At 46.8% G+C, this 144,179-nt stretch overlaps 1 pseudogene; it reads right to left on the minus strand.

Moving 5' to 3' along the window:
- Positions 1-15,556: 15,556 nt before the first annotated feature.
- On the minus strand, positions 15,557-80,820 carry LOC130022025 (zinc finger protein 571-like; annotated as a pseudogene).
- Positions 80,821-144,179: the final 63,359 nt, after the last annotated feature.

A 144,179-nucleotide genomic window follows, 5' to 3' on the forward strand; every position in this document is an offset into this window, starting at 1 on the left:
GTCCCTTTGATGAGGGAATCCCATGCTTTAGCCCTACTCCACAATCAGCCTAAGGAAGGACAGGGGGCCAGTAACGGGATGTCCTGGGGACACTGCTGGGATGATCCACCCACCCCTGTGACTGACCAGGTGCCGGGAGTTGCCCCGAAACTAAATTAACGCTGAGGTGCCCTCACATGCCCCATCAGATCTGGGGGAGACTGAGGCTTCCTCTAGCTCTGACGCTTTCTGCTTTGTGAGGGGCCCAAGCAATGGGTCAGCAGGGAGGGCGCTGGCCTCGCATCCGGACACCCCAAAGGGTCCTCGGATCCCCAGGGAGGGAGTCCTGAGCGTCACCGGGTAAGGGTCTAAAACACATAAAAAAAATTAAAACTTTTTTTCACTTTTGCTTGTTCGGTTATTGTCCTTGTTTCTGGAGCTTTCAGAATGACCTTAGCCCTCCAAATTCGTTTTTCTCCTCGACCACGTGCTTCCTCTACCCACCCACATTTTTGGGGGTTCTGGGGGGCTTTGCCCAGGGGTTACTCCGGGCTCTGGGCTCACTCCAGGCTGGTACTGGATGCTGTGGGGTGCCGGGATCGAACCCGGCCGGCCGCGTTCCCCCTATATGCATCTTCCTAAATAAGTTCTACTTAGTAAAACCGACCGTGTTTCCCTCAAAATCAATTTATAAACAAGATAAACCTCTCGGCAGGAGCGCTCGGTGCGTCCTGGGTGAGGGGCCGCCACCCCGGGCAACCGCCATGGAGCGACCCCGCCGCCCACAAGGCGGAGACCGCGGAGGTTCAGCCGGTCAGAGCGACCACTCCGCGGCTGGCAGGGAAAACTACCATCGGGGACCGCCCTGCCCCCCTGGGTGCCCCCTCACCCGCTCCTCACCTTCCTCAACCACGCAACCAGCCGGCACTTAAGCACAGAACGCCAAGCCCCGGAGGATAAAGGTCGCGGATTTTGTGACGTCACCTGCACGTTTGCCCAGAGCCTTAAAGGGGCAGGCTTCAAATATTCCTGACCAGGTACTTGCCTGCTCAGGAAGGTTCATTTTTCCTCGTTTTTGGGATAGGTCCAGGTGATCCAGACAGCTGGGGGTCGCCAGGTCTGGGATAGATAGAGAGGGATAAGCTGAAGAGATAACATGTCGAACAGAGAGTCTTTGTATTAACGAAGGAAATAAAATTCACAGAAATACTTTGCCAACAGCCGCCAAGACCATCTCTCTGAGTCCCAACGTTCATTTATTTATTCATTTACAACCCTCAGCCACATTCTAGAACCAGGCCCCCAGGATTCATCCTGGCAGGTGCCAATGAAAAAGACAGGCTTCAACAGCGTCCCTCACCATTGGGGGCCGAGGAGCTACCCCTCAAAGTGATCTGGCAGTTCTGCATACACATGTCTACACCGAAAGCTGCGGGACAGGGCCTGGTACAACCCCTGGTTGAGAAGGTTGGGATGGTCAAGACTTCCTCCATCAGCAGGTCTGGCATCCTCAAGACCCACAGCCCCCCATGTTCAGCTCCACACCGAGGCCATGCTGCCCCATCGCAGAGCTGGAGACGAAGATGCCCCCCAAGCTCACACCCAAGACCCATGTGCTGTGATAAATCCTCCCAATGCAAGCAGCAAAGCTCTACATTCTCCTAAAGCCTCTGGAGCTAGGAAGACCCCAGGAACCCACTGGATATGGATGAGGGAGAGTGAAAAACAACCATAAAAGTGTGCCAAAAGCTGGCACGATCACGTTGATCACATTACAGGCACTGGAGGTTAGAGGTCCTCATGTCCTGCAACTAATTGGCCTTCAGTGCCCCCCTTCGATTGAAGTATCATTTTGTCCTTTAAACACATGCCTGTAGGAGGCTTGATCCACTTGACGTCATTAGGAAGTAAAGGTGCACATGGAAGACTCCCATCTGTGACATCATCCATTGTACCAAGGAGCCTTAATGTGCCAGGTTCCAAGTGCAGACAGACCATTATGGCAGCCCAGGTGAACCAGTGCAAAGGGAATGAGCTCCAATAAAAGAGAGGAGAGGCAAGTGCTGGAGGGGCTGGTCAGGGAGTTCAGGGCAGCGAGTTAAGGTGGAGTCCCTTGGTCTTGTACTGGTCAAACATAGAACCAATGCTCCCCAACACGTCCATCATAAAAACAAAAGCAGGTTGATTCAAAGTAAAACAGACAAGTCGGTTGTGAATGGCTCCTGGGACAATGAGTTTCTCTGGGAAGTCATTAATCAAGATGGGTGCAGTGTCTCTGAAGTCAGCCCTGAAGATGCAGAGGAACTGGCCTAGCAGCAACCCAGAGAGCTGTAGAGACACTGGACAGGACCAAAGGCTGGGAAGAACATCAGAGAGCACTGTACAGTGAACACCCTGCCACTTAAAAACACGCTACAGGAATGTGACCACCCTTTATAGTTAATCATCACAGGTGATGTTATTACCTGCTGAGATGGGAGTTTGGGCATCTGCCAGGTTCCCACCATTTGTAATATATTTTGATCAAGGGACCTGTTCCATCCTTTCATAGAACCATCAGAAATCTTTCTGTGCATAGTCAAGACCATTTCAACTATATCTAATCCACCCTATTAAAGAACAATGACAGGGCTATTATCCTAAACTTTTCAGAAATATTTATCCTCAATGCTTAGGGAAATCTAATGAAAATCTGAATACTAGGAGTGCAGAGCTGATATAGCGGGAAGGTGCTTGATTGCATAAGACTGATCGGGATTCAAAGTCCAGATCCCCATAAGGATACCTATGTCCTCTCTCGCGGGTATGGATGAGCTTAGAGCCAAGAGTATGGACTGAGCAAAGCAGGTGTGACTCCTCAAAACATAACAGAGGAAGGCCTGAAGTGTGGAGGTTTGCCTCTTTTTCCATTCCAAAGGATTCACTGCAACATCCTGGTTGATCTCTATCATAAACCCCGCCAACCGGGGTCTCTGCCTCAAGTCCAAGCCAAAATGAGACATTGAGCTGGAGTGATAGCGGGTAGGGCGTTCACATTGCATACAGCCATCCCGGGTTCAATTTCCAGCATTCCATAGGGTCCCCTAAGAACAGCCAGGAGTAATCCCCGAGTGCAGAGCGAGGAGTAACCCCTGTGCATCTCTGGGTTTGACCAAAAAAACAAAAGAAAACAAAAAGAGTGACACTGATAATTGTTATCGAGGGGTGGTTTTGGTACCCATTTACTTAGTTCATATTTAATCAGTTTTCACCTGAATTCCATCATCAAGACCCATTATTTACAGGGGTTAGAGCAATCGCACAGCGGGTAGGGCGTTTTCCTTGCATGAGACCGACCCAGGTTCGATTTGCAGCATGCCATATGGTCCTCCGAGCACAGCCCAGAGTGATTCGTGAGTGCAAAGCCAGGAATAACCCCTGAGCATCTCTGGGTGGGATCCCCCCCAAAAAAAGAAAAAAGGACCCATTATTTACAGGTTAACATACACATCAAGTCCAAGTGCTGGAACACTGGCATAGGAAATAGTAATCATTACTATTATTATTATGGTTTGTTATAGAAGGTAACTCAGGAGGTTAATTCAGGTTCACCAGGAACTCAGGCCTTAGTAGGCGTATGAAAATACACAGTGACAAAAACTCTTAAGAGTGTACAGAATGGGAAGATCTTTGTGTTTCCCTGAATTGCAATGACCAGCAATTCCCTTTCCCTCATAGTACTGAAGTCACCAGTTTAATTTGAACTTGAGAACTGTAACATAAAGAATGAACTAGGAGTGTATATTTAAGACATCAAAAGGTTGAAGCCGAGTGTTTGCCATAGGATCCCCCAACCACACTCCCAGAGTAATTCCTGAGTGCATATTCAGGAGAAACCCCTGAGCATCACCCAGGTGGGACACAAAAATGAAAAAAGAAGGTCAAATGGCAAGCTCTGAGGAACCCAGAGATAATGGAGGCACTGTGTATCCCACCCAAGGCCTGGGGGAGATTGAATGATGCATTCAAGGTAAATTGAAATTCAGATTTTAGGGACTGCTGGGCATTTGCCTTGCAGGGGATGACCTGGATATGATCCCTTCCCCTCTCAGGCTCACCTGGAGTGATCCTTCCTGTGGAGCCAGAAGTAACTCCTAGGGATTTCCGGTTGTGCCTTGCCCCCGCCCCTACAAAAAAGTACTTGTTTTGTGTATTGAACAGAAAGCGCTATGTCAGGGGGATTAGGTTTATGAATGACAGATGTGAGAGATTTCAGTGATCCCTGTGTTCAAGACTTTCTCTGCCTGTAGATGCTTTTTCTGGGCTCACCTCCAGTATCACATGGTACCCTGGTACCAGATGGAGTAATCAGCTACCTGGGCAGCACTGGGAGCCTTAGGATTTGCATCTTTGGGGAGGGAGACAGCAGTGATCAGGGCTTATTTATTCCTGCCTTTGCACTCACAGTGGGTAGGGCGTTCGCCTTACAAGCGGCCAACATGGCCGACCCGAGTTCGATTCCTCCACCCCTCTCAGAGAGCCCGGCAAGCTACCGAGAGTATTCGATATGCCTGACACAGTAACAACAAGGCTCCAATGGAGACGTTACTGGGCCCGCTTGAGCAAATCGACGATCAACAGGAGGACCTTTACCTTTACCTTGCACTCAGGAGTCACTCCTCTGGGGCCAGGGTTGAGGTCTCCTAATGTCCGAACGCCCAGCACCTCCTAATGGTTTGGAGGGAATTGATGTAGGCATGCAGGCAGATAGGGAAGGTTCCCCCTCCCAAGGTAAAGGCCGTAAATTTCCTGGGTATAGCTCTGAAGTTGTGAAGGCCAACCTTGCAGAAAACAGGAACTAAGGCCTTATCACGCACTCACCTATGGCCAGCAACAGACCCAGAGAAGCTCCTGCAGAAACAAAAGGCCAGGAAAGGAATTTCAAAGAAGATCATCACCACTCACAACCTGCCTAGGCAACCTCCTTAGCAACGGGACTTTGACCTAGGTCAAAGCCCCACAAGGGGGCAGGTTGGAGAAAATCTATAAAGGCCACCTTGAACAAGGGAAGGTCGCACATATCCTGCACGAGCCAATGTGACCGAGCACATGTGTCACCCGCATCTCCCCTCTTGAGATGTGGACTTTCTTGCTTTCAGGTCTAATGCTGGAGTGTGTGTAGGGCTCTCTCTGCCCCTGGAGAAGCCCGGGTTCTCTCTTGAGTGCATTGCTCTCTCTCACATTCTCTCCCTCCTTTCCTTCAAAACATCCAAGTAAAATCTGTTTCACTTCACTGCTTGTCTAGTCCTGAAATTCTATTCTGCAAGGCAAGACAAAACCCCAGTATCCCTGGTTCCCGGGTGACAGAGTTGGATGGGGAGAAAGTGACCGTCTTTCTCCTGGTAACTTCACATACGCTACCCATGGGGCCCACTGACATAAGAATGACTTTTTAGGGGGTGATATTCCAATGAGGTCTTTGAGGTGGGCCTTAACTCAATGTTCCTGGTGACCGTATAAAAGGTGATGTGGGCATAGATACAGTAAAAGAACTATGTGAAGACAAAGAAAGAACTTTCTTATAGCAACCCCATAAAATGCACATAGTAGATTTTGATGGAAACAGAACACTTGGTTTCCAGAACGTTCTCCACAAAATTTTCACATGAGAGCTTCTTTAAGGCTCTGGGTATCTTTATTTTGTGATAAAGGCAGTGCTCAGAGGATCCTACAGGATGCCAGGAATTGAACTCGGATTGGCCTTCTGCAAGGCCAACGCCCTCCCAGCTGTGCTATCACTCAGGCCCTAGCTCTGGATGTTCTTAGCAGCAGATACCCAGTAACTTCCCTTAGTCCAAGTTAAAGGAAAATGAAGGACTGGCTTCCTGCATGTTCAGTGAAACGTTATACAAACTAAAGTGAATGGAAGTTAAGGATAATCTACTCCCAGGGAGATAACAGTGAGTTTCAATGAGCTTGGCTATAGATTTTGACCTTGAGTTTCTCCTTTTACGGGCCTGTTTCCTCATCTTTATTATTTTATCCCCCATTCATGAAGCAAATATGATGTGCTCAGCACTATGCCAGGTAGATGGTAAAGAAACATACACACATACAAAAATAAATATATCCCTGCCTATTGGGCTGAACAATCTGGCCAGGGAGGTGTCTCAAAATGTCAAATGCATATGTGGTAAATGGGAGACTCTGATCTGATCTCCTGCAGCACGGTTCCACAGTTGCCACTGAGCACTAGACTGGGAGTATCGCCAGAGCACTAGCAGTGATGCCCCTACCCCACCCCTCAAAAACAAAAATAAGCCCATAGTCTGACCCGGATCTTCTGGACAAACAACTTCCATCTGAAAGAGAATTGGTAAGAGAATGAAGACTAAAGATTTAGATACCTGAGCCGAGAACTCTACAGGCAAAAAAAGATGTTGGAGCTATAGGCTATAGGCTGGAGATTTATTTTATTTATTTTTAAGTTTTTATTATTGAATTCTTTTGAGATAGACCCTTACAAAGCTGTTCATGATTAGATTTTTAGTCATACAGTGTTCCAACACCCATCCCTCCACCAGTGTACATTTCCCAGCACCATTGTCCCAGGTTCCTGTCCATCACCCCCACCCACCCACCCAGCTTGCCTCCGTAGCAGACGCTTTTCTCCCTCCTTCCCTCCCTCCCTCTCTCCTTCCCTCCCTCCCTCCAGCCCAGTCAGGATATTTCTTGAAGTTTTTGAGAGGCACATCCAGTGGTGCTCAGGGCATCAGAACTCCAGCCTGTGCGTCCTGCATACTGACCACACACCCCAGCCCATCCTTTTTGCTTCTTTGTCCATCAGTGCTCACTGGGCACATCGAGGCATTTCAGTTCTGAAATGTAGGTAGTTCACCTGGATTTTATGGTTGTTTTTTTTTTTTTTTTTGTGGAGAAGGGTGTTACAGGGCTTACTCCTGTATCAGGAACCATATGAGGTGAATGGGATCAGACTTGGGTCAGCCAAGTGTAATCATGTCTTACCCACTATATAATCTCTCTTGCCACTTGACCGGATATTAAATGACCACTCTCTCCCATTGTTCATCGATTTGCTTGAGGGGTCCCAGTAATGTCTCCATTTTTTGAGACTTGTTGTTACTGTGTTTGACATATTCCATTTAATAGATACTCTTGGTAGCTTGCCGGGCTCTCCGAGAGGGGCAGAGGAATCGAACCTGGTTTGGCTGAGCTGGCTGCGTGCAAGGCAAACACCCTACTGCTGTGCGATGAAAAATAGTGTGGGACTAGGTGAAATGAGTCAGAAAGAGAGGGACAGACATAGGATGACTGCACTTATTTGTGGAATGTAAAATACCATAATATGAGACTAACACCAGAGGGCAGTGCAGACATGGGTCAGGAGTTGGAAGCTGGTCTCATGTGCTGTGGGAAAAGGGTGCTGGGATAGAGAAGGTATCACAAAGTCAATGATGGTTTGAGGGATTGCTAAGGATGGGAGGTGTGTGCTGAAAGTAGACTAAGGAACAAACTTGATGGCCTCAGTATCTGTATTGCAAACCATAATGCCCCAAAGTATAGAGAGTAAGAAGGAATGTGCCTGCCACAGAGGCAGAGCATGGAATGGGGTGAAGGTGGATGGATGGATAGTGGGGACATTGGTGGAAATTTTGCACTGGTGGAAAGGTGGATGTTTGATCATTGTATGACTGAAACTCAATCATGAAAGCTTTGTAACTGTATCTCACCGTGATCCAAAAAAGAAAAAGAAAAATCTCCTGCCAATAAAGAAAAAAAATAATATAGCATGGGATGAGAGACTGTTGTGTTGGATGATACCGCTGAGGATAGTGCAAATGGAAGTGTTCAATGAGCAGTTTAGGATTATTCGCAGAGTTCAAAAGAAATTCAGGATGCAGCGGGTATCAGGTGTAAAGGTATAAAGTGCTGGGAGTTGAGGATGCAGAGGAGAAGGGAGGATTAAAGTCACAGGAATTGGGCCAGAGTGTTAGTACAGCGAGTTAGGCATTGACCTTGCATGTGGCTGACCTGAATTAGAACCCCAGCTTTCCATATGGGCTCCCAAGCATTCCGAAATGCAGAGGCTGGAGTCACCCCCTCAGAATCTCTGGGCATGGTCTAAAAACAAAACAAAAACTTTTTTTTTCCTTTTTTGAGGTCTAAAAGGTAATTTATTTATTTAATTAAAAAATTTTAGAGAATCACCATGAGGTACAGTTACAGACTTACAAACATTCGTGCCTGTGTTTCAGTCATACAATGCTTGAGTACGTATTTCTCCACAAGTGCCCATTTACCACCACAGATGGTGCCAGTATCTCTCGCACCCTCCCGCCCCAACAGTCCCCACATCACCCCGCCTCTGTGGCAGGGTATTCCCTTTTCAAAACAAAAAAGGTTTAAAAAAATGATAAAGTCACATGAATTCCTGAAACATGGTATGGACTCAGAACAGCTTGGCCCAAAATGTGAGAGAGAAACAAAGACAGTGCTAGAGACAGAGACAGAGAAGAAAACAGAGACAGAAAATGCAGAGAGAGGCAGAGATAAAGAGAGAGAGGAGAAAAGTGCCTGCCATGGAGATGGAGGGCGGGAGTCAGGAAACTGGGGACACCGCTGGTGGCAAATGTACACTTGTGAAGGGAAGGTGTTAGAACATTACAAGACTGATATCCAATCATAAACAACTTTGTAACTATATTTCACTGTGATTCAATTGAAGCATAATTGTTTAAAAAATGGGTTGGTCCAATTTCTTTTTTAACCCTTTCTTTTCTTCTGCTTCCAGCCCTGTGCTCGGGGGGGGTCATGGGTCATCCCTGACAGTGTGTGGGGGACCAGGCAGTCCCGGGATCGAACCTGGGTCTCTGGCATGCAGAGCACTCACTCGGCTCTTATCTAATTAACATGCAAACTGCAGGGACGGCCCATAGTGAAGCACGAGAGCATGTGCAGGGCTGAAGGACTTTTCCTGTGGCTGGATCATCTCCAGGATAGAGTAAGAGAGGTACAGCTCTGCACCCACACCCCATAGAGAGTACACAATCTCTCAGACACAAAGAGTGGGGAATGACAAATGCATGCTCACATTTGCATGAAAAAACCCAGAAAAGATACCTGAAGTGATTAACTTTAACTGAAGCACAGGACAAGGGAGATTAAACTACCAAGTGGACGCTCTCAGGACACCCTCTACTTCTACAGAGGACACACTTTCTCATGAGGTCTGTGCCTTAGGGAGTCCAGTTCCCGAGAGAGGACACATTCCTGAGTCTCTAGGGCAACTGAATGAGCCATTTCCACACAAATTTCAAAGCCTTAAGAAGTGAGTTTATTGTACATTCAAGTCAGCCAAGGAAAAAAAAAACGTACTTTGGCCCACCCCAAAGTCCAAGCATCTCCTGCCCATGTACGACGTCCTGTCCCTTGATGGCTGGTCCTGAGTATGATGGCCTAGTCCTGTCACTCACCATCTGCTCACCTCCAGTGTACAATGGCCTGGTCCTGTCCCTCAATGCCTGCCGTCTCCAGTGCATGATGAGTCTTGTCTTGTCTCTGTGCCCTTCTCTGTCCTGGTCTGAAATCTGTCCTTTATGCTACTGCTGTTGGGCCCTGCTGCTTCTCTTGCTGGACCTGTCTGGTACTGTCCCCTACAAGCTCCCTGGCCCCTGAGCTTCCCATCATCTCTATTCACAGTCATGTGCACATGGACATGACCCTTGGCTACCCTGCTCTCTCTGTGGCCAAGGGTGAGGGGCAAAGAGAGTGTTGCCCAGCTCAGGAGAGCAGAGTGTGTTCCTATTATTTGCTACTTTGCCCCCGCCCCTCCCAGCTCTCCATGACCTGTTGTGACAGGATAATATTACAGCAAGCAAGACTGAACACAACCCTTTAAAGCAATCAGTTGTCCTGGTGGATTTAACCTTCTTTTCCCACCCAAGCCTTCCCTTCACACACACACACACACACACACACACACACGCACGCACGCACGCACGCACACACGCACGCACGCACGCACGCACACACACACACTCCCCACCGCTGGCAGCCTGTACCCATAATTCCTTTCAGGATCAAGAGCAAAAACCCATCTTCCGAATAGACTTCCTGCTGACAAAGTTGGATGCTGAGTTTTCCTGGGGCCCCCACGTTCCCTGACTAGGGTGGAACCAAGAAATTGGCCCTATGTACAGCAGCTGAGCCAGTTTATCTGATAGCGGATCAGATGATCTCTGGAGTTGCAGGACTTGGGGTGACAGGCATGAGGAAGAGGCCTGAGGTAAGTAAAATAATTTATGACTGGCAGGAGAAAACTGGAAGATTGGAAATCAGCTTGTGGGGGAACTCAGCCATTTTCAGGAGCCAGGATCCCCCCAGAGGTCTGGAGCAAGTGTTTATGGACCTCTAATGATCCAAGATCCCGGGTGCCCTGAGGTTTGCTGGAGAGCACAGATTTCTAACCTCTGACATATGCACCCCAAAACCTTACTCCCTGGGGCCAGAGTGACAGTACAGCGGGTAAGGCAGTGCCTGGCACACAGTCAACCTGAGCTGGATCATCTTCGAACATCTCGGGAGTAATCCTCCAGCTCAGAGCCAGGAGTTACCTCAGAGCACGAATTTTGTGGCCCCAAAACAGAAACATCAATAAAACCCTATTCTTTTTCCACTCAAAACCGAAATTACTGAACAAACAAGAGTCTGTGAGAGTCGTGGAGGCCCCTGATAGTTTCCTGCTGAGATTAGGGTACAAGCAAAGTCACCCTTCCCTTTCTCCATATCCTTGGGCTAAAGCCCGTGATGTTTCCTCCCACTTAGGATGGGGCAGTTGATACTCTCCAGGTCCATCCATTTCAGAAGCAAGTGCACGCTTTACAACAACAGTATGGATCCAAACCTGTGCAGGGACTCGACAGAAAAGTGCTCCACGCAGCAGGAACTCGGGACCATCACTTATGTAAGTGTGTCCTTGGGTGGTGCCTCTGTCCCCAGGCCATCCTGCTGTGCTTCCACACTGATGGGTGGATTTCTCTCAAACAGGCTGCTAACTTTTCCTTTTCTTCCTCGTCTCTCTTCCTCTGTAGCCAACCATTCTTTTTTTTTTCTTTTTAGGTTTTATTTTAATTTATAAAGCTGTTCTCAATAACTTCACAGTCACGGTCACAGTCCTCCCATTGCTCATCGATTTGCTCGCGGGCCCAGTAACATATACATCGTGAGAATTATTGTTTCTGTGTTTTGGCATAGAGAATACCTCATGGGTAGCTTACCAGGCTTTGCCATGTGGGCAAGACAGTCGCGGTAGCTTGCCGGGCCCTCCAACAGGGGCAGAGGAATCGAACCCGGCTCGGCCGGACCGGCTGCGCGCAAGGCAATCGCCTTACCTGCTGTGCTATCGCTCCAGTCAATAACTTACCTCATCGAATATTCTAACACCAAGCCCACCACCACTCTACCCATTTTACCTTCTTACTTCCATATTTTGAATGTTTCCACCACGGCCCCCAAAGCAGGACCTCAATAATTTAGTTTGTATTGCTCGTTATGGAAATCCACTAAAAATGATATCTGGACACCCACTGTTTGCCTCTGTACCCCTAGATTCTGTCCCTGAGGGATGGCGGGGCAGGGCCGTTAAGGATTGCGGAAGGCATCTTTGCCTCTTTGTCTGTGAAACCGGCAGGCGATTATGCAAAGCTGGGGCTCTGCTTATGGGGTGTGTCTGAGCCAGATCCTTTCTCACAGTTCTGACATTGCCCCTCTGGGGAATTTTTCCCCCTCTTATTTTTTTCTTTTTGGGTCACACCTGGTGATGTTCAGGGATTCCTCCTGGCTCTGCACTCAGGGGAATCACTCCTGGCGGTGCTCAGGGGCTCCCTATGGGCAGCTGGGGATCAAATCCAGGTTAACCACATGAAAGGGAAACGCCCTCCCTGCTGGACTTTGCTCCGGCTGGGCAGTGACTTCCACCAGGCCTTAGTACTGTTGTCCCTTACTGGGAAGCCTGGGGCTTGTCATGGAGACAAAGTGAGAGGACCTCTGGCTTCCTGGGAGGCACTGCAGCTGCTGGGAGCACCCCAAGGCTGGAAGTCCTTGAAGTTATAGTTTCCTCCTCCTGGAACCCAAGTCCTGGCTGTTAGGGAAAGGCCCACGGGTGAGGCCCGACAAGGAACAAAACTGAATTCGAGCTTGAGGAAGGTCCCTAAGGCTGTGTGTGATCTGAAAGCTGTCCCAAGACCCACTATCCACAGGGAACTTTGCAGGGAACACCCCCTTCCTGGAACCTATTTGATATTTTTTGGAATTTTTTTGGGGGGCGTTGGCAATGGAGTTCATACTCAGAAATGCTCAGGACTCCTGACTCTGTGCTCAGGTGGCTAGGGAGACCCTATGGGATGCTGGGGATGCAACCTGGTCAGCCACATTGAGGCCAGCACCCTACCCACTGTACTGTACTGACACCAAAAATTATCATCTATTTTCTATTGAATTTTTTTTCCTGTTTGTTTTATTTGGGGGCCACACCCAGCTACACTTCTTCTCTGAGAAACTTTAAGTCAATTTTCAGTCGCTATTTGGAGATTTGGAGAACAGACCTGTCAGGTCAAGGGATTCTGCCCACCCAAGAAGTCCCTGCTCCTCCTTGTCAGAACCTGCACTCTCCAGGAGCTCTCATTTCCAGGGAGAGGTGAATTCAGGGAGATTCCCTGTGCCCAGGGCCACCCATTGGGAGGTGGGAGGCTGTGAAAATCCCCGCTCAGAGGCCCAGGAACTGCTTCTCACTTATCCCAGAACCCGTTTCTCAGTTGGGATTAAGAAGCGTCCTGGCTCCAGAAGAAGCCACAATCCCGAGACCGGTAGCAGATATTGGGTCCTTGAAATTTCCCCCCTACTCAATGGGATACTGGGGGAAAAACTGTTGGAACTTGAGCCCCCACTAGTCCAGGGATGAGAATTCAGAGCCCAGTGGTGGCTTCATCCCTCAGGGACCAGCAGACATCAGACCTGTAGCCTCTGGGCAGGGCTGCGGACTCACCCCTTCCCAAGGTCTCCTCAAACCTGCGCTATCTCAGGACTTGGGGGCAGTATTCAAGGCTGGACTTGAAGCTCCTTCAGCAGAATCTGAAATCACCCCCTGGGCAGAGATGGAAGATTTCTAGGCAGAGACGAAGGGAAGCACTGGACATTTAAAACTTACCTCTTATCACAGCAGGACCAAAAAAAAAGCCAATTCATTTTGTTCAGGCACAGATCTGACACTTCTTATTTGTCTTATTTTTTTGGCTTTTTGGGTCACACCTAGCGATGCACAGGGGTTATTCCTGGCTCTAAACTCAGGAATTACCCCTCGCAATGCTCAGGGGACACCATATGGGATGCTGGAAATCGAACCTGAGTTGGCTGAGTGCAAGGCAAACGCCCTACCCGCTGTACTATTGCTCCAGGCCCACTACTTACTTTTCTTAAGAAAAAAAATATTTCTCACTTGATCAGAAAAAGCAAGACGTAAATTAACCATTCTCTCTCCTAGAGCAAAGACCCAGATCAACGTTTCCTTTGTAAAGATGTAGGGTTTTCTTTGAAACAGCAAAACCCTAAGTTCCTATCTTATGCATTCCCTAGTAAACAGAAAGGTAAACATCTAAGACATTCTGGAAAACAGCAAAACCCGCATTAACCACCTTTTCCTGTTAGAACCGAGACCCAAATGACTACATTTGCACTGAGGCAGGAATAATGTCACTCCTTTGAGAAGGTTAGAACCAAAGTAGCTAGTCTTCTTGCCAGGGAGATTTAAAGAAGTAGTAAACATCTTTAAAATATTATTTCCCATTTCTCCATCTTCTTGTCGATGAGGTCTTGAGCTGTTGCCATGTTTGAAATATTTTCAAGACACATCCCCTCAGGCCAACAGCTTGGTTGTCAATATACTGCCTTCCTTGAACAAGGCCCTTTTTCACATCCTGAATCCAGTGCAGTTCTTCCCCGCTCCAAGAATTTCACAAAACCATAGAGAGATCAGAGAGCTGCTAAGGCACTTGCCTGGAACATAGCTGACCAGGGTTCCATCCCCAGCACCCAAAGGGGACCTTGAGCCAGCCAGAAGTGATCCCTGACCCCCTGACCACAGAGCCAGGAGTCAGCCCTAGACACCACTGAGTGCACAGCCCAGAAACCAAACTTTGAAAAGTCACAGAACTAAATAGCAAAATCGTGATCCTTGTCCCAGATAACTTTCCCCCAAGATCCTGTACCGGCCATTGAATTGGCTCTTTTCCCCTGAAGGCATTCATTCTGTGTTGTGGGGTAAGACAGTACCGATAACTCAATTTTCCATCTGTCTAGAGAGCTCAAACTTGTGGTGTTATCACGTTCAAGGTTTTGCACTCGGCTGTCTGATATGGAAACGAAAACTGAGATGGGGCTGAGGCTGGGCTCATGGCATCCAGCTGAAGAGGAGAAGGAGAAGACAGAAGAGAGTTGGGTATTCTGGCTATTTTGCAAAGGTGACCATATCTCTACTCATCTGAGGGTTATTTGTCTTCCATTGTTGGCCAATTCAGGATGGACAGAACTGACAGAGTCCAAGTTTTTCTTCCCCCACTTTTTGGTTTAAAGAGGGCAGGGAAAATGCTATCTTGGAAGTCATGTGGTGACTTTTTTTCTGTGGTGATGACACAGGTAGGTCATTATGTACAAGTCCACTGTCTCTCTGGTCCTGCATCCAAGTCCTTGAGTAATGGTCAGCTCTGGAACACCAAGACATGGTCCCACAACAGTAGATTTGTTCCTCGGCATGTGGTTCCTGAGGACTACATGAAAGAACTGCAGACAGAATTAAAGACGCTGAAGCAGCTCCTAGAGGGATGGGCATTGGAACCCTGTGTGATGGACACCTAACCACGGACAGTTTTGTAAGGGTCTATCTAGCAGTGATTCAATAAAAGGGAAAAAATCAAAAGAAGAGATCCAAATAACAAAAAAAATTAAAAAAAACTAAATGAACAATTGAAAAAAATAAACAAACAATTCAGGTATTCTCTGATTTCCAGGTTTCTCTATCTACCTCCAGGTGGCTGTGATGTCTCTCGACCTGCTGCCGGATGCCCTGTCTGGATTAGAATGTCATTTCTCTGGTACCTGGCTATCTGCCAGCCTCCTGGTTGAATCTCTACGATGCTGTTAGTTCAGCCTGTCTTGTACCTGCTTTGACATCTGCAGCTGCAGTCCTGCCTCTGTATCCCCTTGGTGGCCCTCCTGCACCGAATCTATCCCTGGAGTTTCCGTTCCCTAAGACTTTGTACCAGCCGCAAGCACTGGGGGAGAACATTTGCTAGTCCTGCAGGAGCAGGGAAGGATGGCCGGCTTGGGGGCTGCCTGTCACCAGCTGCCATATCTCACCCACTCTCTCACCCCCAAGACCTACTAGTACCTAATTTGTTTTCGGCAGGCCAGGTTGAAAATGACTCGTTAAAGGAACGAAGTGACCTGATATCGCCCCACCTCTCCCTGTCATTCCACTCACAACATCCCAGTCATGCACGGGGCGGACTTGGCCCTCACGAGCCCGTCAACCTCTGTCAAACCTTGACAGAGCAATGGCAAATGCCTGTACTGTCCACAGAGGGTGGCTCAACTCCATGACGTATTCATGCTTGATCACGTGCTCAAGCTGCATGACCACATGGGAAGCTGGGAAGGAAAGACATGAGGCCATTGGTGTAGGTGGACTGGAGAAAAACCTGTATTGAAGGGACAGAAACAAAATCTCAGGCTGCAGCCATAGGACAGCTGATATGCCATTTTGTCTTGCACGCAGAAGACCTGGTTTGGATCCCCAACATGCCATAGGGTCCCCCGAGACCAACCAGGAGTGATTCCTGAGGACAAAGAAGGAATAACCCCCAGGTATGACTAAATTTGGCCCTAAAATCAAATAAGGAGGAAAAAAACAAACAAATTTTCCTTGATTCATCAGCAGTCCATCTCTGAAACGTGAAACCTTCAATTGGGCCCAGAGAATCTCTAAATCTGCATGCCTCAGCACAAAGTTTCAGAAGCTCAAACTCGGGGAGAGCCCAGCAGGGAGAGCGTTTACCTTGCATGCAGAAGACCTGGGTTTAATTCCCAGTATCCTATGGTCCCATGAGCTCTGACTCATGAGTGCAGAGCCAGAAGGAACCCCTGAGAATCGCCAGGTGTGACCTGAAAAGAAATAAAGAAGGAATGGAGGGAGGGAGGAAGGAAGGAAGAAAAGAAAGGAAGAAGGGAAGGAAGATAGGAATGAAGAAAAGAAAGAAAGAAAGAAAAGAAAGAAAGAAAGAAAGAAAGAAAGAAAGAAAGAAAGAAAGAAAGAAAGAAATTAACTCAAATTCTACTGTGAAATGTTCTCATTAGAAGGCAGTCACATCTTTCTAAACCATTCCCCTCCTGAGTAGAATGGTTCATGAGAGACAAGGCCTCCCCCATCTGAAAGATCCTCTTTCCTTCTGCTCCATCCAACCCTGACACTGGACTTACGCTCATTTCCGTGAATGAGCTGAAAGCTCTTCTGTGACTTCTTCATCCACTGGGCCAAGTGATAGCTCTGAGTCTCAAGGCTCCCAATTGGTTTCTTGCTTATCAATTCAACGATATTGTCCTTGGTTTTCTTTTTCTGTTTAGATAAAAAAAAATCTTGAAGATCTGTATGAAGGAAAACAGTATGTGACTCTGCACAAGGAACCACAAGAGATCATTTCCACACTCTGAGGTACAGAGTAGCACAGGGGAACGGTCTCTTCTATTGAGAACTAATCCAACAGAACAATGTCAAAAATGAAGCCATTTGGGGGCTGGGGAGATAGTACAGTGGGCAGGGTTTTTGCCTTGCATGCAGCTTGCCCGGAGTTTGATCCCCAGAATCCCATAGGGTCTTCTGAGCACTGCCAGGACTTATTTCCTGAGTGTAGAGACAGGAGGAACCCCTGAACATCACTGAGGGTGACCCAGAAAGCTTGGGGGAGGGGGAGAGAGAAATGAAGTCATTTAAAAAAATGAGAATAAGTTATCTGGCATTTCTCCCTCCAGACTCAATATTTTCAATTCAACCACTTTCACAATGGCCCTGAGTGACAGAATTCTTAGTCTTCATTTAGGGCTGGGCACATGACTCCATGGGCTGGAACACACGTGATCTGCAATCTGGAGCCCCAGAATATATTTCTGGCACATGGTCCAGACCCCTGCACAAAGTAAAAGCAAAAAAAAGTAGGATTTGTTTGTGGTGTGGTGAAATAGTAGAGTATACTAAGATCAGGGAGGTCAACATTGGTGCAAACAAATTACCTTAACTATAATGCAATTTTAAGGTCTACATACACACACATTTTTTGTATTCAGCTCTTTTATAGCCTTTGCTGAGCAACTCTGCTCCTACTTACACACTTTGACTCAACTGGCACCTGCTCTTCACTCCCAGTAGAGCTTGGAATGATCACAGTCATATTTTTAGGCATTCAAAATCCAAGCGCTTGATTTTTCTAGATAGAAAAATAAGTCAGAACTTTTTTTTACTGTCGTTAAAGGCAGGGTAAGTCTATTTTCTTTTTTTTTCCTTTCTCTTTTCTTTTCTTTCTTTTCTTTTTGTTTTGCTTTGGATCAGACTCTTTTCACAGGGGTTACTCCTGGCACTGCACTCAGGAATTACCCCTGGCGCTACTCAGGGGACCGTATGCGATGCTGGGAATCAAACCCGGGTCAGCCGCGTGCAAGGCAAACGCCCTACCTGCTGTGCTATAGCTCCAGTCCAGGACTATTTTCTTAACACAAGGTGTTGGTCATGTAAAATTAAAATCTTGGTCATATAAAATTAAAACCACGCGACTATTTAATCAAAAGAGAAGGAGCACTGCTGGAGAGAGAATGCAACAGGCATTCAGAACAAATTAAGGGTCAGCAATCTTCATACACTTTCATCTAAGGAAACATTTTGGGATCGTTTTTAGCGTATTTCCATAATGAACAATACAAACTACATTATTGAGGTCCTACTTTGGGGGCCGGGGTGGAAACATTCTAAATATGGAGGTGGGAAGGTAGAATGGTGGTGGCCTTGGTGTTGGAATATTCAATGTACTAAGTTATTGGGAACAGCTTTATAAAAATAAAATAAGCTCTAAAAAGAAAAAATGAATAGTTTGCTATATAGGAGGAGAAAAGAGGAAGGAAAGAAAAAGGCAGTGGACTGTTTGAAGCAAATCCACCCATCACAGTGGAAGCACAGCAGCACAGCCTGGGGACAGAGGAGGCGACCAAGGACACATTTATATAAGTGTTGGTCCTGAGCTCCTGCTATGGAGCACTTTTCTGTCGAGTCCCTGCACTAGTTTGGATCCATACTATTGCTGTATAGTGTGTACTTTGTCTCCATGAGGTTGGCCCTAGAAGCAGGACACAGAGTCAGTGAGATGGCTTCTGGGTTTCCCCTGCAGAAGCAACCCTGCTGATATTGGTACAGAATGGGAGTCTCTCTGTCTTGCTCATTGTCAAATAGCCAAATGCTCACCATCACCTTTTCAGAGATCTCTCCTGGAAGCAAGACAGGGGTGCTTCCCTGACGGCCGCTGAGAGTTGACCTTGCTGTCCCACCCCACCCCCTGCCCCATGAGTGGCCCGTTTCATCAGAAAGAAGTTCTAATGGGGCAGAAGTTCTAATGGGGAAGGGGCAGGGTAGAGCCACAATCAGGGGTGCTCAGGGCTTATTCCTACCTCTATGTTCACGAGGGACTCGGAGGTTGCTCAGATAACTAATGTGGTGCCAGGATTCGAATCCGGTCCAGTTGCATGCAAACTGTCTTATCAGGTGTCTCCCATCCTCAATTTTTTAAAAATTTTATTTTTAGAAAGTTGTTCACTATGACTTATGGCACTTAATATTCCAACACCAATTCCACCACCATTCCCCCTTCCCACGACCATTATTTCAAATCTTCACAATACCTAGCAAGCCTGCTCCAAAGTCAGATTCTGAATAATTTATTTTTTATTGCTTGTTATGAATACTCTGCTACCAATGATCCCGAAAGTTTTCCGTAGAGGAAAGGGGGTGGAGATTGCTGTAGCTTACCCTGAAGACATTCAGGCCTTGTAGAAGAGATCACTAACATGTGACAGGTTGAGCCTTGGGTGCTATGCACCCCCCCAATGTTTTTTGTCGAAAGAAAATGCATTGATACAAGGCAACTCTCACTGAAGTCTGCCAACGTAATTCAACCCTCCACGATGTAAATCCACAATGTCAGTGGACATAATGTATTCCGATCTCATAAACTTCTGGCACTTTCTAGCTGCAAGGGCAAACATCTGGAAAAAGAAGAAAGCTCTGGTCAACAGTGAAATATGCCACCATGTTCTATATTTCAAACAGCATTTATCTTTCTTTGCTATTTAAGGAAAATAACCAGAATGGCCACAGTAACCTTCCATCCATCCAAGTTAGGGAAAATGATTTCTTTAAATATTCCTTCCCACTATATTACTTCCTTATGGAGGTGGGGGAGGGACATTGGGCCACACCCAGTGATGCTCAGGGGTTCCTCCTGGTTCTACACTCAGGAACCCTGGCAGGGCTCAGAGTACCAGTCAGGATTCCGGGGATTGAACCTGGATTGGCCCTGTGCAAGGTCCAATGCCTTTCCCTGTTTACTATTGCTCTAAAACTCTTCTTTTCTTTCTTGTTTTTTTTTTTTTTTTTGGCTTTTTGGGTCACACCCGGCAATGCACAGGGGTTACTCCTGGCTCTGCACTAAGGAATTACTCCTGATGGTGCTCGAAGGACCGTATGTAATGCTGTGATTTGAACCCGGGTCGGTTGCGTGGAAGGTAAATGCCCCACTAGCTGTAGTATCGCTCCAGCCCCTAAAACTCTTTTCCTTTGGCTGCACAGGAGTGGAAGATTGTGTCTAGTCGCCTAAGAGCTCCAGGAACACAGCCCAGGAACGAATAGTCCCTTCTTCCCACAAGCTGACATGGTTTAACCCCCAGGTGAAGGTCCTCATGAACACTTCAGCAATCCAAGTTCCCTAAACTCTTCCCTTTGAGACCCCAGCTTAAGAGGAAAATCCAGTGTCATACCTCCTTATTCTCTCTAGCTTCCACAAACATAAAGTAGCCGGGGAAGATACCATTAATGTCTCTGATTATCATACATCTCACAGCGACCTCCTGAGGAGCTTGACGGTAAGCTAAGTCCTTTATTCAGAGATGCCAACAGCGAGTTCACTTCGGGAATGTCTGTCTAAAAGGACTTTGTCAAACTCTGAGGGAAGCACTATCCATGAGCATTTGGGGCATTGAGAAGAAAACCTCAAACTCTTTAAGAAACACTTCAACATAATAATGGACTGGCTTACCTCCACGCTTCAATTTTCCAGGCATGGTAAATGAAATACTGAAAGGTGTGAGATGTTGGTGAATAGAGAGTGATGAGAGATGAGAAGTGGATTCAAGTCAGTTGGAGACAAAAGAAAGCAGAGGCATTGTGACTCTGGAGCCTATATTTGAGCTTAAGTCTTAGGAACGTGGACCAGATTGACTAATGGCATTGAAACACTGAAGTTAGGTCTGGGAGACAGTCCCCTTGGTTCCCAGTGACTGCAGAACTGAACTTCTCACTTAACTAGAAACATTTTGGATCTTCATACCGTGGCTGACTTCAATTTGGCTGCACCCCCAGATTTCTCCACTGTGGATGAGGGTAAACTTTTTTTTTTAGAATTACTTCTGCAGATTCTTGACCTTCCTTGTCTTCATCTAATCATGATCACGTGGGCTGCAATACCTGCCAGAGAAAATATTTCAACAGCTGCAATTCTGATGAAAAACAAAAATCTCTGAACTAAAGACGTCATTAAAATCTTTTTGGCCTTCTTAGCATCTATCCAAATGTTGACAACTCTTGTCACAGTCGTACTCAGAGACGTGCAGGTGGCTCACCCCTGTCCCACCGCCCTGCACTGTAATCCTACTTTTTCTCTGCTTATTTTTCTAACACACCACATTGGAATAGAACTCATACTAGGAGTCACACCATCTCTGGGGTAGTTCTGCTTCCAGACTTGCTCCCCTCAATTCATTCTTTTTTTTCTTTTCTGGGACATCCCTGGAAGTGCTCATGGCTCCAGCTTAGCTCTGCACTCAGGGATCATATCTTAAATGGATTGGGGAACCATATGTGGTTCGAGAGATCAACCCCTGGTCTGCTGCATACAAAGCAAGCACCCAACCTATTGCATACTATTGCTCCAGCCCTCCTTCAAATTCATTCTTTAGGATACAGGGTCATTTGTCCACAGTCCACTTCTGATAGCCTTTCTCAGCTGAAAACCCTAAGATGGAAGCCACAGAAAAAGCTCAAAAGTCTTCAGTGCATGTGGAAGACCTGGGTTTGATCTATTTCCTGTCCTTACCATCTTTGTGATAAAATGATAGAAGTACGCTTTGGATAGTGTGGAATTATCTCCAATGCCTCAATTTTCTCTACGGGGGTAAGAGAGCTCTGAGAGGAGACAGGAAGTTTCAGGTCCAAAACCTTATTGTCTGTGCCAACATTATCTAGGAGCCAAAAGAAAAAGAAAACCCAGGGAACAATGAGTTGGCATGTCGCTGGGTGATTCAGATATAGGTGAGAATTCAGAACCACCAAACCATTTCATTTATCTTCCTGTAATATAAACAGGATTGGTGTTCACTGAAAGGAATTTTATTAACATAGAATATTCTAGATGTTATAACAGAGTGATATAATATAGCAGGTAAGGCTGTTGTTACCTTGCGCATGACCAACACAGCTTAAACACATCCTATGGGGTCCACTGAACACCACTAGGAGGAATTCCTGAGGGCAGAGCCAGGAGGAAATCCTGAGCATTGCTGGGGACGGCTAAAATTAAAAATTGATAATTGGTGTTGTACTTTAGAAATGTAACCCCCGGAAAATAAAGTTGTTACTCCAGAGTTCATATCCTCTATGCTGTTTCCAGAGCTCGGGCATCTACATCTCTGCCACTGGCCACACTGCAGTCTGACGGTCCCTACCAATCTGCCAAGCGCATATGGTTTGACATCTGATGCCTTTGTAAAGATTGGGGGCTGTGGGGGAGGGAAGGAACCAGAACCTGCAGTGTTCGGGGCTTACTCCTGGCTCCGCACTCAGAGATTATTCTTGGCAGTGCTCAGGGCAGCATCTGGAATGTGCTGTCACCTGTTAAGCCATAAGCTGCGTTACACACAATTTTGATCCACCCAGAGATATTTTCTTCATTTATTTTATCCCAACGACAAAAGTCAAGGACTGGATCATAGGTTAGGCCTTCGGGTTGGTATGTCCTCCCCCACACTGCAGGGGAGGTCCCTGAGCACAGTCAGCTGTGTCTCAAAAACCCAATACCCACATTCCGTTCCCCAACAATATATCAATGAAAAGGTGACATGTGACTGCATCTATCTGCAAGTCTTTCCTGTCCTCACCAATCGCAGTGCTCGACCCAGCAGAAGAGTTTAGAGGAAGTCCTAGGGCTGAATCCTGATCGTTGGACCTTGTGGTGGCAGCTGGGTCAACAGCTCCTATAAGCCAACGGAAAGGAAAACCAAAGGAAGAATGCGCTTTTCTGTGACAGTTGGTTTAGATGCACCTAAGAATTAGAACCACCAAATCATCCCGCTTCTCTTCTACCTATCATGGTTTCACAGGAATGGTGTTCACTCTACCATGTTTTACTAACGCAAATAAACATGATGTTGTACTTTAGAAGTCTAACACCAAGAACACTCAGTAGATGGGTGCTGGAGCAATAGTACCAGAGGTAAGGTGCTTTCCGTGCATGCAGCCAACCCAGGTTTGATTTCCAATATCCCACAGGGGCCACTGAGCACTGTGAAGAGTGATTGCTGAACATAAAGCCAGGAGTAACCCCTGAGCCATCACAGGGTGTAACCAAAGAAAAAGCTAAAGATAGAGAGAGAGACAGAGAACAGAAACCTCCCACTGATGAGTCCACTTCTTAATTCTAGCTCATATGTGGTTTTGAATGATGCTAAAACAGGCCCCTTGGTCCCCCTTCCCACCTTCTCCTGTGGCTGCAGAAAATGCCTCCCAGCAGGAAGAGCTGTGGTGAACACACACCAGACAGGATGAAATCGATGCCAGGAGGACAAGATGACCTCAGATGGAATCTATTCTTCCCACTTCTCTCCTTTGCAAGAGGAAGTCCAGTAACAGGATTTGGCCACACCATCATTAGATCCAGGCGCTTGTGCCTCTGCTTTTTCTCAAATAGTTCTCTCTGAGGGGTGGAAAAATGTCATATTATACTCAGGAAATCAGGTGGAGGAATGTTACTTCAAACCAGGAGTTTCTCGATGATCACGAAATGCCTTCTATATGAACGTTCCTCCTTTCAGCCCAGGGATAAGCAAGGCCTGGGGAAGGCAAGTCCAGGCCTTGATCTTCATTGATTATTTGTGAAGATCTATTTTTTTTGCTTTTTGGGTCATACTCGGAGATGCTCAGGGGTTACTCCTGGTTCATGCACTCAGGAATCACTCCTGGCGGTGCTCAGGGGACCATATGGGATGCTGGGAATCGAACCTGTGTTGGCCATGTTGGCTGCGTGCAAGGCAAACGGCCTACCCACTGTGCTATCTCTCCAGCCCCTGAAGATCTATTTTTAAGTCTGATAAAATTCATTTCTCTACAATCTATGACTGTGACTTAAGTCTACTGAAAAGACACAGAGTAAATGATGATTATTATCAAATCAGACTCAAATATTTAAAATTTAAATATATTGGTCAGGGATGTGGCTCAGTTGTGAGGCCCAAGCCTTGCACCACCAAATTAATTACTTAAGTAAAAATATGAACACATGAGAAAAGGGAAAAAGAAAGGCACACAATGGTCTTAGGCAGATACAATATGAACATTTCTTTTTGTATTGAATCACTGTGAGATATAGCTAGAAAGCTTGAGTTTGAGTTTGAGTTTCAGTCATACAATGATCGAACACCCATCCCTCCATTTTCCACCACCAATGTCTCCCTCCTACCTTTATGGCAGACAATCTACCCCATACTCTCTACTTTTGGCATTATGGTTTGCAATACAGGTACTGAGGTCTATCACCTTTGGTCTTTTATCTATTTTCGGCACACATCTCCCATCCTGAGTGATCCTTCCAACCATCATTGACTTAGCGATCTCTTTTCTATTCCACCTGCCCTCTCCCCATCTTATAAGGCAGGCTACCACCCATGGAGTAATATTCCTGGGCTTTGTGTGTACTGCCCTTGGATGACAGTCTCATTTTTATATTCCACAAATGAGTTCAGTCATTCTATGTCTGTCCAGCTCTTTCTGACTCATTTCACTTAGCATGATAACAAACAATATTTCTTTCTTTCTATTTCTTTGTTTTTTCTTTTTGAGTCACACCCATAAATGCTCAGGGGTTCCTCCTTGCTCTGCACTCAGGATTCACTCCTGGCCGCACTTGAGGGAGAGTAGGGGATGGCAGGGGTTGAAAGTAGGTCAGCCACGTGCAAGGCAAATGCCCTACCCACTGTACTATCACTCCAACCCCCAATATGTACATTTCTTATCCTTTTTTCTAGTTGTCTTAATTTTCTTCCTTTTGCAATTAGAAGGGGGGGAACATTCTTTCCTCTCAGTGGTATTTTTGTGAACTGGCACTCCACTATAATTACCTGCTGATCTGCAAAAAAGAACTCCATGACACTTAACATCTGGTACTCCAGCAGCACATGGTGGTAACATTATTATAACTAGTGATATATAGAAATATTTGCATTAAATCATGCTTTTGACATGCAAATAGTAGACTATAGACTAAACATGATTGTCACCCATTGCCTCTTTTGCTAAACACAACACCCAATAAGAGAGAGAGAACAAAAGGGAATGCCCTGCCACAGAGGCAGGGTGGGATGGGGGGTGTGGGGGTGTGGGAGGGATACTGGGATCCATGGTGGTGGGAAATGGGCACTGGTGGAGGGATGAGTATATGATCATTGTATAATTGAAACCCAAGCACAAATTACACAGTTTATGTGTAAGTCTGCAACTGTACCTCATGATGTCTCACTGTTAAAAAAATTTTTAATAAAAAAATAAATAAATCATGCTTTTGAGCTCTGCCTTTTTGGTGTATGAAATGTTTCTCTTATTTTTTACTGGGCTATCGGTGTAAAGATGGTTCAAGTCACGGCTGGCTCAGGTCATTTTCAAGATTTTCCTCAAAATACACAGTTTATTTGGATCAGAGAAAATGCCCAAGTGGTAGAATACACGTTTCGCTCATCTGAGGCCCTGAGTTCCATCTCCCACGCTTGCATGGGCCCCAAAGCACCATTTGGTATAGCCCTAGCAGCCCCCAAATTCTAATGGAGTGTAGCCCATGTGAAAAAAATATCAATGGGCCAGAACGTTAGTTCAACGAGGAGGGCACTTATCCTCCCCGTGGCCAACCCGGGTTTGATTCCAGAGCACCGCTCGTTGTGGCCCAAATACTTTTTAAGTATTTGTAGTAATTATTATAATAGGAACACAGCATTAACATGCTTTGAAGTCTTCTGAAATATTCTGAGAACTTGCAGTGATTTCATCACTTGATTCCCTCCCAGTCCACTGACCTTATCAGATCCCTTCATCTGAATTCGACATACACTCTCCAGACAGGTTGATTCTGTCCCAGCATCTTTCCCTGACCCCAGCAGAGCCTCCGTCATCAACATACGGTCTGCAGATCAGGGAACCATTTCCGAAGGAGCCAGCTGCTCACCTGATGGTACAATTTCTGCTGGTGCTCCTTAAGACACACATCTAGACTGTCACTGGAGAAGAAAAAGAAAGCAAGTCACTGAAAATCCCTGGGAAACTGTGTCAGTTCCCACCTCTCCCTGGGTCCTGGCCCCTAGAGCTGTTCATTCTACCGAAGAGGAGCCACAGATGCAGATACCCTCACGCTGAGTGGTGGTGATGTCGGCACTTCACTGGTTGGTTGGTTTTCCAGGTCAGACCTGTCAGTACTTTGAGGTCAATCCCAAGGGATTGAACCTAGGTCAACCCCATTCAAGGCATATGCCCAACTCACTGCACTGTTGCTCCAATCCCTGAAAACTTATTTTTATAAATAAGAATAGGCATTCTAGTATATTATGTTAAATGATTTGAATTCCTTTATTTACATAGATTAAATCTTTTTATTGGTGCTTTTTTGGTCACATCCTGCATTGCACAGGAGTTACTTCAGGCTCTGCACTCAGGAATTATTCCTGGCAGTGCTCGGGGGATCAGATGGGATGCAGGGAATTGAACCCGGGTCAGCCGTGTGCAAGGCAAATGTCCTACCCGCTGTGCTATCGCTCCAGCCCCAGATTAAAATCTTATAGCAACCAAGCATCACATTTAACTGTAACTGATTTATTTTGTGACAGTTCCTTTTGCCATTCCTCTAAGTTGGAGCAAACAATCTGCAGTCAGTTTCTTATGAATTCACTTAAGGGGGCAGATTGGAAGGGTGGGAGGGAAATAGGGGACATCAGTGGAGGGAAGGTCACACTGTTGGTATTGGTGTTGGAACACTGTGTACTTGAAACAGCTGTAATAGGAGCAACTTTATAAGTCATGGTGTTTTAATAAAAATATATTTTTATATTTTCATAAAAAATATAAATGACCAGCCAACACACAGCCAACCTGGGTTTGAGTCCCGGCATCCCATATGGTCCCCTGAGCACCAGCAGGGGTAAATCCTGAGTGCAGAGCCAGGAGTAACCCCTACGTATCACTGGGTATAACTCAAAAAGCAAAAAAAAAAAACTCTACAAAAGCGCTAAAAATTATATATGTTTTTACCAGATTACTCTATGATACATAATGCTATTATTACAATTATTATTATCATTATTATTATACATATTAATATAATAGAAGGTAGCCTAGTTTTGGTTTGGGGGTCACACCTGGAGGTACTCAGCGGTTAGTCCTGGTTCTGCAATGAAGAATCATTCCTGGCAGGCTCCGGGCACTTATGGAATCCCAGGTATCAAACCTGGGTCAGCTACATGCAAGGCAAGTGGCTTTCCTACTGTAACGATTGCTCCAGCCCTAAAAGTGACCTATTTTTAAAAAACATGTATGTTTCATTATTGGAATATATATGTATCACTTCACTTAAGTGAATATATATATATATATATATTCACTTAATCACTTAATCCCCGTTATTCATCGATTTATTCGAGTGGGTGCCAGTAATGTCTCCATTCATCCCGGTTGCGTGCTAAGCGTAGCCCAATGGTATCTGTTCGTTCTAGGAACATGCAGAGCCTCAAACCGATCATTCAGGGTCTTGACAAAGAATTCTGACCATGTTGTAGGTGGACGTCCACGCGATCTTTTGATGTCCCGTGGAATCCAATCAGTAATGGCTCTAGTCCAGCGGTTATCTGTAAACCTCATTACATGTCCAGCCCATCTGATTTTTGATGCCTTGGCAAATGAGACAGTGTCCCTGATTCTTGAGCATTGACGAAGATCAGAACTCCAGATTCTATCTCTCATTTGAGTGAATCGTGATATTCCAAGCATAGCTTTTTTGATTCCTCTTTGAGACCCGAATAGCGTTCTCATGCTGTTTTCGTAGGGCCCAGGTCTCTGAGGCATATGTTAATGCAGGAAGAACAGTGGAATCGAAGAGATGTGCTTGTAGATGGAGGTTCTTTGTCCTCTTAGTTATTTCTTCAACACTCTTGAAGACATTCCAAGCCGCTCTCTTCCTCCTGCGCAACTCAGGTGCCAGGTCATTCATATTGTTGATTTCTTGACCTAGGTATATATAACTGTTGCATTCGGAGATGGTGGTTCCGTTGAGAGTGAATGGAGCATCAGGAACAAGGCTGTTTCTCATAAACATTGTCTTCGTAAGTTTCAGCTGTAGTCCGACCTTTCCACATTCACGATGGAAGTCAGTCAGCATTTGTGCCGCTTGGCTGATGTTTGGTGTTATTAGAATGATGTCATCAGCAATGCGGAGGTGGTGTAGTTGCCGACCATCTATCTTCACTCCCATGCTTTCCCATTCCAGTCATTGCATGATGCTCTCAAGGGTGGCACTGAAGAGTTTTGGTGAAATGGTATCACTCTGCCAAACCCCTCTCTTGACATCGATGATTACTTCTTTGTAGAATGGTGAGATCCTGGTAGTGAATCAGCAATACAGCTCACGGAGGATCTTGATGTATTGGGCTTGAACGCCCTGATTGGCTAGGACTTCAATGACCACTTCCATCTCAACAGAATCAAAGGCCTTTTGTAAATCAAAGAACATTAGACAGAGCGGCATCTTGAACTCCTGAGAAACCTCAATGAGCTTAGTAATCGTGTGGATATGGTCGATGGTACTGAATCCTTTTCGGAATCCGACTTGTTCACATGATTGTCTTTCATCTAGTGCTGCTAATCCTATTCAGGATGACTCTAGTGAACAGTTTGTAGATGACAGACAATAGGCAGATTGGGTGAAAGTTGCCAATGTCGTGGATGTCTCCCTTCTTGTAGAGTAGTACAGTCCTGCTGGTTTTCCATTGGGATGGAACCTTGCATTCAGACAGGTAGCGTGTGAAGAGCCAAGCCAGTGTATTTATGAGTAGTGATGGTAAGTTCTTCAGGAGGGCCTTTAGCTTACCTTAGTAAGACATCAATTTTGAATGAAGGCCTTCCCACAGTCCTTCCATATGTAAACTGTGTGCCATATCATTTTTTCTGTGATCACTAAGGCTTGAGGACATAATGTAGGCCTTCCTGCTTGCCTTACACACATAAGGTTTCTTTCCAGTATGAATGCTCTTATATGGAAGGAGTGAGGGGTAAGTTAATGCCTTCCAACAGTATATATATATATATATATATATATATATATATATATATATATATCACAAGATCACAATCGTCGATTTCCTCGAGCAGGCACCAGTAATGTCTCCTTCTTACTAGCCTTGAGATTTTAAGAGCCATTGCAATGCTCTTTCAGCATTAGGAGAATGAGACACATCATTGTTCCTGGTATTTAGCATATTGAGTATGACACGGGAAGTTTGCCAGACTCTGCCTTGCGGGCAGGATACTTTTGAGATATATATATATATATATATATATATATATATATATATATATATTTCTCTTCAGTGTGCGTTTTCCTTTGCTTAGTATGTTCTGAGTACAAAATAAAGGTCTTTCCACAGTCCGTACGTGAGAAAGGTTTCTCTCCTGCATGAATTTTCCTATGCACAGAAACCCCTGAGAAGGAAATAAAGGTCTTTATGCATTCCTTATCCTTACATGAATAAGGTTTCTCTAAATGAATTTCCCTATGCATACTAAGTCTTGAGGTCTTCCCATATTTCTTGGATGAATAGTGTTTCTCTACTGTATGAATTCTCCTATGTGTATGCAGTATGAAGATCGAACTAAGGCTTCCCACATTTTTTACATTTCTACAGTTTCTCTCCTGTGTGGATATTCAGATGATCACACTTGTGTGGCAGCTGACTCAAATTGTGTTTGTGCTGCTAACATCCCTGGGACTTTTCCCATTCGAAGACTTCCTGTTTGTCTCAGAATCCCCATGGTGATGCAGGCATCACTGCTCACTTGAGACTGTCACAGTGCCCAGGATCAGAGACATTCCACTGAGGCTGGCTGCTTCGCTGGAGAAAAGCAGAAAAGGATTCCAATTACGTCTTGATTTCTTGAGAGTCTTCATGTCAAAAGAAAATGTCGAACCCTGCATGTTTGATGTCTTACATTTCCACCATGCAAATACAATTATTGGTACACATATGGCTTTTCCTGGAATGACCAGATATTTTTGCAAGAAGTTCATGCAAAATTGACAGAAGTGTTGTCATTAACTGTCACTGTCACTGTCCTCCTGTTGTTCATCGATTTGCTTGAGCAGGCCCAGTAACATCTCCATTGTGAGACTTGTTACTGTGTTTGGCATATCGAATACATCACGGGTAGCTTGCTAGGCTTTTGCCACGTGGGCGAGATACTCTCAGTAGCTTGAAGGGCTCTCCAAGAGGGGCGGGGTAATCAAACTAGGGTCGGTCAATTGGCCACTTGCAAGGCAAACGCCCTACCTGCTGTGCTATCGCTCCAGCCTATACATCACTTATCACACTTAATCACTTAATCCCCGTTATTCATCGATTTATTCGAGCGGGTGCCAGTAACGTCTCCATTCATCCCGGTTGCGTGCTAGCGTAGCCCAATGGTATCTGTTCGTTCTAGGAACATGCAGAGCCTCAAACCGATCATTCAGGGTCTTGACGAAGAAGTCTGACCATCTTATAGGTGGGCATCCACATGATCTTTTGATGTCCCGTGGAATCCAATCAATAATGGCTCTAGTCCAGTGGTTGTCTGTAAACCTCATTACGTGTCCAGCCCATCTGATTTTTGATGTCTTGGCAAATGAGACAGCATCCCTGATTCTTGAGCGTTGACAAAGATCAGAACTCCAGATTCTATCTCTCATTTGAGTGAATCGTGATATTCCAAGCATAGTTCTTTCGATTCCTCTTTGAGAGACCCGAATAGCATTCTCATCCTGTTTTCGTAGGGTCCAGGTCTCTGAGGCATATGTTAATGCAGGAAGAATAGTGGAATCAAAGAGATGTGCTGGTAGCTGGACAAAGAACCTCCAGCCTATACATAAGATATATAAATTACATATACATAAAATTTATATCTATATACATGTAAAGGTAAAGGTAAAGGTAAAGGCCCTCCCGTTGATCGTCGATTTGCTCGACCGGGCCCAGTAACGTCTCCATTGGAGACTTTGTTGTTACTGTGTCTGGCATATCGAATACTCTCGGTAGCTTGCCGGGCTCTCCGAGAGGGGCGGAGAAATCGAACTCGGGTCGGCCATGTTGGCCGCTTGTAAGGCGAACGCCCTACCCGATGTGCTATGTACACAAAAAAACCTAGAGTATATTTTCCAATCCTAAGAATGGAGGATAATAGGTAGCAAACCATTCCGGTCACTTTGGAGCCTTTTTGGCCTTTAAACAAATCTGAATCCTTTTTATCATGCTGGTGACTATGATATTAATGGAACTCTGCTAATTCCAAATACAATGCTTATTTCTTTCCTCGGATATTATTGAACTGATGGATGGGATCCAAAAACTTGACCAAACTTGTGAGTAAACACAAGTAAATAGAATGGCCTGCTGGGATGTGAGGAGCCTGGGGGGTGCTGGGATGTGGGGAACTGACCCATATTCCCGACATTTGTCAGACATTTGAATCAAGGGGCCGCTTCCATCCTTTCAAACATCTTTCTATGCACAGTGAAGTTCATTTCAACTGTTTCCATTAGGGGCCAAAGAGACAGGAAAGCATGGACGACATTTCTCTTGTATTACCTTTAACAGGGTCCCAAAGCACCACCAGGAGTAACCCATGAGTATTGCTAGGTGTGACCCAAAAAGACGGCACATGCCCAGAACTGCAAACAGAGAAGTACGTGAATGCGGGACTTTGTGACCAACCAGGCAAGGCTCTCCATAGCAGAAAGGACAAAATAGGGTAAATGCATGTCCTGCAATCTGAGTCACCATAGCTGACAGGGAGAAAACAGGGCCAGCACACCTCGGGGTACCAGTGATGCATCAGGTGGGAATCCAGAGCACAGAGCCAAGAAGGCCTGGGCACTTCCACTGTGGCACAAAAATAAACACAAAAGAAAATAAAGAAGCTGGATGGAGTAACAGAACAGAAGGTCGGGCTGGTGAACCCAATCTTCCCATATGGTCCCCCAAGCACTGCCAGGTGCAATGCCAGAGAACAGGGCCAAGAATAATACCCAGAATCACTGGGTATAGCCCTCCAAACAGAATAAAATACCCAGACGCCAGCCTTCGACCCCCACCACCCCACATGGTCCCTGAGACATGTCAGGAGTCAACCTTGAGCACTAAGGTATGAGTACTCTTTAAGCTGGGTGTGGTTCAAAAGCCAAAAACAACAAAACATAAACAAACATGGCCTCGTACAGAAAGAGTCGGGCCCTCCGACAAGGAGGCACAATGCAGGATCCTTCCTGGAACAACTCAGAGACATTTGACCCAAGACGACTGAGCGCTCCTGTCACTGCATCACCTTATCTCCTCAATCTCCACCTACCTAGGGATGGGGTGTCCAATGGCATGTCACTGTCTTATCCTACCACTGATTTTCCCGGGGATCAGAGACCAGGAGGAGTCAGAGCAGTGAGCACTGGAGAGGAGCACAACCACTAGCCGTGACAAGCCACACTGTTGGGCACTGGCTCACAGACCCGCCTGGGGAACAATGCCTAATGCTTCTGTCTCCCCAGGAGAAGCAAAATGGATTAGCATCTGTGCTGCCTTTTACAACACAAGCTCTGGGCTTGGTTACAAGGGAGAAGACTCAGCCCTGCCTTGGCCTGAGGACTCCTCCCTGGGTCCCACAGAAGGCTCTCACAGGCACAGCCAGGCGCTGACTCAGAGGCCAGATCACGTGCATAAGCGCCCCCTGCAGGCTGGCAGCAGGGCTGCCCCCCACAACCATGGCCCAGAATGTGACTGTGTCACGCCACAGCCCTTCTCCTCTTAAAAAAAAAAAAAAAACACATTCTTCCCATGCCCCCACCCCAGTCTGCCTCTGGAACTATTGGAGGTGGATAATGGGTACTGGTGGAGGGATGGGTACTCAATCATTGTATGACTGAAATGCATGCAGGAAAGTTTGTAAGTCTGTAATTGTAGTTATAATAAAAAATATAAAATAAATAAAATAAATTAAAAAACAATTTCTGCACACACACACACACACACACACACACATACACACACACACCCTTTACCCCCAGTACTCAGCTCAATAGACAGTGGTCTAAACAGGGCTTTGCAATTTGATATGAAGAAGCAGAAATTCCTGATCTGACACACAATAAAACTAGTAAGATGCTTGCCTTGTTGACACCAGTCAATCTTCTGCATCCCTATGCATCCCTTTGGCACCCAGAGCACTCCAGGAAAAATGCTGGAGCCAGTAGCCAGAGTAAGCCCTCAGGGTATCTTCGGACATGCAGAGCCCCCCATTCCCCACACCAAAAATAGCCCCAAAAGGAAACTAAAATCCCTGTCACCTGTGGATCCACTGCTCCGTATGGCCCCATTATACCAGGGAAGCCATTGAAAAAGCCAGATGGTAACAGGGTCTCTTGGCATTGCAGGAGCTGTGACTCTGCCCAAAGTGAATCTGGAGGTTTTACAGCAGCGAGTCTGGGGCCAAGGTCCCAACGTAGGCCAGCTGGAGGTCACAACGGCCAAGCCCCTGCCCTTGGCAGGTCTCTCAGCCCCAAGGCCCACAGCCCCCTTGCTCAGCCCCATACCCACCCGCCGCTGCCCCATCGCAGAGCTGTAGGCAATCGTGGCCCAGGATCACTCACTCACATGCTCCTCCGCTACACAACTTCAAACATCCGCTGTACCTCAGGAATCGCCTGATATCAGGGAACAAGGGAAAAACAAGTGCAAATGTGCCCCCCAAGCTGAGGACGACCCACAGTTCAGTGTGGACATGGGGACCCACCAGGTGCTCACGGGAGATCACTCCCATTCAGCCACAAAGTTGGCCTTCAGAGTCCCACTTCCTCACAGGGGCCCTAATCTGTCCTTTACCCACATGAACAATAACACTGACACAAATTCCAGGAATAGAAGCACCAGGAAGTGCCCCCTGTGATGTCACTTCTGTTTCTGCAAGCAGCCTTAAAGAGCCAGACTCCAGATGTGGAGAGAACCATTATGCCCAACAAGGTGAATCTGTCACACCAGGGGGATGGGCTCACATAAAACAGTGGAGAGGCAGCTGCTGTACTGGCTGATCACACAGTGGAGGGCTAGCGAGGGGTAAAAAGTCCTCTGGTCTTGTACAGGCAAACAATGAGCCAATGCTCTCACACACAGTCCATCAGGAAAATCGCAAAGGGGGTTCATTCAAAGTAAAACAGGCAGATAGGCAGCAGATGGTGCATGGGAAAATGTGTTTCTCCGGGAAATCATCCTTCAAGGTGAGGAGAAAGCAGAGACTGGAAGCCAGCACCAGAGCAGAAAGGAACTGGCCTAGCAGCAGCCCAGAGTGCTGAAGAGATGCTGGAACAGGAGCAAAAGCTTGTAAGAACATCAGAGAACACTGTCCAGTCAACACTCTATGACTGCCAACATACAAGCAATGAACACTAATCTACAAGGAAAACCCAGGAGGCAGTTTCCGAACCCTGAGTGGGGCTGGAGAGATAACACAGCGGGTAGGACGTTTGTCTTGCATGCGGCCTACCTGGGTTCAATTCCCAGCATCCTATATGGTCCCTTGAGCACTGCCAGGAGTAACTCCTGAGGGCACAGACAGGAGTATCCCCTTTGCATCGCTGAGTGTGACCAAAAAAGAAAAAAAATAAGTAGACCCTGAGCATCTCTGGATGTGGTACACAAGCCAAACCAAACAATGATACTGAAAAGGTGTCATTTGCAAAACCCAGCCTCCAGCAGGGACCAAACCACCATGTGACCCTGCATATCACGACAAAGGACAGATAACAACTGGGTCTGCTACTACAGGGGAGTTGGGGCCCTGCGGTTTGAAGTGAATCTGAAGGTTCTACATGAGTGATGACAGGGCAAAATGCTCCGGAACAGGGTAGAGCGAAGTCCAATGCTAGGAGGGTCGGGACAGCCAAGCCCGGCCCTCTGAAGGTCCTGCAGGCCCCAAGCTCACCTCAAGCTCATGGAGCTGGAGGTGATTGTGCCCAAAGGGGACCCCCACTATCACCCACGCACTCTGCAACACCTGCACCCCCTAAAGCCTATGGGTTCCCCTAAAGTATCCCTCATGCCTCAGGAAATCGTTGATATCATACATGAGAGAAAAACAAGCACAAAAGGGCCCCCCAAGCTGGAGCGGCCCCGGCACTCACACTGTGGAGAACGGGAGGCACTGGGCGTCCGCGCACTGCCACTTGCACCCTGACAAAAAATAGGTCTTCACAGTCCCTCTTCCATGAAAGGCCACCGTTTCCTCCTCTACCACAAGACCAATGGTGACCTGAGCCAGAGAAACACAACTGGAATAGAGAAAAATATCTGAAGGACCCCGGCCTGGGATGCCACTTCCACATCTGTCGGGAACCTGAGCCTTAAAGGGCCATGGTCCAGAGGCAGAGACCCTTTTTGCCCACCCAGGTGAATGTGTGCTTCAAGGGGGATGGACTGGATAAAAGTGTGCAGAGGCAGCTGTGGAGAGTGATGGGTCACACAGTGGGGGGCTGTGGATATGGAGACCCCTGTTGCTGTACTGGTCAGTCAAACAATGACCCAATGCTCTCACACACAGTCCATCAGGAAAAACGCAGCTGGGTTGATTCGAGGTAAAACAGGAAGGTTGGTACAATTCACCGGATGCTGAGTTTCTTGTGGAAGTAATCAAGATGAGGTGAAAGCAGTGACTGCAAATCCAGTACTGGAGATGCAGAGAGCAACTGGCCTAGCAGGAGCCCAGAGAGTTGGACAGACAATGGAATAGTGTTGGAGTACAAGGATCTTAGGTTTAGCAGGTTGCACCCATCACAGTGCTCCGGAGTCACTCCCATTACTTTGTCTGTAACTACTACTTTTTGCTCTCTTCCCCAACCAATTTGTAAGGTCTCATCCTTCTACGACACTGAACTTGTACTGTAAGTTAATATTGCCTTTCTCCTCTCCTTATGTCTTTTGATTACTTTAATGCAATGTCCTTTTTGTATAGATACAGGAAGATAATTAATATTATGCTTTATAACTTAGGATTTAATTGGCCTTGAATATTATTCGCTCCTGGGCATCTGCTTTCTCAATTTAAGCCTCAGTTGCCCTCATTTCCTAGCACCCCAAGGGCAGAGTCCTGACGTGGGACTGGAAGGAACCAGGACAAGCTGGTCGGTTATGTGCTACCCTGGCATCATGATGGGTCCGGCCAAGGTGCCACGATTCTTAACTATAGGTTAAGAGTTTGATCATAGGCAAATGCTGTCATGATCTAAAAGTAACGATCAGACTAGGACCCTGCTGCTAAGAATAGGAAAGATATCTGGCCTGAGCACTGCAGTCCGAGATCAAGATGGCCCTAAGAGAGCAATTCTATGAACTTAAAGTATTTCTTACTGTGTCCATAAAAATGATTTATATTATGTATGCTTATATGTTGGTTGGACAAGGAGAGGAGAAACACATCCAGGGAAATCTGTTCTAGGGTAGGTTGATCTGCTAAATGAGAATCTGTCCTAGAAGCAGCTTTCCCATGGGTCCTGACTAGCTTGGATGAGACTGAATATTTCTCCCCTTCAAACTGCTTCAGTAAATTCAGTATATTGTAACAGGCAGTTTCCCTTATCTCACATGAACCTAGCTGGTCTTAGATATGCAGATCCCAGGTGCTAAGCCAGGCCTGATCTAGGGGATGCAGATGCCTGGCTCCAGGAAGGCAGATCTTGGAGATGTAGATTCCAAGCTCTAGCAGATGTGTTAATCCAAGTGCTTGTAGCTTATAAAAGGTGAGGCAAGATTATTGGCCTGCTGATGTAAAGAAACAATGTATGGTTTGCCTCCTCAATGTTCTTTCTGTAACTCCTTTTGGTGACATCACTATATTGTGCCCTTTAGAGGTACCATGATCTATATAAGGGGATTTTTGGGGATCTCTCAGGGAACGTGTGTGCTTGAGAACTCTTAAGGACTCCAAGACATACATCTCTTTCATGTAATAAATTGCTACTAAGACCAACGAGCTTGGCCCTCGTTTCCTTCCTCCGCCTGACCACTGCCATCGACCTCCCTGGAGTGGTAAAAACGAGTTGAGACTGGCAAAAGCGGGTGGCGGGAGAGATAGACCGCTGCCGTCCTTTTGCCCGTCATTTTTATGCAGAACAGGAGCAGAGGCTGATAAGAACATCAGAGAGCACTGTCTGGTCAATGCACTACCCCTTGAAAACCCTGAACCAGTAGACTCTTGCCTACAAGGAAAACAGCAGGAGGCAGTTTCAAAAGCAAAATTTCAACTCCAGAGTATGGGGCAAGAGGGTAGTACAGTGGCTTGGGTGCTTGCCTTGCACGTGGTCAATCTGGGTTCAACCCTCAGAATTCCAAATGGTCCCCTGAGCAACATTGAAGAGCAAAGCCGGGAGTAGGACCTGAGCACTGTCAGGTCGCACCAACAACAACATCATATATTCTGACCCTAAAAATGGAGGCTATGGGCAGCAAGCCAATTTGGTCACCTTGGAGCCTTTTTTGTCCTTTAAGCACAGCTGAATCCTTTTTATCATTCTGGTGACTACTACATTGATGGGACTTTGCTAATTCCAAATATAACATTTACTTTTTTTCTGTAATATTATTGACCTGATGGGGGGATCCAGGAATGTGTCCAACCTTGTGAGTAATCACAGGTAAATGGAATGGCCTGCTGGGATGTGGGGAGCTGACCCGTATTCCCAGCATATCTCAGACATTTGATTCAAGGGCCCCTTCCATCCGCTCATATGTCTTTCTGCACACATTAAAGTTCATTTAAACTGTTTCCAATAGGGGCCAAAGAGTAGGTATAGCTGATAGGACATTTGTCTTGCACCAGGTTTAACAAGACACTGGAGCACCGCCATAAATAATTCCTGAGTATTTCAGGGCACAACCCAAAAAGACGGGAAAAACAAAGTTTAAAAATTAAAAAAAAAAAAAACAGGATTGGAGCAATAGCACAGCGGGTAGGGCATTTTCTTTGCATGCGGCCAACCCAGGTTCGATTCCTAGTATCCCATATGGTCCCCTGAGCACTGCCAGGGGTAATTCCTGAGTTCAGAACCAGGAATAAACCCAGGTGTATTGCCGGGTGTGACCCAAAAAGCAAAACAAATAAATAAATAACTCTCTTCATTGCACTCCATTAAAGAGCCTTGCCAGGGCAATTTTCCTAAGATGGCATTTAAAAAATATTTATCCTTTACACTTACACAATGCTAACCAGTACCTGAACACAAGGGAGGCAGAGATGACATGGGGGAAGGAGCTGGTCACAAACGGCCCGCCTGGATTCCAGCCAAGTACCCCATAATGATGGAGTCCCCCACGTATGGCTGCCTGAGCTGAGAGCAGGGACTAGGGCTCAGCTGGGTGTGGCTCCGAAGAACATGAATCAGGAGGCCCCAAAGAACGAAGGCGCGGCTGTTTCTCTGCCATGATCCACCAAACCCAGGGCCTCAAAGCCAAGCTACAGGGCCTGGGGCGATAGTCCATGGGGAGGGCTTTTCCCTTGCAAGGGCCGGCCCAGTTTCAATCCCTGCCATCCCATATGGTACCGAGAAACCGCCAGGAGTAATTACTGATTGTAGAGGCAGGAGTAACCCCTGAGCATAGCTGGGTGTGATCCAAAAAGCAAAAAAAAAAGTCAGGCCAGAGTCACAGCAAAGAATGAGAAAGTGGTGAGCCTTGACAGCCCTGAGCAAAGGGGATTTTTTTGGCCTTTTAATTCACATTCCTCCAGCTTTCACCAGAATTTCCGAAAGTTACATGTTAACATACACATGAAGTTCAAATGCTGCATATACTTTCCCTTATAGACTGACATCACAGAAACTTTATTACACACTTCCAGGATTATTTCCTTCCTGACTGCACTTTTGTAGCACAGCATCCCATGGTCCAAACACAATAGGCTTTAACAAAGGGGCCTGTTTTGACATTGAACATTGATATTAGGGGATTGAGTTATCTAATATGAATTTTATGATGTCTCCTAAGACGAAAAAGAAGCACAAAGGCCTTCCCACATTCTTGACATATATAAGATTTCACTCCAGTGTGAACTGCCCTATGTACAGTAAGGCCCGAAGGCAGACGGAAGGCCTTCCCACATTCCTTACAAATAAAAGGTTTCTCTCCAGTATGAATTTTCACATGACCAGTAAGGTTATAGGAAGAAACAAAGGCCTTCCCACACTAATTACAAACAAAAGGTCTCTCTCCAGTGTGAATTCTCACATGTCGAGTAAGGCCTGAGGATTCAACAAAGGTCTTCCCACATTCCTTACAAACATAAGGTCTCTCTCCAGTGTGAATTCTCATATGACAGGTAAGTCTTGAGGAATTAACAAACACTTTACCACATACCTTATATCCATAAGGCTTCTCTCCATTGTGAATCCTCATATGCCGAGTAAGTTCTGAGGAATAAATATAGGCCTTCCCGCAATCCTTACATATATGAGGTCTCTCTTCAGTATGAGATTTCATATGCCCTCTAAGGGTTGATGATCGAGTGAAGGCCTTTCCACGTGCCTTATATTTATGAGGTTTCTCTCCAGTATGATTTTTCCTATAGAAAGGTGTGAGGAGCAAGCAAAGACCTTCCCAAATTGCTGACACACATATGCTTTCTCTCCAGCATGGATTCTCCTATGTTTTAAGAGGTCTGAGGATTGAATGAAGGACATCACACAGTCCTTACATGTATGTGGTTTCCCTCCAGTGTGGATGTTCATGTCATCACAAAGGGGTGACGCTGGATTCAAACCATGCCCCTGCTGCTGACACTCCTGGGGATTCTGTCCATTGTGGGGTTTTAAGGGAACATCACGGTCCTGGGAATATGGGGAAGCTCCCCCACATTCCTTACTCTTGAACAGCGTCATTCCACGGTGACTTTGCTTGTGGACCTTTTGGTGTGAAGGACTCACTATAAACAGTGCTCCTCTCCCACATTCTAGGGATTGCCCCAATGTTGGGGTTTGTGTCTGTGGACCGAGAAGAACAGACTGTGTGAACCTTTTCCCAGGGGAGGGATTCTTCAGAGTGAGGTTGCTCTCTCCATTCTGATCACCCTCAGAGGCCATCCTGCATGTCTTGGAATCCCCGTATGGCTTAAGGCAAAAATGCACACTCGAGACTTTTTCACAGTGTGAAGGGTCAGAGACATTCCACTCGGGCTGGCTGCTTCCCTGTAGAACAGCAGAGGACTCCAATTATCGTTCTATGCCTTATAGTCTCCATGTCAAATGAAATTGATACCTGCAGATTGATTTCTAACATTTGCAAGACATCAATGCAATTCCCGACAAGTGGATGGCATTACCATGGACTAACCTAATGTTTCTGTAAGACACGTATGAAAAATTGATGAATGAGGAGCCGTTAATTTGTAAAATGTTTTTTTCAACTCAATGAACAAGTACAAATAACTCCCTCCACAGAAAATTGATGCACCAGATTCAAGAGAAAAATAAAACACACTAAACTCTGGGTTCAGTTCTAGCTCAATGTGGAGTAGAGCCCTGGATGCATTTGTGAAGAAATGCTGCTTCACACTGCTGAGACTGACCACAAGTGCTATTGAAAATATCTCACCAAAGGCAAAATTCTTTTCAGGAACAATGACTTTTTCTGTTATGTATTTAGTTTTCATTAGGGGGCGGGGGTAGACCATGCAATGCTCAGGGATTATTCCCGGTAGGTCTCTAGGAAACACATGGAGCAATATGGATGGACCAGTTTAAAGACAAGTTTTTTTCACGAGTACCGTTTGTAGATACTTTCAATCAAATGAAAAAACACGGCATTTAGATGAAACATATTACAATTTACTTTAGGTTTTGAGCAGAGATGTCAGCACCCAGTGAAGCTAAGGGTCCTCGACCTCAAGCATCATACTCTGAATTTCCTTCCGGCCATTTCCGGCCCTGCACTTTAAAAATAACATGCTGGTCCACTGACATTTTCACTTAGTGTAATAATATTGATTCCAAACTTGCAAATCTTACCGGCTCTCTCATACTCAGTGACTGAGTTCCAAAATCCTGAAGACATGCTTTGAGTTCTGAAACCAAACACAATACACAATGTAAGAATTCTTTGGATGTAACATCCTTAAGCAGGCAGTACAGTTTGAGGACATCTCTATGGTCCTCACAGTCCAAAGCATCCCACAGAAAAGGGAAGGTCCCTGGGGAGGATTGCTGTGAAAAGCTTAGCAAACCTAAAAGACATTTTTTGGGTTTTTGTTAGTTGAACATATGCAGTGATGCTCAGGGAACTATGTGGGATGCTGGTTATTGAACCAGGTGGACAGTGTGCAGAACGAGCACATTTCCTGCATTACTATCACTTAGAGCCAAAATAGCTTTATTATGGCCTCACTTATTAATTAAATAAAAAAGGCAAAAAAAATTTTGAAGGTACAGCGACATTTATACGCTGTACAGGGAGGCTGGTAAGGAAAAGACAGGGAGATCAAGGAGAGATAATTTCATGGACTGGCAGAGGAGGAAAAATAATGTCAAAGCGAAGAAAGTAAAGTGCAAGATTATTCCATGATAGACTATCCATGGGAGCGAAGGGCAACGTGAATGCAGCACAGATGCCTGGATCCAGGAACCCAAGTGTATCAGGGTTAGCAGGGAGTTTCACACGTGCGCAGGGCAACCACACACTGCCCAGGGCCTGAGCCAGAGAGGGTTCTCAGACATTCACCTGCACACATGCCTCTCCTTACCGGCCTCAGGGTTCCTCCTTCCAGCAAGGAGATCAGCGCAGGCTTCACCCCAGAATGCCCTGACCCTCACAGAGATGGAGCATGGATTAGTGACAAGGAAAACGTGACAAGAAAACCCCATGTGTCCCTATAAAAATGGAGTCAACTACTGGAAAGGCACGAACAGAATCTGCATTTCTAAAATGCTCCAGAATTTGAGTTATTCAAGAGCTAAGATTCAGGTCTTAATTTAAGAGTGAAATATGGGGCCCCAGAAAACAACACAAACAGTATAGCCCGGGTCTTAAAGGGCCAACAAGGATTTGATCACAGCAGAGTACGTAGTATTTGTTTCTCTAGTTCGGGAACCTCACCTGGGGATGCTCAAGGCTTCAAACTGACTGTGTACTCATAAATCACCTTTGGTGGTTCCTGAGGATCACATGGGATGTTGAGGATAGAAAGCATGTCCCCAACTTGCAAGACAAGCACCGTGTCCGCTGTACTGTCACTCTAGGCTCGGCATCACAAGCAATGTATTAAGCCTGTGTGAACTGATGCCATAGTGCAGTAAACCCCAAAGCTTAACAAATCCAAAGATGGCCAAAGATGATCAAAGCCCCCAGTTGGTTTTAAAAATAAACGTAAAAGGATCCAGACAGACAGCACAGAATGTCAGGCACTGGCCTTGCTCAAAGTCAATTAAAGTTCGATTCTGACATTCAGTAGGGTCTGTCAAGCCATCAGCTGTGATCCCTGACTGTATAGTCCAGAGGCAACCTGAGTCCTTATGAACCGAGTACCACCTGAAGTCACGACAAGCACTGAAATAGAGCAGCATCTTATGGGGTGAGACCCTAAGAAATAAATGAACTGTGTTGGAAGTGATATTACAGCAGGCAGGACTAAAACTGCAAACACATACAGAATTGATCTCCAACAGCACACAATGTCCCGGACCACAACCATGATGAATAACAATTTTCATCGATTTGCTTGAGCGGACCCAGTAACGTCTCCATTGGAGATTTTGTTGTTACTGTGTTTGGCATATCGAATACATCATGGGTAGCTTGACAGGCTCTGCCATGTGGGCGAGATACTCTCGGTAGCTTGCCGGGCTCTCCGAGAGGGGCGGAGGAATCGAACTCGGGTCGGCCATGTTGGCTGTGTGCAAGGCAAACGCCCTACCGCTGTGCTATCTCAGCCAAAAATAATCCCTAAGTATTTGTAAGTATAACCCCAAAACCAAATCAAAACAAAATAAAAGGGAATGCCCTGCCACAGAGGCAGGGTGGGCTGGGGGGATGAGGGGTGGGAGGGATACTGGGATTAGTGGTGGTGGATAATGGGCACTGGTGGAGGGACGGGAACTCAATCACTGTATAACTGAAACCCAAGCACAAAAATTTGTAAGTCTACAACTGTACCTCATGGTGTTTCACTAATAAAACTTAAAAAAAATAAAAAGAAAAAAATAAAAATGAATATACTGAAGTTGTGGGCCTGGTGCAATAGTACCAGGATTAAGACAGCAACTTTTTAAGCTGCCAAGCATGTTCAATCCTCAGCACCCCATGGCCCCTGAGCACTCCCAGGAATGATCCCTCATCACAGCGACAAGAATATTCAAGTTGTGCCCCAAATAAAAGCAAAATCAAAACAAATACATAGAAATTATGTGTAGTACAAGAAGTCATCAGAGAACTCAGCAATGGGAGAAACCAGGAACTATTTAGAGGGACCTAAGTGATGTTTTGGCACATGGGGAGCTTGCCATGCATGGGACTAATCTGGATCGATCCCCAACACTCCAGATTCATGCAAACCCACAGAGAATGATTCCTAGGCACAGAGCTTAGAGTAAGCCCCGTGCATCGCCAGGTGAGCACCAACAAGAAAACCAGGGAAGAAACTAGAGAAACAGCTACTGAATCGCTGTCCTCACCAGAACAGTCAGAGCTACTGTTGCACACACAATCACGGCCCGGCACAGGGAGCCCGCATGGGTCTGTCCATGCAAGGTTGGCCCAGCACTGCTCTCAACAATGGCCAACAGGTGCTGGTAGGTCTCCAGCATCACATCCTTGTAGAGATTTCTTTGAGAGGCATCCAAGCATGTCCACTACTCTGGGGTGAAGCTCACGGCCACGTCGGGGAAGGTCACCGTGTCCTGAGCCAGCATACAAAGGAAGGGGGCAGGAGTCAGGGTCTGTCCCCACCCTGTTTCCTGGGCTGTGAAGGCAGGACTCCAGGGCCCTAGAGGGTCTCAGGGTCTGTCCCCTCGGGAGAAACCAGCATCCACCTGAACTCCTGGCAGAAAGGTCCCAACTTCTCTCTACGACAGCTGCATCTATGAAAATGTGAGGATGGTCTACTAGAAGGTTCCTGAAGGTGGCAGACTTGCTTCTGACCTCAGGGAATTTCACCACTGCTCCTATTAGCACTGCAGAGAGTAACAACTGAGCACACAATCATTAGGACCCAAATGAGTGACCCTGTTTTCAGCTAAAAACACTAAACATACACCCCCTGCATCACATAGCCCATGATCTCGGGAGAAGGGGACATTCAATGTACAGTCACTGACTGAAAGCTGTGCATGCCCATATGAGCCTGTAGGACTCTGATCATGGTTCAGGGCCACCCGAAATGCCTGTCAAAGTGTCTTAAGCCCAACACCTCTGACAGCACTGGAGATCCTTTGCTCTGTCTCCCTGGGACCAACATATGCACAGAACTGCAAACAGAGCAGCCAATGAATGCTGGACTGTGTGATAGACCAGAAGAAGCTCTCTAGAGCGACAAGGACAAAATAGTGGAAACACATATCCTGAGGCCTGAGTTACTGTACCTGCCAGGGCACAAACAGGGCCAGTGCACCCAGGAACCCATGATGCACATCAGGTAGAAATCCGGAGCACAGAGCTAAGAGGAAGCCCTGAGCATCTCCCCTGTGGCACAAAAATAAACACGAAAAGAAACAAAGCAGCATGACTGTGTAACAGGACAGTGGGTAGGGCTGGTGATCCCCACCATCCCATTGGATCCTCTAAGCACTGCCAGGTGCAATGCCAGAGTGCAGAGCCAAGAGTATAATCCCCAGAATCACTGCGTGTGGCTCCCAAAACAAAACAAAATACGCAGACATCAGCCTTTGATGCCCAGAACCCCATATGGTCCCTGGGACATGTCAGGAGTCATCCTTGAGCACCAGTAATCTTTGAGCTGTTGTGGTCCTAAAGCCAAATACAACGAAACTGACACAAACAGGGCCTCATACTACAGAGCCAGGTGCTCTCACAAGGTGGCAGGATCCTTCCTTAGCAATCAGAGACAGACAGCTCAGGAAGCCTGACGCTCCTCTCACTGCATTACCTCATTGTGTCACTCCTACCTGGCGTCGGTGTGTCCGATGGCACCTCACCATCTTCTCCTGCCTGTTTTTCCAGAGGATCAGAGACCTGGAGGAGTAGTCAGAATAGTGAGCACTGGACAGGAGCAAAATCCCCAAGTTATGACCAGCCACACCCTCAGGCATTGACTCACAGACCCGTCTGGGGGACACTGCTAGATGTTTCTTTCTCCCCAGGAGAAGAAAAATGGATTGGAATCTGTGCTGCCTTTTGTGACAAAAGTTCTGGCTTGGCTACAAGAGACAAAAGTCGGCCCTGCCTTGGTCTGGGGACCCCTCCCGCATCCCACAGAAGGTTTTCAGAGGCCCAGCCAGGAAGGACTCTGAGGCCAGGAAATCCCATGCATCAGCGTACCCGTCTGGCCCCGTGAGAGAGCTACATTCTGGGCTATGATTGCCTGGCGAAGCCCCTCTCTTCTTAAAAAAAAAAAAAAAAACGGGCTGGAGTGGTGGAACTGTGGGTAGGGCAGTTTGCTTTGCAAGTGGTCGACTTGGGTTCGATTCCCAAGATGCCATATGGTCCCCTCAGCACCTCAGGAGTAATTCCTGAGAGCAGAACCAGGAGTAACCCCTTGCATCGCCGGGTGTCAACCAAAAATCAAATAAATAAATTTTTTTAAAAACTTTCTGCAGGGGCTGGAGCAATAGCACAGTGGGTAGGGTGTTTGCCTTGCACACGGCCAACCCGGATTCAATTCCCAGCATCCCACACGGTCCCCCAAGCACGGCCAGGAGTGCTTCCTGAGTACAGAACCAGAAGTAACCACTGAGCATCGGCTGGGTGAGACCCAAAGAGCAAAAAAATAAAAAACTTTCTATAGACATACACTTTTACCAGCAGTACACAAACACACGAACACACAAGCGCGCACACGCACAAATTTTACCCTGCCCCCCCTACTCACCTCAAAAGTCAGCGGTCTGGGCAGGGCTTTGTAACTTGATGTGAGGAAGCAGATATTCCTATTCCAACATACAGTAAACCTGTTAGGATGCTTGCGTTGCTGACACTCATCAATCCTCTTTATCCCCAGGACCCCAGAGCAATTCCAGGAATAATATGAGGCCAGAGCCAGAACAAGCTGTCAGGGTATCTCCGGGAATGCAGAGTTCCCCCCCCCCCCCATTCCCCACATCAGAAATAGCTCCAAAAGTAAAGTATCATTGGCAAACCCCGGCGACCTGCAGATCCACCGCCCCGGCCTGACACACGAGGGCAGCCAGCGAAAAAGCTGGACAGCTACAGGGTCTCAAGCCTTTTGGGGGAAGGGGGGGGGGGCAAGGCTCTGCCCCTCAAAGTGAATCTGGAGATTCTACAGCAGCGAAACTTGGGCAAGGTCCCAACATGGATCAGCTGGGAGTTTCGGGAAGGCTAAGGCCCCACCCTAGGCAGCTCCTGCACCCCAAGGCCCGCAGCTCCCGTGTTCAACCCCGCACCCACCCGCGGCTGCCACGATGCGGAGCTGAAGGCGACCGTGGCCACAACGACCCCCGTATCCCACTAGAGCCCCCTACGAACCTCCCAAAGCTCCATGCCCCCCAAAAGACCCCATCATACCTTAGGAACCACTGGATATCGGGAAACAAGAAAAACAAATGCGAGAGCAACCCCTGAGCTGGCGCGGTACTGCGGCTCAGTGTGGAGACGGGGAGGCGCGGGGCGCTCACGGGAGGCCACCCCCGACCTGCAGCAAGACAAAATCGGCCTTCAGAGTCCTGCTTCCTCGCTGGGGCTCTACTCCGTCCTTTACCCACGTGAACAATAACTCTCTGACCCGTTTCCAGGAAGAGAAGCACTAGGAAGAACCCCCCACTATGATGTCACTTCCGGTCCTGCAAGAGGCCTTAAAGGGCCAGACACCAGATGTGCAGAGAAACATTACCCTGCAATGTCACTTTAGGTCCTGCAAGCAGCCTTAAAGAGCCAGACTAAGTCTTCAGGGCAGTTCAGCTTGTCCTTCCCCATGGGGGTCTATCTTTTAAGCTGTAACAGTTTGCAGTAAGACCATGCATTTCTGCTTTGTAGAATGTCTCATTTGGATGTCAGGGGAGTTTTGCCACTTGCTCCCGGTCCATCCAAGTCCCACGACAGGACCCCGTCTTGGGGCATTAGGAACTACAGCAACTGAAGCCTAAGTCAAGTAATTACGACCAAGCAATTATGCCCAGGAGTAGATATGTTTCAGAGTAAATCAATTCCCAAAACCTTGGATTTATGGTCTTTCTGTGTTGAACCTAAGAACACTGATCTAAAGTAAAATATAAAACAGCTACAGGGGAAATAGAAAAGCAGATACAAATATACAGCACTTCAAATACAAAGCAGTACAAAGTTGAGAATTACCAGAAAGTTATGGCTTATCAGTAATCAAGAGTGACATGTGGAACTGAGACAATGAGAGGTAAAATACAAAGAAAAGGTTAAAGATAAATTTGAACTAAATTAGGGATGTTAGCAAGGATAGATAAGCTTCTCTGGGAGGAGGAAAACTGGCAATTCACAGATGAAGCCTAAAACACTTTGGGTTAAAATCTAACAGATCACAACAGCCTGGCCCTGTTTCCTTCTTCGATCTGTCACCCTTCATCGGCCAAGGTGGGGAGATGAATCATGGACATCAAATGCACTCCGCGCATGCTACATTAATTGAAAACAACTCTCAGTACCTCAGCATAACAGTTGGGGGTAGCCTGATCAGGGAGAGCCTGATCAAGTCGGGGTGCAGCCCAGCTTGATTTTAGGGTACAGAAATTCTGAATGTTAGAAAAAACAATGTGGATTCAGAGAGGAAGTAACCTGGGAGGGGCACTTTCCTTGCTGAACCAACTCAATCCTCGGTATCTCATATGACCCCTACAGCACTGTATCACTGTAGCACTGTCATCCCATTGTTCATCCATTTGCTCCAGTGGGTGCCAGTAACGTCTACATTGGTCCCAACCTTGAGATCTTAGCAGCCTCTCCTTACTCATCCTTCCCAACGGTGCCATATTGGAGGCTCTTTCAGGGACAGTGGAATGAGACCCATTATTGTTACTGTTTTTGGCATATCAAATATGCCACGGAGAGCTTGCCAGGCTCCATCGTGCAGGTGGGATACTCCCGGTAGCTTGCAAGGCTCTCCAAGAGAGATGGAGAATGTATATTTTACCTATATTAAACATTTAAATATATCATTTTATTTATATTAAATATATAAAATGTATTAAATAAACATATGAAATATATTAACCCTAAAGTACCGACAGCAACAATTCCACAGTGCTGTTCCTGGACTAACCTCGATCTTCCACAGACCTGCCCAAAATACAACCAAAAATAGCCCAAAAGCAAATTTTTATTTGCAAGCCACAACCATCCCAAGGCCTGCGTCCCCAGGATGGCCCTGGACATCAAGGCTACTACTGAACAGTAATGCAGCCCTACAGGGTCGTTTGCCTTTGTGGAGCTGAAACCCTGTCCCTCAAAAATGAACAGACCTTTTAATTTTTTGAGGCTCCACCGGGGATACGAAGGGGAAACTTCTGGCTCTGTGCTCAGGAATCCGTCCTGGTGGAGCTTGGAGATCGGACTTGGGTGGGCCACATGCAAAGCAAATGCCATAATCGCGGTGCTATCGCTCCAGTCCTCTAAGTAAATCTGGAGGTTCTACAGCAATGATGTCGGGCGAAAGGATCCAGGACAGGGCCCAGCGAAGCCCAGTGTTGGGAGGGTCAGGACCGCCGCCCCTTCCCCCCTCCCCTCTGTAACCACCACGCTCATAACCACGCCTACTCACCACTGCCCATTTCCAGAGCTGGAAGTGACTGTGCCCAGTGGATCCCCAGGATCACGCATTCACACCCTCCATCCGTGTGCACTGGTACAGCCCCCACTATACTCATCAAAGCTCCGTGTCCCCAAAAAGTCACCACCACGCCATAGAAATGACTGGAAGAGAAGCGCGAAAGTGCCACCCTAGCTGGCGTTGCCCCTCCATTCACAGTGACGAGATGGGGAGGCATGAGGCTCTAACAGGAGGCCACTTGTGTCCTGCCACAAAAGAAGCCCTCACAGACCCCCTTCAACGCAGGACAGTCACTGCTCCTTTCATTCCCATGACAAATGGAGACCTGATTCAGTGTCTGAAGCAAGCACCCTAAAAGCCCTGCTGTGATGTCACTTCCACTTCTGCAAGCAGCCTTAAAGGGCCAGACACCAGGTGCACAGGAAAACACTAGAACAATGCAGGCAAATGTGTACTGCTGGCTGGGCCAGAGCGATTGCACAGTGGACAGGACATTTGTCTTGCATGCAGCTGACCCAGGTTCAATCCCCGGCATCCTTTATAGTCCCCCAAGCACTGCCAGGAGTAATTCCTGAGTGCAGAACCAGGAGTAACCCCTGAGCATTGCTGGGTGTGACCCAAAAAGAAAACAAAAAGTGTACTGCAAGTGGAATGGGATCACATAAAGTAGTGGAGAGGTGCTGGTTAGAGTAATCGGTCACAAAGTGGGAGTCTGGAAGGAGAAGTCCCCCAGTCCTATATTAGCAGTGACTCTGTAGCCAGCCCTGGAGATGCAGAGACAAACTGATCTAGTAACAACCCTGAGAGCCGGAGAGACACTGGAACAGGAGCAAAGGCTTCTACCCCTTAACAACACAAGAGCAGTGGACACTTGCCTACAAGGAAAACCCTAGTCGGCAGTTTCAGAAACAAGATTTCAAACCAAGCCAGGGGCTGAAGTGAGATAGCATAATAGGCTGGGCATTTGCTTTGCATGCAGCAACATGTTCTTCCTGCATTAACATATGCCTCAGAGACCTGGGCCCTACGCAAACAAGATGAGAACGCCATTCAGGTCTCCCAAAGAAGAATAGAAAGAGCTATGCTTGGAATATCACGTTTCACTCAAATGAGAGAACGAATCCGGAGTTCTGACATCCGTCGACGATCAAGGATCAGGGATGCTGTCTCATTTGCCAAGGTGTCGAAAATCAGATGGGCTGGTCATGTAATGAGATTTAAAGACGACCGTTGGACTAGAGCTGTTACTGATTGGATTCCACGGGATGTCAAGAGACCGCGTGGCCGCCCACCTACCAGATGGTCAGACTTCTTCGTCAAGATCATGAATGATCGGTTTGAGGCCCTTCATGTTCCCGGAGCGAACAGATGCCATTGGGCTACACTAGCACACGACAGGGACAAATGGAGACGTTAGTGGCACCCGCTCGAGCAAATCGACGACTAACGGGAAGTTAAGTGATTAAGTTATTGCTTTGCATGCAGCTGACTTGGGTTCGATTCCCAACATCCCATATGGTCCCCTGAGCACCAACAGGAGTAATTCCTGATTTCAGAACCAGGAGTAACCCCTATGCATCACCGGGTATGACCGAAAAAAAAAAAAAAGAGTACGTGGCCAGAAGGGTAGTGAAGTAGGTTGGGCACCTGCCTTGAAATTGGTCAACCTGAATTCAGTCCCTGACATTCCCCAATGGTGGCATGAGAACCATCAGCAGAAACTCTTAAGAACTGTCAGGTTTCCCCCAAAACAAAAGTATATAAAACACAGCATATAGAACAACCCCCAGAAAGGAGGGGCTAACAGGCAGCAAACCACACTGGTCACTCTGCAGCCTCGCTTGGCCTTTTTCAGGATTTTACTGCTTCCAAAGTAAAAATCTCAAAACATTTATCCTCAATGTTTGTGTAAATCCAATGGAAACCTAAATACAAGGAGTACAGATAGGCTACAGCAAGTAATGTGCTTCCTTGCACGCGGCTGACCTGGATACCAAATATGGACAGCACAGTGGGATGTGGCTCCCCGAATATAACACAGAACGGCCTGAAGAATGAAGGTTTGGCTGTCTATCCGAGGTCAAAAAGTTCTCCGCAGGATCGTGGTTAATCTCTGCCATGATCCCCCACAAACCAGGACCTCTGAGCCAAGCCAGAGTCACAGCAACGAATGAAACCATGGTGAGCCTTGACAATACTCAGCAAAATGCAATTTTTGTACCTATTTATTTCTTTATTTTTTCCTTGCTTTTTGGGTCACACCTGGCGATGCACAGGGGTTACTCCTGGCTCTGCACTCAGGAATTACCCTTGCTGGTGCTCAGGGTACCATATTGGATGCTGGGAATTGAACCCGGGTCGGCCACATGAAAGGCAAACACCCTACCACTATGCTATTACTCCAGCCCCCACCTATTTTTTAAAATTTTTATTAGTGAAACACCATGAAGTACAGTTGTAGACTTACAAATTTTTGTGCCTGGGTTTTAGTTATATGATGTTCGAGTTCCCATCCTCCCACCAGTGCCCATTCTCGACCACCACTAATCCCAGTATCCTTCCCACCCCCCAAACTCCCATCCCACCCTACCTCTGTGGCAGAACATTCCCTTTTTTTCTCTCTCTCCTTCTGGGTGCTGTGGTTTGCAAAAGAGGCATTGAGTGGCAATCATGTTCGGTCTAGAGTCTACTCTCAGCATGCATCTCCCATCCTATAGTCCCCACCTATTTACATTTTATTTTTAATTCCTTCCACCTTGCTTTATCACTAAGACTCATTATTTACCAGTTAACAGAATGTGAAATCCAAATGCCAGGACATTGTCATAGCCATGGTCCAGGTGATAATCAGCAAGTACCTTTCCCTTATGGGACTAATGTCACAGGAAGCTTTCACATGCACCAGGATTATTTCCTTCTGGACTGTACTTTTGTAGCAATCCACCACCCACCTGTCGAAACTAAAACTGTTTTACCTAAGGGCCATGTTCTGAACCTGGCCATTGTTAATAGGGAACTGATTGATCGAACATAACTTTTATATTTACTAAGGCTTGAGGGGAACATGAAAGCCTTCCTATATTCCTTACCCACAGGATTTTTTCCAGTATTAATTCTCTTATGCCTTTGAAGTCTGCAGGTACCTTTAAATGATGGACTTTCCATGTTTTCACGTATGTGTGTGTGTATTGTTTCTTCCCAGTGTGAATTCTCATACACATAGTAAGGCTTGCAGATCCAGTAAAGGCCTTTCCTTTCTGCATTCCTGGCATATATAAGGTTTCACTCTAAAATGAATTTTCATATGCGTAGTAAGGGCTGGGGACAAACTGAAGACCTTCCCGCATTCCTTACACTTATGAGGTTTCTCGCCAATGTGAATTTTCCTGTTCAGAAAGTTATGCTAATTGATTGAAAACCATCCTACAAACATTACATATGTAAGGTCTCAATCCAGGATAAATGTTTTTTAAGCAAAGCAAAGCTCCCCACACCCTAATATATATATTTTTTCGAGTATGAATTTTCCTATGTTTAATAAGGAGTTAAGGGGAAGTGAAGGCATTGCTAAAATCTTTACAAATATAAGGTTTATTTCCAGTACAATATTTTCTGTGCCTCAAAAGGCTTGCAGAATAAGCAAAGGCCTTGCCACACTCCTTACATATATATGGATTCACTGCAGTGTGGGTTTTCTTGTGCACAAAAAAGTTTGAGTAGAAAGTGAAGATATGGGCTGGAGTGATAGCACAGTGGGGAGGGCATTTGCCTTGCATGCAGCGGACCCGTGTTCTATTCCCAACATCTCATATAGTCCCCTGAGCACCGACAGGAGTAACTCCTGAGTGAAGAGCCAGGAATGACCGGCAAGCTACCGAGAGTATTCGATATGCCAGACACAGTAACAACAAAGTCTCCAATGGAGACGTTACTGGGCCCGCTCGAGTGAATCAACGGGAGGGCCTTTGCCTTTAGGAATGACCCAAAAAGGAAAAAAAAAAGTGAAGACCTTCCCAAAGTCGGGACATGAATTTCATTCCTGTATAAACTTTCCTATGCTCAGAAAGAACCTGAGAAGAAATGAAAGGTATTCCCACCTACCTCACATATATAAGGGTTTACTCCGATACAAATTTTGTGAAAACTAAGACTTCAGGTATAAGCAAAGGCCTTCCCACATTGCTCACGCATGTAAGTTATTTCTCCAGTGTGAGTTTTCCTGTGCACTCAGGCTTGTGGGAAGAGCATAGACTTCCCACTCAATACAAGCATATGGTTTCTCTCCAGTGTGACTTTTCCTGTGCATACTAAGGTATATGAGTCAGATAAAGGCCTCGACACATGCTTTACATGCATATGGACTCTCCAGTATAAAATCTCCTGTGTATAAGGTATGAGGATCCATCGAAGGCCTTCCCATAGTCCTTACACTTAAGCGGTTTCTCTTCTATGCGGATATTCACATAGTCCCTCCGGGGTGATGCTGGACTCAAGAGTTTGTCCTCAGTGCTGACATTCCTGGGAATTCTGAGCACTGTGGGAATGTGATGGTGCTGAGAACATGTGAAGGCTCCCCCACATTCCTTAAACGTGGACAGGTGCAGTTCACAATGACTGCCTGTGGGCCTGTCAGTATGAGAGACACACTATAAACAGTGTTTCTCTCCCACAGACCAGGTGCTGCCCCACTATGGAGGGGTTGTGTCCGCTGACTGAGCTGAACATCCAAGATCTTTTCCCAGGGGGAAGTTTTGTCAGAGTGAGCATACTCTCGCCATTTTCATCAGTCTCAGAAGACAATGGACCGGTCTGAGCACCCCCGTGGGAATGAGGGCAAAATTGCTCACTTGAGCCTTTATCACATTGTGCAGAAAGAGACATTTCACCAGGGCTGGCTGCTTCCAAGTAGAACAGTAGATAAGGATTCCAATTAATACTCTATGCCATGAGAAAAGAAATGTCAAGAAATGTCATGTCAAAAGAAATCAAACTCTGCAGGTAGGTAGCTGGTGGGTTATGAGACAATGAGTATCTTGGGGAAGTAATTAATCAAGATGGGGCTGAAAGCAACGACTCTGAAGCCAGCCTTCGGGATTCAGAGACGAACTGACCTCGTAGAAACCCAGAGAGCTGGAGACACTGGAACAGGAGCAAAGGCTGGTAAGAATATCAGAGAGCACACTCTGGCCAATGCTCTACCCCTAGACAACACACAAACAGTGGACTCTCAGCTACAAGGAAAACCCAGGAGGCAGTTTCAGAAACATGATGTCAAACTGAGAGGATCAGGCGAGTGGGTTGGGTGCTTGCCTTGCACGCAGTCAATCTGGGTTCAGTGTCCAAAATTCCAAATGGTCCCCTGAGCACCATCTAATAGATGGATGGAATTTTGCTGCATCCAAACATAAATCTTTTCTCTTTTTCTTCTAAGATTAGTGAAGTGACATGGGTGGGATCCAGGAATGTGACCAACCTTTTGAGTAATCACAGGTAAATGGAATGGCCTGCTGGTATGTGGGGAGCTTGGTAACTGACCCATATTCCCGCTTGTAAAAGATTTCATCATAGATCCCCTTCCATCCTTTCAAATGACATTCTATCCACAGTAAAGTTCATCTAAACTGTCCCCAATTGACACTAGAGCAATTGTACATTGGGGAAGGGTATTGCTTGCACACAGCCGACCTGGGTTCAATCCCCGTGATCCTACAGAGCCTCCTGGAGCACCAACAGAAATAATATCTGGGTGCGGAGCCAGGAGAAACCCCTGTACATTATCAGGTAGGATCCAAATAGAAAAAAAAATTAAATAAAAAAATATATTACCCCCATTCTACCCCATTCAGAAACCTTGCCAGGGCCATTTTCCTAAGATGACACTTTGGAAAATATTTATCCTTTATGAATACACAAACATAACAATAACAGAGATGATACAGGGGATAAGGAGCTATTCACACACGGCCAACCTGGATACTAAACATAGTACCTCATAATGATCAAGAGTCCCCCAGGTATGGATGCCTGAACTCAGAGCCAGGAGTAGGGTCAGAGAACAAAAGTTCCTCCCAGTATGCTTTCTCTTATGCCTAGTAAGGTCTGAGAAATGAAGGCCTCCCACGAGTAAACCTATCCCTGGATTGTGCAGCCGTGAACACAACATCTCATTCCTCACACCATTCACTCTCCAAGAGTAGCGTACCACATTTGAAGTGGTTTTAAAGTAGAAGGCAACCAATCTTAGAGGGAAATATATTTTTACAGATATATACATGTGTGTGTATATATATATATATATATATATGTAGAGAGAGAGAGAGAGAAAGAGAGAGACAGAGAGAGAGATAAGCACACAAGACTCAAGCCTTAAAAACATATTAGTAATCGCTTAAAAAAAAAGGCTTAATGGCCTCTGGGTGAAGTAAAACAATCTTTACACACTCTTCCCTAACCAAAGTTTTTTCGTGCATTTTCAGTGGTTTATTCATAAGAAACGATACAAAATAAATTATTTCAGTTCTGCTTTGGGGCCGGGGTTGGGGTACAGGATGGAAACAACCAAAATATGGTGGTGGGAAGGTGTAATGGTGGTGGGATTGGGGCTAGAATATTGAATGAAATCAAATATTGTGAACTACTTTATAAAAATAATGTAAAACTTATTTTTTTTTAAAAAAAGCAATGATGGGCTTGGACCAAAACACTGAACACAAAAACCCGATCCCAAGGGCCCATAATCACTAGGGATGAGAAGGGGACACTCAATGTCCAGCGAGCAACTCAAAGTTGTGTGTAGACATTTGTGCCTAGAGAACTCTGAACTCAAGTTCAGGGCTGCCCCAAATTCCTCTCAAAGCAGGCAAAAGTGACCTGACTCCCAACACTTCTGCCAGACCCAAAGATCCTCTGCTCCATCTCCCTAGTACTGGCGCATGCCCAGACTGCACACAAAGCAGTGAGTGAACGTGAGGATGTGTGACTGAGCAGGTGAGGCTCTCCAGAGCAGGAAGCACAAAACAGAGGAAATGCAGGTCCTGGATCCTGAGTCACTGTAACTGACAGGGCACATATGGGGCCATGTAGCCGGGGGGCTCCGATGCCTTTAGGGATGAATTCAGAGCAGAGAGCAAGAGGAAGCCCTGAGCACCTCCACTATGGCACAAAAATAAATCTGAAAGAAGAGCGGATAGGGCTGGTGACCTGGCATCCCATATGTTCCCCTAAGCACTGCCAGGGGCAATGCTGGAGTGCAGAGCAAGGAGAAACCCAAAGAATCACTAGGTGTGGTCTCCAACCTTCCCAAGAAGAACAAAGCCAAATAATTCAGTCTTGGATCTGCGGCACCACACAGAGTACGAGACCTGGCAGGGATGAATTTTGTGCACTGAGCTGGGAGTACTCCTCAGTGGAGTATGGTCCAAACCCAAATACAACAAAACAAATAAACAAGGACAAAAGCAGTCTCAAAAACTGTAGAGCCAGTGCTCCCTCCTGAAACAACTCTGGAGACAGTCAGTCCTGAAGGCCTATGCACTCCTGTAACTGCATCATATCATTTGTCACTTTCCTCTTCTGTGGATGGTGTGGATGGTGTGTCAGACAGTACAACATCATCTTTTCCTACCTATAATTCCCGAGAATCAGCAGGAAGCTCCATGCAATGATCTGTGAGCATGAGAGAGGTGCACAAACCCCAGAGTCCTGACAGAAGTTTCTGCTTTGGAGTCTGTAATTGCTCTCAGGGAGGGCAGGGCAAGCAGCTGACATGCTCTCCTATCTCACGAGTCATAGATCTACTTGAACTGAAAATCTTATGATATCTAAACATATAGTGCAACACAGAAGAATTAGGCTCCGGGCCAGAGAAACAGCATACTGGGGAGGGCACTTGCCTGGAACGCAGTTGACTCTGGTTTAATCCCCCAGATCCCATAGGATCCCCCAAGCCCACCTGGAGGGACTCCAAAGTGCAGAGTCAGGTTACTCCAGTACCCAGAGTACTGCTGGCTGTGGCCCCAAAACAAAAACACACAAGTAAAAAGTGAATTGTGTAGTTAATCGGAAAAAAGAACACAACTTTCTGGACTTTACCCAGCATAAAAGTATTTTTATGATGGCTACTGATACAGCAAAGATCAAAAGGCGCTTGTCTGGCACACAGCTTACAAGGGTTCAATACCCATCACCCGACAGGATCCCTAAACCTACAGCGATCAATGACAACAGAGCCAGGGGTAAACACCGCCGGGTGTGGCCAACCAAAAATAAATTTAGGTGCCAGAACTACAGTCTGGTAGGGTATGGGCCTTGTACACAGCTGACCAGGGTTCAGTCCCTGGCACCACACTGGGTACCAAAAGCAGCAGCCACAGGGTATGGCGAGAAAAAAAAAAGTTTTTGTTCATGAGTCAACCTCCACCAGCCAGTTTTGGAGAATGCAGGTCAGACTTGGGTTTTGGAGCCACAGGTGGCAGATCTTTGGGCTCACCCAGGTGGTGCTTGAGGAATCCTGCGTTGTGCAGGAGATTGTACCGTGGCAGGCTGCTTGCAAGGCCAGGGCCTGCACTCCTGGCCTATCACTGGCCTCAAGAATTCAAAGTCTCCATAAGTACTGTGAACCTTATGGACCTCACTCTAGGTGCGAGGTGGGTGAGGGGCCGCCAACCCGGGCCACTGCCACAGAGCGACCCTGCTGCCCACAAGGCAGAAACCGCGGAGGTTCAGGCGCTCAGAGCGACCCCTCGGGCAGGCGGGCATCGGGGAAATTGACCTTCCCGGACCCCTTTGCCCCCCTCCCCGGGGTGCACCCTCACCCGCTCCTCACCTTCTGCAGCTAAGCCGGCCCCCCAGCAAGTCCGCCCAGACAGCCAAGACCCCCAGTGAAAGAGGAGCCGATTCTGTGACGTCATCTGCACATTCGCGCAGAGCCTTAAAGGACCAGGCTTCAAATATTCCTGAGCAGGTACTTGCCTGGTCAGATAGGTTCATTTTTCCCCATTTCTGGGATAGGATCAAGTGATCTGGACATCTGATGTTTGCCAGGTCTGGGATAGATGGAGAGTGACCGACTAAACAGATAGCATGTCGATCAGAAGTCTTTGTTTTGAGGAAGGAAATAAAATCCACAAAGATACTTTGCAACCAGCCACCCAGACCTTCTCTCTCAGTCCCCACGTTCATTTATATCACACTGAAAATCCAGGTCTTGAGTAGCTTCAACTGTTTATTTGCACAATGATAGGAGAGAGCTAGAAACTAAGTGAATCACATGGCTCAGAAAGGGGTCAGGGTAGCCCAGAAGGGGACTCAGGGACTGGTGATGACTGGGAAGACATTTGTGTACGCAAAAATTCCTGTATCTGAATTTGTGTGTGTTCAGAGCAAAGGGTGCTCTCCAGTTATTCCTTGAGAGCTGTGTGCAGCAACTCTTCGAAAAGTGCTCAAGGTCTACATGGCCATGATTCTAGATGGATCAGACAAATGAATGGAAAGTCCCTTAACTGCTGTGCAGCTAAATAGTCTTTTAATATTTTTGTACTAGATGATTTATTAAGCTATAATTCTTCAAATTTTGAACCAGTGAGCAAGAATAACTGTACAGTAGTTGTACAGGAAAAAGCCTCTTTTTCAGACATGTTGATCTATTGATCTATTGTTTGGCTATGATGATTTGGTGCTTGTGAGGGGCCGCCAACCTGGGCCACTGCCACAGAGCGACCCTGCTGCCCACAAGGCAGAAACCGCGGAGGTTCAGGCGCTCAGAGCGACCCCTCGGGCAGGCGGGCATCGGGGAAATGAATTCAGTAATGAATTTATTTAAAATTTACAGAATATGAAATTTATTTAGTTTACAAGTTTACTTTTTAGCGGAGTTATTCCATAAACATACTCAATTTCTTGTAACCATTCCAATAGGGTGCCAGATTGACACAGAGTGCAAATAGGAACAATAGGTTAGCCCCCCCCCCCAAAGTGAGGTAGTAAATATCAATAGCTGATTTCTTTGTGTATTCACTTTTCTTTGCTTCGGTAAATATGCTTGCCTTACTATGCTTATATAAATTTATGGAGTACCAGGATGTGGGTCTCGTGAATTTAATTTTGTGGGTGCTTATGAAAAGGACAGGTGCATCAGGATTTGCTTTTTTCTAACCAACAGACTGTGCTTGCACTTCTGCTCTTCTCTCTTTGAGGTCTTCCTTGTTCGCATCTCTGCACTGCTTTGTGAGCTCGGACGTTCCCTTGCAGTTGCCTAAGGCATGCACCAAACCATGTTGGCGATTAAGCTCAAGAGTTTTCGAGGACAAGCGTTTTTTTTTTTTTCCCTGCGGCTATCTCTCTCTTGGCGTTCCTTACGCAATCAAGGAGGTGCTGAACCAGTCGATCGTATTACTCATCAATGTTGTCAACAATGGCATCTTCCCATGTTGCAGCAATAGTGCCAAAGGGCTCCCATTTGGTGGTCATTCTGGGAGTTCTCTTTTTAAACTTTGCAGTCCTTTCTCTAAAACTTACTTCTCTGGGGTCCAGGAGCTAAGGTTAAAAGCTGGCTGGGATCCAGCTTTCTGTCGTTAGAGACTATGGCAACTGAAGCCTGAGTCAGGTAATTATGACAGATGGCCAGGAGAAAATATAATTTAGAATCAATTAACTCACAAATATTAAGAGCTTAGCATGAATGGGTTTTCTGTTTTGAAGCAAAGAACATTGCTCTATAGTGATACATTATTGATTATATAGGTTACAGCGGAAAGAGAAATGCAAATAAATGACTACAGATACAAAGTCCAGAGTCACCAGAAGGTTTGACTTTATGATTTAAGGATAGATTAGGAGTGCTCATAAGAGCACTATAACCTTCTCTGAGGGGAGGAAAAGTGGAAATTTACTGATCGAGCCTAAAACACTTAGGGTAAAAAGACAAATTCTAGAGTGAAACATTTAAAGTGGATCCTTAAGCCACTTTTTCTATTCTGCAGAAATTCATGTTTTCTCGTGAATACTACTCCGCTCTCTCATTGTTCTCACATCCTCTGTGTGTGTATATGTGTGTGCATGCACATGTTTCAATTTTAGACCACAACTGGCAGTGCTCAGGGATTATTGCAGCTCTGGGATCAGGGTTCAGTCCTAGTGGGGCTCAGGGACTATATGGATTACTAGACATAGAAAGATGTGGGTTGGCTGCTTGCAAGGAAAGTACCCTACTTGCTGTACTGTTGCTCTGACCCTTTCTAAATTAATTATTTCCACCACATCAGGAGTTACCCTAAACAAAGCTTCCCCAACAACACCCCACCCCCAACCCACAGAATTCAACTATTTCTCTTAAAAAAGGAAAACAAAACGTTACCCCCGGTACTCACAACAGCTGGGGGTCATCTGGTCAGGGAGAGATTACATGCGTGGGGTGCTTTGCAACTAGATCTTAGGATGGAGAAATTCTTGACCTAGGGAAAAATACAAAAGTTGGGACCAGAGACAGTAAATGGGTACGGAAGTTGCCTTGCATGCAGCCAACCAAGATCAATTCCCGGCATCTCTTATGGTCCCCTAGTACCACGAGCAGGAATTCCCGACTGCAGAGCTGAAAATAAACCCTGACCACCACCCGATGTGGTACAAGAGCCAAACCAAAATGATAATAATGAAAAAGTTTCATTTGCAAACGCCACCCACCTGCAAGGACTGAGACACTGGGTGGCCCCACCCCATTAGGACAGTCAAACAAAGGACAGAGGACAACTGGGTCCCCTGCTGCAGTGGGGCTAGGGCCCCGCCCTTCTAAGTGAACCTGAAGGTGCCACACTAAGGATACCAGGGCCAAAGGCTCCGGACAGGGCCAAGCACAGTCCGGTGCTGGCAGATTCGGGAGGGCTAAACCCTGCGCTCTGCAGGTCCCGCAGTCCCAGGCCCACCGACCTCTGACCCTTCCAGGAGCTGGAGGAGATCCTGGCCAAGGGGATCCCCAGGATCATTTGTTCACACCTGCGACCCCTGCGCCTGGCACAGCCCCAACTGCACCACCCAAAGCCTCTGGGTCCCCTGAAAACTTTCGCCTTACCTCACCTCAGGAACCACCTGGACATCCTGAACAGTGGAAAAAAAGCGCAAAAGCGCCCCCCAAGCTGGCGCAGCCCCACCACTCACAGCGCCAAGACGCGGGGCGCTCACCTGAGGCCGCTTGCGTTCTGCAACAAAATTGGCCTCACAGTTGCCCTGTCAAACCGGGTGCCAGTTCCTCCTCTACCCAGGAGACCGATGGCGGCCAGAGCCAGGCAACCACAACTAGAACAGAAAGGATTTCTGAAGGGCCCATCTATGTGACATCATTTCTGCTTCCGCCAGGAGTCTTAAAGGGCCATGATCCAGATGCAGATACCCTCTGTGCCCACCAGGTGAATCCATGCTGCAAGGGGATGGACTGGATAAAGGAGTGGAGAGGCAGCTGCTAGAGTGTTTGCTGATACAGTGGGGGCCTGGGAATAAAGGAAGGACTCCTGATACTGCACTAGTCAGTCAAACATTGAAACAATGCTCTCACACACAGACCATCAGGAAAAACACATGTGGACTGATTCAAGGTCAAACAGGCAGATTGGTACAAGGCACCTGACATTGAGTTGCATGAGGAAGTCATCAAGATGTGGTGAAAGCAGTGGAAATGGCAGCCTTCTATGACCCTCAGATTCCTCCATGGAGCACAAAAAATTCCCTAGAGGCCCAGCCAGGGGCCTCAGGAGTTCCTGAGTACCAGAACGCCATGCAGGCAGGCAGTAGTGCTGCCCCTGGGAACTACAGCCTGGAATGTGGCTCTGCTATGGGGGAAGACTGGGTCTTAGGGTAGACAAACCTTCAGCCACTGTCTTGCAGGGTGGACAAGGACATGCGCCTGGGCACTGTGTCCATGGGAACAAGGTCACTTCTGGGTCCAGATGAGCCTAAGGCAAAGCTGCGCTCTGTCTCACTGGACCTGGGCCCATCTGAGTCCTGATTTACTCTAATCCTGCATCAGCACATCTGCGTGAGTGTCATCCTATGCTCACTCCTGTTGTGCAGGAATATATTTGAAAATGGTGCAATCACCCAGGTTTATAGAAAACAAATCCAAATAGCCAAGGCATTATTTACTATGTACCATAATATGAACTGTGCCTGATATTTGGAACTTCTCAAGACTACTTACACTGTAAATATTCTATTTTGGGGGTGGAGTGGTCTTACACTCAGCTGAACCAAGTATGATACTTGGCCACCTTGGTCCCTGGCTGCAGTGATCCCTGAGCTGAGTCAGAAGTAAGGGCAGATCCCTACAAGGAGTGGTCAAAACTACAGCAACAACAGGACAACTCTTAAGGAAGCAAAGCAAACAAACAAAAAATCATGTGCAAAGACAATCTAGTGAGGAACATTTAAATAGTAAAAGAGTGGGTTCTGAAAACTCTGTTTCCTGGCATTTCCATAGTTTCCCAGAATCCTTATTATTCTCTTTTCTTGCAATCACAAGTTTCCTGTGTGTACAACGATGTATGTGTGCGTGTGTATGTTTTCTTTGAGCCAGAGCATACATTGCTCAGGGGGTATTCCTAACTCTGCACTCAGTGTTTCACTCCTGGAAGCTTTGGGGATCACTAAGATGCAGGGGACTGAACCTATGTTGACTGTGTGCAAGGCAAGTATTTGCTGTACTTTTGCTCCGCCCCTTCCTACATAAATTTCTTCCAAAAATACCAGGAGTCCTGTACAAAGCTCCCCCAACATACACACACAAATAAACAAGTATCTTCGTTTAAAAAAAAAAAGTAAAAATTAAAAAAACAACAACAAAAATCTTTACCCTCAGTATTTATCCTAATAGCCACAGGTCACCTGCTCAGGAGGAGATGAAGAGTGGAGGGTGCTTTGTAACTTGACATGAGGGAGATGAAACTCGTGATCTGAAAAAAAAAATCAATATTGTGGTTGGACAGACAATGAAGTCTGTAGGGCACTTGCCTTGACCCGGTAAACTCTCCGCGTACCTATGTCTCGCAGCAACACCAGCAGGAATCATACCTGAGCCCAGAGCCAGAGGAAGCCTTGAGCATCTCCGGGGATGCCATCTCCCCCCAACTCCCCAAAGAACCCCCAAACCCAAAACAGCCCCAAGAGTACATGTTCTCTGGCAAACCCCAGCCACCTGCAGGTCCACTGCCCCCAAATGACCCGGACCAATACGGCGGCAATGAAAATGATGAACAGCAAGGGGACCCTTGCCAATCGGTGGGGGGGTGGGGGGCTGTGGCTCTGCCCTTCAAATCTGGACGTTCTACAGCTACGAGATAAGGGCCAAAGACTTCAACATGGGACTGCCGGGAGGGTCGGGACAGCCAAGCCCCCCGCCCTGTGCAGGTCCCGCACCCCCGTGCCCCTCCCCCCGCCAGCCCACCCGCCGCTGCCCCATCACGGAGCTAGAGGCCATTGTGGCCTCAGTGGCCACCCAGGACTACGTACTCACACCCGCAACATTGTGCCCCAGTATAGCCCCCACCACACCCCCCAAACCGCCACGTTCCCCTAAAGCCTCCGCCATGCCTCAGGAACACCTGGATGTCGGGGAACAAGTGAGAAACAGCGAAAAAGCGTCCCCCACGGTAGCGTGTCGCTCATAGAGCAGAGACGGAGAGTCGCCCCTGTCCTGCCCCAAAATCTGCCTTCAAGAACCGCTTCCAGCCAGTTCCAGGCCGTGCTTCACCCAGGTAACAATAGTGGGACTGACTGAACCATCTCTGTTAGCAAAAAGCAGGTACCCGGAAGGCCCTCTCTGTGACGTCACTTCCATTCCCACCCACACCCTTAAAGGGCAGGGCCACTGGTGCGGAGAGATCCTTTCGGGACACCCAGGGGATCCTGTGCTGCAAGGGGCAGGGCTCACAAAAAGGAGGGGGAGGCAACTGCTGGGGAGGGGAAAGTGGTGCCTCATTAATTTTTAAAAGCTTTTGTTGCTTCAAGAGGACTTTCCTTTTATATTTGGTACTTATTTAGTCATTTTCCTCCTGGCTTCCATCATCAAGACTGTTATTTACAAGTTAACATACATGTGAAATTCAAATGCCAGGACACTGGCATAACTATAGCCCTGGTGATAATCACCGAGTACCTTTCCCTTAAAGGATGATGTCATGGGAAGCTTGTCATGCTGGATTCTTAGCTTCTGGGCTGCACTTTTGTAGCCCCCTCCTAACCTTCCTGGTCTAAATAAAACTTGTCTTCCCTACGGGGATTTTTCTGAACTTGGGGAAAGGTCTTCGGGGTCAACTCATTCCATGTGCATTTTACAATGACTACAAAGGCTAGAGAGGCACACAAAGGCCTTCCTACATTGACAAACATGAGTTTTCCCTCCAGTTTGTTTTTTCCTATGGATCATAAGAATTGAGGGTTGGGTGAAGGCCTTCGCACATTCCAGACATAAGTAAGACTTCTCTCCACTATGGATTTTCCTATGCATACTAAGGCTTGAATGTAGAGCAAAAGTCTTTTTAACATGCATGGGGTTTCACTCTGGTATGAAATTTTCTGTTTTGTAAGACATCATTTTTGAATGAAGGCCTTCCCACAGTCCTTCCATATGTAAACTGTCTGCCATATGAATTTTTCTGTGATCACTAAGGCTTGAGGACATAATGCAGGCCTTCCTGCTTGCCTTACATACATAAGGTTTCTTTCCAGTATAAATGTTCTTATATGTAATAAGGAGTAAGAGGTAAGTGAATGCCTTCCAACAGTCCTTACATATATAAGGATTCTCTTCAGTTTGCGTTTTCCTGTGCTTAGTAAGTTCTGAGTACAAAGTAAATTACACAGTCCTTACATGAGTAAGGTTTCTCTCCTGCACGAATTTTCTATGCAAAGAAACCCCTGAGAAGGAAATAAATGTCTTCAAAACATTCCTTATCCTTACATGAATAAGGTTTCTCTAAATGAATTTTCCTATGCATACTAAGTCTCAAAGTCTTCCCATATTCCTTGGATGAATAGCGTTTCTCTTCTTTATGAATTTTCCTATGCATAATCAGGTATGAGGATTGATCTAAGCCTTCCCACATTCTTTACATGTATACAGGTTCTCTCCTGTGTGGATATTCAGATGATCACACTTGTGTGGCGGCTGACTCAAATTGTGTCCGTGCTGCTAACAGCCCTGGGACTTTGCCTGTCTCAGAATCCCCACGGTGAAGCAGGCACCACTGCTCACTCGAAACTGTCACAGTGCCCAGGATCAGAGACATTCCACTGAGGCTGGTTGCTTCCCTGGAGAACAGCAGAGGAGGATTCTGATTATTTCTTGATTTCTTTAGAGTCTTCATATACAAAAAATATGTCAAACCCTGCAGGTTTGATGTCTAAAGTTTCCACCATGCAAATACAATTATTGACACATATATGGCCTTTCCTGTAATGACCAAATATTTTTGCAAGAAGGATATGTAAAATTGACATAAGTGTTGTCATTAACATGTGTCCATTTTTTTCAACTCAATGAAGAACACTTAAGTGGAAATAATTTCTATACAGAAAAAGGAATCACCAGTTTCAAGCAAATAAAAATGCACCCAAGTCTGGGTTCAGTTGTAGCTCAGTATGGAGCTCTGGATGCATGTACGAAGGCAAGTTTGCGTCCCCACAAAGCTGAGAATGCAGGGGCCATTGAAATCATCTAACCTAATTGAATCAATGTCAGGATCAATGAGGATTTTTTTTAATGTTTATATGTTGGGACAGTGTCACACGAAACAGTGCTCATAGTGCTTTGCAACTGGCCCTTTGGAAGCAGAAATTCTTTTTTTTTTATTAGTGAAACACCATGAGGTACAGTTGTAGATTTACAATTTTTTGTGCTTGGGTTTAGATTATACAATGATCAAATACCCATCCCTCCACCAGTGCCCATTTTCCACCACCATGGATAATATCCCCCCCACACCTATCCCCCCCATCCCACCCTACCTCTGTAGCAGGGCAATCCCTTGTGTTCTCTCTCTTCTTTTGGGTGTTGTGGTCAGGAAGCAGAAATTCTTGACCTAGAAATAAAAGACATAAAAGTTGGGACGAGAGACAGTAAAGCGGGTAAGGGAATTTGCCTTGCACGTTGCCAACTCAGATCAATCCCTGGCATCCCATATGATCCCCGAGTACCATCAACAGGAATTCCCAACTGCAGAGCCAAAAGTAAACCCTGAGCATCTACATATATGGTAAACAAGCCAAACCAAAAATATAATGAAGGTGCTGGACCAATAGCAGAGCGAGCACAGCATTGGCCTTGCATGCGGCCAACCCAGATTTAATTTCCAGCATCCCATCTGGTCCCCTGCCCCTGGCGGCCCACTGGCCCCCGACTCCTGCCCGGGCACCCGCCATTCTCCTACGTGGACATAGACGGCACCCGGTGAGCAGCATGCAGCTGACCTTCCTGCCCCTCTGAGTCCAGCGCCATGTGGACCTTCCCATGCCTGTGCCAGAACTTGGCTGCCTGGCTGGACTTGGCCGCGGGGGGTCAGGACCACGTGCTGCACTTGGGGGGCTGCGGGCCAGGAGCTGGGCCCTAACCAGATGGCTGCGGCAGCGCTCCAGGCCCCCAGGACGGCTGCTGGATCCCCGGAGTGGGGAGGGGGTCCCATGCCAGTGCGCCGCGCCCCTGGCCCGCCCTGCCCGCACCCCTGCAGTTCCGGAAGGGCCAGGCTTAGACCCTGCTGGAATTCAGCGCACCCAGGGACGGGCCCTGCCACTTCTGTATGTGGCTGGCTCCGGCTCCGGACAGCCCGACCATAAGTTCGGCTTCCAGCTGGGGCCTGTCTGCTTCAGTAGCTGACAGTCTCGGGGGTCGCAGGAGGAGGGCACAGATGGGACGCCCCCCCCCGCCCCCGAGGGGCAATAATGATGCTGAGGCCTCGAACTGCTCTATTTATCTTCTCCTGCAACTGTCTCACGGTCAGACAAGAGGAATCTCCTCCCTTCTTCAGCCCCCGGGGGGACCCCAAACCTCTCCCCTCCTCACTTGGGGGCTCAGCGGAAGTTTAGCTGGAAGTTTAGCACCCCTGCACCTCATACAAAGGACTTCCAGCTTGGAGCTGATATAGACACTCCAAATCTGCCTCCCGTCCTGTCCCCCCAAAATCTTGTGCTTCCGGAATCCTTGTTGACCACTGGATTCCCTCCTGTTCAAGATAGACTGCTCGTTGGCTTCCCGAGACATTTGCAGGAGCCGGGCAGATGGGGGGTCCCCGACTGTGGGAACCAAAATTGGGCTCCAGAAGGAAGTGGAGCCCCCTGGCGGAGCTGTTTGCCCCCCCTACCTCAGTCCAACTCCAGACGCTGCCCCACCCCTGCCTCCGACCCCCTCCCCTGAATCATGTAGCCAGATCAGGAGGTGGAGTGGAGTGGAGTGGGGTGGAGTGGGGGTGGGGGATGACCCAGGACCCCAGTGGTGCTGCCTTCATTCTCGGGGATCCGTGTGTCAAGAGGAGGTCGCCTCTGGTGAATTCAATTCGCTTACACCCGCCAAGTTCTGGAGGGGATGATAGAACCCAGCATCTTCCAGCCCTGTCCACGCCCTACTGGGCCTTGGGTCAGAGAATAAACTGGTGAACTGTGTCCGGGTGTCCATGCTGCCTGGGGCCCACCCCACTCACTCTCTGTGTGGAGGCACACCCAGACAATGCTCCAGAGCCAGCTGCCCGAGAGGAAACAGGATGACACAGGAGAGGCTATGCCTTCCCGCAGTACGATGTCTCCAACCAACTCGGTTCTAAAGATCTCCAGACCCCAGGTCCCCACATCACAGCACCCCACATTGCTGAGGGTGCCATCTTCCATCCTGAGTTTTGGGGTTCCTATACAAATGAGAAGTCCCATGTCTTCTCTTCTCCATGGAGGAGAGTGGCGGGGGCCAGATTCAACTCCAGCATCTCCAGATGTCTGGGGTGAAAGGAAACAGTCATCAGACAGACTGGATTAGGTTAAGGAGAATTTTAATTAACACAGGAATAATGAGCCTATGACCAGGCAATCTCCTTCCCTGGAAATTCTAAATGAATCACTTCTTCCAAGCAATTTTTTCTTTGCTTTTTGGGTCACACCCAGCAATGCTCAGGGGTTTACTCCAGGCTCTGCACTCAGAAATTACTCCTGGCGGTACTTGGGGGGCCATACGGGATATTGGGGATTGGACCCGGGTCGGCTCCATGCAAGGCAAACATCCCACCCGCTGTACTACAACTCTGCTCCAAGGATTCTTTTGGGGTGGGGCCTGCTTTGGTGTGGGCGCACCAAGTTCTGGGGACCATTAGGTACCTGGTCGGCTACAGGTAGGGTGAGATTATTTTGTTGTTGTTCTTTTTACTTTGACAAGAAAAGTTATGAGCCCACTTTGCTCTGTCTGTGGCCCAGCTCTTCGGAAAGGTTTCCAGTTATACTCAATGCCACGTGCCATCACCCCACATTCTGAGGGTGGCCCAACACTCTTCTACAAGCTGCAAGATACAGCTCAGAACCCACCAAGTTGGGGTGGGGGAATCCGCCATCAAAAGACTGAGGCTGTTTTGGTTTTATTTGGTTTGTTCATAGTTTGGGGGCCACAAACCCAGCAATGTTCAGGGGTCCTACTGGCTCTGTACTCAGGACCCACTCCTGCATGATGGTGGGACTGTATGGAGAGCCAAAGAAAGAACCAGGGGCCTGTGACTGCAAGCCAAGAGCTTGCATCAGTGCTTAGGAACGTCCTGGTTTTTAGGGCAGTCCTGGGTCTTACAACATGGGTCTTGTGAGAGACATCCGGTTATCTGGTCTGACCTCCATCCTTCGAGTACTTGTATCTGAATTCCTTGCTCAGGGGCAGAAAAACCAGTTATTCTGCAATGCTGCTTCCTGTAAAGCGAAGCTAAATTAATTCTGGAGGTGGTCCATTTTGGGCCTCTCCCTCACAATACTCAGGCCACGTGATGTTACAGAGGTCAACAAGACACTCCTTACTTAAACTATCTAGCTGGAGGTTCTTCCTATGTTTCAATAAGCAATCCAAAGTAGAATATTTGGGAATCGATGTTGAATTTCCCGTGTCTCCTAAGTGCCAGCAATAACCTATGAGAAGGAAGGAAAAATCTGAAAATAGGATGATTCCTTGGAAAATTTTTCTCCTGGTAATTTCTCCCAAGGGGCTTTGTCCCCTTCTGCCTGAATTGCTATGGTTCTAACGAGTTCCAGCGTGGACATGACCACAACTGCACGCTGGCCTATACTGGTTCAGAAAATCACAAGTAAGGACATCTCCATCAGTGATCTTCCCAATAGTCTACACGACCACGGCTGGCGTGTGGAGCTGTATTTAGAGTGTCGTGGGTTTCTGAGAAACCTTGCTACTTTGAGGAGAGAAGAGAAAAAGCTCCGTTTGTTCTTAGCTTTCTACAGGTTCCATTGCTTCCAGCTGGCTGGCTTTCTTCCTCAAACTTCTTACCTGCCTTTTACAGATTTTTTTTTTGCCTTGAATTGCCTTGAGCTAAGCCTGCTGGCTGTCTCCATTAGCATTTGAATTGATCTCTAGTTGATCTTCAGCTTAGACTAAACTGGGTGGGGAAAGGATTTTCTGCCTAGGATTTAGTCTCTTGCCCTCCATTTTCCAGAACCTTCTTACTAGTGTGTTTTCCTCCCATAGTGAAGGGTGCCTATGTGAAGTGTTTAATATGGGGCAATTAAGGATCAAGCAAGCCGCTTCCACAGCTGCAGCGGTAGGAGAGCCTGTGGGTGATTGTCTTTCACTTCAGTAAGCTGGGTTCGATTCCAGCCTTCAGATCTTTGTGGGATACATTGCTAAATCTCCTCGGGGGGTCAGTGGGTTGACCTAGTTTTGTTTATGAACCTCAAGGGGTGCAGACAATTAAACCTGGCCTGGAACGAGCAAGGCAACGTTATTTTCTTACATTTGTTTTTCTCTTCGCTCTGAGCAAGAAAATTTTTGAACCCCCATTGGAATGTCTGTGATGATCGAGCCCTTTGAATGTTTCCTGTTATAGGCTACCCAAACAACCCAATCCCCAATTTGGGTTGTTATGGGCAACCCAAATTTTCTAAGAGTAAAAAATCCTTAGAGATACGGGCCTGGAAGGGCCAGAAACTCCCCACAGCGCCATCTCGTGGCTTTTCGGCAGAAATGCCGTAGCCCGACTTTCCCACGCTTAAGAATTCCAGCCCTTTTCTTTGTGTGAATGTTAAATAAGGGGTCATTAAGGATCAAGCACACAACCCAGGGCCATGGATCGAAAACTGAACACTGAACCAGGAGGGCACTTGCCTTGTATTTGCGATCCGGGCTCTATCCCTGCACCCCAAACGTTCCCCTGAACACCACCAGGAGTGATTCCTGAATGCAGGGTTAGGGATGATCCCGAATATCACCGGTGTGGTCCCGAAACACAAACAAAAGCCTTTCACGGAGGATTCCTTCACACCAAAGTTGGGGTTGCCGAGCTGAGTCTTGCTTCCACCACCTTCCCCCGTGGAAAAGCCGTGAAGTTGTGTAGATGACCGGGACAGGAACCCTTAGCAAAAGGGGGCTTAGAGGGAGAGATTCTACTGCAGGCAAAGCACTTGCCATGCTGCTGGCTTCAGTCCTGGCACCCGGGTCGCCCCATGCGAAGCAAGCGCCCTGGATGCTCGGCTACCGCTGCACGGCCTGAGGCAGCCTGCTGGATCCTAGTGACCCGCAGGGTAACATGAAAGCGAACCCAAGGGCTGGAAATCTTTTGGCACAGCTCTTCCGCCAGCTCTTCCGCCAATGCACTGCGAGAGGGCGCTGTGGGGCATCTCCGTCCCTTCCCTGGGACGTTTCTCTAAGAAATGTCATCCCTGGTCCTGATCTGCCTCTAGAACCCGTTATAGCTCCCCAGGATCCTCAGAATTTCTGCAGGAAAAAACAATATTTCTGCACAGAGGAGCTGTATCTATAGCCTCCAGAGCTGACTGGCCAAGTTAGTGGCTCTGGCTTACTTTAGGGTGTGGGCTGTACACGGCCGCAAAATTTTTCAGGGCAGCTCAGGTGACCTGATATGGTGCCTGAGACGGAACCCAGGGTGAACATAGAAGACGACTGTGCCTTCCCGCAGTACCATCTCTTCAAACCGACCTGTTCTTACAGGTCTCCAGCCCTGTCATCCCACACGTCAGCACCCCACATGTCCGACATTGTATCTTCCTCCCTCCTAGGAGAACTTTGGGATTCATATATAAATGGAAAGCCCCAAGTACTCTGTTTTCCATAATGAGAATGGCAGAAGCCAGATTCAACTCCAAAATCTCCAGACGTTTGGGGTGAAGGTACCTGCCATCAGAGGAACTTGGGGTGGGTTAGGAAAAACTTTTATTTAAAATGGTAATAATGAGCCTTGGCAGCCAATCTCCTTCCCTGGAAATTCTAAATACACCAAATCTTCCTAGGATTTTTTTTCTTTTTTGATCATATCCAGCGATGTACAGGGGTTACTCCTGGCTCTGCACTCAGGAATTACTTCTGGCAGTGCTCAGGGGACCATATGGGCTGCTGGGAATTGAACCCGGGTCAGCCAGGTGCAAGGCAAACATCCTAACCGCTATGCCATCGATCCAGAACCACTGCTGAGGATTTTTAATTTTTTATGGGGGTTTGGTGTCGGCCCGGGAGGTTCTGGGGACCATTAGAAATGCCTAGAGTTGGACCTCATCTGCCACAAGGAAGGCAGGTAAAGGTAAAGGTAAAGGCCCTCCCGTTGATCGTCGATTTGCTCGAGCGGGCCCAGTAACGTCTCCATTGGAGACTTTGTTGTTACTGTGTCTGGCATATCGAGATACTCTTGGTAGCTTGCCGGGCTCTCCGAGAGGGGCGGAGGAATCGAACTCGGGACGGCCATGTTGGCCGCTTGTAAGGCGAACGCCCTACCGCTGTGCTATTGCTCCAGCCCCACAAGGAAGGCAAGTTTTCATTTTTTTAAATTTATATAAAGGGCTACAGAGATAGCACAGCAGGTAGGGCGTTTGCCTTGCACGTGGCCGAACCAGGTTCAATTCCCAGCATCCCATATGGTCCTCTGAGCACCGTCAGGACTACTCCTGAGTGCAGAGCCAGGCGTAACTCCTGTGCATCGCCGGGTGTTACCCAAAAAGCAAAAAAAAAAAAAAAAAAATTAATAAAAATGTTATGTTCTCTCTCTGAGTAAGACAAGTTCTAAATCCACTCTGTTTATTCTCTGGCTGAACTACTTCATAAAAGTTTCCTGTAATTGTACACCCCACTACCTGACACCCCAAATTTCTGACGGTGTTCTCCTCCCATTCTGTGATAATGAGGGATGTGGAAGCAAGATTCATCTTGGTACTCCACTAAGGTTGCCTCTGAAGGAATCTGCCGAATCATCAAATTGAGGCTGTTCTGATTTCTTTCCTTTTTTATGTTTTGAGGGTCACAGTTGACGATGCTCAGGGGTGACTACTGGCTCTGTACTCAGGAATGACTCTTGGCATAATTGGGGGATCTTATAGGATACCGGCGAAGGTACTCAAGTCTGCAGAATGCAAGGCAAGTGCCCTAAGGGCTCTGCAACTGCTCCACGATCCAGGCTACATGCTTAATTCTTAATTACCCCACACCTAACATTGAAGCAAAGCCAGGGTGGAAATTTCTTACAGAAACAGGCCTAGGGAGGGACAGAAACGCACCCACAGCGCCATCTCGTGGCGGTTAGGCGGAACTGCTGTTGCCCGAGTTCCCCACCCTTAAGATTTCCAGCCCTCAGGTTTGCTTCAATGCTGGAGGTCATTAAGAATCAAGCATCCAGCCTGGGACCATAGTGGGATAACAGTGGGCAAAGCCTTGCATCGGTTTGGAGCTCTTGCAGCCCATATAGACCCCTGCACACCGACAGGAATATTTAACAATTTGCGGGACCAACCCCTGAGCATTGCTCTGTGTTCCCCCCACAACCAGATGTTTGCCGCCGTCCAGAGCCCTCCCCCCCAACACACACACTGACTGATCCCACAGAGTCTCTGGCTTCTTAAATGAGTGTTCAGAATTTGCTATTCCTAGTGGGGTATGAAGGAACATAAGGAAACATGATCTGCGTCCCCTCCCCACCCACCATATCGACTCTGGGCAAGTGACACTGGGTTCCTTATTGGAGAGAGGGGTCGGTGGCCACAGAACTGAAATAAACATAGCCTCATAAGGAAAGTATAGGGCCCTCCGACAAGGAGGCACAATACAGGATCCTTCCTGAAACAACTCAGAGACATTTGGCCCAAGAAGACTGAGAGCTCCTATCATTGCATCACCTTCTCTTGTCACTCTCCTCCTACCTAGGCATGGGGTGTCCGATGGCATGTCACCATCTTCTCCTGACTCTGATTTTCCCGAGGATCAGAGACCTGGAGGAGGAGTCAGAGCAGTGAGCACTGGAGAGGAGCACAACCCCAGCCATGACCAGCCACACCGTCAGGCACTGGCTCTCAGACCCGCCTGGGCAACAATGCCTAATGCTTCTGTCTCCCCAGGATGAGCAAAATGGGTTGGCATCTGTGTTGCCTTTCACGACACAAGTTCTGGGCTTGGTTACAAAGGAGAAGACTCATTCCTGCCTTGGCCTGAGGACTCCTCCCTGGGTCCCACAGAAGTCTCTCACAGGCACAGCCAGGCACTGATTCAGAGGAGAGATCACATGTATCAGCTCCCCCTGCAGGCTGCAGCAGGGCTGCCCCCGACAACCACACCCCAGAATGTGGCTCTATCATGGGGACAGACCCTCTCTTAAAATAACACAATTTCTACACACACACATACACACACACATACCCTTTACCCCCAGTACTAACCTTGAAAAACAGAGGTCTAGACAGGGCTTTGCAACTTAATGTGAAGAAGCAGAAATTCCTGTTCCGACAGAAATTACTCTAAAACTAATAAGATGCTTGGCCTGTTGACACCAGTCAATCCCCTGCATCCCTATGCATCCCTATGGCCCAAAGAGCACTCTAGGTAAAACACTTGATCCAGGAGCCAGAGTAAGCACTCAGCGTATCTTCGGGTATACAGAGCCCCCCATTCCCCACACCAAAAATAGCCCCAAAAGTAAACTAAAACCCCAGTCACCTACGGATCCACTGCTCCGGATGGCCCTCTCATACCAGAGAGGGCATTGAAAAAGCCGGATTGAAACAGGGTCTCTTGGCATTGCGGGAGCTGCGACTCTGCCCAAAGAGAATCTGGAGATTTTACAGCAACGAGACTGGGGCCAAGGTCCAAACGTAGGTCAGCTGAAATTCAGGATGGCCAAGCCCCTGCCCTCGGCAGGTCCCTCTACCCCAAGGCCAACAGCCCCGTACACACCTGCCACTCCTCCAATGCAGAGCTGGAGGCGATTGTGGCCGCAGGAGGCCCCCAGGATCACTCACTCACATCCTCCTCCCTTGACCCCGTCAAAGATCCACCGCACCTCAGGAACCACCTGATATCAGGTATCAAGTGAAAAACAAGTGCAAAACTGGCCCGTAAGCTGACGAGGACCCGTAGCTCAGTGCGGACACGGGGAACTGCCAGGTGCTCAGGGGAAATTGTCCCCATCTGCCACAAAGTTGGCCTTAAAAGTCCCACTTTCTCACAGGGCCCCTACTCTGTCCTTTACCCACGTGAACAAGGACACCGACCCAGTTTCCAGGAACAGAAGCTCCCTGTGATGTCCTCTGTCTCAGCAGGCAGTCTTAAAGAGCCAGACTCCAGATGTGGAGAGAACCATTGTGCCAAACCAGGAGAATCTGCCGTGCAAGGGGGATGGACTCACACAAAGCGGTGGAGAGGCAGCTGCTGTACTGGCCGTTCACACAGTGGAGGGCTAGTGATGGGTAAGAATCCCCTGGTCTTGTACTGGGCAAACAATGAGCCAATGCTCTCACATACAGTCCATCAGGATAATCACAAAGTAAAACAGGCAATAGGGAGCTGGTGGGGCACGGGATAATGAGTTTCTCCAGGAAATCATCCATCAAGGTGGGGAGAAAGCAGTGACTCGAAGCCAGCACAAGAGCAGAGAGGAACTGGCCTAGCAGCAGCCCAGAGAGCTGGAGAGATGCTGGAACAGGAGCAAAGGCTCGTAAGAACATCAGAGAACACTGTCTGGTCAACGCTATATGATTGACAACACGCAAGCAGTGAACACTAATCTACACGGAAAACCTAGGAGGTAGTTTCTGAACCCTGAGTGGGGCTGGAGAGATAACACAGCAGATAGGACGTTTGCCTTGCATGCGGACTACCTAGGTTTGATTCCCAGCATCTCATAGGTCCCGCGAGCACTGCCAGGAGGAACTCCTGACTGCAGAGACAGAAGTAATCCCTTTTTATTACCAGGTGTGACCAAAAAAGCAAAAAAAAGTAGACACTGAGCAACTCTGGATGTGGTAAACAAGCCAAATCAAAACAATGATACTGAAAAAGTGTCATTTGCAAAACTCAGCATCTGGCAGGGATCAAACCACCATGTGGCCCTGCCATATCACGACAGTCAAAGGACAGACAACAACAGAGGGGCTGGGGCCGTGCCCTTTGAAGTAAATCTGAAGGTTCTACACTAGTGAGTGATGCCAGGGACAAGTGCTCTGAAACAGGGCAGAGCAAAGTCCCATGCTGGGAGAGTCGGGACAGCCAAGCCCTGCCCTCTGCAGGTCCCGCAGGCCCGAGCTCAGCCCCTGGGCTCAGCCCCACGCCCACCTACTGCTGACCATTCATGGAGCTGGAGGTGATGGTGGCCAAAGGGGACCCCCATGATCACCCACACACACCGCAACCCCTGCACCCCCTAAAACCTCTGGGTTCCCCTAAAGCATCCCTCATGCCTCAGGAAATGGCTGATATCAGAAATGAGAGAAAAATAAGCACAAAAGGGCCTCCCAAGCTAGAGTGGCCCTGGCACTCACAGTGTGAAGAATGGGAGGCACTGGGAGCACACGAACCGCCACTCGCGTCCTGACAAAAAAAAAGGTCTTCACAGTCCCCCTTCCATGAAGGGCTGCCATTTCCTCCTCTACCACCAGACCAATGGCGGCCTGATCAGGCAACCACAATGGGAAGAGAAAAAACATCTGAAGGTCCCTGGCCTGGGACGCCACTTCCACTGCTGCCGGAACCTGAGCCTTAGAGGGACCGGGTCCAGATGTAGAGACCCTTCTTGCCCATTCAGATGAATCTGTGATCAAGGGGGATGGACTGGATAAAGGTGTAGAGAGGTGGCTGTGGAGAGTGGTGGGTCACACAGTGGGAGGATGGGGATAAGATGACCCCTGATCCTGTAATTCTCAGTCAAACAATGACCCAATGCTCTCACACACAGTCCACCAGGAAAAATGCAGCTGGGATGATTCAAGGTAAAACAGGAAGGTTGGAACAATTCACCGGATGCTGAGTTTCTTGGGGAAGTAATCAAGATGGGGTGAAAGCAGTGACTGTAAAGCCAGCCCTGGAGATGCAGAGAGGAACTGGCCTAGCAGCAGTGAAGAGAGCTGGAAAGACACTGGAAGAGGAGCAGAGGCTGGTAAGAACATCAGAGAGCACTGTCTGGTCAACACACTACCCCTTGAAAACACCAAACAAGTGGACTCTTGCCTACAAGAAAAAACATTTCAGAAGAACAATTTTAAATCTAGACTATGGGGCAAGAGGTCAGTACAGTGGCTTGGGCGCTTGCCTTGCATGTGGTCAATTTGGGTTCAACCCTCAGAATTCCAAATGATCCCTTGAGCACCATCGAAGTGCAAAAAACCAGGATAAGGCCCTGAGCACTGCCAGGCTGCACCAACATCATCATATATTCCGATCCTAAAAATAGAGGCTAATGGGCAGCAAGCCATTTTGGGCACCTTGGAGCCTTTTTTGTCCTTTAAGCAGATCTGTATCCATTTTATCATTCTGGTGTCTACTACACTGAGGGGACTTCGCTAATTCTAAATACAACACTGAATTTTTTCTGTAATATTATTGAACTTGGTCGGCGGATCCAGGAATGTGACACACCTTGTGAGTAATCATAGGTAAATTGAATGGCCTGATGAGATGTGGGGAGTTGACCCATATTCCCGGCATTTGTCAGACATTTGATGCAAGGGGCCCCTTCCATCCTTTCATATGTGTTTCTAAGCACAGGAATGTTCATTTAAACTGTTTCCAATAGGGGCCAAAGAGTAGGTACAACAGACAGGATATTTACCTTGCACCAGGTTTAACAGGGTTCCCGGAGTACCACCAGGAGTAATCTCTGAGTATTTCAGGATATGACCCAAAAAGACTGGAATAAAAAGTTCAAAATTTAAAACACAAACTGTCTTCACGGCACTCCACTAAAGAACCTATCCAGGGCCATTTAACCAAGATAAAACTTTCTGAAAAATTTATTCTTTATACTTACACAATGCTAACCAGTACCTAAACACATGGTAGGCAGAGATGGCATGAGGGAAGGAGCTTGAACACAGCCCACCTGGATTCCAACCATAGTACCCCATAATGATCCTGAGTCCCCCAGGTATGGATGACTGAGCTGAGAGCGAGTAGTAGTACTCAGCTGGGTGTGGCTCCAAAGAACATGAATCAGGAGGCACTGAAGAATGAAGATGTGGCTGTTTCTCTGCTATAATTCCCCAAACCAAGGGCCTCAAAGCCAAGTCACAGAGGCTAGAGCGATAGTCCAGGGGGAGGGCTTTTTCCTTGCATGGGGCCAGCCCAGTTTCAATCCCTGCCATCCCACATGGTACCAAGAAACCACCAGGAGTAATTACTGATTGTAGAGGCAGGAGTAACCCCTGAGCATCGATGGGCTTGAACCAAAAAGCAAAGAGAAAGTCAAGCCAGAGTAATTTCAAAGAATGAGAGAGTGGTGAGCCTTGACAGCCCTGAGCACAGGGGATTTTTTTGGCTTTTAATTCACATTCCTCCTGGCTTTCGCCAGAAAATGCAAAAAGTACATGTTAACATACACATCAAGTTTAAATACCGGAACCCAGGCATAGACTTTCCCTAATAAACTGACATCACAAAATGTTTGTTACACACTAAAGAATTATTTCCTTCCTAGCTACACTTTTGTAGCACAGCATCCCATGGTACAAAGAAAACAGACTTTCCCAAAGGGGGCTGTTTTGACATTAAAAATTGTTAGTAGGGCATTGAGTTATCTACTATGAATTTTCTGATGTTTCCTAAGACCAGAAAGACACAGAAAGGCCTTCCCATATTCTTGATATATATAAGATTTCATCCCAGTTTGAACTGCCCTATGTACATATAGGCCGGAGTTCTGACGGAAGGCCTTCCACATTCCTTACAAACAAAAGGTTTCTCTCCAGTGTGAATTCTCACATGATCAGTAAGGGTTGAGGAACAAACAAAGGCCTTCCCACACTCCTTACAAACATAAGGTCTCTCTCCAGTGTGCTTTCTCATATGCCGAGTAAGGCTTGAGGAATAAACAAAGGCCTTCCCACATTCCTTACAAACATAAGGTCTCTCTCCAGTGTGAATTCTCATATGGCAGGTAAGACTAGAAGATACAACAAAGGCCTTTCCACATACCTTACATCCATAAGGCTTCTCTCAACTGTGAATCCTCATATGCCGAGTACGGTCTAGGGAATAAATAAAGGCCTTCCCACGTTCCTTACATATATGAGGCCTCTCTTCAGTATGAGTTTTCATATGCCCAGTAAGGGTTGAGGATCGAGGGAAGCCCTTTCCATGCGCCTTATATTTATGACATTTCTCTCCAGTATGAATTTTCCTGTGTCTAGAAAGGTGTGAGGAGTAAACAAAGACCTTCCCACATTGCTCACACACATATGCTTTCTCTCCAGTATGAATTCTCCGATGTTTTAAGAGGCCTGAGGGTCGAGTGAAGGCCTTCACACAGTCCTTACATGTATGTAGTTTCCCTCCAGTGTGGATGTTCATGTCATCACAAAGGGGTGACACTGGATTCAAATCACACCCTTGCTCCTGACACTCCTTGGGATTCTGTCCACTGTGGGTTTCTAAGGGAACATCCCACAGTCCTGGAAACAAGGGGAAGCTCCCCCACATTTCTTACTCTTGGACAGGGTCAATCCATGGTGACTTTGCTTGTGGGCCTTTTGGTGTGAAGGACTCACTATAAATAATGCTCCTCTCCCACTTTCTATGGTATTTCCCAATGTTGGGGCGTGTATCTGTGGACTGAGAAAAACAGACTGTGTGAACCTTTTCCCAGTGGAGGAAATCTTTAGAGTAAGGTCGCTCTCTCCATTCTGATCACCCTCAGAGATGATCCTGCCTGTCTTGGCATCCCCATGGGGCTGAGGGCACAAACGTTCACTCGTGACTTTTTCACAGTGCGAAGGGTCGGAGACATTCCACTCGGGCTGGCTGCTTCCCTGTAGAATAGCAGAGGATTTTAATTATAGCTCTATGTTTTATGAGTCTCCATGGCAAAAGAAATTGATACCTGCAGATTGTTTCTAACATTTGCACCACACCAATGCAATTCCTGACAGGTGGATGGCATTAACATGGACTAACCTAATGTTACTGTAAAACACACATGGAAAATTGATGAATGAGGGGCCATTTGTTAAATATTTTTTTCAACTCAATGAACAGGCAAAATTACCACCCTCCACAGAAAACTGATGCACCAGATTCAAGAGAAAAATAAAACACACTAAACTCTGGGTTCAGTTCTAGCTCACTGTCGAGTAGAGCCCGGAAAGCATTTGTGAAGAAATGTTGCATCCCACATTGCTGAGACTGACCACAGGGGCCATTGAAAACATCTCACCACAGGCAGATTCTTTTCAGGATCAATGATTTTTTCTGTTCTGAATTTTGCTTTCATTTGGGGGCCGGGGTACACCATGCAGTGTCAGGGATTAATCCCGGCGGGTCTCTTAGGGAAACACATGGAGCAATGTGGATGGATCAGTTTAAAAGACCAGCTCTTTTCACGATTACCATTTGTAGATACTTTCAATCAAATGAAAAACCATGGCATTTACATGAAACATATTACAATTTTCTTTAGGTTTTGAGCAGAGATGTCAGCACCCAGTGAAGATTAGGGTCCTCGACCTCAAGCACCATACTCTGAATTTCCTTCTGGCCATTCCCGGCCCTGCACTTTAAAAATAACATGCTGGTCCACTGACATTTCCCATTAGTACTATAATATTGATTTCCAAATTTGCAAATCTTACCGGTTCACTCATACTTGCTGACTGAGTTCCCAAATCCTGAAACCACGCTTTGAGTTCTGAAAGGAAACACAATATACAATGTAAGAATTCTTCGAATGAAACATCCTTAACCAGGCAGTACAGCTTGTGGACATCTCTATGGTCCTCACAGTCCAAAGTATCCCACAGAAAAGGGAAGGTTCCTGTGGAGCATTGCTGTGAAAAGCTTGGCAATCCTACAAGACATGTTTTTCTTTTCTGTATGCTAAACATATGCAGTGATGCTCAGGGAACTATATGGGATGCTGGCTATTGAACCAGGTAGACAGTGTGCAGGGCAAGCTTATTTCCTGCATTACTATCACTCAGAGTCAAAATAGCTTTATTATGGCCTCAGTTATTAACTAAACAAAAGACGCAAAAATTTTGTTGAAGGTACAGCAACATTATAGGCTGTACAAAAAGGCTGGTAAGGAAAAGACAGGGGGACCATGGAGTGAGAATTTCATGGAAATTCTGGCAGAAGAGGAAAAATAATGTCAAAGTCAAGAAATTAAAGCGCAAGATTATTCCATGACAGACAATCCGTGGGAGCAAATAGAGCACAGATGCCTAGATCCAAGAACCCAAGGATATCAGGGTCAGCAGTGCGTTTTATATGTGCTCAGGGCAGCCATACACTGCCCAGGGCCTGAGCCAGGGAGGGTTCTCAGACACTCACCTGCAGGCATGACTCTCCTCCTCGGCCTCAGGGTTCCTCCTTCCAGCCAGGAGATCACTGCAGGCTTCACCCCAGAATGCCCTGAACCTGTCAGAGATGGATCATGGATTAGTGACAAGAAAAACATGACAAGTAAACCCCATGTCTCCCTATAAAAATGGAGTCAATTACGGGAAAGGGATAAATAGAATCTGTACTTCTAAAATGCTCCAGATTTAGAGTTATCCAAGAACTAAGATTCAAGTCTTAATTTAAGAGAATACGGGGCCCCAGAAAACATCACAAATAGGATAGCCCTGGCACTGCAAAGGACCAACAGGGGTTTTATCACAGCACACTACGTAGTATTTTTTTCTCTAATTTGGGATTCTCTTCTGGGGATGCTGAAGGCTTCTCCCTGACTGTGAACTCAGAAATCACCTTTGGTGGTGCTTGAGCATCACATGGGATGGTAAGGATAGAAAGCATGTCCAGATCTTGCAAGGCAAGCACCGTGCCCACTGTTACTGTCACTCAAGGTTCGGCATCACATGCAATGTACTGAGCCTGTATGAACTGATGCCTGAGTGCAGTAAACCCCAAAGCTTAACAAATCCAAAGATGGCCAAAGACGACCAAAGCCCCAAATTGGTTATAAAAATAAACTTAAAAGGATGCAGACAGACAGCACAGAAGGTCAGGCACTGGCCTTGCTCAAGGTCAATAAAAGTTCGATCCTGACATTCAGTAGGGTCTCTCAAGTCATCAGCTTGATCCCTGACTGTATAGTTTAGAGGCAAACCCTGAGTCCTGATGAACCAAGAACCACTGGAAGTGACCACAAGCACTGAAATAGAGCAACATCTGATGGGGTGAGTCAATAAGAAATAAATGAACTGTGTTGGGAGCTATATTACAACAGGCAGGACACTAACACTACACACATACAGAATTGATCCTCAGCAGCACACAATATCCTGGACCACAACCGGGATGAATAACTGAATACTCAGCCAGAAATAATCCCTAAGTATTTGTAAGTATAACCCCAAAACCAAATCAAAACAAAATAAAAGGGAATGTCCTGCCACAGAGGCAGGGTGGACTGGGGGCTGGGAGGTGGGAGGGATACTGGGATTAGTGGTGGTGGAGAATGGGCACTAGTGGAGGGATGGGTACTCAATCACTGTATAACTAAAACCCAAGCACAAAAATTTGTAAGTATACAACAGTACCTCATGGTGATTCACTAATAGAAATGAAAAAAAAATTAAAATAAAATAAAATAAATAAAAATAAATTAGCTGAAGTTGTGGGCCTGGTGCACTAGTACCAGGATGAAGACAGCAACCTTTTTGGCTGCCAAGCGTGTTCAATCCTCAGCACACCATGGCCCCTGAGCATCCCCTGGAGTGATCCCTCAGCACAGAGACAATATTCAAGTTGTGTCCCAAATAAAAGCAAAACCAAAATTCATAAAAATTATGTGTAGTATAAGAAGTAATCAGAGAACTCAGCAATGGCAGGAACTAGGAACTATTTAGAGGGACCTAAATGATGTTTTAGCGCATAAGGAGCTTGCCAAGCACGGGGCCAAGCTGGCTCAATCCCTAACACTCCAGATTCACGAAAACCTGCAGACAGTGATTCCTAAGGATAGAGCTTGGAGTAAGCCCAGAGCATCGCTAGGTGAGCACCAACAAAACAACCAGTGAAGGAACTAGAGGAACAGCTACTGCATGGCTGTTCTCACCAGGACATTCACAGCTACTTTTGGACACACAGTCACAGCCCGGCAGCCCGGCACAATGAGCCCACACCGGTCTGTCCAGACAAGGTCGGCCCCGCACTGCTCTCACCAATGGCCGAAAGGTGCTGGTAGGTCTCCAGCATTACGTCCCTGTAGAGCTTTCTCTGAGAGGTATCCAGGCATGTCCACTCCTCTCAGGTGAAGCTCACAGCCACGTCGGGGAAGGTCACAGTGTCCTGAGCCAGCATAAAAAGAGGGGCAGGAGTCGGGGTCTGTCCCCACGCTGTTCCCTGGGCTGTGAGGCCAGGAACCCCGGGCCCTAGAGGGACTCAGGGTCTGTCCCCTCGGGAGGAACCAGTCTCCACCTGAACTCCTGGCAGATGGGTCCCAACTTCTCTCTATGACAGCTGAGTCTATGAAAATGTGAGGATGCTCTATTAGAAGGTTCCTGATAGTGGCAGACTTTCTCCTGACCCTAGGGAATTCAACCAGTGCTCCTATGAGCACTCCAGAGAGTACAAACTGAGCATACAATCATTGTAACCCAAATGAGTGACCCTGCTTTCAGCTCAAAACACGAAACAAACACCCCCTGCATCCCACAGCCCATGCTCTAGGTAGAAGGGGACAATGAATGTTCAGCCACCGACTGAAAGCTGTGCCTGTAGGACTCTTATTATGGTTCAGGGACACCTCAAATGCCTCTCAAAGTGTCTTAAGCCCAACAGCTCTGTTGGCCCCAGAGATCCTTTGCTCTGTCTCCCTGGGACCAGCACATGCCCAGAACCGCAAACCGAGCAGCCAATGAATGCTGGACTGTGTGATAGAGCAGGAGAAGCTCTACAGAGCGATAAAGACAAAATAGTGGAAACACATATCCAGGAACCCAAGTTCCTGTAGCTGCCAAGGCACAAACAGGGCCAGCACACCCTGGGACCCATGATGCACATCAGGTTGAAATCCGGAGCACAGAGCCAAGAGGAAGCCCTGAGCATCTCACCTGTGGCACCAAAATAAATATGAAAAGAAACAAAGTAGCATGACTGTGTAACAGGACAGTGGGATGGGGATAGTGGGTAGGGTTAGTGATCCCCGCCATCCCATAGGGTCCACTAAGCAGTGCCAGGTATAATGCCAGAGTGCAGAGCCAAGAGTATAATCCCCAGAATCACTGTGTGTGGCTCCGAAAACAAAACACAATACCCAGACACCAGCCTTTGATGCCCAGCACCCAATATGGTCCCTGAGACATGTCAGGAGTCATCCCTGAGCACCATCAATCTTTGAGCTGTTATGGTCCAAAAGTCAAATACAACAAAACTGACACAAACGTGGCCTCGTACTGCAGAGAGCCAAGTGCTCCGACAAGGCGGCAAGATCCTTCCTGAAGCAACTAAGACATCCCGGGAAGTCTGACACTCCTGTCACTGCATCACCTCATTTTGTCACTCCTACCTGGGTTTGGTGTGTTCGATGGCATCTCACCATCTTCTCCTGCCTCTGTTTTTCCCAAGGATCAGAGACCTGGAGGAGAAGTCAGAGTTGTGAGCACTGTACATGAGCAAAACCCCCAAGTTCTGCCCAGCCACATCCTCGGGCACTGGCTCACAGACCCACCTGGGGGACACTTGTCAGGTGTTTCTTTCTCCCCAGCAGAACCAAAATGGGTTGGCATCTGTGCTGCCTTTTGCGACACAAGTTCTGGGCTTGGCTACAAGAGAGAAAAGTCGGCCCTGCCTTGGTCTGGGGACTCCTCCCGGATCCCACTGTAGCTTCTCACAGGCCCAGCCAGGAAGGACTCTGAGGCCAGGAAATCCCGTGCATCAGCGCCCCCTTCTGGCCCCGTGAGAGAGCCACATTTGGGGCTATGATTGCATGGGGGAGCCCCTCTCTTCTTTAAAAAAAAAAAAACAGGGGCTGGAGTGGTGGAACAGTGGGTAGGGCGGTTTGCTTTGCAAGTGGTTGACTTAGGTTCGATTCCCAGCATCCCATAGGGTCCCCTGAGCACCACAGGAGTAATTCTTGAGACAGAACCAGGAGTAACCCCTTGCAGCGCCGGGTATGACCCAAAAAGCAAATAAATAAAATTGTTTAAAAACTTTCTACAAGGGGATATGGTGCCACCAGCAGATCTATCTGTACCTGTGAGGCGAGTTTATCAGCAGCCTGATGGTGCCTTCAGACTTCCAGATACCCCAAAATTGCTGCTATGCCTTTGGCTAGATCCCCAAAAACTTGAGGCAAAGTTTACCAAGAAAGTAAACGGCCAAAAGTTAAGTATGTGGGAAACACACCCACAAACCACCTCTGGCTCAGCTGTATAATTGGAGGCATGGCCTCTCTGGTTCCTGATTGAACTTCTTAATGGCCATGATCCCAGACACTCAGTAACAAATCTTGAAACCCAACAGCTTTTGGCAGAAAAGCGTCTGGTCCCTACAGTAGGTGACCGGTGCGGGGCCAACCCAGGTGGGAATAGGTTTCGTGCCTTGGCCTGTTCCCCCTGCCGGCGCAGAAGCTGCCATCCTTCAGAGGCCACTGGACAGTTAGGTTTGGGCCCCCAGTGATGAGACACACAGGGCCTCATGGGATGGTGGTGGAGCCGTTTCTGTCCACCCCACCCCAACGAGACCCCAAGTCGTCGCCCACGAATGGCCTCTCTGGCTCCTGATCAAGCTGTTTCACGGCCATGATGCCAGAGCCTCAGAAACAAATCTCGAAACCCAGTGACTTTTGGTAGAAATGCGTCTGGACTCCACAGTATGTTACTATCGCTGGGTCACCCCAGGGGGAAAGGGTGTTGTCACTCCGCCTGCTCCCCCTTGGTGGTTCGGTGGCCATCACCCTCCAGAGGCCATTGGACAGTCAGGCTTGGGCTCGCAGTGATGGAATATGTTGGGCCTTGTGGGATGGCGGGGAGGAGCCGGGCCTGTCCTCCCTACCTCAATGAGACTCCAAGTCATCATCCACGAACGGCCTCTCTGACTCATTATCAAGCTGCTTAACGGCCTTGATCCCAGAGACTCAGAATCAAATCTTGAAACCCAGAGGCTTCTGGCAGAAATGCGTCCGGACCCAACAGTACATTATTGTCACCGGGCCATCCCAGGAGTGAAGGGTGTTGTCCCTCCGCCTGCTCTCCCTTGGCGGCTCAGTGGCTGACATCCTCCAGAGGCCATTGGAAGTCAGGTCTGGGCCTGCAGTGACAAGACGTTTTGGGCCTCACGGGATTGGGGTGGGGGGGCTGGGCCTGTCCTTCCCAACCCAACGAGATTTCATATCATCGTCCACGAACAACCTCTCTGGCCCCTGATCAAGCTGCTTAAAGGCCATGATTCCAGAGACTCAGAAACAAATCTCGAAACCCAGCGGTTTTTTGCAGAAATGCGTCCGGACCACACAGTAGGTTACTGTCACCGGGCCACCCCAGGGGGGAAAGGGTGCTGTCCCTCTGCCTGCTTCCCCCTGGCGGCTTGTTGGCCGTCATCCTCCAGAGGCAATTGGACAGTCAGGCTTGGCCCACAGTGATGAAACTTGTAGGGCCTCACGGGATGGGGATGGACCGGGCCTGTCCTCCCCACCCCAACGAGACCCCAAGTCATCGCCCACGAACAGCCTCTCTGGCTCCTGATCAAGCTGCTCAACGGCCGCGATTCCAGAGACTCAGGAGCAAATCACGAAACCCAGTGGCTTTTGACAGAAATTTCTGCAGATTTAAGTGTTAAAATTTTGGAATTTCAAAATCACATGGCCCTACTGCAGCCACGTGACATCATAAGTTATTCATGACCAGCAATAGAACAGAAATTGTCTACTGTTGCCTTTTCAGCAGATCCTAGTGTTGGGGTAAAATCTCAAATAATAATGGTGGGTCTGGTGTCAAAATATTGAATGTGTTCAAAATAGAGAGAGAGTAATGTGGAAATCATCTGCCCCACAGGTAGGGGGAGGGTGTGGATTGGGGGTATTCTGGGGTTTTTGGTGGTGGAGAATGGGCACTGTTGAAGGCACGGGTGTTTCATTGTATGACCGAGACTTACACCCAAAAGCTTTGTAACTGCTCTCATGGTGATTCAATAAATAAAATTATAAAAACTGAAAAAAAGTAAGGTGGAGTTCATGCACAATTCAATCAGCTAATCAGTGGCTAAATAAATAGTAGTACTCCTACATTAAAATAAATAAATAAATAAATAAAATAAAAACTTTCTACAGGGGCTGCAGCAATAGCACAGTGGGTAGGGTGTTTGCCTTGCACGCGGTCAACACAAATTCAATTCCCAGCATCCCACATGGTCCCCGAATCACCGCCAGGAGTAATTCCTGAGTGCAGAGCCAGGAGTAACCCCTGAGCATCAGCTGGGTGAAAACCAAAAAGCAAAAAAAAAGAATAAATAAAAACTTTCTACAGTCATACACTTTTATCAGCAGTACACAAACACACGAACACACAAGCACGCACACGCACACCCTTTACCCCCCATACTCACCTCGATAGCCAGCGGTCAGGGCAGGATTTTGCAACTTGATGTGAGGAAGCAGATATCCCTATTCCAACATACAGTAAACCTGTTAGGATGCTTGCGTTGCTGACACTAATGAATCCTCTGCATCCCCAAGCCCCCCAGAGCACTGCCAGGAATAATATCTGAGACCAGAGCCAGAGAAAGCCCTCAGGGTATCTCCAGGAATGCAGAGCCCCCCATTCCCCATGCCAAAAATAGCCCCAAAAGGAAATTAACATCGGTAAACCCAGACAGCTGCAGATCCACCGTCCCAGCCTGACCCACAAGGGCAGCCAGTGAAAAAGCTGGACAGCAACAGGGTCTCAAGCCTTGGGGGCGGGTGGCTGCGGCTGAGTTTCGGTGCCTCAAAGTGAATCTGAAGATTCTACAGCAATGAAACTTGGGCAAGGTCCCAACATGAGTCAGTTGGAGGGTCCAGACAGCCAAGCCTTGGACCTCGGCAGGTCCTGCATCTCAAAACCCTCAACCCCCGCGCTCAGCCCCACACCCACCCGCAGGTGCCCAAACGCGGAGCTGAAGGCGACCATGGCCACAGTGGCCCCCCTGTATCACGCACTCAGACCCGCGACCCCCACATCCCACTAGAGCCCCCTACGAACCTCCCAAAGATCCGAGCCCCCCAAAAGACTTCATCATACCTCAGGAACCACCAGGATATCTGGGAACACAAGAAAAACAAGTGTGAGAGTGTTCCCTGAGCTGGCCCTGGTCCCACGGGTCACAGCGTGGAGACGGGGAGGCCACCCCAGTTCTGCAACAAGACAAAGTCGGCCTTCACAGTCCCACATTCTCCTGGGGCCTTCATCCACGTGAACAACGACTCTCTGACCTGTTTCCAGGAAGAGAAGCACCAGGAAGGCCCCACTGTGATGTCACTTCCGGTGCTGCAAGCAACCTTAAAGGGCCAGATTCAAGATGTGCAGAGAACCATTATCCCCACCCAGGTGAATCAGTGGTGTGAGGGGGATGGATTTGAATAAGGGAGTGGAGAGCCAGCTGCTGGAGTAGCTGGTCAGCGTGGGAGCTCCAGTAAGAAGTTCACTGGGGGGCTGGAGAGATAGCACAGTGGGTAGGGCATTTGCCTTGCACGCGGCCAACCCGGATTCGATTCCCAGCATCCCATATCATCCCCTGAGCACCGCCAGGAGTAACTCCTGAGTGCAGAGCCAGGAGTAACCCCTGTGCATCGCCAGGTGTGACCCAAAAAGCAAAAAAAAAAAAAAAGAAAAAGAAAAAGAATAAGTCCGCTGATGCTTTACTTGTCAATGACGTGTGGAGACAATGGTCTCACACACAAGGCCCCATCAGGAAAACTGCAACAGAGTAGATCTGGGTGAAACAGGCAGGTAGGGAGTGGGTGGAGCACAGACAGTGAGTTTCTCAGGGAAGTAACAAATCAAGATGGGGGTGAAAGCAGTGACTGGGCAGCCAGCCCTGGAGAGGAACTGGAACAACCCAGACAGAGAGCATCCACCTGAGAGCTGGACAGAAACTAGGACAGGAAGAAAGGCTGCTGAGGACATCTGAGAGCACTTTATGTGTTAATGCTCTAACGCTGACAACACACGAGCAATGGAAAGTCACTGGCAAGGAAAGTTCATGGGGAGGCTTCAGAAATACATTTTCAAACACAGAGTAAGGATCAGGAGTGATGAGTACAGTGGGTTAGCACTTGCTCTGAACTTGGTCAACTTGAATTCCATCCCTGGTATCCCAAATGGTTGCCTGAGCACCACCAGAAGTGTCAGGTGTGGTTCCAAAATCAAAGATATTATGGAAAGAGCATAAGGACCCATTCTAGAATGGAGGTATATACTGAGCTTACAGTTAGCAGACTTTCCTGGTAAAAAGGCCTTACTTAGCCTTTTCGACAACCTAAATGATTTATAGCATCCTAGTGACTACAAGATATTGGGATTTTTACAACTTCCAAAAGCAGAAAGTTTCATGCTTTTCCCCCCCCCGAATATTAGTGAAGTGAGAAGTGCTCTTCTATTCTTTTCTTTTTTTTTCTTTTTGCGTCAGACGTGGTGAAGTACAGGCGTTACTCCTGGCTCATGCAGTCAGGAATTACCCCTCATTCACTGAAGCACTGTTTACAATAGCTAGACTCTGGAAAAAACCTGAGTGCCCGAGAACAGATGACTGGTTAAAGAAACTTTGGTACATCTACACAATGGAGTACTATGTAGCTGTTAGAAAAGATGAACTCATGAAATTTACATCCAAGTAGTACTACATGGAAAGTATCATGCTAAGTGAAATGAGTCAGAAAGAGAGGGACAGACATAGAAAGATTGCATTCATCTGGGGAACATAAAGTAACAAAATAGGAGACTAACACCCAAGAATAGCCGAGATAAGGACCAGGAGGTTTACTCCATGGCTTGGAGGCCAGCCGCACATGCTAGGACTAAAGGCAGCTCAGATAGAAAAGGGAGCACCAAATAAAGCCCATTTCAACATTCTCCAATTCACCCTATAAAGAGCCTGGCCAGGGCCAATCATGTTTTGTGAATATTAATGTCTAGTGCATACGTATATTTAACAAAAATATGGATACTGGATACGAGGTATGTAGAAATGATAAAGCAGATCAATTGCTTGCTTGCACATGGCTGACCAGAATTCTAAGCCCCTGTAAGGATACCTGTGCCTGCCCAGGTATGGATCCCTGAGCTCAGAGCCAGCAGTAATGCCTAAGTCCTGTGGGGCACGGCTCCCCAAACCTAACACAGGAAGTTCTGAAGAATGAACGTATCCACTTTCATAAGAATTCACTGAAGTGATCTGGTTAATTTCTGCCATAATTCCCGCAGACCAGGGCCTCTGGACCAAGCCAGAGTAAGAGTAAATAATGACACAATGGTGAGCCGTGAGAGTGTGGAGATGGGGAGGCTGCTCGTGTCCTGCCACAAAATCTGCATTCGGGGTCCCCCTTCCATGACGCGGTGCAAGTTTACTTGTCCTTTGCCAAGTGAGGAATAGTGCCTTGATCCCACCCAGGGTCTATGTCAGGGAAGGAAAATGAATCAGGAATACCAGTTTTATGACATCACTTCTATTTCCATAAGGTGTCCAAAAAGGCACTGAGAATCTTTTTGCCACCCAGCTGAATCTGTGCTGCGAGGGGGATGGACTCAGATAAAGGAGTGGAGAGGGAGCTGCTCAAGTGGTCGGTCATAGAGTGGGGGTCTGGGGGTAAGGAGAAGCCCCCATATCCTGTAGTTGTCGCCAAACATTGAACCAACGATATCTAGACACCCAATGTTACCCTGACTCTTGCCAAGTGATCCCTAACCTCACAGCCAAGAGTAAACCCTGAGTACTGTCAGTTGTGGTGACAAATATAACAAAAAACCTACCAAAAGGGGAAAAAAAGACATGCAAAGACAAATTCTAGAGTGAAACATTCAAAATGGCAAGTAGCTGGTCCTTAAAATTCCCCATTCTTGATCTTTCCCTGCTACAGAAACTGTTTGTCCTGAATCCTTATTGTTCTTTCTCTGCTTTTGCATCTTTGTTGTGTGTGCGTATGTGTGCATGTGTGTGTATACATGTGTCTTTGTGTGATTTTTATTTTGAAGTCACAACAGGCAGATTCAGGGCTTACTCCTAGCTTGGCACTCAGGGATCACTCTGGTGGGGACCACAAGGGATGCAGGGGATGGAACCTGGGTTGATCGCAGGAATGCTTAAGTGCTTACTCGCTGTACTATGGCTCTGACCCTAAGAAAATGTGCTCCTAGCACACCCAGGATGATCCCTGTGCAAATGTCCTTATACCTAAAAAACCAAAACTATCTGGCTTAAAACAAATGAACAAACACCACAATCCTTTCCCTTGTTGGATTATAGTTCTGAACAATTTAGGTTTAACAATACTTTATCATTTCTCCTCTGCTGCAAGTTGCTTAGGGTTACTGAGTAACAGCCATCCCAATGCTCCTGAATCACTCCCATTTCCTTTGTATTCATCTTCCAGGTGCTCTGCTTCCCCTATGCATTAATCACCCATTTCCCCTCACCAGAACCTGTGAATTGTAAAATCAGATTCTTCAGAGATCTCTGGATTTTGTACTTGTAAGTGAAGTTTTGACTTTCTTTTTCCTTCATTCCTCTGCAGTTTACTTAAGACAAATATCCATTTTGCTCCTGGACAAGGACCAGTGAAGTCCCATGCTGGGAAGATTGTGCTGGGAGGACTGGGATGGCCATGCCTCCAACCCTCAGCTTTGTAGAGCAAAGAAAAACAATGTTACGCTTTTGTAACTTCAGAGTTAACTGACTCCAGATACTATTTACTCCTAGGCATTGTCATATTTATGAGATTTAAGCCTCAGCTGCCCATTGTTCCTGGATGGACCCAGGAGAGCTGTGAGCTACCCTGGCATTGAAAAGGTACAGGCAAGCACCAAAACAAATTCCGTCATGACTCAAACATAAGGAAGTGGATAAGGATCCTGCTGGGATTACAAAGGACTAACCTGTCCTGAGGAGTGTAGTCTGGGATCTATAGGAAACATCCCCAACAGATCCAGCCTATAAGCTTAACAGATCTCTTACTGTGTCCATTCAAAATGAACAGAAAGATTAAGGCCTCAAGATTGTTTAGATGAATATGGACTAAGCAAAGGAAAATACGTCCTTAGATGAAATTCCACCCTTGAGCTGATCTCCTTGCAGGGTGAGATTTTTGTCCAAAAAGAAGTTTCCCCTGAGGGAATGACTTTACAATCATGGATTGTACAACCACACCTCTATGTATTTGCTACCCCACTCCTGGGGAAAGGGCTGGAGAAATAAAGGCTGTGGGAGAAGGGCGAAGGGAGGGAGTGAGGGGCAGTGGGAGACTGGTATAGATAGTCAGGAGAATGGAATAAAGAGAAACTGATCACTGTGAGTTCACGATGTAAAATGCGGGGGTGCTGTGAAGCGTTGGTGGTCCAGAGCTGCCTCCTCACTTCCCCAGGCTTTCCCAACAGAGAGAAAGACAGAGAGACGGGGAACCACAGACTGATGGTGAAAACGGCCCATTTAACGCAGAGAAGCTACCATACTTATAGAACATCTGAAGAGGGGGGTTGAGGTAAGGACATAGGTGTGATTGATCATTTACATAGATAAACATTTGGCAGAAGAAATTCTCTTGGGGAGATTCACTCAAGGAGACACACTGTCTCCCCAGGACATCTACATTGCTTTTACCTTTCCCTCTAGTTGTATACGTTATCAACACATGCAGTTATTTGGATAAACACAGTAAGAGACAAAAATCCCAACACTTAATTCTCTGGGCACTGAGAGCAAGTAAGGTTTTTACCGTAAATCCCAGACTAAGTCCTCAGGCCAGTTCAGCTTGTCCTTCCCCATGGGGGTCCTGTGTCTTAAGCTGTAACAGTTTGCATCAAGAACATGCATTTCTGCTATCTAGAATGTCCCATTTGGATGCCAGGGTAGTTTTGCCACTTGCTCTTAGTCCATCCTGGTCCCACGACAGGACCTCCCTCTTGGGGTGTTAGGAACTACAGCAACTGAAGACTAAGTCAAGTAATTATGGCCAAGCAATTATGCACAGGAGTAGATATATTCCAGAGTCAATTAACTCCCAAAACCTTGGATTGATGGTCTTTCTGTGTTGAACCGAAGAACACTGATCTAAAGTAAAATATAAAACGGCTACAGGGGAAATAGAAAAGCAGGTACAAATACACAGCACTTCAAATACAAAGCAGTACAAAGTTGAGAATTACCAGAAAGTTATGGCTTATCAGTAATCAAGAGTGACATGGGAAACTGAGACAATGAGAGGTAAAATACAGAGAAAAGGTTAAAGATAAACTTGAACTAAATTAGGGATGTTAGCAAGGATAGATTAGCTTCTCTGGGAGGAGGAAAACCAGCAATTCAGATTAAGCCAAAAACACTGTGGGTTAAAATCTAACAGATCACAACAGCCTGGCCCTGTTTCCTTCTTCAATCCTCTGTCACCCTTCATCAGCCAGGGTGGGGAGATGAATCACGGTCATCAAATGCACTACGCGCATGCTACATTACTTGAACACAACTCTCAGTACCTCAGCATAACAGTCGGGGGTAGCCTGATCAGGGAGAGATGAAGAGTTGGGGTGCAGCCCAGCTTGATTTTAGGGTACAGAAATTCTAAATGTTAGAAAAAAATGTGGAGTCAGAGAGGCAGTAACCTGGGAGGGGCACTTCCCTTGCTGAACAAAATCAATCCTCGGCATCTCATATGACCCCTAAAGCACTGTATCACTGTCATCCCATTGTTCATCCATGTGCTCTAGCGGATGCCAGTAACGTCTCCACTGGTCCCAGCCTTGAGATCATAGCAGCCTCTCCTTACTCATCCTTCCGAAGTGTGCCATACTAGAGGCTCTTTCAGGGTCAGGAGAATGAGACCCATCATTGTTACTGCTTACGGCATATCGAAATATGCCACGGGAGCTTGCCAGGCTAGGTCGTGCAGGCAGCATACTCTCTGTAGCTTGCTGGGCTCTCCGAGAGGGATGGAGAATGTACATTTTACTTAGACTAAACATTTTTTTTTTCTTTTTGGGTCACAACTGGCGATGCACAGGGGTTACTCCAGGCTCTGCACTCAGGAGTTACTCCTGGCGCTACTCAGGGGACCATATGAGATGCTGGGAATCGAACCCGGTTCGGTCGCGTGCAAGGCAAATGCCCTACCCGCTGTGCTATCTCTCCAGCCCCCATATTAAACATTTTAAATATATCATTTTATTTATATCAAATATATAAAATGTATTAAATAAACATATTGAATATATTAACCCTAAAGCACGGACAGAAATAATTCCACAGTGCTGTTCCTGGAATAAGCCTCGATCTTCCACAGATCTGCCGAAAATACAACCAAAAATAGCCCAAAAGCAAATTTTTATTTGCAAGCCACAACCATCCCTAGGACTGTGTCCCCAGGATGGCCCTGGACATCAAGGCTACTACTGAACAGTGACCCAGGGCTACAGGGTTGTTTGCCTTTGGGGAGCTGCCACCCTGTCCCTCAAAAATGAACAGGTCTTTTATTTTTTGGAGGCTCCACCGGGGACACGGAGGAGAAACTTCTGGCTCTGCGCTCAGGAATCTCTCTTGGTGGAGCTTGGAGATCGGACTTGGGTGGGCCACATGCAAAGCAAACGCCCTAACCGGGGTGCTATCGCTCCGGTCATCTAAGTGTGTCCTGCCACAAAAGCAGCCCTCACAGAACCCTTCAACGCAGGACAGCCACTGCTCCCTTCACCCCTGTGACAAATGGAGGTCTGATTCAGTGTCTAAAGCAAGCACAGCATATAGACCAACCCCCAGAAAGGAGAGGCTAGCAGGCAGCAAACCACATTGGTCACTCTGCAGCCTGGCTTGGCCTTTTGCACATATCTACATGGTGTTTACCAATCCGGTGAATATTAGATTGTTAGGATTTTACTGCTTCCAAAGTAAAAATCTCAAAACATGTATCCTCAATGTTTGTGTAAATCGAATGGAAACCTGAATACAAGGAGTGGAGATATGCTACAGCAAGTAAAACGCTTCCTTGCATGCGGCTCACCTGGACACCAAATATAGACAGCACAGCAGGATGTGGCTCCCCAAAATATAACACAGAAGGGACTGAAGAATGGAGGTTTGGCTGTCTATCCGAGGTCAAAAAGTTTTCCACAGCATCATGGTTAATCTCTGCCATGATCCCCCAAAAACCAGGACCTCTGAGCCAAGCCAGAGTCACAGCAACGAATGAAACCATGTTGACCTTGACAATACCCAGCAAAATGAAATTTTTGCACTATTTATTTATTTAATTTTTTATTGCTTTTTTGGGCATACCTAGCATTGCACAGGGGTTACTCCTGGCTCTGAACTAAGGAATTACCCTTGGTGGTGCTCAGGGTACCATATGGGATGTGGGGAATTGAACCCGGGTCGGCCACATGCAAGGCAAACACCCTACCCACTGTGCTATTACTCCATCACCCACCTATTTTTTTAAAAATTTCTATTAGTGAAACACCATGAGATACAGTTGTAGACTTACAAATTTTTGTGCCGGGGTTTCAGGTATACAATGATCGAGTACCCATCCCTCCACCAGTGCCCATTTTCCACCACGATGCCAGGATCCCTCCCACCTCCAACTCCCCATTCCACCCTGCCTCTGTGGCAGGTCATTCCTCTTTGTTCTCTCTCTCCTTTTGGGTGCTTTGGTTTGCAAAAGAGGCACTGAATGACAATCATGTTCTGTCTAGAGTCTACTTTCAGCATGCATCTCCCATTCTATGGCCTCCACTTATTTACGTTTTATTTAATTCCATCCACCTTGCTCTATCACTAAGACTCATTATTTACCAGTTAACAGAATGTGAAGTCCAACTGCCAGGACACTGTCATACCCATGGTCCACGTGATAATCAGCAAGTAACCTTCCCTTATGGTACTAATGTCACAGGAAGCTTTCACACGCACCAGGATTATTTCCTTCCGGACTGTACTTTTGTAGCAATCCCCAACCCACTTGTCGAAACTAAAATTGTTTACCTAAGGGCCATGTTCTGAACCTGGCTATTGTTATTAGGGAATTGATTGATCCAACATAACTTTTATAGTCACTAAGGCTTGAGGGCAACACGAAAAGCCTCTTATATTCCTTACCCACAGATTTTATTGCAGTATTAATTCTCTTATGCCTTAAAAGGCTACAGGTGCCTTTAAATGATGGATGATAGACTTCCCATGTTCTTACATGTGTGTGTATCTATATCTATATCTATATATATATTCTCCCCAGTGTGAATTCTCCTATGCATAGTAAGGCCTGTAGATCTAGTAAAGACCTTTCCTTTCCGCATTCCTGGCATATATAAGGTTTCACTCTAAAATGACTTTTCATATGCATAGTAAGGGCTGAGGACAAACTCTGAAGACCTTCCCACATTCCTTACCTGTATGAGATTTCTATCCAATGTGAGTTTTCCTGTTCAAAAGTTATGCTAATTTATTTAAAATTATCCTGCAGACCTTACATATGAAAGGCCTCAATCCTGGATAACTTTTTTAACCAAAGCAAAGCTTGTGGATTGAATTAAGATCTTCCCACCCTAATATATGTTTTTTAAAGTATGACTTTTCCTATGTTTAATAAGGAGTTAAGGGGAAGTGAAGGCGTTGCCAAAGTCTTTACAAACATAAGGTTTGTCTCCAGTACAAAATTTTCTGTGCCTCAAAAGGTTTACAGAATAAGCAAAGGCCTTGCCACACTCCTTATATGGATTCACTGTAGAGTGGGTTTTCTTGTGGACTAAAAAGTTTGAGTATAAAGTGAAGACCCGGGCTGGAGCGATAGCACAGCGGGTACGGCTGTTGCCTTGCATGTAGCTGACCCATGTTCGATTCCCAGCATCCCATATGGTCCCCTAAACACCACCAGGAGTAACTCCTGAGTACAGAGCCAGGAATGATCCAAAAATGAAAAAAAAGAAAGTGAAGACCCTCCCACAGTCGTGACATAAATAATGTTTCATTCCTGTATGAACTTCTCTATGCTCAGAAAGAACCTGAGAAGAAATGAAAGGTCTTCCCACCTAACTCACATATATAAGGGTTTTATCTGATACGAATTTCGTGAAAACTAAGAATTCAGGGGAAGGCCTTCCCACATTGCTCACACATACAAGTTATCTCTCCAGTGTGAGTTTTCCTGTGCACCCAGGCTTGTGGAACAAGCAAAGACTTCCCACTCCATACAAGCATATGGCTTCTCTCCAGTGTGACTTTTCCTGTGCATATAAAAGTGTATGAGTCAGATAAAGGCTCGACACTTTCCTTACAGGCATACGGACTCTCCAGTATGAAATATCCTGTGTATAAGGTAGGCCTTCCCACAGTCCTTACACTTAAACGGTTTCTCTCCTGTGTGGATATTCACATAGTCCCGCCGGAGTGACACTAGACTCAAGAGTTTGTCCTCAGTGCTGACATTCCTGGGAATTCTGAGCACTGTGGGTTTCTAAGGGAATGTGATGGTGCTGAGAACATGTGAAGGCTCCCCCACATTCCTTACACATGGACAGGTTCAGTTCACAATGACTGCCTGTGGGCCTGTCAATGTGAGAGACACACTATAAACAGTGTTCCTCTCCCACAGACCAGAGGCTGCCCCACTATGGAGGGGTTGTGTTTGCTGACTGAGCTGAACATCCAAGGATCTTTCCCTAGGAGAAGACTTTGTCAGAACGAGCATACTCTCATCATTTTCATCACCCTCAGAAGACAATGGACCTGCCTGAGCATCCCCATGGGGATGAGGGCAAAATGCTCCCTTGAGTCTATCACAGTGTACAGTAAGAGACAATCCACCAGGGCTGGCTGCTTCTAAGTAGAACAGCAGAGAAGGATTCCAGTTATTGCTCTATGCCATGAGAGTTCTAATGTCAAAAGAAATCAAACTCTGCAGGTAGGTAGCTGGTGGGTTATGAGATAATGAGTATCTGGAGGAAGTAATTAATCAAGATGGGGCTGGAAGCAATGACTCTGAAGCCAGCCTTGGGAATTCAGAGACGAACTGACCTAGTAGAAGCCCAGAGAGCTGGAGACACTGGAACAGGAGCAAAGGCTGGTAAGAATATCAGAGAGCACAATCCGGCCAACGATCTACCCCTTGACAACACACAAAAACTGGACTCTCAGCTACAAGGAAAACCCCAGGAGGCAGTTTCAAAAACATGATGTCAAATTGAGAGGATCAGGATAGTGGGTTGGGTGCTTGCCTTGCATGTAGTCAATCTGAGTTCAATGTCCAGAATCCCAAATGGTCCCCTGAGCACCATCTAATAGATGGATGGAATTTTGCTCCATCCAAACATTTTTCCTTTTTTTCTACAAAGATTAGTGAAGTGACATGGGTGGGATCCAGGAATTTGACCAACCTTTTGAGTAATCACAAGTAAATGGAATGGCCTCCGGTATGTGGGAAGCTTGGGAGCTGACCCATATTCCCACTTGTAAAAGATTTCATCATAGATCCCCTTCCATCCTTTCAAATGACATTTTATGAACAGTAAAGTTCATCTAAACTGTCTCCAATTGACATCAGAGCAATTGTACATCAGGGAAGGGTGTTGCTTCCACACAACCGACCTGGGTTCAATTCCCAGAATCCTACTGGAGCACCAACAGAAATAATACCTGGGTGCAGATCCAGGAGCAACCCCTGAGCATTATCAGGTAGGATCCAAATATACAAAAGAAATTTAAATAAAAAATAAAGTATCCCCCATTCCACCCCATTAAGAAACCTTGCCAGGGTCATTTTCCTAAGATGACACCTTGGAAAATATTTATCCTTTATGCATACACAAACATAACAATAACAGAGATGATACAGGGGATGAGGAGCTAGTCACACACGGCCGACCTGGATACTAAACACAGTACCCCATAATGATTCAGAGTCCCCCAGGTATGGATGCCTGAACTCAGAGCCAGGAGCGCAAAGCAAGAAGAAACCCAAAGAATCACTAGGTGTGGTCTCCAATTTTCCCAAGAATAACAAAGCCAAATAATTCAGTCTTGGATCTGCGGCACCACACAGAGTACGAGACCTGGCAGGGGTGAATTTTGAGCACTGAGCTGGGACTACTACTCAGTGGAATATGATCCAAAGCCAAATACAATAAAACAAATACACAAGGACAAAAGCAGCCTCAAAAACTGTAGAGCAAGTGTTCCTTCCCAAAAGAACTCTAGAGACAGACAGCCGTGAAGGCCTATGCACTCCTGTCACTGAATCATATCATCTTGTCACTTCCCTACTCCCTGAGGATGGTGGGTCAGACAGCGCAATATCATCTTCTCCCACATATAATTCATGAGAGTCAGCAGGAAGCTCCATGCAAAGATCTAGAGACGTCAGTGCTGTGAGCATGAGAGAGGTGCACAAACCCCAGGGTCCTGACCAGAAGTTTCTGCTTTGGAGTCTGAAATTGCTCTCAGGGAGGGCAGGGCAAGCAGCTGACCTGCTCTCCTAACTCACAGGTCGTAGATCTACTTGAACTGAAAATGTTATGATATCTAAACAGAAATATAGTGGAACAGAGAAGAATTAGGCCCCGGGCCAGAGCAACAGCATATTGTGGAGGGCACTTGCCTTGAACACAGCTGACTCTGGTTAAACTCCCATATCCCATAGAATCCCCTGGAGGGACTCCTGAGTGCAGAGTCAGGTTACTCCAGTACTCAGAGTACTACTGGCTGTGGCCCAAAACAAAAACACACAAGTAAAAAGTGAATTGTGTAGTTAATCAAAAAAAACTTTCTGGACTTTACCCAGCATAAAAGCATTTTTATGATGGCTACAGGGATACCACAGATCACAAGGTGCTTGTCTGGCACACAGCTTACAAGGGTTCAATCCCCATCACCCCACAGGATACCAGAACCTAGAGCGATCAATGACAACAGAGCCAAGGGTAAACTCCGGAGGGTGTGGCCAACCAAAAATAAATTTAGGTGCCAGAACTATAGTCTGGTAGAGAATAGGCCTTGTATACAGCTGACCGGTGTTCAGTCCCTGGCAGCACACTGGGTACCAAATGGAGCAACCACAGGGTATGACCAGAAAAAAAAAAAGTTTTTGTTCATGAGTCAACTTTCACCAGCCAGTTATGGAGAATGTAGGTGAGACTTGGGTTTTGGAGTCACAGGTGGCAGATCTTTGGGCTCACACAGGTGGTGCCTGAGGAATCCTGTGTTGTGTAAAAGGTTGTACCCTGTGGCAGGCTGCTTGCAAGGCGAGGGCCTGCACTCCTGGCCTATCTCTGACCTCAGGAATTCAAAGTCTATGTAAAGACTATGAACTTTATGAGAAGGATACAGACATGAAACTGGGATGAGGCCCAGCTGGTAGATGTCCAGACAGGGCGGCTGCCACCTGGGGCCTCCCGATGCAAACCTGAGCCAGAAGTACAAACTGCAATTTCAAAGTTTTGCAGGGGCTAGAAAGAGCACACAGTGAATGGCAGGGCACTTGTCATGCATGCGGCAGACTCAACTTCACAGCCTGAATCACCAAGGAGTGATCCCAGAGCACTGCTGGGCTTGGCAAAAGCCCACACAGCCAATCCCCCTCCTGCCCAAATAAAGACAATGAGGAATTTATCTGCCAACAGCAGAGGTGCGAAATCTAGTAATATATTCACAAGGGTCAGTCCTGTGGGTTTTTTGTTGTTTTGGGACCACACTGAAAAGTACTCAGAGCTTACAGGCCAGGTTTTCAGACTATATGATTTTACTCCTATGGGTACATGATTTTATAAAAGAAAAAGGGATGAAAAATTACACTTGGGGCCAGAGTGACAGTACAGCGGCAGGGCATTTGACTTGCACCCAGCTGACCTGGGTTTGGTCCCTGGCATCCCATATGGTTGCCTGAGCACTGCCAGGAGTGATTCCTGAGTACAGACGCTGAGTGCAGAACCAGGAATAAGCCCTGAGCATCGCCATTGTGACCCAAAAAGAGAAAAAAAATTGCACTTATCCCAAATGAAAGTTTAAAGTCCATAATTTCGCTCAGAGCCTCCAAGTCCTTCCTTTCCTCCTAACAGCCTCTTGTTCAATGGACTCAAGAATGTTCATATATAAGAATTTCCAATTAAGGTATAAATAGAGGAGTAGGAGAGAATACACCTGACTGAAGCAGATACTGGCCAACTGAAAGCCAGAGGGCCTTCCCTGGTACCCCTTACCCACTAGTCCCCTGAGCAGGGCACAGACCTCAAGCACTGCCAGGTGTGGTTCCAAATCTCATCTTGTCTGCTCCCCGAGCAGTGAGATAGACCCAGGGAGAGGAGCTCAGTGGGCAAAGCACCTGCTTTACCTTTGGGGGACATGCATGACTCCCCCTGCAACCCAGACACACGGACGTCGAGGGGGGAGAGTCTCTGACTATCTCCAAGTTTGTAGCAAACGGGTCGGGGGGAAGACAGGAGAAATACCCCAAGTTCAAAGAATGCTCGTCTGTCAAGACGAATTCTGGAGTGGGAGTGTTGCGGCCATACCTACTGACGCTCGGTGGACCCTATGGGGTATCGGGGATAACCCTGGTCACTGCAAGAAAGACAGACGCCCTCCTGACTATACTACTGACCAGCCCCTAAGAGTGAGACATACATTTAAAACCTATTGCATCTGGTCCCCGGAAAACCCCTTTCTGCAAGTACTCACTTCAACAGCAGGGTACACCCCTGGTATGGGAGAGACGGACAGTGAGGGATGATGGAATCTTGACAGGTGAGGCAGAAATTCTTTTTTCTGAGGAAATATAATCATAGAGGGTTAGCAAAGATAGTAAGTTGATAGGGTGCTTTTCTTTCAAGCAGCTAAACCAAGGTCAATATGAAACAGTACATACGTTCACCCACTCCAGCACTGTTAAAAATGATACCTAGGCTCAGAACCAAGAGTAAGCCCTGAGCACTGAGTGGTAATGTGGCCCAAAAAAATACAATAAAATAAATTATAAAGGGATTGGAGAGATCGTATAGCAGGTGAGGCGCCTGTCTTCCAATCGGCCAAACCAAGTTTGAATCCTGGCATCCCAATATGGTTCTCTGAACTCAGCCAGGAGTGATCACTGAATGCATAGGCAAGAGAAGTAACTGAATCTTGCAGTTGTACTCCTCCAGACTAAATAATTAATTCATTTAAACGAATAAAGGGGTGTGGCCAAGACTGATCCTAAATTGCATTACTAGAGGGTTTAGGGCACACTCTAGAAGTCTCCGGAGCTACTTCCTGCTGAGATTGCACATTTGGTTGCAAGACCCACTGTAGCATGGCACAAGCCTGATGCACCCCTCTGGACCCACCCCTCAACACTGAGTTGTATTAAAGCTCTACATCTTGGGGCCTGAGTGACAGCATAGACAAAAGAATATTTGTTTTGAAGGCTGCCTGGGTTTAATTCTGGTCATCCCTCATGGTTCCTGGCACCACTAGGAGTGCTTGCTGAACGGAGAGCCAGTAGGAACCTACGTGCATGGCTGGGTGTGACCCAAAAAGCAAAATTCTAAAAAAAGAAAGAAAAAGTAAAGAGCAGCTCCCCACCTCCCTGTATTCCCAGAACCCACTGAATGCACAAGGAAGAAGTGAGGATCTGTCAAATGCTGTTGAGCCCCAAGCACAAAAATGTGCCCTGCCCCTCCCCCCACCCACCCCATCACTGGCCCCCGGCTCTGGGCTCACTCCATGCTGGTCCCAGGACGCTGTGGGATGCCGGGATCGAACCCGGCTAGCCGCGGTCCCCCCTTATAAATCTTTCTAAGTTCTCAGTAACAACGACCTTGTTTCCCTCAAAACCAATTTAAAAGCAAGATAAAGCTTTCGGCAGCAGCTCTCCGTGCGTCCTGGGTGAGGGGCCGCCACCCCGAGCCACCTCCACGGAGCGACCCCACCGCCCAAGAGGTGGTAACCGCGGAGGTTCAGGCACTTAGAGCGACCACTTGGGCGGCAGGCGGGAAACCATCCTTCCCGGACCCCCCTGCCCCCCTGGGTGCCCCCTCAACCGCTCCTCACCTTCCACACCAAAGCTGGCCCGCCAGCACTTCCGCCAGACCTCCAAGACCCCCAGGGAAAGAGGATCCCGATTCTGTGACGTCATCGCAGTGCGCCCAGAGCCTTAAAGGCCCAGGCTTCAAATATTCCTGACCAGGTACTTGCCTGGTCAGAAAGGTTCATTTTTCCAAGTTTTGGGGATAGGATAAAGTGATCGGGACATCTGATGTTTGCCAGGTCTGGGATAGATGAAGAGTGACGGACTGGACAGTTAGCATGTCGATCAGAAGCCTTTGTTTTGACGAAGGAACAAAAATTCACATACTTTGCAAACAGCCACCCAGACCTTCTCTCTCAGTCCCCACGTTCATTTATATCGAACTGAAAGTCCAGGTCTTGAGTAGATTCAACTGTTTATTTTCACAATGATAGGAGACAGCTAGAAACTAAGTGAATCACGTGGCTGAGAAGGGGAATCAGGACTGGTGATGACTGGGAAGACATTTGTGTACGCAAAAACTCCTGTGTCTGTATTTGTGTGTGTTCAGAGCAAAGGGTGCTCTCCAGTTATTCCTTGAGAGATATGTGCAGCAACTCCTCAAACAGTGCTCAAAGTCTACATAGCAGTGATTCTAAATGAATCAGACAAATGAATGGAAAGTCCCTTAACTGCTGTGCAGCTAAGTAATCTTTTAATATTTTAGTACTTGATGATTTATTAAGCTATAATTCTTCAAAATTTGAACCAGTGAGCAAGAATAACTGTACAGTAGTTGTGCAGGAGAAAGCCTCTTTTTCAGACATGTTGATCTATTGATCTATTGTTTGGCTATGATGATTTGGTGCTTGTTACATTAAGAATATGAATTTTAGTTTACAAGTTTTCTTTTCAGCGGAATTATTCCATAAACATACTCAATTTCTTGTAACCATTCCACTAGAGTGTCAGATCGTCACAGAGTGCAAATAGGAACAATAGGTTAGGGTCCCTCCAAAGTTAGATAGTAAACATCAATAGCTGATTCCTTTGTGCATTCGCTTTTCTTTGTTTCGGTAACTATGCTTGCTTCACAATGCTTAGATAACTTTACGGGGTACCAGGATGTGGGTATGGTGAATTCAATTTTGTGGGTGCTTATGAAAAGGACAGGTGCATCAGGATGTGTGTTTTTCTAACCAACAGACTGTGCTTCTCTTGGGAGGCTGCTGCTTTGGCTAGCAGAACAGCCTGCAAGCTGGTGTGAACACACACTCCAAATTTTGGACTTCATTCGAGATTTGATGGTGTGGGGACCCAACATCCCAAGTCCCTGGGATGTCTGTAAAGGGCCTTCAAAGGACTTGTTAGTGCTGGTGATCTTCTCTCTGGTCCCAAGAGTCAGCTCTGGAATGGAGTAGAAGGCTGGAAGCAACACAATCTCCCCTATCTTCAACTTCCCCTATCTTCCCACTACTACACTGTCCTCCCATTGTTCATCGATTTGCTCAAGCAGGCCCAATAATGTCTCCATCCTGAGACTTGTTGTTACTGTGTTTGGCATATCTAACACACCACGGGGAGCTTGCCAGGCTTTGCTGTGCAGGCGAGATACTCTCAGTAGTTTGCCAGGCTCTCTGAGAGGGGCAGAGAAATGGAACTCGGAGCAGCCTCAAGGGCCACATGCAAGGCAAAGGCCCTACCCGCTGTGCTATCTCTCCAGCCCAACTACTACATTATCATGTTGGAAATATAGTTCTAAACATTTTAGGTTTAACACTGGTATGTCCATTCTCCCTTGTCACAGGGAGTTTAAGGTTTATTGGATTACACCCATCACAATGCTCCTGAGGCACTCCTATTCCTCTGTTTCTTGGAATATAGCTCTAAACACTTTAGGTTTAACATTGGTATGTCCTTCCTCCCTTGCCACAGGGAGCTTAGGTTTATCACAGTGCTCCTGAGGCACTCCCATTCTTCTGTGTTTCTCTGTAACTTCCTTCTCTGTGATTTGCTTTCCCAACTGGCCTGTCACCTTTTTCTCCTAATCAGACTCTGTTAATTTGTAAGGTCTGAATCTTCAGAAATCTGAGTGAAAAATTGCTTTTCTCTTCTCCTTATGTCCTTTGCATAGTTACTTTAGAGTAATGTCCTTTTCGTATACACATAGGAAGATAGTTAATACTCTGTAACTTGGGAGTTAATTGACTCCAAATAATGCTTCATACCTGGGCATCTGCCTTCTCAATCTAAGCCTCAGTTGCCCTTAGTTCCTAGCACCCAAAGGCAGTGTCACAATGAGGGACTGGATGGACCCAGGGCTAGCTGTGTAGTACCCTGGCATCGAAATGGGCTAGACCAAAGTGCCATATAAGTTAAGAGCAAAGTCATGGACAAATTATGTCATACTCCAAAGAGTAACATCTAGAGTTAAGAGTACCATGCTAGGGCTAAGAAAGACTAATCTGGCCTGAGCAATGTAATCTGAGATCTATAGCAATATGTCCCCAGCTTAATGTATCTATTACTGTGTCCATATTAAATAACTACTAATTTTATTAAGGAGTAGAAATAAGATGAATGTTTATATGGTTCCTGGACTAAGGGAAGGAAAAAACGCACCCATAGATGGCATTTCACCTTTAGGTGGGTCTTCTTGCTGAAAGAGTTTGTACTAGAAGAAGCTTCCTCTGAGAGAGGAACCATACATCCATTGATTGTATGACCTCGCCTATGTGTAATTGTTACCCCATCCCCCTCATGATTTGGGAGATAACTAAGGCTGTAAGAGTCCATAAGGGAAAAAAATCAAGAGATAATCCGAGAGGGAAAGTCCAAGAGGAATGAAGGAGATTCATGGAAGGAGAATCAGAGGAGAACTGAAACGAAATTGGAAGAAACTGCAATTGATACCAACCAGCCTGGCCCTCACTGCCTCCGTCATCCACCCATGGCCGCCAGCTGTCCAAGGGTTGGGGAAGCAGCCAAAGACCATTAAATTCAGGCGGCGATGGGTGGGGGGGAGAGAAGAGAGAGAGGAGAGAGAGGGGGCTTCATATTCATTCAAATTTTGAATACACAACATAAATTGACAAACCAGTTCTTTGAAAAAATTGCCACTTGTGTTTGCTTTCAATAGAAGAAAAATTAAAGTACTTCATTGATGTGAAAAATAATCAAATTTTTTTCAGTTTCAGTACCCAGTAAGGCTAAGTGTCTTTTACTCCCAGGGTAAGACTCTGGATTTCCTCCTTGCAGTGTCCAGAGATCACAGATGTAATGGCAGGGAGAGAACCCGGAACCACACCTTTCCAGTCACATGCTTGCTCCACTGAGTTATCCCGCTGGGTATAATGATATTTTTGAATATGTGAATCTTCCCAGCTCACGCATATTGAGTGACCCTATTCCCAAGTCAGATTGCAGCAATGCCAAATCCTGAATCTGTGGTTTGAGCTCTGAAATAAATCACAGCAAGTCAGGTAAGAATTAGTCGAATGACCCCTGGGTGAACAGGCCTAGCAGGTGGATGACTTCTCTGTGGTTCTCACAGTCCAAACAGGCCCAGAGTAAAGGGAAGATCCTTTGGAAGTATTGCTGGGAGGAGCTTGGCAATCAAACATTAGCCTTTTGGCTTTTCTATTTGACTACACTCAAGGATATCTGGGGATCATATAGCATACTGCTAATCAAACCCAGTGCAAGGCAAGCACCCTCCCCACTATACTATGACTTCAGCACAAACTAGCTTTATTATGGGCTCACTCAATGACTTTCTAACATAAAAGGGAAAGAATATTTCATAGTGGATCAGGTGCTAATGTAGACCAATGGCATGTGTTCGCTCTAGGAACACGAAGAGCCTCAAAACGATCATTCAGGGTCTTGACTAAGAAGTCTGACCATCTGGTAGGTGGGTGACCAAGCCTGTCTTTTGACATCCTGTGGAATCCAGTAGGTAACAGCTCTACTCCAGCGGTCATCTCTAAATCTCATTACGTGACCAGCCCATCTGATTTTTGACACCTTGGCAAACGAGACAGCATTCCTGAGTCTTGATGGTTAACGGAGGTCGGAACTCCGGATTCTTTCTCTCATTTGAGTGAAACGTGATATTCCAAGCATAGCTCTTTCAATTCTTCTTTGGGAGACTGGAATAGTGTTCTCATCCTGTTTGTGTAGGGCCCAGTTCTCTGAGGCATATGTTAATGCAGGAAGAACAGTGGAATCAAAGAGATGTGCCCGGAGCCAGAGGTTCTTCATCCTCTCAGCTATTTCTTCGACGCACCTGAAGGCTTTCCAAGCCGCTCTCTTCCTCATGTGCAGCTCACGTACGAGTTCATTTGTCATGTTGACTTCTCAACCTAGGAACACATATCTGTTGCATTCGAAGATGGTCATTCCGCTGAGAGCGAATGGGGCATCAGGAATGAGGCTGTTTCTCATAGACATTGTCTTCATAAGATTCAGCTGTACTCTGACCTTTACACACTCACGGTCGAAGTTGGCCAGCATTTTTGCCGCTTGGCTAATATTCGGTGTTATTAAAAAGATGTCATCAGCAAAGCAGGGTGGTGTAGTTGCCGACCATCTATCTTCACTCCTATTCCTTTCCATTCCAGTCGTTGCATGATGTTCTCGAGGGTGGCACTGAAGAGTTTCGGTGAAATGGTATCACCCTGCCAAACCCCTCTCTTGACATCAATAATTACTTCTTTGTAGAATGGTGAGATCCTGGTAGTGAATCTGTAATACAGCTCACGGAGGATCTTGATGTATTGAGTTTGAATCCCCTGATTGGCTAGGACTTCACTAACCGCTTTTGTCTCAACAGAATCAAAGGCCTTCTTTAAATCAATGAACGTTAGACAGAGCGGCACCTCGAACGTCCAGGAAACCTCAATGAGCTTGCTTTGCTCAAGCGGACCCAGTAACGTCTCCATTGTGAGACTTGTTGTTACTGTGTTTGGCATATCAGATATGTCACGGGTAGCTTGCCAGGCTTTGCTGTGTGGGTGAGATACTCTCAGTAGCTTGCCAGGCTCTCCGAGAGGGGTGGAGGAATCGAACCCAACTCAGCTGGGCTGGCTGCGTGCAAGGCAAATGCCCTACCGCTGTACTATTGCTCCATACCACCCTGAACGCGCCCGATCTTGTCTGATGAGGTTGGTTATCATTTGGATATGGTCGATGGTGCTGAATCCTTTGCGGAACCTGACTTGCTCACATGGTTGTCCTTCATATAGTGTTCTGCCAATCCTATTCAGGATGACTCGAGTGAACAACTTGTAGATGACAGACAATAGGCAGATCGGGTGATAGTTGCCAATGTCATAAATGTCTCCATTCTTGTACAGTAGTACAGTCCTGCTGGTTTTCCATTGGGACAGAAACTTGCATTCAGACAGGTAGCGTGTGAAGAGCCGAGCCAGTGTATTGATGAGTACTGACGGCAGGTTCTTCAGGTGTTCAGGTTGACCTTGTCTGGGACAGGTGCTGTTTGTTTCTTTACTGACGAAATGGCGTGTCAGATTTCAGAAGGGAGAACATTGGGAATAACATATTCATCCTGTTGAATTTGGTATGTCGGCAGGTTGACATGGCTATCAAAGAGATTTGAGTAGAAGTTATGGATAATCTTCTCCATTGCCCTTCTGGAATATGTGATAGATACATCAGGATGTCAGAGTGCAGTCATCTTGGTCTTGTAGTTGGCGAAGGACAGGCAGGTGTTATGAATCCTTTTCCCGGCTTCTGCCGCATCTACCAGCACTCCTGCTCATCTCTCTTTGAGGTCTTCCTAGATCGCATCTCTGCACTGCTTTGCGAGCTCGGACATTCCCTTGCAGTTGCCTGAGGCATGCACCAAACCATGTTGGCGAATTAGCTCAAGAGTTTTCAAAGACAGGCGTTTTTTTGTGGCTATCTCTCTCTTGGCGTTCCTCGCACAATCATGAAGGTGCTGAACCAGTAATCGTATTCCTTGTCAATGTTGTCAACAATGGCATCTTCCCATGTTACCACAATAGTGCCAAAAAGCTCCCAGTTGGTGATCGTTCTGGGAGTTCTCTTCTTAAACTCTGCAGCCCTTTCTCCCTGCTCTGTGAAGTAGAATTTTGCACGAAGGATTTGGTGGTCCGATCCTGTTTGGAATCTTGGGACAACAGCGACTTGGTCAGGCAAAACCGTTACAACCCCCACAGAACAAGATAAGCGGAACTCTGAGACCTTGGACTCCAGGCTCAATGGACCCGGGGACAGAGATTCTCTGCTTGCTCCCATCAACAACAGGTGACAAAGGGATTAAAATCAGGAGCCCCACACTACCCTGTCCTGTCTTCTTCCACCAACCACTAGAGACCCAGCGATTGGATTACACACAGAAGACCCACCCTACCCCTAGTGGTGCCAGATAAATACCTCACCAGCAGACCTCCACTATCTCCACTACCTCCACTACCCAGATGCTGCCAAGCTCCAGGACGCTTTCCGGACCACGCGGCCACGCGACACATCATAAGACACTAAATACCCATCTTTCAGAATTGCCCTACCATATTTGATAAGGTTAAAATATGGTTTGAGCCATGGAAACACCTAAAAGGGCGATTAGAGGCTGCCCCAAAAGCCTCTAGCCCTCTCGGAGAGCCTGGCAAGCTATCTAGAGTATTCCGCCCGCACAGCAGAGCCTCGCAAGTGATCCTTTGTGTATTTGATATGCCAAAACCAGTAATTATAAAGGGTCTCATTCCCCTGGCCCTGAAGGCATCACCAATATGGCAGCATTGAGACGGATGAGAAAGGAGAGGCAGATAAAATCTCAAGGCCGAACTAGGCTGCCACAACGAAGGAAGACAAAAATGATCGTCTGTACTTTCAATGCTTGTTTGGAGGTTCTAGCAGGGGAGCACAGGTACTTGTATACCCTCAACCGAAGACCGGTCCATCTTTATTCTCTTCAATCGAGCACGCAGCTTCGGGAGGGACGCACATGGAACAGTGAGGGAGGAAGGGGACACCCGCCTAGCCAGCCAGATTAGCCGAATCAACCCTGGCGATCAATGGGGTGACAGATGTCGCAGCCAGATCGCCCTCACCGTGACCGTACATTCAATGCACGTATGCTAGCAACAGATGCATCCATTGAGGACCTGATGGTACAAGCTTAAAAGATAAAGTACAACATCATTGGTCTGACCGAGACAAGAAGGCACCAGTCTCATCACGCTATTTTTGACACTGGAGAATTGTTCCTCGGAAATATGCGATAAAAGTGTGGAAAGAGAAGTAAAACACAGCGATGTATAGGGTTTATTCATGGCGCTGGGCTGAGGAAATACTCCTGGCCATGACTGGGGACCACATTGGATGTTGAGGATCAAACCAGCAGTGATTCCTGGGTGCAGAACCTGGAGTCACTATGTGCATCACCAGCTGGACCCCAAAATGAAACAAAGCAAAAAATTAAGTTGGACTCATAACAAATAAGGCCCACAACTGGGGAGATACTCCAGCAAATTGGAGCTCACTTGTAACCTACACACTTAGCATTCTGACTCCCGTCCATTCCTCTGGGGTGAAGCTCATGGCCAGATCGGAGAAGGTCACCAAGTCCTGAACCGACATACACAGGGGATAGGAGTGAGGCAATCCCATCCCATACTATGGTGTAGGGCCTGACCACAGCTCCCTCAGGCATAAGAAAGAGAAGTGGGAAGAATGATGAGTTGCCTGATTTTTGATTTATAATGATTCTCGGCAACATTATGGTTGATCTCTGCCCTAAACCCCTCCAAAATAGGGCCTCTGGGCCAAGCCAGAATTAGAGCAACGACTGAGACAATGGTGAACCTTGGCAGTCCAGAGTGAGGGGTGGTTATGTATGTATGTATGTATGTATGTATGTATGTATGTATGTATGTATTTACTAAAGAGAAAAATCCCCAACTGCTAATACAATTTTAGGATTAAAATTGATGAGCAAACAAACTTGCAATATCAATAGATGTAGAAAACGCTGCCATCCCTTATGGTTCCTCGAGCACTGGCAGATGGAAATCCTTCATACAGAACCAGAAATAACCTGATAATCACTGGGTATGGCCCCTCCCCTTCAACATCTTTAAAAAAAAAGCAAACAAGTCTAATCGCGTTGGACCCCTGGTACTCCATATGGTCAGTCCCCCAGTCCTGTCAGGAGTGATCCTTGAGCACCATTAAAGTGGCCCATTCAAATCAACAAAAAAAAAATCAGAACAGTGGCTTCAAACAGATAGCTGATAAATCAGGCCAGGAGCCGGATCCCCCGTCTCCTTCCTGAAACAATCAGAGTCTATCAGCCTGGGAAGCTTATGCTACATGTCATTGCACTGCGTCATCTTGTCACTCTCCTGCCTGAAGATGGTGTGGCAGAGGCCATCTCACCATCTCCTGCCTATTTTGCCTGTGGACCAAAAGGAGGCTCCATGCAAGGACCTGAGTTGTGGGCACCAGAGAGGAACACAACCAGCCCTAGCCCCCACGTGACCAGAAGTCCCTGCATTGGAGCCAGAAACGTAGTGACCATCCGGATGTTTGGACAGTGGCTCACAGAACCATCCATGGGAAGACACTGCCAGATGTTTTTGTCTATCAGGGGAGAGAGAAGTGGGTTGTGACCCGGCTGCCTGTCTGGACAAGAACAGTTGAGGTCTACAGGGGAGGAAACTGCAGCGCAGCCCGAGCCTCGGGACTCTACCCTGGGAGCCACACAGGAAGGTCCCTAAGGCCAGAGACTAACTCTCAGGCCAGGAGCTCCGGCACAGAAGCAGCCCCTGCATGCCCCAGTGGCCACGGCACCGTTATTGGCTCTGCTGTGGGAGCAGTCACAGGGACTCAGGGTGGACAAAACTTCAGCTGCCCTCTTGCAGAGTGGATGGGACATGGGCCCAGGCACTTGCTTCCAGGGACCAAGGTTACTTCCAGGCACCTGTAGGCCCCAGACTGTCCCAGCTCTGACCCGCTGGACCTGGACCTATCCTGGTCGTGATTTACTCTAATCCCCCAATCAGCACATGAGCCTCATCCAGCACTTGCTCCTATTTTGCAAGAATCACTCTAAAAACCATGTAAACAGTGTGTTGTATCACAAAACTATCCAAATAACCAGGGTGTTTACTATGAACCATGATGTTATGTGTGTCTAACAAATGGAATTTCTAGAGTGAGTCTACTTTTAAACCATGAGTGTTATATCTTGGGGCCTGGAGTGGTAATACAGTGGGTAAGACATTCACCTTGCACTTGGCTGACCCAGGTTCAATATAATAGAACATATATGGGCCCCTGACCCTTATAGGAAATGATCCCTGAGTTCAGAGGCAGGGATAAGCCAAGGACAATGAAGGGTGTTTACCAAAAATACTTCAACTTCAAAAGGTAACTCTAATGAAACAAAACAACAACAATGAAAATTACTCAAGTGTGAATTCTGAGGCGCCCACACCAGGTCTCCAGATGTGAAGAATAGTGAGTTGGTAGGTCACATGGTAACATGCTGGGTGTTATTCTCTCCAAAGAAACAAAGACACAGGGACAAAAACAACTGATGGCCAATGGATAGTACATAGTCAACCATTAATTCAGAACCGAATAGCATACTTATAGAACATCTGAGGGCGTCTCAGGTACAGAACTGCACATATTGTGATTTACCATTTACAGAGGTCAAGCGTTTCAACAGAGACAATTCTATGGAGGAATTAACTCAAGGACACATTCTGTCTGAGACTATACTGAGAAATTCGCTCAGGGGCTATATGCATCTCTGTTGCTTTTCTCTTTCCCTGCCAGTACATATTGAACAATTAAGTTTACTTATTAATAATTGAAATTATCGATATACACAGTACAGAAACATTCCAAAACTTACTTCTCTGGGGTCCAGGAGCTAAGGTTAAAAGCTGGCTGGGATCCAGCGTTCTGGGGTAAGAGACTACGGCAACTGAAGCCTGAGTTATGTAATTATGACGGATGGCCAGGAGTAAATATATTATAGAGTCAATTAATTCACAAATATTAAGAGCTTAGCGTGAACAGTTTTTCTGTTTTGAAGCAAAGAACATTGCTCGATAGTGATAGATTATTGATTATATAAGTTACAGCGGAAAGAGAAATGCAAATAAATGACTAGAGATACAAAGTCAAGAGTCACCAGAAGGTTTGACTTTATGATTTAAGGATAGATTAGGAGTGCTCATAAGAGCACTATAACCTTCTCTGGGGGAAGCAAAAGTGGAAATTTACTGATCAAGCCTAAAACACTTAGGGTACAGACAAATTCCAGAGTGAAACATTTAAAGTAGATCATTAAGCCACCTTTTCTGTATTTTTCTATTCTGCAGAAATTCATGTTTTTTCATGAATACTACTCCTCTCTGTCATTGCTCTCGCATCCTCTTTGTGTGTGTCTGTGTGTGCATACACATGTTTCAGTTTTAGACCACAACTGGCACTGCTCAGGGATTATTGCAGCTCTGGGATCAAGGTTCAGTCCTAGTGGGGCTCAGTAACTATATGGATTACTGGACATAGGAAGACCTGGGTTGCCTGCTTGCAAGAAAAGTACCCTACTTGCTGTACCATTGCTCTGGCCCTTTCTTTTTTTTTTTTTTTTTTTATTTTTTATTAGTGAAACAACATGAGGTACAGTTATAGATTTACAAATTTTGTGCTTGGATCTCGGTCATACCACGATCAAATACCCATCCCTCCACCAGTGCCCATTTTCCACCACCAGGATAATATCCCTCCCCCCCATCCTCCCATCCCCCCATCCCCCCCTGCCACTGTGGCAGGGCATTCCCCCCTGTTCTCTCTCTCCTCCTGGGCGCTGTGATCAGCCAAAGAGGCATTGAGTGGCGAACATGTTCAGTCCAGTCTACTTTCAACCTGCATCTCCCCTCCTGGGAGGATCCTCCAAACACCCTCCACTTGGCGTTCCCCTCTCCATCTGAATTGTCCTTTCCCCTAGAATGCCCAGCTGGCCTCTAAGTTATGGAGTAATTCTCCTGGTGTTGTGGGTATTAATCTCATATTTTATTATTTTATATCCCCCAGATGAATGCTATCTTTCTATGTCTATCCCTCTCTTTCTGACTCATTTCGCTTAGCATGATACTTTCCATATTGTACCACTTGTATGTAAAGTTCGTGATTTCATCTCTTTTAAGAGCCACATAGTACTCCATTGTGTAGATGTACCAAAGTTTCTTTAACCAGTCATCTGTTCTTGGGCACTCAGGTCTCTTCCAGTTTCTGGCTACTGTAAAGAGTGCTGCAATGAACAAACAAGTGCAGATGTCCCTTCGGCTACACGTTTTTGCCTCTCTGGGATATATTCCCAGGAGTGGTATCGCTGGGTCAAATGGGAGCTCAATTTCTAATTTTTTGAGGAACGTCCATACTGTTTTCCAGAAGGGCTGAACCAGTGGACATTCCCACCAACAGTGAAGGAGTGTCCCTTTCTCGCCACATCCGCGCCAGCAACGGTTGCTTTTGTTCTTTTGAATGTGGGCCAGTCTCTGAGGTGTGAGATGATATCTCATTGTGGTTTTGATCTGCATCTCCCTGATGATTAATGATGTAGAGCATTTTCTCATGTGCTTTTTTGCCATTCGGATTTCTTCTTTGAGAAAGTTTCTGTTCATTTCATTGCCCCATTTTTTGATGGGGTTGGATGTTTTCTTCTTGTGGAGTTCTACCAGTATTTTGTATATCCTTGATATCAACCCCTTGTCAGATGTGTATTCGGCGAATATTCTTTCCCATTCTGTAGGCTGTCTTTGTATTTTGGTCACTGTTTCTTTGGAGGTACAGAAGCTTCTTAGTTTAAGATAGTCCCATTTATCTATCTCTGTTTTCACTTGCTCAGCCAGTGGCGTGTCATCTTTGAACATACCATTAGCCTCAATGTCATGGAGGGTTTTGCCAACTTTGTCTTCAATGTATCTTATGGTTTCTGGTCTGATATTGAGGTCTTTAATCCATTTTGATCTTACCTTTGTACATGGTGTTAGGCAGAATTCTGAGCCCATTTTTTTGCATGTAGCCGTCCAGTGATGCCAGCACAATTTGTTAAAGAGGCTTTCCTTACTCCACTTCACATTTCTTGCACCTTTATCAAAGATTAGATGATCATATGATTGGGGGGTGATGTCAGTGTATTCAACTCTGTTCCATTGGTCTGCAGTTCTGCCTTTGTTCCAGTACCATGCTGTTTTGATTATTACCGCTTTGTAGTAAAGTTTGAAGTTCGGGAGGTTGATTCCTCCCATTTTCTTTTTCCCAAGAATTGCTTTAGCTATTCGTGGGGGTTTATTATTCCATATAAATTTCAGGAGTGTTTTCTCCATTTCTTTGAAGAATGTCATGGGTATCCTTATAGGGATTGCACTGAATTTGTACAGTGCTTTCGGTAGTATTGCCATTTTGACAATGTTAAGTCTTCCGACCCATGAGCAGGGGATGTCTTTCCATTTCCTCATGTCCTCTTTTATTTCCTGAAGTAGCGTTTTGTAGTTTTCTTTGTACAGGTCCTTTACTTCCTTAGTTAAGCTGATTCCTAGGTACCTGATTTTCTGGGGCACAATTGTGAACGGGATTGTTTTTTTCATGATGCTTTCTTCTCTCTCACTGTTTGCATATAGGAAAGCCATGGACTTTTGTGTATTGATTTTATAACCTGCAACTTTACTATACAAGTCTATTGTTTCTAGGAGTTTTTTGGTGGAGGTTATTGGGTTCTCTAAGTATAGTATCATATCATCTGCGAATAGTGAGAGCTTTATTTCTTCCTTTCCTACCTGAATGCCCTTAATGTCTTTTTCTTGCCTAATTGCTATTGCAAGTACTTCCAGTACTATATTGAACAGCAGTGGAGAGAGTGGGCATCCTTGTCTCGTCCCTGATCTTAGAGGGAAGGCTCTCAGTTTTTCCCCATTGAGGATGATGCTTGCTGTAGGCTTGTGGTAGATGGCTTTAACTATGTTGAGGAAAGTCCCCTCTATGCCCATTTTGGCTAGGGTTTTCATCATAAAGGGGTGCTGGATCTTGTCAAATGCTTTCTCTGCGTCTATTGATATGATCATATGCTTTTTATCTTTTCTTTTGTTGATATGATGGATTATGTTGATTGATTTCCGAATGTTGAACCATCCTTGCATCCCTGGGATGAATCCTACTTGGTCATGGTGTATGATCTTTTTGATGAGTAGTTGGATTCTATTTGCTAGTAGTTTGTTGAGGATCTTTGCATCTGTGTTCATCAGGGATATCGGCCTGTAGTTCTCTTTCTTTGTGTTATCTCTGTCTGCTTTTGGTATCAGTGTGATATTTGCTTCATAGAAACTGTTCGGAAGTGTATTTGATATTTCAATTTCATGGAAAAGCTTAAAGAGGATTGGGAGTAAGTCTTCTTTAAAGATTTGGAAGAATTCACTGGTGAATCCATCCGGGCCAGGGCTTTTGTGCTTGGGGAGACTTTTTATTACCATTTCAATTTCCTTGATGGTGATAGGTCTGTTCAGGTATTCCAGGTCTTCTTGGTTCAGCCTTGGGAGTCTGTAGGAGTCTAGGAATTTATCCATTTCCTCGAGGTTTTGATGTTCTGTGGCATAAAGCTTTTCAAAGTACTCCCTGAGGATCCTTTGAATTTCTGTAGTTTCTGTTGTAATGACCCCCTTTTCATTTCTGATTCGGTTTATTAGGGTTTTCTCTCTCCCTTTCTTTGTGAGTTTTGCTAGGGGCTTATCGATTTTGTTAATTGTCTCAAAGAACCAGCTCTTGGTTTCATTGATCTTTCGGATTGTTTTCTGGGTTTCCATCTCGTTAATCTCTGCTCTGAGTTTTATTATTTCCTTCCTCCTGTTAGGGTTGTGCTCCTTTTGTTGGTCCTTCTCCAAGTTCTTAAGCTGTGAGGTTAGTTTATTTATGTGGGCTCGCTCCTCCTTCCTGAGGAATGCTTGTAGAGCTATAAACTTTCCTCTTAAGACTGCTTTTGCTGTGTCCCATAGGTTTTGGTAACTCGTGTCCTTGTTTTCATTCGTTTCTAGGAATCTTTTGATTTCCTCTTTAATTTCCTGTCTAAGCCACTCGTTGTTTAATAGCGCACTGTTTAATTTCCATGTGTTTAATTTAGTTTTCTGTTTTTGTGTGTGATTTACTTCTAATTTCAGCGCATTATGGTCTGAGAAGATTGTTGATACAATCTCTATCTTCTTAATTTTTTGGAGGCATGTTTTGTGGCTCAGCATGTGGTCTATCTTGGAGAATGTTCCATGTACGCTTGAGAAGAATGTGTATTGAGCTTTTTGTGGATGAAGTGTCCTGTATATATCTACTAAGCCCCTTTCTTCCATTGTTTCCCTCAGATGAAGTATGTCCTTGCTAAGCTTGAGTCTGGTTGATCTATCAAGAGGTGACAAAGCGGTGTTGAGGTCTCCCACTAGTATTGTGTTGCTATCGATTTCTTTTTCCAAATCTATGAGTAGTTGTTTTAAGTACTTTGCTGGTCTCTCATTAGGTGCATATACATTTATTATTGTAAGTTCTTCCTGTTGTACAGATCCTTTGGTCAATAGGAAATGACCTTCACTGTCTCTTATGACCTTCTTCACTCTGAAATCGATGTGGTCTGATATTAGGATAGCTACCCCAGCTTTTTTCTGGGAGCTGTTTGCCTGTAGGATTGTTTTCCAGCCTTTGACTCTGAGTCTGTGTTTGCTTTGACTATTGAGATGTGTTTCTTGCAGGCAGCAGAATGTTGGGTTCAATTTTCTAATCCATCCTGCCACTCTATGTCTCTTAATTGGTGCGTTTAGCCCATTGACATTGAGAGAGATTATTGTTATGGGATTTTGTCCCATTGTTCTGTTGAAATTTGGTGTATTTGAGAGGTCTGTCTTGCCTTAAAGTAGCCCATTTAGTTGTACTCGTAACCATGGTTTTGAGTCTATGAAGTTCCTGAGCTGCTGTTTGTCCGTGAAACTGTGTGTTGTTCCTTCTATTATGAATGAGAGTCTCGCTGGGTAAAGTATTTTTGGAGAAGCATTTATTTCATTGAGTTTTTTTCACTATGTCCCACCACTGTTTTCGGGCCCTGAGGGTTTCATCAGAAAAATCAGCAGTGAATTTTAAGGATGCTCCTTTGTAAGAGATTTCTTTCTTCGATCTTGCTGCTTTCAGAATTTTGTCTCTGTCTAAAGTTTTGGTCATTTTGATCAGGATGTGTCTTGGGGTATTTTTATTCGGATTTCTTCTAGCCGGTACCCTTCGGGCCTCCTGGATGTGGTCACAAGTTTTCTTCAGCTCTGGAAACGCTGTAGCAATGATTTCTTTGACAGTTTCTTCTTCGTCAAGGTTTTCTTCCCGTCCCTCTGGGACTCCAATAATTCTTATGTTACCCCTCTTGGCTTCATCACGATCTTCTCTTGCCATCTGTTCTCGAACTGTGAGTCTCTTTTCCATTTTCTGCTCTTTTCTGACAAAACTCTGAACTTGATCTTCGAGCTCACTGATTCTGTTCTCAGCCGCTGTTACTCTGCTGCTGAGGCCTTCCACTGAGGTTTTCAATTCGGCTACCAGGTTTTTCAGGTCCGACATTTCCGATTGCATTTTCCTCATTTCTGCCTTCAAATCCTCTTGTCTTTTATTGGCATTGGTTTCCATTGTTTCTTTTAGTTCCCTAAGCATCCTGAGTAGCTCCATTCTGAATTCCTTGTCAGAGAGGTTGTCTAACGCTATAGTACTGTTGGTGTCGTCTGGGCTAGCCTCGTGAATAAGAAAGTTTGGTGGGCTTTTGCGTTGCTTTACCATTGTGACCAGTGTGGTTTGGTCCTTCACACTCGCTGCTACTGTTCTAGTTGAGTGAGGAGAGGCTGCCAGGAGCCGTTCCGCTTTGTTGCTGGTAGATGCGCCTCTTTTACCTTTCTGAGTCTGACCTTCTCAATCAGGCGTTATTCTTTGTTTTATAACTGACATTGAGTGAAACTTTTGGAGGCGTTACTATTTACTACTGAACTTGTATAGCTATTTTCCAACTGAACTTTTGTTGGAAATGGAGTAGGCGAGTGGGATTTTGTTGAATTGTAGTAGAAGAGGTGAGGAATTTTGTTTGGTATTAGGTAACAAATTGATGAAAAGGATGAAAGGATGCAGGTCCAAGTTGATTGAAGTGAGTGATATACCTGCGGCCGCGTTAGCGGCCGCCCGCCAGGAAGCAGGTCACGCCCACTTTTAGGCCACGCCCCCTTCTTAGAGGCCACGCCCCTACACAATCCCAGGCCACTCCCTCCCAGGATCCTGGGATCCCCGCTGTCCTCCGGCTGCGCTCGCTGGGCGGCCCGCCGAGCGTCCGGGTTCAGGGGCGGGGCTCCGCTCGGGTCCTCCAACCCACCTGGATGGGAGGGGCCGGTGTGCTGCCGGGCGCGCTGCTCCGGATGGACGCGCGCTGGGCTTGGGGTCGCTGGGGGTCCGCGCTCCTCCCTCCTCCGGCTGCGCTCGCTCGGCGGCCCGCCGAGCGTCCGGGTTCAGGGGCGGGGCTCCGCTCGGGTCCTCCAACCCACCTGGATGGGAGGGGCCGGTGTGCTGCCGGGCGCGCTGCTCCGGATGGACGCGCGCTGGGCTTGGGGTCGCTGGGGGTCCGCGCTCCTCCCTCCTCCCTGCTCTGGCCCTTTCTAAGTAAATTATACACATCAGGAGTCACCCTGAACAAAGCTTCCCCAACAACACCCCCTCCCTGGAAATCAACTATTTTTCTTAAAAAAGGAAAACAAAACTTTACCCCCAGTACTCACAACAGCTGGGGGTCATCTGGTCAGGGAAAGATTAGATGTGTGGGGTGTTTTTGCAACTGGACCTTAAGATGGAGAAATTCTTGACATAGGGAAAAAAAAACACAAAAGCTGGGACCATAGACAGTAAATGGGTAGGGAACTTACCTTGCATGCAGCCAACCGAGATCAATTCCCGCCATCCCTTATGGTCTCCAAGTACCATGAGCAGGAATTCCCGACTACAGAGCAGAAAGTAAACCCTGACCACATCCAGATGTGGTACATGCGCCGAACAGAAATAATAATAATGAAAAAGTTTCATTTGCAAACCTCATCCACATGTAAGGACAGAGACACTGGGTGGCCCCACCCCATCAGGGCAGTCAAACAAAGCACAGAGGACAACTGGGTCTCCTGCTGCAGTGGGACTGGGGCACTGCCCTTCTAAGTGAATCTGAAGGTGCCACACTAAGGATGCCAGGGCCAAAGGCTCCGGACAGGGCCAAGCACAGTCCGGTGCTGGCAGGTTCAGGAGGGCTAAGCCCCGCCCTCTGCAGGTCCCACAGCCCCAAGCCCACCAGCCTCTGACCCTTCCAGGAGCTGGAGGAGATCCTGGCCAAGGGGACCCCCCCAGGATCACCTGTTCACACCTGCGACCCCTGCGCCTGGCACAGTGCCCACTGCACCATCCAAAGCCTCTGGGTCCCCTGAAAGCTTTTAGCTTTACCTCACCTCAGGAACCGCCTGAACATCCTGAACAGTGGAAAACAAGTACGAAATCACCCCCCCAAGCTGGCACAGTCCCACCACTCACAGTGCCAAAACGCAGGGCGCTTACCTGAGGCCACTTGCGTTCTGCCACAAAATCTGTCTCACAGTTTCCCTGTCATGCCAGGCGTCAGTTCCTGCTCTACCCAGGAGACCAATGGCGGCCAGAGCCAGGCAACCACAACTAGCACAGAAAGGATTTCTTAAGGGCCCGTCTATGACATCATTTTTGCTTCCGCCAGGAGCCTTAAAGGGCCATGCTCCAGATGCAGAGACCCTCTTTGCCCACCCAGGTGAATCCGTGCTGCAAGGGGGATGGACTGGATAAAGGAGCAGAGAGGTAGCTGCTAGAGTGTTTGCTCATACAGTGGGGGCCTGGGGATAAGGGGAGGACTCCTGATACTGCACTGGTCAGGCAAACATTGAAACAATGCTCTCACACACAGTCCATCAGAAAAAACACATGTGGGTTGATTCAAGGTCAAACAGGCACGCGGAAACAAGGCACCTGACATTGAGTTACGTCAGGAAGTGATCAAGATGGGGTGAATGCAGTGGAAATGGCAGCCTTCTATGATCCTCAGATTCCTTCATGGAGCACAAAAAATTCCCTAGAGGCCCAGCCAGGGGCCTCAGGAGTTCCTGAGTACCAACACCCCCTGCAGGCAGGCAGCAGTGCTGCCCCGGGGAACTACAGCCTGGAATGTGGCTCTGCCATGGGGAAAGACTGGAATGTAGGGAAGACAAAGCTTCAGCCACTCTCTTGCAGGGTGGACAAGGACATGCGCCTGTGTACTCTGTCCATGGGAACAAGGTCACTTCTGGGTCCAGATGAGCCTGAGGCACAGCCGTGCTCTGTCTCACTGGACCTGGGCCCATCTGAGTCCTGATTTACTCTAATCCTGCATCAGCACATATGCGTGAGTCTCATCCTCTGCTCGCTCCTGTTGTGCAGGAATCACTTCACTTAATCACTTAATCCCCGTTATTCATCGATTTATTCGAGCGGGTGCCAGTAACGTCTCCATTCATCCTGGTTGCATGCTAGCGTAGCCCAATGGTATCTGTTCGTTCTAGGAACATGCAGAGCTTCAAACCGATCATTTAGGGTCTTGACGAAGAAGTCTGACCATCTTATAGGTGGGCGTCCACGTGATCTTTTGATGTCCCGTGGAATCCAATCAGTAATGGCTCTAGTCCAGCGGTTGTCTGTAAACCTCATTACGTGTCCAGCCCATCTGATTTTTGATGTCTTGGCAAATGAGACAGCGTCCCTGATTCTTGAGCGTTGACGAAGATCAGAACTCCGGATTCTATCTCTCATTTGAGTGAATCGTGATATTCCAAGCACAGTTCTTTCGATTCCTCTTTGAGAGACCCGAATAGCGTTCTCATCCTGTTTTCGTAGGGTCCAGGTCTCTGAGGCATATGTTAATGCAGGAAGAATAGTGGAATCAAAGAGATGTGCTCGTAGCTGGAGGTTCTTTGTCCTTTTAGTTATTTCTTCAATGCTCTTGAAGGCATTCCAAGCTGCTCTCTTCCTCCTGCGCAACTCAGGTGCCAGGTCATTCATCATGTTGATTTCTAGACCTAGGTATATATAACTGTTGCATTCGGAGATGGTGGTTCTGTTGAGAGCGAATGGAGCGTTAGGAACAAGGCTGTTTCTCATAAACATTGTCTTCGTAAGATTCAGCTGTAGTCCGACCTTTCCACACTCACGGTCAAAGTCGGCCAGCATTTGTGCTGCTTGGCTGATGTTTGGTGTTATTAGAATGATGTCATCAGCAAAGCGGAGGTGGTGTCGTTGCCGACCATCTATCTTCACTCCCATGTTTTCCCATTCCAGTCGTCGCATGATGTTCTCGAGGGTGGCACTGAAGAGTTTTGGTGAAATGGTACCACCCTGCCGAACCCCTCTCTTGATATGGATGATTACTTCTTTGTAGAATGATGAGATCTTGGTAGTGAATCCGCAATAGAGCTCACGAAGGATCCTGATGTATTGAGTTTGTACGCCCTGATTGGCTAGGGCTTCAAAGACTGCTTCCGTCTCAACAGAATCAAAGGCCTTCTTTAAATCAATGAACGTTAGACAGAGCGGCATCTTGAACTCCCGAGATACCTCAATGAGCTTGGTTATTGTGTGGATATGGTCGATGGTACTGAATCCTTTTCGGAATCCAGCTTGTTCACATGGTTGTCCTTCATCTAGTGTTCTGCTAATCCTATTCAGGATGACTCGAGTGAATAGTTTGTAGATGACAGACAATAGGCAGATTGGGCGATAGTTGCCAATGTCATGGATGTCTCCTTTCTTGTATAGTAGTACAGTTCTGCTGGTTTTCCATTGGGATGGAACCTTGCATTCAGACAGGTAGCGTGTGAAGTGTCGAGCCAATGTATTGATGACTACTGATGGTAAGTTTTTCAGGTGTTCAGGTCTGATCTTGTCTGGGCCAGGTGCTCTTTGTTTCTTTACTGACGAGATGGCATGTTGGATTTCGGAAGGGAGAACATTGGGAACGACATATCCATCATGTGGTATGTGGTATGTGGGCAAGTGGATGTGGCTATTAAAGAGATCTGTGTAGAAGTCATGAATAATCTTCTCCATTGCCCTTCTGGAAGATGTGATAGATCCATCATGATATAGGAGGGCAGTCATCTGGTTTTGTAGTTGGTGAAGGACAGGCGGGAATTACGAATGTTTTTCCCAGCTTCTGCTGCATCTACCAGTACTGCTGCTCTCCTGTTTTTGAAGTCATCCTTGATGGCTTCTCTGCACTGTTTTGCCAGTTCGGATGTTCGCTTGTGGTTGCCTGAGGCATGTGCTAAGCCACGTTGGCGAATACGTTCAAGAGTGTTCGAAGAAAGACTTTTTTTGTGGTTATCTCTCTCTTGGAATTCCTTGCACAATCATGGAGGTGCTGAATCATTCGATCGTATTCCTCATCAATGTTGTCAATGACGGCATCTTCCCATGTTGCCGCAATAGAGCCAAAGAGCTCCCAGTTGGTGGTTGTTCTGGGAGTCCTCTTCTTAAACCTTGCATTCTTTTCTCCTCGTTCTGTGAGGTAGAATTTTGCACGAAGAAGACGGCGGTCTGATCCCGTTTGGAATTTTGGGACAACAGCAACATCGGTTAGGCAAAACCGCTGATTGAATATGATGTGGTCTATTTCATTGTGGAACCGTCCATTGGGAGACTCCCATGTCCAACGTTTAGATTCAGCCTTTTGGAATTGTGAGTTACCATGGAAGGTTTTGGTTGACATGATGAACTCAGACAGTCTGTCACCCTGTTCGTTCCATTCCAGGCCATGGGTTTCGATGTAGAGTTCATCGACTGATCTTCTTGGTCCTATCTTGGCATTAAAATCACCGACAATGATCTTGTAGAGAAGGTGTGATCTTCTTTATAGAACTTCTCCAGCTCCATGTAGAATTTCTCAGTTTCTCTTTCACCATAACTGGATGTTGGTGCATAGACAACAAAGATAGAAACTGCCGGTAGTGAGCCACATTTATTCAAGTGTAATCGTCCGATTCGGGTTGTTAGGCATTCGAATGAATCAATGCTCGTGATTAAGTTTGTGTTGACAAGGATACCAACACCACCGACGCCTCTTTTATCACATGTTCCAAGGAACAGTTCTTCTCCAGTGTCGAAAACAGCATGATGGGATTGATGTCTTCTCGTTTCGGTCAGACCAATGATGTCGTACTTGATCTTTCGCGCTTGTACCATAAGGTCTTCAATGGATGCAGCAGATGCCAGCGTACGAGCATTAAAAGTACAATCATTTTTGTTTTTCTGCGTTTTGGCAGCCTATGTCTGCCTTGGTGTTTTATCAGCCTCTCCTTCCATATCCTTCTCGACTCTGCATATTCAGGGTTAGGGAAATGAGATCCATTTATTACTGGATTTGGCATATCAATTTGGTCTATTTGGCACAGACCACGGATAGCTTGTCAGGCTCTGCCATGCGGGTTGGATATTTAAGGTACCCTGAAAACTTAGAGAAAAGTAAATAAATAGTTGCGCGGCCGCAAATGCGGCCGCGCGCTCCCAGGAGCTTGTTGTAATAATCTCTGGATCCTGGCCATTGTTGGGGTTACACGGCAGTTGGAGGGTGTAACTGTCTAGCTACTGATAGGTCCAGTCCCAAACCGTGCAGGCTTGGAGATCTCAGCCCCGGGTCCCACACACCTGGGTTCCTCTGCCAGTTCTGTTATGTCTGAGGCTTATACAAGTGTGTGGAGAGTGGCCCCAGTAAGGCCTTGGATAAGCCTTACTGTGTGCAGGAATATATTTGAAAATGGTGCAATCACCCAGGTTTATAGAAAATAAATCCAAATAACCAAGGCATTTCTTTACTAAGGACCATAATATGAACTGTGCCTGACATTTGGAAGTTCTCAAGACTACTTATACTGTAAATATTCTATTTTGGGGGTAGAGTGGTCTTACACTCAGCTGACCCAAGTATGCTACTTGGCCACCCTGGGCCCTGGTGCAGTGATCCCTGAGCTGAGTCAGAAGTAAGGGCAGATCCCTACAAGGAGTGGTCAAAAGTATAGCAACAACAGGACAACTCTAAGGAAGCAAAGCAAACAAACAAACAAAAAATCATGTGCAAAGACAAACTAGTGAGGAACATTTAAATAGTAAAAGAGTGGGTTCTGAAAACTCTGTTTTCTGGCATTTCCATAGTTTCCCAGAATCCTTATTATTCTCTTTTCTTGCAATCACACGTTTCCTGTTTTTACAAGTGTTACGTGTGTGTGTTTTTCTTTCAGCCAGAACAAGCATTGCTCAGGGGGTATTCCTAACTCTGCACTCAGGGTTTCACTTCTGGAAGCTTTGGGGATCACTAGTATGCAGGGGACCGAACCCATGTTGACTGTGTGCAAGGCAAGTATTTGCTGTACTTTGGCTCCGCCCCTTCCTACATAAATTTCTTCCAAAAATACCAGGAGTCCTGTACAAAGTCCCTCACACACACACATACACACAAATAAACAAGTATCTTCCTTCAAAAAAAGGGGAAAAATTAAAAAACAACAGCAAAATCTTTACACTCAGTATTTATCCCAATAGCGACACGTCACCTGCTCAGGAAGAGATAAAGAGTGGAGGTTGCTTTGCAACTTAACATGAGGGAGATGAAACTCATGATCTAGAAAAAAAACAATATTGTGGTTGGTCAGACAATGAAGGCTGTAGGGCACTTGTCCTGACCTGGTAAATTCTCTGCATACTTATGTCCCGCAGCAACACCAGCAGGAATCATACCTGAGCCCAGAGCCAGAGAAGTCCTGAGCATCTCCGGGGACGCCCCCTCCCCCAACCACCCCCAAAGAACACCCAAACAAAAAATAGCCCCAAGAGAACATGTTCACTGGCAAACCGCAGCCACCTGCAGGTTCACTGCCCCCGAATGTCACACACAAACAGGGCGGCAAGGAAAATGATGAACAGCAAGGGGACCCTTGCCATCGGAGGGTGTGTGGGGGCTGCGGCTCTGCCCTTCAAATCTGGAGGTTCTACAGCTACGAGATTAGGGCCAAAACTTCAACATGGGACTGTTGGGAGGGTTGGGACAGCCGCAATCCCCCCACCCTGTGCAGGTCCAGCACCCCCGTGCTCAGATCCAAGCTCAGCCCCTCCCCCAACCCGCCCACCCGCCGCTGCCCCATCACGGAGCTAGAGGCCATCCTGGCCTCAGCGCCCCCCCCACCACATGCTCACACCCGCAACATTGCACCCCAGTACAGCCCCCACCACGCCCACCAAAGCTGTGCATCCCCCTAAAGCCTCCACCACACCTCAGGAACACCTGGATGTCGGGGAACAAGTGAGAAGCATCGCGAAAGCGTACCCCATGCTAGCGTGTCGCTCACAGTGAAGAGACGGAGAGTTGCCCCTGTCCTGCCCCAAAATCGGCCTTCAAGAACCGCTTCCAGCCAGTTCCAGGTTGTCCTTCACCCACGTGTAACAATAGTGGAACCTCTTTCAGCAACAAAATAGGTACCCCTAAGACCCTCTCTTTGACATCACTTCCGTTTCCACCCGCAGCCTTAAAGGGCCAGGCTCCAGGTGCAGAGAGATCCTTTCGGGACACCCAGGGGATTGTGTGCTGCAAGGGGTAGGGCTCACAAAAAGGAGGGGGAGCCAACTGCTGAGGAGGTCAGTCACACCATGGGACTCTGGGGAGTAAGAAGTTCCCTGAGCCTGCACTGGTCAGTCAAACAATGAACCAATGCACTCATACACGTGTCTATCAAGAAAAATGAAGCATGTTGTTTCACTAACTGCCACGTAGGCAGCAGGTGGAGACAGTGAGTTTCTCAGGGAAGTAATAATCCAGATGGCAGTAAAAACAGTGACTTCAAAGCCAGCCCAGGAGAGGAACAGAACAACCCTCTGAGCAGCCACTAGAGAGTGGAGAGAAACTGGAACAAGAGAAAAAGGCTGCTAAGAGTATCTAGAACGTGATAGGTTCAACGCTCTACCCTCTGACAACACGCAAGCACTGGACACCTACCTACAAGGAATGTTCCATGGGGAGGCTTCAGAAACACACATTTTCAAATGCAAAGTATGGATCAGGTGGGAAGAGTACATTGCACTGGACTTGGTCAACTTGATCTCCATCACTGGCATGCCAAATGTTGACAAAGAGTAACCCCTAAGAAGTGCCAGGTGTGGCCTCCAAATAAAAATTATATAAAAAAATAAAACCTAGCATAAGTACCAATCCCAGAATGGAGGTACACACAGAGTTCAGTTGGCAAATCTTACCGATCATTTTATAGCCTTGCTATCTAAGTGGCTTTTAGCATTCGAGTGGCAACTAGATTGTTGGGATTTTAGTGCTTCCAAAAGTAAATGTTTCTGCGGCTAGAGTGATAGCACAGCGGGTAGTGCGTTTGCCCTGCACGCGGACAAACCGGGTTCGATTCCCAGCATCCTATATGGTCTCCTGAGCACCGCTAGGGGTAATTCCTGAGTGCAGAGCCAGGAGTAAACCCTGTGCATCGCCAGGTGTGACCCCTTCCCCCCCAAAAAAGCAAAAGTAAATGTTTCTGGTTTCCTTATCTCTAATAGTACTGAAATGAGAAAGGAGTGTGATCCAGGAATAAGAACACCCTGTACTGTCAGTAAGCACAGCTGAATGGAATTGCCTGCTGAGATGGGGGAAAGCTTGAGGTCTCGCCCATGGCCCCACCATTTGTAAAATATCTCACTCCAGGGACCCCTTTCACCCTTTCAAAAAACTGGCACAATTTCTTCTATGCACAATAAAATGTAATTGAACTGTCTCCCATCCACCCTATGAAAGAAGATTTCCAGGAACATTTTCTTAAGATGATAGTTTTTGGAAATACACATTCTCAGTACTGAGTTGAGTCTTCAAAAAACAAAAATCCCAGAATACGAGATATGCAAAGATGCAACAGTGGAAAAGATGCTTATCAGATATGTCGACCTGTATTCCAACCTCAGTGCTCCACAACATATGAGAATTCTCCCAGGTATGTAGCTCTGAGCTGAGAACCAGGTGTAGGGCTTGAGCACAGCTCCCTACAATAGAACACAAAAGGCCTGAATAATGAAGATTTGGCTGATTTTTGATTGAAGACCATTCCCTGCAGCATTGTGGTTGGTCTCTGTCAAAACCCCCCAGAAAACAGGGTTTTTGGGCCATGCCAGTATCAGAACAAAGAATGGTCCAGTGTTGTCATTAACGTCTGCCCATTTTTTTCTCAACTCAATGAAAAACACATTAAGTGGAAATAATTTCTATACAGAAAAAGGAAGCACCAGTTTCAAGCAAATAAAAATACACCCGAGTCTGGGTTCGGTTGTAGCTCAGTACAGAGCTTGGAATGCATGTATGAAGGCAAGACTGCGTTCCCACAAAGCTGAGAATGCAGGGGCCATTGAAATTATCTAACCTAATTGAATCAATGTCAGGATCAATGAGGATTTTGGGTTTTTTTTGTTTATGTTTATATGTTGGGACAATGTCACACAAAACAGTGCTCATAGTGCTTTGCAACTGACCCTTAGGAAGCAGAAATTCTTGACCTAAAAAAAAAGACATCAAAGGTGGGACGAGAGACAGCAAAGTGGGTAAGGGAATTTGCCTTGCACGTTGCCAACCCAGATCAATCCCTGGCATCCCATATGATCCCCGAGTACCATCAACAGGAATTCCCAAGTGCAGAGCCAAAAGTAAACCCTGAGCATCTCCAGATATGGTACACAAGCCAAACCAAAAAAATAATGAAGGGGCTGGAGGAAAAGCAGAGCCGGCACAGCATTTACCTTGCATGTAGCCGACCCAGATTTAATTCCCAGCATCCCACCTGGTCCCCTGAGCATCGCCATGAGTAATTCTTGAGTGCAGAGCCAGCAGTACTCCTGTGCATCGCTGGGTGTGACCCAAAAATAAATAAATAAATAAATAAATAAATAAATAAAAAGAAAGAAGAGAAAGAAAAAAGAAAAGAAAAAATTTCACTTGCAAACCTTACCTACCAACAGGGAATGAGCCACTGGGTGGCCTTTTCCCATCACAACAGCCAATCAAAGCACAGAGGTGAACTGGGTTTCCTGCTGCAAGGGGGCTGGGGCCCTGCACTTTGAAGTGAATCTGAAGGTTCTACACTAGTGATGCCAGGACCAAAGGCTCTGGAAACAGCCAAGCTCGGCCCAGTGATGGCAGGTTTGAGAGGACTAAGCCCCGCCCTGTGCAGGTTCCTCAGCCCCGCACCCACCCACCTCTGAGCCTTACTGGAGCTGGAGGCGATCCTGGCTAAGGGGACCCTCCCACGATCACTTGCTCACACGTTCGAATCCTGCTACCTGGCACAGGCCCCACTCCACTGCCCAAAGCCTCTGGGTCCCCCTAAAGCCTTTGCCACACCTCAGGAACTGCCTGGATATCAGGAACGAGTGATAAACAAAGGTGAAAGCGCCCCCAAGCTGGCCCAGCTCTGCCACTCACAGTGCAGGTGACTGGGAGGCCGCTAGTATCCTGTCACAACTTCGGTCTCCACAGTCCCCCTGTATAAAGAGCCGCCAAATCGTCCTCTACCCATGAGACCTGTGTAGCCCTGAGTCAGGCAACCACGACTAGAATAGAAAGGATGCTGAAAGTACCACTTCTGTGACATCACTTCCGCACCCGACAGGATCCTTAAAGGGCCATGGTCCAGATGCAGAGACCCTCTGCCCCCATCTAGGTAAATTGGTGCTTTAAGGGGGCTAGACTGGATAAAGTAGTGGAGAGGCAGCTGCTGGAGTGGTGGGTCACACAGTGGGGGGCTGAGGTTAGGACAAGAACCCTGATCCTGTACTGGTCAGTCAACCATTGAAATAATGCTCTCACAAACAGTCCATCAGGAAAAAAAAATGTGGGTTGATTCAAGGTCAAACAGGCAGGTTGGTGCAAGGCACCTGACATTGAGTTTCGTGAGGAAGTAATCAAGATGGGGTGAAAGCAATGACTCTGAAACCAGCCCAGAGATGTAGAGAGGAACTGGCCTAGTACCAGCCCAGAGAGCTGGACAGACACTGGAGAGGGTAAAAGCCTGGTAAGACCATAAGAGAGCACTGTCCAGCCAACATGCTACCTCTTGAAAACGCCTGACCAGTAGACTCTTGCCTACAAGAAAAACTACAGGAGGCAGTTTCAGAAACACAATTTCAAATCCAGAGTATGGACAAGAGGGATATTACAGTGGGGTAGGCGCTTGCCTTGTATGTGGTCAATCTGGGTTCAATCCTCATAATTCCAAATGGTTCCCTGAGCACCATCAAAGTGAAAATCAAGGAGTAAGCTCTGCGCAATGCCAGGTGTGTACCACCAACAAACATATATATATATATATATATATATATATATATATATATATATATATATGGAGCAATAGCACAGTGGGTAGGGCTTTTCCTTGCAAGTTACCAACATAGCATACCCGAGTTCGATTCCTCTGCCCCTCTCGGAGAGCTAGGTAAGCTACTGAGAGTATCTCGCCTGCACAGCAAAGCCTGGCAAGCTACCCGTGGCGTATTCGATATGCCAAACACAGTAACAAGAAGTCTCAAAATGGAGACGTTACTGGGACTGCTCGAGCAAAATAGATGAACAACGGGAGGACAGTTTTTTTGACATATATAATATAATATTATATATATATATATATATATATATATATATATCCAGGAGCAATAGCACAGCGGTAGGGCGTTCGCCTTACAAGCGGCCAACATGGCCGACCCGAGTTCGATTCCTCCGCCCCTCTCGGAGAGCCCGGCAAGCTACCGAGAGTATTCGATATGCCAGACACAGTAACAACAAAGTCTCCAATGGAGACGTTACTGGGCCCGCTCGAGCAAATCGACGATCAACGGGAGGGCCTTTACCTTTACCTTATATAATATATGGAATATTTGTATTATACATAATGTATATCATATAAATTACATCACGGATCACGGTCCTCCCGTTGTTCATCGATTTGCTTGAGCAGGCCCAGTAATGTCTCTATCATGAGACTTGTTGTTACTGTGTTTATCACATCAAATACATCACGGGTAGCTTGCAGGGCTCTGCCGTTAGGGTGAGATACTCTTGGTAGCTTGCCAGGCTCTCCGAGAGGGGCAGAGGAATCGAACTCGGGTTGGCCATGTTGGCTGCATGCCAGGCAGACACCCTACCCGCTGTGCTATTGCTCCAGCCCATAAATTACATATATATCAAATTTATATCTATGTACATGTATGTACATATAAAAACCTAGAGTATATTCCGACCCTAAGAATGGAGGATAATAGACAGCAAACCATTCCGGTCACTTTGGATCCTTTTATGGCCTTTAAACAGATCTGAATCCTTTTTATCATTGGGGTGACTACGAGATTGATGGAACTTTGCTAATTCCAAATAGAATGCTTATTTATTTCTCTGATATTATTGAACTGAAGGGTGGGATCCAGGAACATGACCAACCTTTTGAGTAATCACAGGAAAATGGAAGGGCCTGCTGGGATGTGGGGAGCCTGGGGAGTGTTGGGATGTGCGGAACTGACCCATATTCCCAACATTTGTCAGACATTTGAATCAAGGAGCCCCTTCCATCCTTTCAAACGTCTTTCTACTCACAGTAAAGTTCATTTAAACTGTTTCCAGTAGGGACCAAAGAGACAGGACAGCATGGAGGACATTTCTCTTGCATTACCTTTATTTTTTTTGAATGGGAAAATACTTTATTTTTAAAACCAAAGCAGAAAAGATGTCTTATGAGTAAAAGATAGGAAAGATATTCCATATTTTACAACATGAAAACTTTTTTTATAATTATAAATAACATAGGGCTGGAGCGATAGCACAGTGGGTAAGGCATTTGCCTTGCACACAGCCAACATGGCCAACCCGAGTTCGATTCCTCCGCCCCTCTCAGAGAGCCTGGCAAGCTACTGAGAGTATCTCGCCTACATGGCAGAACCTGGTAAACTACCTGTGACGTACTTGATATGGCAAACACAGTAACAACAAGTCTCATGAAGGAGATGTTATGGGGCCCACTCGAGCAAATCGATGATCAATGGGAGGACTGTGACTGTGATAAATAATATAGTCTCTGGGTCTTGGCTGGTGATGGGATTACACGGCGCCAGGGGGCCAGTTGGTGGTTGTGACCCCTGCCTACTGGAATTTGGAGGATCTGGGTGGAGGATGCTCAGCCCCGATCCGAGCAAGCTCGGAGATCTCAGCCATGGGACCCGCATGCCTTTGTTCCTCTGCCGGTACCTTCATGAGTGTGCAGAGTGGTCTCAGCATGGTGGTGGCTGGATCTGGAGGTCTTTGGCCGCCGGAGCCCTGGTTGGGGTGGGGAGGGAAGCTCAACCCATTCCCCTCTAAGGGGCCCTGGCGAGGACAGCCAGGCGCAGGGGCAGGGGATTCTGAGCTGTTCTCTTTCAGGAGCTGGATTTTATAGTCTCTGGGTCTTGGCCATTGATGGGATTACACGGCGACAGGGGGCCAGTTGGTGGGTGTGACGCCTTCCTACTGGCATTTGGAGGATCTGGGTGGAGGATGCTCAGCCCCGATCCTGAGCAGGCTTGGAGATCTCAGCCCCGGGACCGGCATGCCGTAGTAAAACCCAGTCAAAGGACAGACAACAACGGGGGGGGGCGGGGGGGGGGGCCCTGCCGTTTGAAGTGAATCTGAAGGTTCTACACTAGTGAGTGATGCCAGGGCCAAATGCTCTGGAACGGGGCAGAGCAAAGTCCCATGCTGGGAGGGTAGGGACACCCAAGCCCTGCCCTCTGCAGGTCCCGCAGGCTCCGAGCTCAGCCCCTGCACTCAGCCCCACGCCCACCTGCTGCTGACCATTCATGGAGCTGGAGGTGATGGTGGCCAAAGGGGACCCCATGATCACCCACACCCACCACAACCCCTGAACCCCCTAAAGTCTCTGGGTTCCCCTAAAGCAGCCCTCATGCCTCAGGAAATGGCTGATATCAGAAATGAGAGAAAAACAAGCACAAAAGGGTCCCCCAAGCTGGAGGGGCCCTGGTGCTTACAGGGCAGAGAACGGGAAGCATTGCGCGCTCACAGACCGCCACTTGCGTCCTGACAAAAAATAGGTCTTCACAATCCCCCTTCCATGAAGGGCCGCCATTTCCTCCTCTACCACCAGACCAATGGTGGCCTGATCAGGCAACCACAATGGGAAGAGAAAAAAATATCCGAAGGTCCCTGGCCTGGGACGCCACTTCCACTGCTGCTGGAACCTGAGCTTTAAAGGGCCCTGGTCCAGATGCAGAGACCTTTTTTGCCCACCTAGGTGAATCTGTGCTTCAAAGGGGATGGACTCAATAAAGGCGTAGAGAGGTGGCTGTGGAGAGTGGTGGGTCACACAGTGGGGGGCTGGGGATAAGAAGACCCCTGATCCTGTACTGGTCAGTCAAACAATGACCCAATGCTCTCACACACAGTCCATCAGGAAAAACGCAGCTGGGGTGATTCAAGGTAAAACAGGGAAGTTGGTACAATTCACCGGTTGCTGAGTTTCTTGGGGAAGAAATCAAGATGGGTTGAAAGCAGTGACTGCAAGCCAGCCCTGGAGATGCAGAGAGGCACTGGCCTAGCAGCAGCCCAGAGAGCTGGACAGACACTGGAAGAGGAGCAGAGGCTGGTAAGAACATAAGAGAGCACTGTATGATCAACGCACTACCCCTTGAAAACACCAAACCAGGGCACTCTTACCTACAAGGAAAGAATCAGAAGCACAATTTTAAATCCAGACCATGGGGCTAGAGGTTAGTACAGTGGCTTGGGCACATGCCTTGCATTTGGTGAATTTGGGTTCAACCCTCAGAATTCCAAATGGTCCCCTGAACACCATTGAAGTGCAAAGCCAGGAGTAGATCCTGAGCACTGCCAGGCTGCACCAAAATCATATATTCCGTCCCTAAAAATGGAGGCTAATGGGCAGCAAGCCATTTGGTCACCTTGGAGCTGTTTTTGTCCTTTAAGCAGATCTGAATCCTTTTTATCATTCTGGTGACACTACATTGAGGGGACTTCGCTAATTCTAAATACAACACTTAATTTTTTCTGTAATATTATTGAACTTTGGGGGGGGGGGATCCAGGAACGTGACCAACCTTGTAAGTAATCATAGGTAAATGGAACAGCCTGCTGGGATGTGGGGATCTGACCCATATTCCCGGCATTTGTCAGACATTTGACTCAAGGGGCCCCTTCCATCCTTTCCTGTCTTTCTAAACACAGAAATGTTCATTTAAACTGTTTCCAATAGGGGCCAAAAAGTAGGTACAACAGACAGGACATTTGCCTTGCACCAGGTTTAACAGGGTTCCCGGAATACCACCAGGAGTGATCTCTGAGTATTTCAGGATATGACCCAAAAAGATGGGAAAAACAAAGTTTAAAATTTAAAAACAAACTGTGTTCATGGCACTCCATTAAAGAACCTTGCCAGGGATATTTAACTAAGATAACACTTTCTGATACATTTATCCTTTGTACTTACACAACGCTAACCAGTACCTGAACACATGGGAGGCAGAGATGGCATGGGGGAAGGATTTGGTGACACACAGCCCACCGGGACTCCAACCACGGTAACCCATAATGATCTTGAGTCCCTCAGGTATGGATGACTGAGCTGAGAGCAAGGACTAGGACTCAGCTGGGTGTGGCTCTAAAGAACATGAATCAGGAATCCCTGAAGAATGAAGGTGTGGCTGTTTCTCTTCCATAATCCCCCAAACCAAGGGCCTCAAAACCAAGTCACAGGGGCTGGAGCGATAGTCCAGGGGGAGGGCTTTTTCCTTGCATGGAGCCAGCCCAGGTTCAATCCTTCCCATCCCATATGGTCCACAGGCACTGCCAGGAGTAATTACTGATTGTTGAGGCAGGAGTAACAGCTGAGCATCACTGGGTGTGAATCAAAAAGCAAAAAAAAAAGTCTAGACAGACTCACAACAAAGAATAAGACAGCAGTGAGCCTTGACAGCCCAGTGCGAAGGGGATTTTTTTTTTGCCTTTTAATTCACATTCCTCCTGGCTTTCATCAGAAAATCCAAAAAGTACATGTTAACATCCACATCAAGTTTAAATTGCGGAACCCTGGCACAGACTTTCCATTATAGACTGACATCACAAAAATTTTGTTACACACTAAGGGATTATTTCCTTCCTGGCTGCATTTATGTAGCACAGCATCCCATGGTACAAAGAAAACAGACTTTACCAAAGGGGCCTGTTTTGACATTAAAATAACATTAAAATTGTTATTACGGCATTGAGTAGTTGCTACCCCTAACTCTGTGGGATGAGGAATAAAGCCTGTGGGACACGGGTGAAGAGAGGGATAAAGAGCAGTGGGAGACTGGTATGGGTGCGCAGGAGAATGGAAGAAAGAGCAACTGATCACTGTGAGTCCACCAAGTAAAATGTGCGGGTGCAGTCAGTCCACAGAGTAAAATGGGGGTCCCTTCCCAACAGAGACAGAGACACAGGGAGACAGAAAACCACACCCTGATGGTGAAAATGGCCCGTTTAATGCAGAACAGCTACCATAGTTATAGAACGTCTGAGGAGGCATGAGCTAAGGACATAGGAGTGACTGTTCATTTACGCAGATAAACATTTGGCAGAGGAAATTCTCAGGAAGAGATTCACTCAAAGAGAGACTGTCTCCCAGGGACATCTACATTGCGTTTATCTTTTCATCTAGTTGTATAAGTTATCAATACTTGCAGTTGTTTGGATAAACACAGTAAGAGACAAAGATCCCAACACTTAGTTCTCTGGGCTTTGAGAGCAAATAATGATTTTAACACTTAATTCTCTGGGCTCTTACAGCAAGCAAGGCTTTTACTGTAAATCCTAGACTCAGTCCTCAGGCCAGTTCAGCTTGTCCTTCCCCATGGGGCTCCTGTCTCTAACGTTGTAACAGTTTGCATCAAGACAATGCATATCTGCTTTCTAGAATGTTCCATTTTGGAACCCAGGTAGTTTTGCCACTTGCCCCGGGTCCATCCAAGTCCCACAGCAGAACCTCCGTTTTGGGGTGTTAGGAACTACAGTAACAGAAGCCTGAGTCAAGTAATGATGACCAAGCAATTATGCCCAGGAGTAAATAACTTCAGAGTCAATCAACTCCCAAATATTAGGAGCATAGCATTGATGGTCTTTCTGTGTTTAACAAAACACATTGTTGTATAGTAAAGACATATAAAATCTAAAGGAGAAATAGAAAAGCAGATACAATACACAGCAATTCAACTACAAAGCAGTACAGATACGAAGTTGAGAATTACCAGAAAGTTATGGCTCATATAAGTAATCAAGACTGACTTGGGGAACTGAGACAATGAGAGGTAAAATACAAAGAAAAGGTTAAAGATAAACTTTAACTAAATTAGGGATGTTAGCAAGGAAAAGATAAGCTTCTCTGGGAAGAGCAAAAGGGGAAATTCACAGATGAAGCCTAAAACACTGTTAAGTTAATATCCAGCAGATCACCAACAGCCTGGCCCCTGTTTCCTTCTTCGATCCTCTGTCACCCTTCACCGGCCAGGGTGGGGAGACTAATCATGGCCACCAAATGCACGCAGCACATACCCAGACATTATTTGAACACAACTCTCAGTACTCAGTGTAACAGCCGCGTTTTGCCCTGATCAGGGAGAGATGAAGAGTCGGGGTGCAATTTTCAACTTGATTTTAGGGTACAGAAATTCTACATGCTAGAAAAAACAACAATGTGGAGTCAGAGATAGCAAGCTGGGAGGGGCGCTTCCCTTGCTGACCCAGATTGATACTCGGCATCTCACGTGACGGATAAAGATTAAAAAAAAATAATTGCAGAGTGCTGCTTCTGAAATAAACCCCGAGCTTCCATAGATGTGCCCCCAAAAACCAAAAATACCCCTAAAGTAAATTTTCATTTGCAAACCTCAACCACCCCTATATCCACGCACACAGGATGGCTCTGGACATCCAGGCCACTAATGAATAGTGACCCAGGGCTACAGTGTCATTTGCCATTGGGGAGCTACCGTCCCTCCACCCCGACCCCTCAAAAATAAACAGGGCTTTTATAGTTTTGGAGGCACCACCGGCGATATGGACGAGAAACTTCTGACTCTGTGCTGAGGAACCCGATTTTGTCCAGCTTGGAGATCGAATTTGGGTGGGCCAGATGCAAAGCAAATGCCCTAACCACTGTGCTATCTCTCCGGTCGTCTAAGTGAATCTGCAGCTTCTACAGCAGGGATGTCCCGGCCAAAGCGTCCAGGCCAGGGCCCGGTGCAGTCCCGTGCTGGGAGGGTCAGGAAGGCCCAGCCCCCACGCTCTGCAGACCCCGCGCTCAGCCCCACTCCCACCCGGCACTGCCCCATGGCGGAGCTCAGGGGATCCCCAGAACCACACACTCACACCAGCGACTCTGGCGTCCCTGCACAGCCCCCACTGCACTCACCAAAGCTCCGCCTCCCCCACCAAACACCGCCACGCGCAGGAACCACCTAGATATCGGGAAACGGTTGAAAAAGGAGCCTGAGAGCGGCCTCCAAGCTGACCTGACCCCACCCCTCATAGTGCGCTGGAGACCGGGAGGCAGCTAGTGCCCTGCCACAAACCTGGCCTTCACAGACCCCTTCCATGCGGTACAGCAACCTCGCCCCTCACCTGCATAACAAACGGACGCTGACCCAGCGTTTTGCACACTAACACCAAAATGCCCTGCTGTGATGTCACTTCCGCTTCTGCAAGCCGTCTTAAAGGGCCAGACACCAGCAGCGCAGAAAACAACTAGGAAAATGCAGGTAAATGTGTAAGGCTTGTTGGCTGGAGCGGTAGCACAGTGGATAGGGCATTTGCCTTGCACGCAGCTGACCCAGGTTCAATCATCTGCATTCTATCTGGTCCCCCAAGCAGGACCAGGAGTGCAGAAGAGCGGGAGAAATCCGTGAGCACCGCTGGGTATGAACCCTCTGCCCCCCAAAATGAAAAGTGTACTGCAAGTGGAATGGGTTCACATTAAGGAGTGGAGAAGTGGTAGCAAGAGTGTTCAGTCACAAACTGGGCATCTGGAGAAAGAAGTTCCCCGATCCTGTATTGCATAGTGACTCTGAAACCAGCCCTGGAGTTGCAGAGAGGAACTGATCTAGTAACAACCCAGACTGCCGGAGAGACACTAGAACAGGAGGAAAGGCTTCTACCCCTTAAGAACATGAGAGCAATGGACTCATGTCTACAAGAAAAACCCCAGGAGGCAGTTTCAGATACAATATTTCAGACCAACAGTGGTCTGAGGGGTAGTATAGTGGTTTGGGCACTTGACTTGAATTCGGTCAACCTGACATCAGTCCCTGACATGCCCAATAGTGGCCTGGAACCACCAAGAGAAATCCGTAAGAACTTTTAGATTTCCCCCAAAGCGAAAATAGATAATTAAGTACATAAAACACAGCATACAGAACAACCCCCAGCATGGAGGCATACATGGGGCTAACAGGCAACAAACCACACTGGTCCCTTTGTAGACTGGCTTGGCCTTTTGAACAGATCTACATGGTGTTTACCATTTTGGTATATAATAGATTGTTAGGATTTTACTGCTTCCAAAGTGTAAGTCACAAAACATTTACCCTCAATGTTTGTGTAAAGATAAAGGTAAAGTAAAGGCCCTCCCTTTGATCATCAATTTGCTCGAGCGGTCCCAGTAACGTCTCCATTGGAGACTTTGTTGTTACTGTGTCTGGCATGAGCACAGATATGCTACAGCGACTGAAGTGCTTCCTTGCATGTGGCTGACCTGGACACAAATTATGGACAGCACAGGGGGATGTGGCTCCCAGAACATAACACAGAAGAGCCTGAAGGATGGAGGTTTGACTGTCTATTCAGTGTCAAAAGGGTTCACCACAGCATCGTAGTTGATGAACCCCGCAGACCAGAGCCTCTGAGCCAAGTCAGAGTCACAGTGATGTAGGCAGGTAGATAGGGAAAGGCCAGGCCCTTTGCAATGGAAGAAGAATTCTAGGAATGACCCAACTTGTGGATACAGAAAATGGCCTGATAAGACCATCCGCAGACCCTCAGGATATAGGCCTCCCCTTGAAATTCCTCTTTTTGGACCTCCCTGGTAACCTCCTTAGCAACAAACTTTTACCTGGAAAGAGGCTTCACGTGGGGACAGGCTGGAGAAACCCTATAAAGGCCACCTGGAACAAAGGAAGGGCGCATATGCTGCCTGAGCCCATGTGCTGCTTGTGCCCACGTGGCCGAGCACATGTGGTGCCCGAGCACATGTGTCGCCCGCATCTCCCCTCTTGAAATGTGTACTTTCATGCTTTCCTGTCTAACTTTACTCTCTCACTCTCTCTCCCTCCCTCCATACCTAAAAATCCTCCAAATAAAATCTATTTGTTTCACTACTTGTCTACTCCTGAAATTTCTTTCTGCGAGGCGAGACAAGAACCCAGTAACCCTGGGTCCCGAGTGGCAGAGGCAGGTGGGGAGAAAGTGACCACCTACCAGATGGTCAGATTTCTTCGTCAAGATTATGAACGATCGGTTTGAGGCTCTTCATGTTCCCAGAGCGAACAGATGCCATTGGGCTACACTAGCACGCGACAAGGACAAATGGAGACGTTACTGGTGCCCGCTCAAGCAAATCGACGACTAACGGGAAGTCAAGTGATTAAGTGATTTACGTCTTATTTAATTCCTTCCACCCTGGTTTATTACTAAGAATCATTATTTACCTGTTAACATTCTCGGAAGTCCACATACCAGGACGTTATCATAACCATGGTCCAGGTGATAATCAGCAAGTACCTTTCACTTATGTTACTAGTAACACAGGAAGCTGTCACACGTACCAGGATTATTTCCTTCCTTACTGTACTTTTGTATCAATACTCCACCCACTTGTTTTAACTAAAATTGTTTTACCCAAGGTTCCTGTTCTGACCCCAGTCACTGTTATTATGGAACTGATTGATCCAGCATAACTTATATTTACTAATGAAAGAATCCATGCTAGGGATCACATTTTTGTGTGCTTCAGCTAACTTGCAACATTGTTTTCTGTAAAACTGCATGGCTACTCTCGTGACAGGTTTCAGGTGTATTTACTGTTCCTGAAATGTATTGTCTCAGTAAAGCACCCTGCAGACTGGGGTAAAGGACAACTCAGGATGCGGGTCGTTGGGGGAAATTGCCCGATCCTGGAATGTATTGTCTCACTAAAGCACCCTGCAGACTTGGGTAAAGGATAGCTCAGGATGCTGGTGCTTGGGGGAAATTGCCCATTCCTGGAATGTATTGTCTCACTAAAGGCTTAATGATTCCGGCTATAACCTTGCTTGTGCCACTGACAATCGATGTATGTAACTCCTGACTTTTGAATCTTTGATCTTTGGAATGCGCAGGTTTTGTTGTAACTGTTAATGAAAGCATATATAAGACCCCCTTTGAAGAAGCTCAGGGCTCTCAGCCACTGCCCACTTTGGGGTATGCTGCGGAGCCCCAGCATGCTGGTCTAAATAAACCCCGTTTTTACTCCTGCAGGAATTGTGTCTATCTGGTCTCTCCGTGCTTCCCAGGGCTAGGGAACTCCCGATCCCAACACTAAAGCTTGAGGGAACATGATGGCCTTCCTCTATAACTTCACGACAGGATTTTCTCCAGTTATTCTCTTCAAAGGCCGCAGGTGCGAATAATGGGCTTCCCATGTTCTTACATATATGTAGTTTCTCTCCAGTGTGAATTCTCCTATGCATAATAAGGCCCGAGGATCCAGGAAAGTCCTTCCCTTACTCCGGACATATAAAAGGTTTCACTGCAAAATGACTTTTCACATACACAGGAAGGGCTGAAGACAAACTGAAGACATTTCTATATTCCTTACACTTGTGAGGTTTCTCTGCACTGTGGATTTTCTTGTTCAGAAAGCTATGCTAATTGCATGAAAATCTTCCTGCAGTCCTTACATATAAAAGGCCTCAATCCAGGATAAATTTTTCTACACACAGCAAAGCTTGAGGATTGAGTAAAGTTCTTCTCACACCCATACATATTTTTTTTCGAGTATGAATTTTCCTATGTTTAATAAGGAGTTAGGGGGGAAGCGAAGGCTTTGCCAAAGTCTTTACAAACATAAGGTTCATCTCCAGTATGAAACTTTCTGTGCCTCAAAAGGTTTGCGAAATAAGCAAAGGCCTTTTCACACTCCTTACAGATATGTGGATTCACTGCAGTGTGTTTTCTTGTGGAAAAAAAAGTTTGAATAGAAAGTGAATTCCCTCCTACAGTAGTGACACAAATAATGTGTCATTTCTGTAAGAACTTTTCAATGCCATGAAAGACCTGAAAAGAAATGAAAGGCCTTTTCACCTACCTCATAAATATAAGGGTTTTCTCCAAAATGGAAATTGTGAAAACTAAGACTTCAGGAATACGCAAAGGCTTTCCTACATTGCTCATATGTATAGGTTACCTCTTCAGTGTGAGTTTTTCTGTGCACAAAGGCTTGTGGAATAAGCAAAGACTTCCCACTCCGCACATGCATATGGTTTCTTTCCAGTGTGAATTTTTCTGTCCATACTAAGTTGTAAGAGTCAGATAAAGGCCACGATACATTCATTACATGCATACAATATCTCCAGTATTAAATTTCCTATGTATAAGGTATTAGGATCCTATAAAGGCCTTCCCACAATCCTTAAATATAACCGTTTTTTCTCCTGTTTGAATGTTCACAGAGTCCCACCGGGGTGACACTGGACTCAAGTTTGTCCTTAGTGCTTACATTTCTGGGGATTCTGTCCATGAAGAACTTTTTTTTTAATTTATTTATTTATTTATTTATTGAATCACTGTGGGAAAGGTTACAAAGCTTTCAGGTTTAGGTGTCAGTCATGCAAATATCAAACACATTTCCCTTTACCAATACTTATTTTTTTACCATGAAGAACCCCAATAAAACCCCACCACCCACCCCTCCCAGTCCCTGTGAGGCAGATGAATTCTAGTTAACACTCTATCTGCTTTGATTAGATTCATTGTTTCAGTAAAAGATTCACCACTATTATTTAGAGTTTACCCCCCCCACCCCCCCAAATCAGACATGCTGAAAAAGCATTGTGAAGTGATTTGCTTTCTACAGCTGGGTTCAAGTATTAAATGTTGGTTTTGGATTTCTGCTATTTTACTTATTGACCCTGGAAGTATTTCTACTGAAAGTCAGATAGTTAAGAAATTGGTTTCTGTGCTCTGGAGTTGTGGCCGTGCTGGAGAGCCACTCGTGGGGGGCAACTGGTGGCCTCGGTAGGACGTGAAGGGCGGAATGAAACGCCCCCCTTCCCATGAGGTTTTAGTCGCCCCCACACCCCCAGCTCATACCTGCTGTCCACAAGGCTCCCATGCAGCCGCCATCTTTCTTTCCATAGAGGAGAGGGAGACTGGGGCAACACCCTTTCCCCTCCAGACAGACATGATGGCCTGGATTAACGCATAGTCCATTCACTTTTCTGCTCCAAGCTGCTGGGTTCTGCATTAAGTCCTTGTGCTTCTGGGGCTGTGGCCGTGCTGGAGAGCCACTCATGGCGGGCAACTGGTGACCTCGGTAGGGCGTGAAGGACGGACCGGAACGCCCCCCTTCCCATGAGGTTTTAGTCGCCCCCACACCCCCGGCTCATACCTGCTGTCCACAAGGCTCCCATGAGGCCGCCATCCTTCTTTCCAGAGAAGAGAGGGCGAATGGGGCAACACCCTTTCCCCTCCGGGCAGACATGATGGCCTGGATTAACGCATAGTCCGTTCACTTTTCTGCTCCAAGCTGCTGGGTTATGCATTAAGTCCTTATGTTTCTGGGGCTGTGGCCGTGCTCCAAACTTAACTCTGATTTTCAGGGAGAAATGTTGGGTGGTTTACTTCCCATGAATCACTTTGTAAATAGAGAGATGTCGCGTGGCCGCATAAGCGGCCACGTGGTTTGGAGGAAAAGTCCTAGTTCCCGCATACTCGAGCTGTGCTTGTAGAGGCTTCTGGTCACCGGGGTTCCATCTGGGGGAGGCGGGATGCGGTACCTACCCCATCTGGGACTTCCCGATGATCTCGGCTCTTTTTGGAACCTGTTTTCTTTTATCCTTCGGGATCTGTGGATCCCCGCCCTCCATGTAGCCCTTCTCTTTGGCTGTATGCTGTAAAACCCATGAAGAACTTTTAAGGAAAGGGGATGGTGCTGAGAACATGGGAAGAGTGTTCATCTGATCACCCTCAGAAAACATGCCACCTGTCTCGGCATCCCCATGGGGATGGGGGAAAAATTGCTCACTTGAGCCTTTATCACAGTGTGCAGGAAGAGATATTCCACCAGGGCTGGCTGCTTCCTTGTAGAAGAGCAGAGAAGGATTCCAATTAGTAGTCTATGCCATGAGAGTTTTCATGTCAAAAGAAATCAAGCTCTGCCGGTACGTAGCTGGTGGGGTATGGGACAGTGAGTTTCTTGGGGAAGTAATAAATCCAGATGGGGGTGAAAGCAGTGACTCCGAAGCCAGCCCTGTGGATTACGAGAGGAACTGTCCTTGTAGAAACCCAGAGAGTTGGAGACATGGAACAGGAACAAAGGCCGGTAAGAAAATCAGAGGGCACGTTCTGGACAACACTCTACCCCTTGACAAAACACAAGCAGTGGACTCTCAGCTGCAAGGAAAACTCCAGGAGGCTGTTTCAGCAACATAATTTCAAACTGAGTAACAGGCTAGTACAGTGGGTTGTATGCAGTCAATCTAGGTACAATGTCCAGATTCCAAATGGTCCCCTGAGCACCATCCACCCTGAGATGGATGGAATTTTGCTCTGTCCAATCATAAATGTTGTGCTTTTTTCTTCTAATATTAGTAAAGTGACATGGGTGGAATCCAGGACTGTGACCCACCTTGTGAGTAATCACAGGTAAATGGAATGGCCTGCTGGGATGTAGGGAGCTTGGGAGCTGACCCGAATTCCCACTTATAAAAGATTTTATCACGGGGTCCCTTCCATCCCTTCAAACGACATTCTGTGTACAGTAAAGTTCATCTAAACTGTCGCCAATTGAGACCAGAGCAACTGTAGATCGGGGTAGGGTGTTGCTTTCACATGGCCGACCTAGGTTCAACCCCCAGTATCCTGGAGAGTCTCCCGGAGCACCAACAGAAATAATACCTGAGTGCAGACCCAGGAGAAACCCCTGAGCATCACCAGGTATTGTAGGATAATATTGGTTTGTCCTTCCTTCCTGATCTCTGGAGCTTGTCTTTGTTGATTGCCCCCCCCAACCTTTCCATTACCTTTGTCTCCTTATCAGACTTTTCCTTTAAACATTGTCTTTCCCTTTTCCTTAATGTCCTTTGAGTGGTTAGCG

This window comes from Sorex fumeus, unplaced genomic scaffold (genome assembly GCF_029834395.1).
Source record: "Sorex fumeus unplaced genomic scaffold, SorFum_2.1 ptg000019l, whole genome shotgun sequence".
Lineage (NCBI taxonomy): Eukaryota > Metazoa > Chordata > Mammalia > Eulipotyphla > Soricidae > Sorex > Sorex fumeus.